Here is a 110,698-nt window from a genome sequence, read left to right as displayed (position 1 = left end):
AAACATCTCTAGCTTACCAGTTTCTATTTGTCATATTAGGTGGCCAACCAAATCTTTGAATTTACCTTCTTTTCCCTCCCCGCCTTTACCAAAAGGGAGAGGTCCTGCGATCTGATAAAGCAATGCGCTCCCCTGGTCCCCCTGCCATTGTAATCTACAGTCTTTACCTTTATTCCTTATGGACTGCATTATCAGCAAAAAGATTACATTTGCCTACAGTATTTAGGGCAAGTCTGTAAGTGCATACTATGTTCCTTTTTATCAGTGTGTTAATGTTAGCACATGATAAAACTACGCCAGCAGCCGTGTCTGAAGTTGGTTAAAGCAGAAGGTACACGCAAGCCAGGAAATGCAGAATTAAACCCCACACTTGACATTTAGCAAAGATCAAACTACTAAGAGTCACACATGGGGAAAAGGAAATACATCTTCTGACTATTGGAGCTCTGTCGCAATGTGAGTTTTCAGGGTTGACAGTCTCAGGGCCAGAGTCTTACACTGTACAATTTTATGTCATTGAAGCTAATGTGTATCTGCCGACTTACCATCTTAAAAACTTAATACATGACATGAAGAAAAAAAGTCTGTCTTCACAAACAGCAGAACTAGCAAGTTCATGTCTTTTCAGTCCTTTCCCACTGTCACACCAAAGGGGAACAACTCTGTCTACTCACTTCCTTCTTTCACAATAGCTAGAAGTGAATTTAGTACACAAAAACAGAGTAACAGCTGAATAGCTTCTATTCAACAGGAAGTGTCCAGGGCAGGAGGGGTGCTAAGGAGACGCGAACAAGGTTGATTTTCTCACTGTTGAATTATACAAAGATTGTTGTGTTGTTTATTAGAAATGATTAAGCCAAAGTTTTTAGTCTGCATACTTAAGTGTTTTGAGTTCACTTCCTCACAACGAACTAGCCCCTTGTTCTCAAAACTGAAAGCAAGAAAGAATATCAGAATATGTAAATCTATTATTTGCATGCATTTTACTTCCCAGCTCTGGAGACTGTTACAAAAATGGATGGAGGACCAGGCTGTGCTGGATCCCTGTTCTGATGTTCCCCTCAAGCCCTGCAGACAGTGCGTTAGTGGCCTTTGCTCTGGAAAAGCCTCTTGCGGTTACCCCAGGAACGAGTGTTTTCAGGCTTTAGGCAAGCCAGTCTGAGAGACAGCTCTTCAAACCCATGAGATGAGAAACTGCAACCAGCAACTCATCACTCGTTCCAGACCAGTAAAGCTTGCTTGTGGTAGTGCAAATAGCAAAGGGCAGAGGAAGGCTGGAAGAACTCTTTTCCACCACCCCATAAAAAGTAAGACACCTGGCATTCTCAAGTAACTTTTTTTATAATCATCCTCCCTTCACCTATAGCCGTGTCCTTTGTGTGCACACCATAGTACAGCATGGAAGGCGCAGCTCACCTGCAGAGGCAGGAGACATAAAAGCTGCATTACGACAGCAGACACACAAGGAGCGTCTCCAAGCTCCCAGGTCTAGGTGTATTATCCATCTGATTCCTACCAAGGCCAGACCTGGGTTAACGTACTTGCTTACCTGGGGGGAAAAAAAACACCATACTTGTGCAACCCCAAAATAAAAGGTTTGGTTGCCCTAAAATGCATTGATTTATCCAGCTGTGTTAGCTGATCAGATGAAGGGTATTACCAGTCCCCACAGATATGCTGCAGTTAAGGTTTCAGGACCACATAAGAAGTCATTGTGAGTTTCATGTTTTGCCACATCGAAGGCAATTGTTCAAACCAACAAACCTCCCTCTAAAGGGTCAGTTCCATTTAAACTGAAATACCCCTTCTTTTCATCACTATATCCAAACAGTGATAACTGTGCGGCTAATGCCTTGCAGAGTTTGGGCTGAACAATCACACAGCACTTGTGCTGATTCAGGTTAACACAGAAGTCAACGTATAAGCTATCCTACTTGTCTTTCTCATGTGTAGTCGAGTAGGCGTCTACCAAGTTACCCCAACCCCACAAACTGTAATCCGGTAACTTCTCTTCAAGACAGGTTAAGGTTACAAACAGCAAGCAGTCGTCTGCATTACAGAAAGTGGGTCAGCCAGGCATCCGAAAAATTCTTGGCCTTCTCTTCCCTGGCCATAAAACAAGTAAAGCTTTTTGCTTCCTCCTTCAGTAACTAGGAGTTTAAGCCTTTTGCTTGCTGCAATCAATACCGTAAGGTACAGGAAGTTTCAAAGACCAAATGTTACTTCTGCTGCACCACATGCCAGTAAATTGACTTCTTTTTTTTTCCCCTCCCAGGAATCTGTTGCTGTGGGTCTGCCAGCAGTATCTGACTAAAATTTTAAGGTGCCACTTCTAAACTCAACATGAAATCATGGTAGCCAGTTCATGTATTAATACCACGTCTTGGAATTTTGTGATTTCAGAATAAACTCATTCTTTCTTCAAAAAGTAGTTTTCTGTGGCAAAGGCTTGAAAATGTAAATGTGGGGATATTCCAGTAAAAGCAAGAGCCAATTTTTTTTTCTTACAATCCTGTACCAAATCCTGTCTCTGTCCTTTGAGAGCCTTTGCTGGAATGGGTGCAGAAGCATGGCTCCTACCCCTCTGATATTACCTCTCTTCTTTTTTGGGCTACCCCCTTTGCATCTGCTGCTGCTTGAATCCACTTTGAAAGAAAGTTTTTTAGGATGCTAATGCTATTATTCTTGTTCTGCTTAAGCTTTTAGCACAGTGGATGCAGACGTACGGCTCTGTGGGGCCTCATTTCCTCCCTACAAAGAACCTTTCTGCATCACCATTCACTAATCATAAAACAAAAGCATTATGTGACTCAAGGACAGACACGAAGCACACTGCAATTTAGCTCCCATCTTGCACCTAAGCACAACTTGGGTCTGTCTTAACTAGCATTGTATTTCCTTCTTCCAGACTTCCCCTCTTGCAATGTATTTCTATTTAAGTCTCCACACCCACACACTTCCCTTGCATTCCTGCTACACAGTGATTTTGTACATCCTAATTGCTCTGCTGTGCCTGTGACACAGCTGCTGCCTGATGCTGCACTTTGCAGCCGTGATGAAGGAAGCACATAGAAAGAGCAGAGACCTTCGGAGTAACAGGACAGGTCTTATCTAGGCTCATCTCTCAATCTCCCTTTAGGGCAAAATAACCCTTTAAGCATTGGTTTATCCTCTGCTGTTTATCCCCTTTCATTCTTATTTCTACCCTATGAACCGAGTGATCTACAGTCTCTTCAGCTTCTTAGTCACTGTATGCACCAGCCAGCAACTGGACTCCTTTAATTCTGGCAGGGAGCGTGTGTCTGAGTTTCCAGTTCTTGTATTCCTGGGATCTGGATGGAAATTGTTACAGCTGGACCTACATACATCTATACACACATAAATATCCACCAAGGATTTGTCATGTTCTCATGCCGTTGGGCCTTTAGGGAATTTCCAAAAGATGCTTCCAGCCTCGCTTGAAATAAATAGTCCCAGGAGAACAGGAAATAAAGTCTGGCTTCTCGCCTGGATTTTCCAGTGTCTGATACAGTACGGAGGTCCAGCAAGAAGTGTCAACTACAGTATTCATGCACTTCTCTCCACTAGAAGTCCTCCAGTGCTTAAGAGCTGAGCTACCTCCACTGACTTTCTACGCTGCTAGGGTCTCTCCTCTGTCTAGTAACAGACTTTTGTTACAGCAAGCACATCAGCTCTGAGATGATTACCTATCTATCAGATTTGATCAAGGAGTTCAAAAGTAACTTGAGATGAGCACATCCACATTGGCTTTGTTTCTCCTAGAAGCCAGGCTCAAAATAAAGAGAAGAGTCATGTCTTTCATCTAAAAGGCTGGCATCCTGCAAGTGGGGTTATGATGAATAGAGTGAAACTGAAGGCCAGAGAGCATGGAGTGCTGGAAGAAAATCACCCTCTACTCACAAACAATGTTATCTGCTCCCCCAGTAGTTCTCTCCACTATATTGCTTCAGGGAGCTTCTAACTGTTTTTTGCAGTTGTCAGCATATAATTTTTCTTTAACTGAGTTCTCACTCATAAGGCATAGGATTGACAATGGCTTTGGTATTAATTTCACACATCAATTCTAGGAGAGCATCTCTGTAACTTAAAATGGAGGCTCCATTCTGATCCTGTTCAGTGTATCTTGATTTGAGATGACAGTCTTATTACCTGCCCCATACATTATGGTGGGTTGGGTTGGGGCTTTTGGGGGGGTTGGGTTGTTTTTGGAGTAGTTACACTTTTTCCCATAATTTTTTTATGAGGTTATGGCTGCTGAAGTCTGGCCCTCTGCTAAGGTCCGTTCAAGAAATGTCCACTTCTAGTGCCTGCGCTCTGGCTGAGTCACAGCTGAAGGACTAAAGCCCATGAAAAGCCAGACTTCTATCAGTGCCCCTACATGAAAGGGGCACTGTTGAGCTCTAACTCTCTGCAGAGATGTGCTGCTGATGGGAAGTGGCAAGAAAATGCTCAGAGAGCTGTTGGCTTCCAGCTCTTCTACAGTACTCAACGTGGGCAGGGCAGGGCTCTTTCCTGAGCTGTGAAAAGCTCACAAAGTCCTGCTGGTTCTCCTGGGAGGCCTAGCAGTTATGCCAGGAGGAAAGGAAAGGCTTCTCTTCACTGCTACCTTTTTGCTTTGGGCTATTCAGCAGTAAGAGAGTGGTTTTGGGCCTTCCTCTTCTGAGCTGTCAGCAGAGTAGAAGCACAATGGAAATTGTCCCCCAGCCTGGAGATTGAGAGGCAAGCAAAGCTAAACCTGTCAGAGTGATACATTAACACATAAACTGATCTTCCCCTCAGTCTGCGGCAGCCTTCAGCTTGCTTGTGAGCGCTCACATGAACTACCCTGATCCAATGTCACCAACACTGAGAACATGCTATCATGTAATAAATCTACATAACCACCTCAGAAGGAACACCAAGCTATCACACTCACCTCCAGCTTCAATCCTCACAACTCCAAAAGCCCTCATGCAACTGAAAGGTTTAAGCCAGCAGTGTTTTTTCTTTAAAGAGATTGGATCCTTGTTGCTGGCTTTATGCTAGTTATTTCTGGGGTCCTTCTAGTTGCATCTATTCATGGCCTCCAGTTACTATAGAGAGCTCATCTGTAATACCTGGACAGGAGGGGACTGTTCGGAGCAGGAAGAGCCATGCAGCTTCCAGGGCTGGCACATACCCACTGCTGCTCAGCCCGCTTTTCCATTCCCAGTGCTGACACAGCTGGGGAGAAGGAAGATGAAAGCTTCGCTGGGGCAGGAGAACCCCACAAGACCTCTGCCCTGCTGGAGCATGATTTCATACACCGTGTTCCTGAGTCAGCTGGAGACAGCCTTGAACTCCTTGGGTGAAAGCATTGGACTAAGACTGTCTTAGGCTCTGCAGATAGAGAAGAGGCCCTGCCCTCTGGCCTAAGGCTTATTTATTGCCTAAAAGCAAAGACACATTGCAGATAGAGCGCTGTTCTTTGTCCTTAGTCTCCAGACATAAGCTGCTTTTCAGGAGAGCTCCCTCCCTAATCTGTTATTTTTAGATTAGCTATTTTTAAGAGATTGCTTGATGCCTACTTACTTGGAGGTTTTTGATGCTCACATTTCTCAGTACTGAACGCTCTGTTTTATTTGCAGTTACATTGCACCAGTTTATATTCTACTGACTGGATCACAGACAGAGTTTGGCCTAGGCAGGCATGGGAATGGAGACCTCTAATTAAAAAAACCAAAATAATTAAAAAAAAAAAAGAAGAGAAGTCAAAGCTGTAGTGATTCAGTCACTGGCTCACATTACTCTGGAACAGAGCTGATTCCCTAGTGGAGACCTCTTTTCCAGGGGTGATGCAATCTGTGAGTCCTGGCCTCTCAGCACTTTTTAAACCATGGTGCAGTAGATAGAATTTGGCATGTACCTCAGGGCTACTTTACGCTGACAGACAGGCAGATATTCCTCTTGTACTTTCAACTGTAACTTCAAACTTTCAACTTTTCCCCCTAAAAAGCAGGGGAGGGGGGAGCAGGGAGAACGCTTTATTCCCCTACAAAAAATCCAAGTTTGCTGATGGAAATCTACCAGCTGGAGTGACCTGCTGGACCAGCATCACCAGCTCCCAGCGCCAGCCACCTCTTCTCAGTATCACACAAGCCACTCATGCTGACTTTCCCTCCTGTTCCTACTGCCAGTTTCTCATTGCCCCCAATTCAGATGGATGGCCCTACAAGACCCTGCAAGGGGATCCCCGGCTCCGCACAGCCTTGCTTCTGCATGGGCACCTCTTCTGCACCCTGGCCAAGCTCATGCAGCGAAGGCTTGGATGAAGCGTGCAGTGCTTGGCTCTTCAGCCTGGGGAATTTCTGCACCTCTTCTTTATATAAAAAAGGAAACAGAAGTGTGCCTAGACATGGATAACATTGTGTTTTAGTAAGGGATCACCTGAATGGGAATGAAGGAGTTTGTCACCCTTTGTTCGCCCCAGGAGGGCATCTCAAGTGCTCTGTAACACAGGCTTGCATGTTGTTTTGCTGGAGGTTTCCATTAGCTGTCACCAAGTCCCTGATCCCAAGACAGCAACAGGCCCAATGTTTGTTAACGCGTTACCACTTTTTTTTTTTTTTTCCCGATCTGGGAGGAAAAAATCTCAGAGCCATGAGCACAGCCTGAAACCTAAGAAGCCTGAGCTGGCTGTGGCTCTCTGCTTTGATCAGGTCTTCAAAACCAAGGGAGGGCAGCTCCAGTACCTGGCAAGCCACAGCTCCTCTCCAATGATAAACAGAGGGTCTGGGGTATTTGTGTTTAGAGGCATCAGAAACAGCTGGGAAGTAGGATGCATCTGTCTGCTACTCAGCTACCTGAGCAAAGCAAACCCCTGTGTGTTCATGAAATAATGTCTTGGCTTGTTGTTACAAGCCCACAAAACCCTATCAGGCTGTTACTACCAATTTTTCCTCCTAATGGAGACAACCGTGCTGGATCCCAAGCGCTCAGATTCACACAAATCTTCTTTCTAGGTGGAGAAGACAGCAGCCTTCTGCCTCTTCTGCACCACAATTCTGCCTGGAAGTTACACAGAGACCAAACCACGCTGCCAGTCACTGCGGCTTTGCACTGCAAGGCTTTCGTACCCCAACCCAGAAGATCAAAGTCAAATGTTTCCAAGTCTCATGATGACTGAACCAACAAAAAATGCTGAATTTTTGGAATGCAGACATTTTGGAGAAAAGTTTGCAGCTTTTCAAGTAGCTATTAGAGTAGATGAACTTCTATATATAATTCATATATATATATATATTCAACCTGACAAAGGTAATCTTAGCAGCTTTTTGCTAATCATCTCAAGGAAAAACAGTATACGGTAGGGCTTCTGATGCATGATCACAGCATCAATAATGAATCTCTGTAAGAAAAACACTATTCCCCAACTACACCAAAGAGAAAAAAAAAAAGGCTTGGTTATACCCCAGGAGCTCCAGCTAGTCCTGTTCTTCTGACCCAGGTTACTCAGGGCTCAGCATCAGACGGCAGGTGCTGCTCATTGCAATTTTTGCTGCAACTCTGAAAGATTCAAGCCAAGAGTTCATTCCAAATAGCAGCACAAGTACAGGCAAGAGATTTGTAATGTATTTTTGAAGACCAACAAAGAACTAACCAGTAATGTAAGAGACTGAAGTAATTGCACTTAGGCCTCCAAATCACTGCTGAAGCTTGTATTTAAACTGAGCATAGGGTTTTCATATTTTTAATGCAAAAAGCAAGGGCTGGAATGGTTTCTATACAGTATCCATTTTTACTTTTGTACTGTGGTTTGTTCTTACTAGAGCTAATGTACCTTTCTTTCTTCATTTATCCTATGGTGGGAAGTACTTGTTTGCTTCTCCAGCTGGAGTTTTGATATATACGCAGCAGTTCAAGTCACTTGAAGCTGGGAGAGGTCAACCAGTTCCTACTTTGGCCACACGAAAGTCTGTGACTTTCTTTCCAGTGTCACAATGTTGTTCAGAAAGCAAGCCAGCCCCTCACTCTAGTGCATTAAGTGGTTGTGCCTCCTATGGCAAAACTGTCACAGCCAAACAATGCACGTCTGTAGCTTAGAAGTGACAAGCAGGTATTTTTACCTCCATTTGATCTTTTAAATCAGAAATTAGAGCAATGGTATATTTAACATTTTGGTGGGATCTGCCACTGAGTCTAAGGAACAGCTGCTCTCTGGAACAGCCTTTCCACCTACCAGTACTGTATTGTCATACATCAGTCACTTTAGGTAGCCAGGACTGTTCAGTTGGTAGGTACCACGCAGGAGCTAGGCACCAGAACTGGATCTCCACAGAGCTGCAATTTCCATGACTCACTTATTTAATAGCAACTCACCATCAGGGGAATCTGGAGTTACTAAATAACAGCAACTCCCCATAGATCGGAAAGAAATCTTATCATTTTAGAGCATAGCATGTTTCATTTTACAGAAATTGAAACAGCTACGTCATTCTTGCAAGACCATTGCTCTGGCAATACATGCATCCTCCCTTCCCCCATTTCCCCCCTCCCTTCCAGTCCCCATCCACCAATTTTTGAGGAAGAAGATAGCGTTGGCAAAGCAGGCTTTGTTTTCTTTTCAATATCCTCATTATTCTTTTAGAGAATCCCTTCATTTCTTGGATTAATTAAGAAAATATTTAGATACTTAGGGTAACAAAAGCGCAAAGCCATAGGAACCTGAGAAAGGCTGGGGGGGCGGGGAGAGAAATTTGATATAATGAAAGTATTGATGCAGGTTTTTGGGTTTACATGAAATGAATTCCACCTTCCACTTCCCTCATAAACATCATGTCTCATGATGCTTCCCTCCCACTCTTAAACTCTGCAGTGGCATTTGCTTAGCAGTTCCCTGGCACTTATACAAGTTTCCATAGCAAATTATGTTAAATGAGACTGTAATCACAAACTCGAGGATCTATTGAGGACTGAAAGGCAACTAAAACAGACATGAAGCAGCGCAAAAATGCAAAATATCCTTGGAATATCCCTGCTGGGAACTCCCTGTTAGCATTGAGAGATGGTGGGAAAAATATTCCCCTTAGAAATCCTGCCCTAAGTAGAGCATCCATAAGTCTATGAGCCACAGTTAAAAATGCCAGGCTAGATCTGAAGTCCAAAACTGTGACTGGATCAGAAGAGATGCTCTGTATCTACATAAATATCAAATCCATCTAAAATCTCTTGAAAACTTGATAATGGGATAAAACTAAAAATCTATGAGACTTTCCCTGCAGAGCTTTAAGTGGAGCACTGAAACCATTGGCCATTAGAGCTCGAGCTGGCATCAGCTGGCATAATTGATGGGCTTCAGTATAAAGAAGGCTTCAGAAACGAATGAAAGCTCTCTTTACAACTCTTTATGCCCCTTAAAAGGGCTTCTGTGTAAGAGACCGCCACCTATATTAGTAGGAGCACATCACTCAAAGCAAAGTTTAACCCTAATGGCAGCAGAAAGAAGATACTCCTTCCACAGTGAGATAACACGGTGATGTCTCCTTGGGTGCCCAAATAATTTTCAATCAAAACTGGCAAGCAGGAGGAAAAATTTTTTAAATAAGTAGCAGGTCTAATGCTTCTTAGTGGGTGGGATCTCCCATCATGGAGAGCTACTGTGAAGTTTAAAGGGGTGTATACACCTCCCCTCCACATTTATTGCAATACCAGGGCTGGTGCTGGTCTCTGTGCCATTCATGCTTAGCACAGAAGGGAAATTTGTGTCATAGGGAGTTAAAGGTCTAAAGAGACCATGGGGATGGTGCCAGTGGGAGAGCCATCTCAGTTTTAAAGAGAGGTGCTGGCAGAGCACCCTTACATTTGTCTCGGGCAGCTCCAGCATCAGGACCAAGCCCAGGATTACATTCATGGCTGCATCTCAGCCCCCTCCATCACAATCCCAGGGCTGTAGGGTGCCATTTCACACTACAGACCCCATTTCACAGCTGGCTGCTGCCAAAACCAGCAGCCTCACGCTGTTCCTTGCACCCACTGCAGTGTTCCCCAAGCGCCTTGGTTGAGCCAATTCAGTGTGCAGGACCACCAGCGCAGCTTTTCTGCCCCCCTCCCCCCCCGCAGGTTAGTTTTGCGCCAGCTAAACCAGCTCACTTTGGAGCCTCAGAGGTGGCACACAGAGTTAGAGGGGATGAAGAACCAGCTTTGGGGGAAGAAGCTGTTTGGCACTGGGGATCTATTTGACCACCTCCAGCATCTTGCAGGACCTCACCCTTCAGCACAGCAATGGGATCTCTAAACGCTCACCAGCTGAGTGCTCTTGCTGGGCCATAGCTGGTGGGCAAACACCCAGGGGCTGTGGCTTCTGTGTTTTGCTGATTTGGCAGCCCAGATTGAGCCCTGCAGTCCTGCTTACACCCAGTGTTTACCATGGCTTAGGATATCCTTGCTACATGGCCTGCAGGAAAGTGGATCATAAAGACTGCTGAAGGCAACAAAAAAACTCCAAACCTAACACCTTGGGTTCAACTGCAACAGCCAAGTCTTTAGGAGATAGGTTGCTGAGCTGTCACTGTAGGGCAAACCCTTCAGCAGGGAACAGAGCACAGCCAAATTTGCCCTTCCTGCCCTAAAATGGCCAGGGACTGCATACTGAAGCAGAACAGACAGGTCCAAACCAGGGCCACCTGTCCCTGGTGACAGGCAGTGATGCCTGCTCCAGAGGATGCACACCTATATTGGGCCAAGAAGTGAGAAAGGATGGACTTCCACAGTCCAAAAGCTAGTGCCAGCAAACCCCTTGCACTGAAGGCTGTGAATTGATCCCAACAGCTGCCCAAATTCGCCCTTCCCTCCTAGAGTACGATCAGAAGGTAAAAACCTCACCATGCAGAGACTGCTCCTTGTTCCTGTCATCTAGCACTATCTCTCAGCAGGAAAAACATTACCTCATTCAGGACAAGCATAAATACTAATTCATTAATTTGAGACTATTTATTGCTAATGGTACATTTAGGTGCCCCTGAATCAAGTGTAGTGCAGTAGATTTCTACATTAGCACTAATAACAATTACCCATCCAGTTCCCATGTGTAACTACAAGATGCAGGATTCATTTGAATTTTCCCCTTGAAAATGTGTTGTGTAAGCCTTTGAAATTACAGACAAGATTCCATCTTCCCAAAATCAAGGAGTAGCATACAACTGCCTCCCAATAACACATGATGCTTCCATCGTGCTCCAATTCCTTCTGTCATGGTTTCAAAGGCCTAGCACATTTTAAATTAAGCTACATTTCCCGCCGTGCCCCCCCACCCCAAAGGGAAAAAAAAAAAATAGTAGTAAAATGACATTGTTTACATGGTCTCTTGCCCATTAAGCTTTTAGGCTGTACGTGCTGTCTTATTTCAAATATGATTCAAGACAGTCATTTTACTTGCCTGCCAAGAAATCACTGACCACTGATTCATTACACTGAATGCCAAAGACACTAGCAATCCGTAGTGGTATAATATGATAGCTATTTTTAAAAATGCATTTAAATACAATTTTTGGACAAAATTAAGCCAGAATAGGCTCTAGATAATGTGTCGCATACACATAATACAGCCTCTGAATTATTGCAGTCATTAGTCTCGACCAGCGATAGAAGTTAATACGTTGCATGTCAGCATGAACTCTAAGCAGGTACACATGCATAGGTACTGGGCAGACTTGGGTAAGATATAGACAGGAAGGGTAAGGGTTGTGCAATTAGTTTTAATCAACATTTGGACTTTCACATTGATTTTTTACTAGCACAGAAAGTCAGGTTCACCAGCCATGATGCTATTTAGCTCTTTCCCCCCTGCCCCCCATGACAGCATCAGAAGTGGGCAAATATCTTGTCTGTCTGGTCGTAGCTCTAGTGCATCCCATACTGCAACAGGTGTTTTCAGAACACAGAGCTGTCCTTGCAGCTGCCCCATGTCTAGAGAAAGGCCAGAGGGGTTCCTTGCTGGTGGAACAGCATGCGAGCTGCCTGGGAGCCAGCTGGTATCTGCTGCCATTCAGATTTTTCCTTCCTCCCACTACATGGGCTCGTCAGACTTCGCAGTCACAAATCCACAGGCTCCGCCCTAGGTCTTCCCGCAGCACATGCCAATAGGCGAAATTGTCATCCTGTGAGTATTTGGTTGGAAGGGACCTCTGGAAGTCTCTGTTCCAACCTCCTGCTCAAAAGACGATGATTATCAGTGCTAAATCAGGTCAGCTGAGGCTTTGTCTAGCAGATACTTGAAGCCCCTCCAAGGATGGAGGTTCCCCCAACCCCTCTGGTGATCTGTCCCAGGGCTGTACACCTTCTCCCTGAGGAAGTTTTTCCCCAGCATCCAACCTGAACCTCCAAACCCACAATTTGTGACCTTTGCTTCTTGTTACACCATCTGCTGCGACAGAGAAGAGTTTGGCTCTGTCATCTTTTCAACTGCCCTTCAAGAGATTGGAGGCTACAATTACATTGTCCTTTGGCCTCCTGGTCATGGCAGGACTTTGTTGCTGGCACCACCGATGGGACATTCTTCACGAAGGAGGTCATTAACAACATCCTGCTGGATGCTTGTGAGCACTTGGCACCTTTCAGCTGGAGTCACCAGTATTTTGCAAACAAGCCACGTAGCATCCATGCAAGCGGGTGTGTGTATACGGAGCCAAGCAATCACGTGCCCTAAGTCAGGGTGCCAAGGGCAAGATCCTCTGCCAGGAATCTCTTAGCAGCTGCCTATTCAGTTCCCCTGCATCCGTCATGGAGGGGAGGGGTGGGAGATAGTATTTCTTTGAGCTAAGAGGTTCATCAAGCATCACCATGTAAACAAAAAATACAAAACCTGTAATAAAGACAAGAAGCATCACTGAAGCATGTCTCTTTCCAGGACCAGGTTAGCTCAGCCATATTCACAGAAGTCTTGTGCAAAGACATGCTGAAGGAGACCACTGTGGAGCTCGGCCCAAACCAGCATCATGGGGCAAAGATCCAGTGTTTGGGAAGTACTCATGGAAGAGGGGGGGAAAGCATCGCTCCCCATGTGGGCATGGACACCATCACTCAATACTCCCCAGTTTTAGTGACAGAGCTCATGGATTGCCCTCTCGAGAGGAGAAGAGGAGTGTGCAAGGCATGCAGACAGGAACCAAAAGGAGAGATGGGATGTGCAAGGTAGGATATCAGCAGTCCCATGGAGAAGAAGTCTCAGCAGCATGCTGGTCAAAGGTGTCTTGTTCTGAGGGTGGTTGCCACAGCAAAATGTTCCCCAAAAAGTGAATCTGCCCAACACACAGACACATCACCTCCTCTGAGGGCAGCCAACAGCTATCAGAACTAGTATCACCTTTTAGACATGGCTGGAGCATGCTGACCAACATGACTTCTAATCCTGCTTAATGTGCACAGCCCCAAGGAGAAGGGATCAGCTGGGCCCTACAAAAGGCCAGGCCCTCTTATCCTGTGCCTCTAGAGGCCAGGAAGAAGGAACTGATGGAAATCAAACACGCCCCGAGAGATGCAAGATAGGGGTCTTGCAGCACAGCAGAGCACAGGCTGGAAGCCACTCATACCAAGGCCACCACAGGCACAAAGCACAGCTTTGGTCTTCAGCCATCCCCCAGTGCAGAAGGGTGAAGGGGACCAGAAGAAGGCAGCAGGAGCATCTCAATTCAGGGAAGAAACAGAGGAAAACTAGATAAAACAGTAGAATATTCAATACAGCAAGGGGAAAAGGAACAGCAGCAATATTTAAAATAAGAGTAAAACAGATAACTGAAGGTGGGCAGCCTACCTTCCCTACCACCCAGGACTCAGCAACTAAGTCCTTCAGGCTCTTCTTTGAAAGCTGTTGGTCCCTTATTCAGGACAAAATCCCAGCAGCAAGAAGCTAAAGCCTCCCCCAAGCCCAAGGGAGATTGATCAACTCCTTAAGGGAGCTGTATGTGGCTCTCCCTTCTCTTGTAGGAACCTGCCTCCCCTACCCAAATCAGGTGCTAAAGGCAGGGGCACAATTCATTAACCCTTTCCAGCTTTGGTGTTTTTTGAATGCCAACCGGACAGCATGCCTTATTTACACGTTCCTGCAGAAAAAGGAGAAAAGAGATATTGGGCGTATCCTCGACAAAAAGGGGTTTTAATAGGATTCAGAAAGGTCTAAACATATTCCCCACCTAGGATTGGGCTGCATTTTAGGGAGAAGTCAGATTCCAAGGGTGTGTAATTCCTGCCTCCCAGGAAGGAGTCGCCTCAGACTTCCAACAAAACGTTAGGCTGTGATTTGCAGAGAAGCAATTTTATATGTTTTTTTGTGAAGTGACCTAGAAAATGCTGTGAGGCTCCATTAATAGGTGTATAAGCCACCGCTTATCTATGGAGTGACCTAAACAAGGATGTGATGCTCAGCTGCCAGGTAATAGTTTGCTGCAGTGATTCAGTGATTTGAAGTGATTCAAACAGAGCTGCTTGCCTGGCGAGTCAACATTTCACAAAATTTGGATACAGGATCTGACTCCCAACCACCTTGACAAAGCTGTTTATGAAAAGGAAGAGATTCTTACAAGACTGTAGTTAACCTGATACACTAATTTTAAAATTATGTCTTTCTGTGCCCTTCCAACTGCACTTTGCTAGCTGAGAGGAAGATGATGTAATTCTGAGGAATGGGCAAAGATGGCATGGTTTCACTCTGCACTAGCATGACCTTGGTAAAGTCATTTCATGTCTTTCTGCCTCCGATTCCTGCTTGTGAAATAAGAGTGAACTAAAACCTCCTTTCTCCACAGTGCGGTTATTTTGCCTGTTCAGATGGCTAACTTTTCAAGACGGGGCAGTGCCAAGCAAAACACAGCCCATGAAGAATAATAAGGCAATAATCAATGTCCTGCATTCATTGGCATCAGTTTGCAAAAGTGATCTGGTGGTTATAAATAGCTGTGGGCCCAAGGCAAGAATCACAGAGGGCCCTGGTTTTCAGAGATGAGGAGAAATTTGCTTTTATATGAAGAATTTACAAATGATCAGTAAGATAAATCATCTTTAACTTCCCAAACAAACAAAAAGATTAAATAAAATCCTGAAGTGTCTTATTTTCAGTAATGGGAAAATAAATCAAAGCAAAAGTTATTAATCTGAGACACGTATGATTAAAACAGATCTGGGAAGAACAAAAGAAAGAAACCTAGAGATAGTTATAGTCTCGTTAAGGAAATAATGAGTCATCATCAGGATGCTCCTGTAAACCCAGCACATTTTCCATGAAGCGCAAAATACTGTCCCCCAGGAGTACAGCTCTTACAAGTAACACTGAGCAAAGGTATTGAGCCCTGCTTCCACATGTTGGTCACTGGCTTGGTCCCACTACACGGTTCTGCCAGACTGGCGCTACTCAGATCTGCCTCCTGGCTAAGCAGCAGAGCCCATATCACCCATCACATGCCCTGAGCTGAGCTCAGCCGTAAACCAGGTGCTTGGTTTGAGCAAGAAGGGCTTTTTCCTCTTCTAACTCAGGTGTGTTCATGAAGAAGGAATTATGTTTGCCTTGGAAATTACTTCCTTATTTCTTGTGTGTTCACTAATTTCTTCTAGGTTGCTAATTTATGTGCTGTGGATCATATGGGATGACCGGTAATATTGATGCTAAAAGATCCATAACTGGTTGATGTCAACTTCCCCTCAATTTCCACTTAAGCAACACTTTAAACTAGGTCAGAGCGTTAATTAACTTTTGTATGAAATCTCTCCTCAGCCCATCCTGCCTCCCATTGGCTAGTTAATTAAAATCAGCACCAATATTAGGCTGCTACTTTGCAGCAAAAAAATTGCTAGTAATTATCCTTTGGGGGAATAAATTAATTATGGGTTACTATGTCTTAATGCTCAGCTGCTCTCCTGTAGCTAGAAGCCAGAATCCTCTCTGTCTTGCTTGGGTTTCCTGAAGGTAACTGGGTCACAGGAACACATGCCTTGGCTTCACCCTTTGCTGTACTTCAGCTTGACAAATCTTTGTTGAAGATAATCTCCTTGAAACACAAGGTAGTTTCTTCTAGCTTTCTTGTTGGAAACTGGCTCCCTGAGCACCTTACAAGGACATAGCTGACCTTGGAAAGGTTTGAGTTCATGCTTCCAATGAGCTGGGCTTTGCGTTCATGGAGCAGTAGGGGAGATTCATCTGTCTTTACTTGAAATGCCAACAGTGTAGGCTCCTGCGTCTAAGTAAGCTGAGCAGATTTTCAGTCAGTGGAGGGCAACAGGCATGTCTGACTTGCTGCTTATTACATCCTAAGGGAAACACCTAAACAATTCAGAATAACCCTGTTCTAGAAATCCTCACTTGATGAGGAGGGGAGGGTAAAGGAGATGCTTGGCTGTAGGTGGATATTATGTGCAGTGGAACAAATCTTACCCTTAAGAGCATCCCTTTCTTCCTGGGTAAGATAATATTTGTGCCCTGTGTTGTCCCTGGGAGAAGCGTGGCAAGATCATTGCCTGCTTGAGGGTCTTTATGCCTATGAGGTGTAAAATATTTACGTGGCTTCAGGAAACTGTAGCTGATATTCTTGGTCAAGGAAACAGTCACGGCTTCCCTGAATACACAAAAAGACAGTATTTATAATTAGTGTCTTGGACTGTACTGACTGGGGTCTGGCAGCTCCGATTCTTCTCCTAAAATTGGTGAGCCAGGCTGCCACTCCTCCCTTGCTCTGGAAGGATGAGAAGAAAATCAGCTGGCAGCTGTTTCCCAGGGACAGAGAGACCATGCTTTTTGAAGTCACCTATCACGACAAGAAAATCTATTTATAAATATAGCTGCCTTTGTTTCATACAGTGGGAACACAAAAAAAGCTGTTGCTGAGATTATGTCTGTGGGCTTAAATTTGGCATCTGAACTCTTTCCACAGTTTTGAAAAAATCTAAGAGATCACAATTTTAGATGTTAACTTCCTGCAGCTGAACTCCAAAGACGTGTAGACAGACAATAAAAGCAAATAAAGGGTTTGGGGTTTATTGGTTTTGTTTTGTTCCCCCCCATCCCCGTGTAAACTTTAGCCTCTTCAGCCTCTGTCTTCATCTATTTCCTTCCCCATTGTGTATATCTGACTGCGAGCCCAGGTTACTACCTATGCAAATAACCGAATGAGCTGAATTGTTTGCTGGGAAAAGATTTCTGCTGTAGCTTGGTTTCTTTCAGTTTGGGAAGTGTGCAGGCCACTCTGGGAACTGTATCAGAAAGCAGTTACTTCCAGCAACAGAGTCCTGTGGCAAGGCTTGTATAAGGCAGCACAAATTTTTGATGCTGGTTCTGGCCCATGTTAGAAGCAGAGAGAGTTTTGCCAGTGAGCTCAACGGCAACAGGACTGAGGTTTTGATGAAAAACAAGCAGAATTGTTTAATTCACCGTGAGATTTTGAGCATTCCTCAAAGTGGTCTTTCCCAAGTTTGCAGTCTTTCCAGCTTGGGGCAAGAAGAGCATATGAGGTTTCTTTAAAACCTATGCCTAACTCATTTTTGTTATGAGTTAGGCAGACAACAGTTCACACCTTTTCTTGATTGGCTTCCAAACACCAAGGCATGGTTTCTCATGAGGATTGCTGGCCACTCACTGCAGGCTCCTCCGCAGGTGTGCCCCAGATGCCTATCACTCACAAGTATCATCATAGCAAGTTAACACCCTTGCCAGTGGTTAACTGACCGGTTAACCGACCTTGCCAGTGTTGACTTAGCAACTTCTACGCAGCAATACTTAGGCAAGAATCTGCTTCCTGTTTTGGGATAGGTCTGTGCCACTCAACTGGCAAAAAAGTTCTGATGCTGATTAGTTCATTAAAAGGGTGCCAATGAAACGTCACTTATTTCCTGACTGTTGAATTTAAAAGGTGGAAAAGCTATTTCACACTTTGGATGTATGAGGAAGAACTGAAGAGATCAAACAAGATAACTGCCAAACTTAGAAACACCATGGCGAGCAGATAGGCTGAACTGGAGATTAAAAGGACAGATGTATTGGAGGTTCTCCCCTAGCTGGCCAGTTTCCCTGCAGCTGAAGGAACTTGCCCATGTTGCACCAGAAAAACCCTGGCATTTGAAGGTGTGCATTTTGTGCTGACAATACACTTGAGTCCTAGAATCAAGCACCATTTTCTCAGTTCTTCACGTGTACCTGTTACTGACAGTATCCAAAGGAATATGCCTTTATGCAGCAGCTCTGGGACTGACCGCCACAAATTTGCAATCAAATCCTACATTTTTGTCCTTGCTAAGCCTGTCCCACTGGTAACTGAAGTCTTAATGCTAACATTCCTCTTCCTTCTTCCTCCTCCTTCTCTCCACAGAAAATTGCTGGCAGTTTTTATGACAGGTTGTATAAACACAATCTCCTTAAGTGGATAGGAGATTGTATTTATAAATCATATTTTAAAAGAGCAGTCCCTCAGGAAAATCCATGGCATTGCTGCAGAGCAGATGGGCTGAAATAATGCTCTGTACTAGGAGTTAAACCCACCTGGGCCATTAGGTAGTGGTAAGTCTTCGCAGAGGCTGTCTCTAAGTCTCTGCAAAACAACGGAGACACCCATCTGCCTGCCTGTCACATGGAGGAAGCATGAGCAGGAGACATCACTGCCTACAACTCATATCCTGGGTGCTTTTCTTAAGCCCACAGAGCACAGTGGCCAGGATGCCGCTCTCACGTGCTGGCCCAGCACAGCTGGAGCCACAGAGCCCAAGTGCTGGATTCAAGTTCTGAGATTTCTAGGAGGGGTCTAATGAGACTTACTGAGCTTTCTGGGGTCTAAAAGCTGCCTAAGTTGCCATGTCAGCTTTCCTTTTACCTTTCAACATTTGTGTACTTTTCTTTGAGAAGCAGGTTGTTTTGTTTGTCTACATCCTTACTCTGGAGGAGCAGAGGCATCCAAGGTGTGCAAGTGGCTGTGGGGTGAAAAGAGTAAAAATAGAATGAAAAGAGTGGGACTACTATTAAAGTCCATAAAAGTATGCTCCTCTATGGTGCCATCACAGCAAACAATATGCATGTTTAATATTGAGAGGAAGGGGCATGATGTGCACTTCTGTTCTTCCTTAAAGTGGTATTGCATATATGTGCTGTGATGCAGCTCTGGGATTTAAAGTAATCTTATCTTGCTCCTGGATGAAATGCAGAACACATTCCCCTAGTGAATCAGGCATTTCTTTGTCTATCAAGCAAAAGTATAACATGGAATCTGAGACAAGTGATTTCTTTTTCCAGAGATTTTTGCCAAATTCTCTTTACGTTACAAACTCAAATTTAACCATTGTTCACCACTTTGACAAGTAAGTAAGAAAATGCACATGCATTTTGGATTGAGAGACTGGTCTTATGATTTTTTTTAACTTGTCCAGGAAAACTCCTTCTTCTGTTTGAAGAATATTCTATCTGTGCTCTCTGGTCTTCCCTTATCATCCAGTCTTCATACCCCATGCTTCCTTTGCTATCTTTATCCAAGATACTGTTGTTGTTATGTTAGATAACTTAAAAGTGCAAAATATGATGTGGCATTTTGTCTGGGAAAATAATAAAGCCACGTCTATTCATTGCAATATGAATATGATTAAAGACAAATATAGCTCCTTCCAAACTCTCAGCTCTCCCAAACTCTTCACCTGTTTCCCAACTTTAAGATTTTATCTGCCTTTATGCAAGACTTGGTCACACCACAAGAAATAGAAGACACAAAGATTAGACACTTTAGAAGGAAAAAACACAATTATAAAACACTGATTATCCTAGGACACGTTCTCTTAACACAATAGTTGCAAGGCAATGGCTGATGTAAACAATGATAATTACTTCCTCTTGCCTTTTGAATACAGGCAATTGCAGTAAAAGTGATACTTTACTGTTCATACAGCAGTTCATGTTTATCTGTTTGCACACTGAGATATGAAGCACCCAAACATCAGAAAATAGAGATAAGGAATGTATTGTTTCTATTTTCTAAATTAATTATCAATAACATGGCTTATGCTAGTGTTAAATTTAGACACAGCCATTTCTTGCATCCTTCTTGTGTCCTGGAAAAGACATGGTCATTTAGCTCTACCTGCTTTTCCAGATGTAGCCCATCCTTGTGGTGTCTGAGCCACGTTCTGAAATTAATTCCTCTATCTTTGCCAGAAGATATTACTCCTGAATTAATTGCTCTGTCTCCCCAGAACGAGTACCACCTCCCCAACTCACTGCATAAAAGGTGGGAGCTGGTGGAGGAGAACTTCACCCCACATCTCCCGCATGTTCACTTCCTAAACACATTCCCTGTTGGCATTGTGGGCACAGATGGGAGAAACACCGCTTCTCTGATTTAATGAACCAGCTGAGACTTTTCTTCTGCAAAGGGAAACCTGCACCAGCTGGCTCTGAGATCACAGAATCACAGAGCGGTTGAAGTGGGAAGGGACCTCTGGAGGTCATCTGGTCCAATCCCCCTGCTCAAGCAGGGTCACCTAGAGCCGATTGCCCAGGACAGTGTCCAGCCATTGCTTGAGGTAGGTGAAGAATGGCTGCTTTAACCTGTATAAACATTGGAGGGTCCTTTCCCCCCATGACAGCTGTGGGTACTGTCTCCACGATGTTCCCAACCCTTGTCCTCCAGGAAAGAGGCATTCAATGTGGAAGTCATTACCAGGTCCCAGAGGACAAGAGACCACAGTATTAAAGCCTAAACTAACGCATACTGAAGTCAACTCATTGATGGATACAGATGCTGGATCAGGCCTTTAGCAAATAACCAATTACTTCTTGAGTTGAGGCCAGCCAAGTGGAGTACTTGTAGGGGACTTGTACACATGCTTTCCAGTTAATAATTTATTCACAAGAATAATCCTCCATTGTGCAAACAGTCCTACTGAACACAAGGATTACAATACAATTAAGGGCTGCAGGATGAAGCCCTGAGATAAGATGCAGAGTAAACCAAGTATGATATTACAGCCATTAATTAATGTTTAGAAATAGGCAGATAATGAAGTCAGGACGGCCGTGAGTCACAAGGCTTCACTGCTTCCTGAGCTTATGAGCAAAACTGTTCTTGACCATGGTTCTATTTTTAAATATAGCTACTGTCTGAAAAGTGATGTCTGAGGTTGTAACCTATCTGTAACTGGGCAAATAAAGGTGACAGTGTCACCCAGGGCATAAAGTTTTGGCAGGAGCTCATGTTATTCTGTGCAAGTCATTCTCCCTGCTGTCTTCTCAGCTAGTGCCAATTTTTATTTTTTAACATGCTTAATTTCTTTTGCCCATTCCCTAAGAAAATTGAGGTTTATGTTGCTAGGCTGTATGTTTATTCCCAGTACATTTTGAATCCATCCATTGGTTTTAGACAATATTGACAAAGTGGCAAGGGCCTTCGGGATCTGCATTGGGAGCCTCGTGGAAGGTGTTGTATTTGAGGAGTTGGTGACCGTGAACAGACCATGTCTGTCCTACCAGGCGTCGTACGCAGGGCTTGAGCAGCCTGTACATTAGCAGGAGTAGCTGCTGCAAGGGGACCTGCTGGAGTGCCCTGTGACGGCCTGTGCTTTGCACTGGTGGGTGTTATGAGAGAGGTGACATGTGCCACTGCTGAGGGAAAGCCTGCAGCATGAAGTTAATCTTTAAAACACACAAGCGGGAAAGAGATGCTGACAGTCAGACTTTTTTATCTTCATAGCCTGTAATATTTAATCTAAAAATACTTTTTAAAAAATGTTTTAACTCAGTTAACAAATATAAAAACACCTCTGAGCAGCGCAGTCATTTTGTGCAACAACATGAGTTGAAAAAACAAGATGTCTTTGTTTTGTTTCTATAATAGTTTGCAAAATGCTTTCCTTATTGAAACAAAAAGCATTTTCTGTATATGCATTTCTGCAAAAACATCTGCTGTGTGTGAAGTTATTTGACAAAACAAACCATAACTCTTTATTTAGATGAGAAAATATTAAAGGTCTAGAGCATGTTGCAAAACAAAGTAAACAGAAATAAACAGGAAATAAGTGACTGAGTAGCCACAACATATTAAGGTCAGTTCCCCTTGCTTTGGCATTAAACTGTATCCTTTCCCGTTGTGTATTTTTTCCAGGAATTTTTCTCTCTCTTTTTTTTGGTGACTGCTGCTTTTCCTTTCCTGCTTTAATTGAATCATTCTCTTCTGTCCTTCAAAGAGTTTGAAAAAATAAACTTTTATCTCAGCTCCACAGCTGGAGGCGATGATTCCTCTGCACAAGTCACAAATTGTGTTTCAGAATATGTCAAACCCTGGCTTATTTGCTGTCTTTTCAATTATTTTGATTTAATTCAGCCTGACCTTTGGCTTGGTTCAGGATCCTTTGCAGAAGATCCATGGGATAAAGGAATTAGAAAGCTAACATAACGGTTTGTTGAGGCAAGGCAATCCCCCTGTCTCAGAATCTGCCTACTCCGTTCAAAACCCTCCCACTATTTCCATCCCTGGGTAGAAAGAATGGGATTTTGGAGGTGCCTTTTAACACTCATTCCCTAAAAGACGCCTCATTTCAGACAGCATCTAAGAATCTTCGCAGATTTTGACTGCATGCACACAGTCCTGGGACCTGGCCCAAAAAGAGAAACCCACTGAAAGATCACACTTGCTTTTGTTGTTTGATTCTCAGCGTTCATTAATCTAAGAGACCTTATTGCAGCCTTTCAATGCTTAAAGGGGCTTATAAGAAACATGGAGAGAGACTTTTTACCTGTAGTGACAGGACAAGGAGTAATGGTTTTAAACTGAAAGAGGGTAGACTTAGATTGGGCATAAGAAAGAAATTCTTTATGATGAAGGTGGTGAGACACTGAAACAGGTTGCCCAGAGAAGTTGTGGATGTCCCATCACTGGAAGTGTTCAAGGTTGCATGGGACTTTGAGCAACCTGATCTAGTTGAAGGTGTCCCTCCCCATGACAGAGGGATTAACTAGGTGATCTTGAAAGGTCCCTTCCAACCTAAACCATTCTGTGATTCTAATTCCACTGAACAAAGGTGGATGTATAGTCTCCAAAAAGTCTTTTGAGTGTCATATGATCCCTTAATACAGTTCATGTTCTGAGCTCCCAGGATACTAGAACTCTGGTTTGTTTTAATAACGTTAAAAACTGGTTCAATTTTTAGGGGGTAAAACTATTTGTGGAGTGATACTTTGAAGGGAAACAGCAGAAATAATTATAGCTGCATCTTGTTCTGGAAGAGAGCAGGGAAATGCCACAGGCTTCCCATTAACACTAATTTATACTTTAAAAATATGAAAGTTTTGTAATACAATGCATAACTGTCCATAATTCAACACTAGCAGATTTTAAAGGCAAATACTTTTCCACTGTGGAAGTAGGTGGGTGCTATTTATGGAGCAGCACGCCTGTCTGCGACACAGTCTCAGCTCAAGGCAATCGTTAACAAAATTGGTAGAAGCCCCAGACTACCTCCCTGCAAATCAGTGGGATTTTTTGCAGCCTAGAGAAATGCAAGGTGCAATAATACTTTCTGCCACAGTGGTCTTCTAGAGTAACTCACGCAACTTAAGTCTTCAAGTGACTGATGGTCGCACCTCAAAACAGTGCCCTATTTCTTGCCAGTAGCACCCAGTGGGAACATGCTAGCTGCATTTTGTGGAGTGCTGGCCTGGGTTCAGGATGACCAAATTCGGCCTGGGACTGCAGCACAGCTCTTCTGCACCGGGAGCCTTCCCCATGGATTATTTTAATCATTATTTCACCTGACTCTCCCCGGGGTCAGGTCCTGAGAGGAAGAGTTGCAAGACAGCAGGGAGGGCTATTTCTTCAGCAGTTGTTTTCCAGCCACACGCAGTTTCCCTAGATCACGAACAGTGGCTGAGCTTCATGGCTGCAATCTTGCCGGCAGAGCTGCCAGCACTGAGAAAACAGAGCCTCGCACATTTTAGTTAATTGGTCCTCTCTCTGTGGCCTGTCTGCAGCTTTATCTGTGCTGCCTTTGTGCACAGGCTTGGGATCAGGCCAGTCCTCTGGCACACCTTGACCTCTTTTGGTCTCACGGCTGAGAGCAGCTGGGGAGATTTTCAGCGCTTTTTCTGTGATTCACAGAAAAGGGTGTTCACACCAACCAACAAGCTAGCTTTGAGATCTCACTACCTCACACCAGTTACAGCCTAGATTTTGCAGCTTTTATTTTGCTACTATTAGTCCTGGTACTCTTTTGTTAGTGAGTAAACCAGCCAATACTCCAATAGATATTGTACTGTTTCAGAAGTTTATCTATCCTTTACATGTCTGGGGTGAACCTGATAAACCAGTTTGTGCTGCTGTTACACAAATGCTATGCATTGTTCAGCTGTACAGCATGTCATTTTTATCACTGATCTTGCATTTTCATAGTGGTTGCTCTTAATTTTCAAAGCTTTGACTAAAATGTGAATGGCAAACTTGTGAACAGCTTCATGTGGGGACAGCCACTGAGGAGAATTGTCAGACTCAGCTGGAGCAGCAGCCTACTTGCAAGTAAATCTGGATTTGTAAAACAAGGGATGTTGTCTTCTTTAAAGTTACATACATCTGTATGTATCTTCAGAAGTTTGGAGATGGGAGTTGTTACTTCCTCTGAGCAAGGAGGGTAAGAGTCAGAATTGCTCCAAAAGCTTTCTTGGTTTGTATCTTGTTAGCCTTAAAAAAAAAAAAAATCTCATTTTTGGACATTTTCAATGCTGTGGGCAGAACAGGCACATTCTGCTTACAAGAGCTATTGGCTGAGCATGACAGAGACAACCAAGAATACAGAGTAGGTGTAAAGTAACTGATGTCTTCTCCTGTTTTCCTACAGAAGTCCTCTTTGAGCTCGCTCACCGATAGCTGTCTCTGTTTTAAACCTCAAGTGATAAATCTGTCTCTGAGCGTCTCTGAGCTGCTTTTTCTACAACTCCATTGCCCCAGCAAGCAGTTCACCAGCAGTTAAAGAGCTGCTGCTGATGTCCCTGCTTGTGCCAAGACAGCTCTAACATTCATCCAACCTGGCTTTGAATGGTTTCAGCCCACCGACCCAACACAGAACTAACCTAATAAAAAAAACCCCAAAGAAATCAAAAACCAAACCAAACAAAAAACCCCCCTTTCTGACAGAGAGCTAGTATAGCTTAGTGAAAGGTTAGACAAGGGCCAGAGAGAGTACAATGGGCAGGTAGGAGTGCAAGAGTAGGTGTAGTAGAGCCAAAATGCTGCAGCCAGATGTTAGACTGGCTTAGGCTAGGGACACCCTTAGCTTCTCCACAGGCTGAGCTTTGCTCACAAGAAAGAAATTGTGTCTCTGGGCTATTGCTGCATTCCCAGGAACAACAGTGCAATAAACCTAGGGTTACCACATGAGAATTGATACCTATTTAATAAGCACAGAAAGGAAGAAATATCAGTCACAGACAGGAGTCCGCACTTTTGAAGAATTTCATATCAATAACTGAAATTTAAACACATTTTTCTGTCATTATTGGTGTGTGCAGCAGATGGAGGAGAAACAAAAGTGATAGAGGATAGGAAAAGCTAACTTTTTCCCCTATTGGATTTGAGGTCTCCCACTTACTTTCTCCATATAAGTATATTCAATACAGGCACACTTCAAGAAATGTTGAGTCTGGAAGTAGAGAGCTCCAATGGACAATAAGAAGTGGCATATTTCTGCCCCTCTTGGGCCCTTTGGTGTTCACATGGGCACTGGGAGCACCACTGTCCTTCCCCCCGGGAAACAGTGGGCACCACTACACCGAAACCCTGCATTATCGCTAGCCCTGACCTGCAGAGTCCAAAGGAAGCACTTGCATCACTACTATTGTTATCTGGCAGACCATAAAATTCAGCCACACGTTTCATTTAAAGCACAAATATGACCTTTGAAATGGGATTTTGAACCGCAACAGAGTCAAACCTTCCTGCTATCATAGGAATCCCCATCTCTCCTTATCTTTGGGCAGATGTTCCTCCCTGTTATTGATGAGAAAGAAAAAAAAAAAAAAAGAAAGAAAGAAAGAAAAAAATCAATATTTTCCGTGTCTCATTCCACAACTGCTGTTGTTCTTCATTTGCTGACCACCCTGTCTCTGACATAGTGAAACGCGTGCTGCTGGCAAAAGGAGCATGGGAGGTCTTGAGTACAATTTCAGAGACAACAAGATGGAGATTGTAAGAACACAAGATTTTGTGCAAGAACACAAGAGAATGGCTTGTAATTGGCATGCAGACAGAGCTAGGAGTTTACAGAATACCACATATACATTTATATATACAAAAATAAAACAAAAAAGTTATAATAACCTACTATATAACTTAGGTTATATATACACAAAAAGCTTACTACATAACTTGTTTTAGTTATATAAAATAACTCAAGAAGTTTCATATTTGTAATTGACTTTGGCCAATTTAAATGTGATGCTTCGATGGTATGGTACTTTTGTTCTTTATTTAGGTGTTTCACAATAAAACTTATCTTACACGTTTCATTTCAGAAACTATAGAATCATAGAATCATAGAATCATTAAAGTTGGAAAAGACCTCTAAGATCATCGAGTCCAACCATCAACTCAACACCACCATGCCCACTAAACCATGTCCCTCAGCGCCACATCTACACGTCTTTTAAATACCTCCAGGGGTGGTGACTCAGCCACTTCCCTGGGCAGCCTGTTCCAAGGCCTGACCACTCTTTCAGAAAAGAAATTTCTCCTAATGTCCAATCTAAACCTCCCTTGGCGCAACTTGAGGCCATTTCCTCTCATTCTATCGCTTGTTACTTGGGAGAAGAGACCAACACCCACCTCGCTACAACCTCCTTTCAGGTAGTTGTAGAGTGCGATGAGGTCTCCCCTCAGCCTCCTCTTCTCCAGACTAAACAACCCCAGTTCCCTCAGCTGCTCCTCATAAACCAGCTTAGATCAAGAAGCAAATCATGCTCAGGCACCCTCAAGACTAGATTACAATATGTCTCATTTTTAATCCAAATCTAATTTCTGCAATATTATATTAGCACCTGGGGGTTTTTTTGGAAAATTTTCTGTTGTAACATTTCTACCATTGGTGCCAGATTATACATGAAAATTAACATTGTTTGAAAATGACTGAATTTTCTACAGGAGAAAGTGAAATATCTGTAACTATTCTTTTTCATGTTATTAATTTGATAATTGTTAACAGTAACCACATAAGGATTTCATTTCATATTTATGTTATTTTATATTTAGTGATGCTCTTGTCCACCTTTCTTATATGTTGTCGCATTTGCTACCAGCACACCTACTCCTTGTATTAGGCAATAATCTCCCCTAGTCAAAGAGAAACCTGAGCTATTGCAAACCTAGAGTAGCATTCCTCCCCTCCCTCCACACCTTTTGCTTACTTTGTTTTGAACACAGCCTTATCTTCTTGCTTAATTCTTATCACCCATTTCTCTGCTGTGTTTCTGTGCTCCCTGACTAACTTCTGACTCGTCCACAGAGAAGAATTTATTATACTGTATTACAGCATACATTACAGAGAAAATGCCATTGCACAACAGGCCTTTTTCTAATAATCCTTTCTCATCATTCTCCATGAGACTGAGAGGCTTTTACCATGCTAATAGCAGTTCTACTGTCTTGCAATTTTTATTCTTGATTGATATCTTCCAGTCTCTTAGCATCAGCTTTCTTTAGTGCCTGTAAATTGTCCAGATTTCACATTAGATAATGATACAGCAATACTCCAGTGCCAGAGAAAAGGTCAGAAGAGCATTGTCAAGAATAAGTGATTCTACAAAAAGATAAAAAAATAGCTAACAAGATACTGCATGCCTAATGCTGTGCATTCATTTGCATAATTTTACCAGCTATTTTTATTCACCCATCAGAGTAACCCATCAGAGCCAGAACAACCGCAGAAAATCAAATGCAGTAAAATAAGGAGTGCAGTTCATCTAAATGCACGCAGCTTTCATCAGCTGTGAGCACTGTGTCAGTATAACCAGTTCACTGGAATTGATAATACAAACTACGAAGGAGGAAGAAGCACATGTATAATTTGATGTTCACAATCTTTATAACTACTTATAGAATGAATGAAGCTTGATTTATAGGCTGAATCTATAATTCTGGCAGCTGAAGAAAATATTACATTGGCTACAGAAATAGACATAAAACCTCAAAGGCATTTCCTAGTGCCTTTTTAGTATAGGTTCGTTAGTGTATTCTATACACTTATTTCCTGCACTTGGGCAAGTATTCTTGTCATTATTTACAAAAACCAGGCTGCATAAATCCTGGCTTTGCATCTGAACTAGTACAGCCTCAAGGCTACTTTGATATTCTGCCTATGGCACACGCCACATCCAACCCCACTTCATACCCTATGTCACGGCTGGGAACAAGGTACAGTTTTAAGGCAGCTTCCATGGTGTTTGGGGTACACGCGTACAGCATCTTTTAGCTCTTTCACCACTTTCACAACAGTATCATTGCCAGAACAGTACTGGCTAAGTTCTAGTAATTCTTACCAAACTACTATAGTGGAAAGGGGAAACATGCTTTCCAACATGTGCACGCATAGTTTAAATAGACAGTTTGTGTTTGCACACGTGACACAGATCTTGTAGCCTTGTCTTTCTGGATCTCTTTGGGACTTTTGCAAACAGCAACTTGATTCAGCTCAGGTTATATGATATAAAACCCCATTTCCTTTGTTTTTATTTTGTTGCTATGTAAACAAGAAAAGCAGACCACCAATCTTAACTTTTTGGACAGACATTTAAGAAGAGTTCGATAAACTCTTATACGTGCTCTAATTAGTGTACAGTTTTATATTATCTTAAGGAGTAGCTGAGACTTGCCTGCTGCGTCATGGCAAAGTATGACCTTATCTGATGCAACCATATTGAAGCAACTGCTTAGGGAGGAGAAAAAAAATAAAAAAGTACACTGGCAAGCTTAATTAAATGTAGACTTTTTTTCAGGTTAAGCCAAGACATAACAATATTTCCCCATCCCACCCTTTTCCTACTTGCTCTACACTGAGCATAAGCTTACTCATCATTCTTAATGAGCTGGTTTTGTTTTATTCAGCAAGACCAAGAAGTAGTGCAGTACAATTATTTACAGGAATAAAGTTATTAAAATTTGTATTTCAGTGAAAGGCTTAAGAACAAAGCAAGATGGGGATCTCACAGGTTGAGGCAGAGTAGGGAGCAGAACCCAAAAAGCAGTCCTACTGATGCAATCATGGTAACATTGTTTAGAGAAAAGAATTGTACGGCTAATCGAAATTTCTTCCCCTTGTAAAGCCTTATCAATTACAGAATGAAGAACATGGTCTCAGATTTTGACAAACTCGAGTTACGTTTAAAGAGAAAATTAGTCCTCGAAAGTTGCCATGACAAATTACACTGTTTAGAATCAGCTATTTCTCTTAATGAGAAATTAAGAAATTCCTATTAACATTCTTTCCAAATGAATAAATATATACTATTTTAAAATACCCGAAGAATTAAAAAATGGTTTATTTGACAGAATGTCAGCTTTTAGCTGAAATCAACCACATAAATTTACAAGGAGAAAAAGAGAATTTTCTAAGCATTTCAATTGAGCTGATTATAGTAGCTTCTCTTATCTTAGTGAAGTAGTAGGAAGATGTAAATCTTTAATAAAATGAACACATGAGTATTTAATGAATCTATTTAGGGCTTAAACTGTAATTTTTGGCTATAATGTATTACTGTAGGAAATGCAATAATAGTTTTGACTGGATGCAGACATTTTCTGGAATAAACACTAGGGCTGAAAGAGACCAAGTGTTACACTTCTAGTTCCTGACAAAAATTTAATGGTACAATTTTATAACGTGACTCTGGCACCACATCAAAGACCCATTTTTGAAAAATTTAACACACTAAAGCATGTTTGAAAGTGTTCAATTCTATCCCAGCTTTACAACAAATTACTTGTACTAATAAATCTTAAAAACGGGAAGGAGAAAACAAGTAGGCAATTACTTTTCTAAAGAGTATTTTCTCTGAAGTTTCTTCTTCCTCCTTTCTTCAGCCCACTGTTGATTACACCTGTAGAAGTGATGGCTCCTAATGTTTACTTAATTACTAAGGGTTTGTAACTAGAGTAGTTCACATTCGTGTTTAACAAGATCCTTGCTTTCCAACAAGCACTCCCTCCTCCTTACCCAGAGGAATTCCTCTTATCCTTTTGGCTTCAAAATAAACTGCTTTCGGTTATCATTTCTTTTTTCTGCATATCTCCCTCTACCTTTTTTTTCCTTTAAGCAGGGTAGTCTGATCTTGCAATACTCACGTAGAGACCTCAGCAATTCAGAAGTTTTACATACTTTTCTGGTATAGAACATCTGATATTAACATTAATTTTCCCTACAACATCCAGGGCTGAGTCACAAATTACTTATAAACATGGCTGGATTTGCAGAGGATGAATGAATGGAAAATAGCCCTCTGTGTATTTAAACAGCGGATGGAAGGACAGCATAGAATGGCATACTTGTAACAGTGCGAACTCCCAATGCAACACAGGATAAGTGGTTTCTCTGCATACTCAAACTGCAGCTTCTTTGTCAGCTGACACAAGTTGTATAAAGCAGAAGCAAGTTACTTACCAAACTATTTATGCAAGCTTACTATTAGAGTGAAAGGACTGGTCATACTATCACAACTCCATAGCTCTGCTACAAAACGGAGCACAAGCTCCCTCAAAAACGCAGAGTAAAATAGTTTCCCTTTATTTGCTAATACTTTGTTGGGTGAATTCCAGTGGGATACCTTTTTTGTCATAAAATCAGGCCTCAGGAAGGCCACAAACTCGTAGTCTTAAACACAACACTACCTTTTAGCGCAGCAAATTTCCCCAGGGTCTTCACTCAGCGGTCTCAGCTACCCTGAAACAGACAGGTATCATGTCTGCCTGCGGCTTGAACACTCCAGCATGGGCATTCCCACATTGGTGCCGTGGTGCCATTGCTGTGAAGAAATGTTTTAGCTGTACAATGAATGACAGCCCTTTTGCTCATGCGACTGGGCACACAGGCAACCGGACTTGTGCACAGGAAGAGGTAGAGCCTGCACAATAGCAGGGGGGCTCCCTGGGAGCAGGGGGCACCAGCTCCTGCCACCCTACATTTCAGCAGGTGATGGAGGCCACAGCCTGCCAGTAGCCCTGGGTCACCTGCGCAGGCAGGGCCTCAGAAAAATGCACAGGGAGATAGATGGCCATCATCAGATCCACAGGGACCAAAGCCTTTCAAGAAAGGTGTGTTGCCTGCCCCTTCATACCACAAAAAAGCCATCATGCCCCTGATGCCATGAGCTCACAGCCAGCCTAAGCCATTGCAACCCAATGGTACCTCAAGGAAACAGGGCTACCTGTCCCCAGAGCAGGCCTCACACTCTCAGGCTGGGCTCTGGGGACCCGGCCTGAGGTAAGGTGACCTCAGGGGGTTGGAAGATGGTGGTGGAAGGCTGCCTTGCCTCAGCAAGGCCCCTACCCAGCTCCCCGCCCTCAGCTCACCCCGGCCCCACACAGCCACCCATCCCCACCGCCTCACCTCCCTCAGGGCAACGGCCCCCTCAGCTCAGCGCTCTAGCCCCGCCCCCTCAGCGCTCTAGCCCCGCCCCCTCCCTCAGACTCAGGCTTTCGAGGAAAAGGCATAGTCTTCCCCCGCCCTTCCTACTCGCTTCTGATTGGCTGCAGCAGGAAAGGCGGGGCCGAAACCACGGGGAGTGACGCGTCGGCAAGGGGAGGTCACGTGGGTCAGCCCCCTCCCCGGTTCGGCCGGGGGCAGCTGGAACCGGTTGGCGGCCACGCCGCCCCCCGCTTTCCCGCGCTGTCAGGCGGCCCTGGGCAGCGGCCGCGGGAGGAGGGGCAGGGAGCCCTGGGGGCGCCGCCCGCAGCCCCGCACAAAGGAGCTGGGAAGCTGGTGCAGCGCTCGGCCAGGTTAGTCCACGCCGCCAGCCGGGGGTCGCGGGGCCGGTGGGGGTGCCGTGGGGCTGTGCGGCGGCGGCGGCAGGGGACGGTTGATTCGTGCCCCTGAGGAGACCTGGGGCCTGAAGGGGGTCGGTTCGCGCCACGGTGGCGGGAGGGCGCTGAGGAGGGAGCGGTGCCGCTCTCCCCGCGGGAGGTCTCGGGGGACGGTGCTCGGCACTCGGTGGGTTGCGATGCGGAGAACTGCTGGTGCCTGGCCCTGAGGAGAGGTGGGGAGGGTGGAGCTCTCCCTCGCCGCGGGCAGGCGGCCACAAGCCGGGTCCCCTCCTCAGCACCCTCCTGCCCCGCGCAGCCGCCCCGGCTCCCCTCACGCACCGCGCCGCTCCTTAGCCCCGCCCCCTCGCTCCCTCGCCCCGCCCTCAGGCCCCGCCCGCACACCGGCCCGGGGCTTTCGAGGAAAAGGCATGGTCGTCCCCCGCCCATCCTGCTCGCTTCTTATTGGCTGCGGCGGGGAAGGTGGGGCCGAAGCCACGGGGAGTGACGCGTCGGCAAGGGGAGGTCACGTGGGGCCACCTCCTCCGCGCCGCCCCGCCCCTCCCCGGTTCGGCCGGGGGCAGCTGGAACCGGTTGGCGGCCGCGCCGCCCCCTCCCCTCCCCCGCGCCCCGCGCTGTCAGGCGGCCCTGGGCAACGGCCGCCGGCCCCGGCCGCCGGAGGAGGGGCAGGGAACCCTGGCGGCGCCGCCCGCAGCTCCGCACAAAGGGGTTGGGAGCCGGGAGCGGCGCTCGGCCAGGTCAGTCCGCGCCGCCGGCCGGGGGTTGTGGTGGGGCTGTGCGGCGGCGGCAGGGGACGGCTGGTGCGTGCCCCTGAGGGGGGGTCGGCGCGCCCCGGTGGTGGGGGGAGCGGTGCCGCTCTCCCCGCGGGTGTCGGTTGGTGTGTTGCGACCCGAGGGGCGGGACGGCGCTCGGCCCTGAGGAGAGCCCAGCTGGGGGCAGAGTGCGCGGTCCGGGAAGCGGGACGGTGGCTGCCGCTTTTCCGGAGGGGGATGGCTGCCCGCCCCGTGGCGGGGAGAGAGAGGCTGCGCGCCGCCGGGGTGACCGAGGTGCCGCACGGCCTGGGGCGGGGGGGGCATCGTGCCGGGAGGGCAGCAGGCGCGCCGGGCTCCCGGCGCTGCGGCAGCTGGGCCCGGGCCGTCACCCGGTGAGCGTGGCTTGGCGGGCTGCCGGCCGGGGACACGCCGGGCCGGCGGGTCTGTTTATTTACGTCCCCGCCGAAAGCCCTCTCCCGGGGCGGTCCCGCGGCTGCCGCATTATGTAAGCGGCCGGGAGGCCGGGACGGGGCGGGCCCGGGGGACACGGCGCGCCGCCTCCGGGCCGGGAGCTGGCCGCCGTGCCGTGCCGCGCCGTGCGGGGCGGGCGGTGGGGCAGCCGCCCGCGGCGGGCGGGCAGCGCTTAGTAGGTCCCCGCCAGGCCGGCCGGCGGGGTGCGGCGGGCTGGACGCCCTGCGGCGGCGGTCGGTGGAGGTGTGTGTGCCCTGCTCTGGACTGAAGGAGCACACTAACGGTGCTAACGGCTTGTGCTTCAGTATTCTTGATCTCATAGGGACTAATAGGACAACTCTAGATTAACTTTGTTATCTGCTTCCTAACCAGGCTGTTGCAGGAGGCACAGACGCATTTTCCTATTTTTTTCTTTCTTTCTTTTTCAATCAATAGCTTGTTTTGCGGGGCGTTAGTGTTTTAATTCATTAAAGCATGCGCTGTTAGATGGGGATTAGCCTTCAAAATATTTTAAATGTTAACGGCAGAGTGAAATCACTGATAAGTGGAATTACTTTTTATCACAAAAGGTATTTTTCTTACAGATTTCTATATGTATTTCTATTCTAGCACTGTTGCCTGTAAAATAACTACAGAAAATATTAAAAAAATGAGGGGAACGCTGTTTGTCTTGAACAGAAGCTACTAGTCTAAACTGCCACATAATTAATCTCTTAGTAAAGCAGGTTGCTCCTCAATAAAATGGATACAGACTTTGAAAAACCTTTTAAAAAGCTTTGTTGTTGTATTGACTACTGAGAGCTGTGGGGAGCATTATACATGTTATTTGTCCATGTCATTTCTAAGTGAGGAATGTTCGTATGATCACAAAGAGCTAAATTACTACTTGGTTAAGCTCTTGTCAGCTACACGTTAATAACGAACAACACTTCAGCAAAGAGAAATCAAACCGAGGCTGTTCTGTTTTGCTTGCAAATATGCCCCAGCCATTTCCTGTCTTTTTGAGAACTTCATCTACAAAACTGCTGTGACATAGCTAAGACAGAAGAGTCTGCCACATAGACAGGAATTTAAGAAATGCTGAAAACTATTAAGTTCTTGTTATTTAAAACCAAGCAGGTGCATTATAGCTGAACACAGTAAATCATATAGGGATGTTGTGTTTGATTACCAGGGCTGGCTTGGCCCTGCAAATGGGTAGTTAAATTGATGCTGAAAATAGCATCTTAAAGATATTTTTCTCTGTTGCTATATACTAATGTGATGCTGTTTCAGAAGTAGTACTCAGGCTTTGCTTCTTTCTAGATGTCAGCATACCCTATTGGTAAAATTCCTGCCTTTGAATCAGAACAGCATGTCCAAATCTTGTATGCAAGTTTGTTTTCTGTCCGCTGTTAATACTGCAATGCAGTATGAGAGCGCTGCTGACTTTGTGGCCGTCCTTTCTCATGCAGTCAAGGTGCGGGGGGAAAGGAGGGGGCAGGAAGAACCTTCTGGTTGTTTGGGTGAAAGTGAAGGAGTTGATGCTGTAATGCTGTTCCTAAAAAATCTCCTCTAGTTGTTAGAGTGAATGTCCCGACAAGCATATCCTCTGACCTTTTTCTAAAATCCAGGTGTTGTCAACTATTGTTACTTAATTTTAATATATATCTAATTTGTTATTTTAGATGTACTTTATAATATTCTGATACCTTGTTAGGACCAACCACAAGCAACAAAGTCTGTTCTTCATACTACAAATTTAATTGGATTTGAATAGGTATCATTTAAATATTAAAGGTTTAGTCTGAAGCAACATGAGTTGATATTTTATGCTTGAGAGTCTTATACCGTGAGTAAAAATGACAAAACTGTGTCTTAAACCAGCAGTTGTGTATGCTTAGGCTCATATCTCTTCTTTGTTCAGCACAGCACCAGATCTGACCTGTGGTGGATTTTCTATTGCTGCGTATAGTAGAGCTTTCAAGAAAGTAAAATGTAAATACAGTACCTTCTCCCACAGAGCATGGTAGTGTTCAAATGCAGGCTTCCCGAGGAAGGCTGCAGGGGGTTGCGGTGCCTGCATTGGCCCCGCTCCTGCCAGTGTGCACTCGCAGCTGTCGAATGACTTGGCTGGGACTGTGGCACCTTTCCCCTGCATCAGGCTGGAGTTGGACCTCTCCTTGGTGTTGATAGGTCTCATCAGTCTGTACTTTTAAGGTGGAGAATGTCTGCTTAAAATCAGAAAAATAAAAGCAAAAATACTCAGCCTTCTAGTCCTTGCCCCTTTGATCTTTATATGGAAAGAAATGGAGCGATACTTTGAAATAATTGAGCATATGTTTACTTTTTGGCAGTACCAGTAGTCTGCACTGTGGTCTGTGATGAAATATGTGCTAACGGTATGAAAGAGCCTGTTTTTGCACAGATGTACTTTATTTTTCTACAGATAACTAAGCAAATTCAGTAATATAGTGGTTAAAAATATTCTTATATTAAGAACCAGACGTTTGAAAGTATTAAAATGCATAATGGGAATATCATGGCACCTAGGTACCTAGCTGTCTCATTTTAATTGTCTGTCTAATTACCTTTGAAAAATCCCATTAAGTACCTATAAAAATTTATATACCTGGATATCTTTAAAAAATTCATCCATTAGAAAGATACTTTTATAAGCTGTATTTTACCTTCACTGAAAAATCTGTGTTGTGTATTATCCAGTCATCCTTCAACATAGTGTTACTCAGAGTTTTGTGTTGATAGCTTTACATCAGAAATTTCTACTACTAGTTTATTAGGGTTTGGGGGCTTCTGGGGGGTGAGAGGGGAGGAAATGTAACACTATATTTTGGCGTAAGTCTGCTGCTTTTTGGCTTTCTCATCAGCATGTTGCCAAATACTGATTATCCGCAATGGACTGAGTCCATGCAAAGGATCAAGATCTGAGTCGTCTAACTTCTAGGAGCTTAAATGAAGTTGTTTTAGTTCCACTCCATTAGATGCATTCCAGAGAGGATAGAACTTGCAAAACTTTGGATTCCCCTCATGTACTGGAAGAGCAGCATTTTGCTTCTCCTTTAATCTTGAAGCTATTTTTGTTATGAGTTCTGATTATTTTCAATATAAATCTTCCCTTTGGGCCCCCCCCAATTTAGAAAGGTAATGTAGAATTTCCCAAGGCTTGGTCTGTTTGTCTCCCCTCTCTTACCCCATTAGATGTCAATGCATATTTTTCCTTCTACTGCTAAGTATAACCAACCATTCTGCAGCCCTTACAGTCAACTCACAGTTGATAAAGTCAGCTTTTCATTCAGATCTATCTTAATATCATTGCCTAAAGTGTTTCCTGCCTAATTTTGAAAGCCTTCTGTCCATACAACAAAAAGAATGTTCAAGGTCTGCAGTAGAAAAAAATGATCACATCGTACTTCAAGCCTGTCTCAAACATTGCCTTTAGAGCGTTAGAAGTCAGAGCCTCGCAAACCTATTTAAGCTGCTATTAAAAATCACTTGTATTGAGAGAGAGCATGTCATCTGGCTTTATGAATGCTATGAATTTTTATGAGTCTAAAAATTGTTCAGTGTTTGCAAGCTAGGCTATTATATTCCAGGATTGTCCCAGATTACTTGGTGTGTATTTATCTAAGCCTGAAATACTGAGTATAAGATATGGGATAGCAAACAGCCAATACCTCTTAAAATAGATTGGAAAGGTTAAGGAAATTAAGGCGGGGGGAAAATACTCTACTAAAGCTGAAGGGTCATGAAGGGGTTTTATATATCACCAGACCTGTAAGCCAGAAGGTTCAAATGAACTTCAAGCTTGGAATTATTAAATTAAGTCCATGTTCTGGTATATTTTGACTACAACCCCCATCCATGATAACTTTTGCTACCTCATTTTAGAGGAAAGCTATGATATTTTGTGATACATAAATAGTTGATTGTGTTATGCCAGAAGATGTCTGAAATGTCTTTTCTCTTCCAAGTGCCTTAAGTGGTCCACAGCTGTTTGACTGCATCTTCTAGAAGTAGCCTTCTAGAATCAGGAGGGGAGAGCTTGGGTTCCCTATTATTTAGGGAAGTACATTAACTCCTGTCGCCTTTGTACTCCTTCAGGTGCCCATGAGGAGGAGAAAACTGTGAAAGAAAAGCTTTATAGGCAATATTAGAACAGAGTACATTTTTTCTCTTCTGTTTAGCCTGCAGGAAACTATGCTTAAAGTCTTTGTTGCTTTTCTTTCGGGTGTATGAAGACAAGTAGGTGGATTTCTGAAATTGCAAGGTTCCCAGTTGCTTTTCTTCCCGTCTAACACCATGAGGAAAGCTTTGTCTTGTGGCAGGGAAATCAAGATTGCACATAACCCTACCTACTAGGCTGTTCATCTTGCCCCTGCTCTGGAAGCCTTGCAGACAGCCTATTTTATACAGTGAGGTTGGTTGATGGGCAGGGTTACCTGAGTCAAGCTTTTGAAGGCAGGTCAGGAGCCCCAGGACTCAGAGTGCTGCTGCTGTACGGTCACCATCTCCTTGGGAAGCCTCCAGAGACTGTGAAAGGTAAGGGTTTGCTTTGCGAAAGGAGAAGAGTGTGAGAGAATTGAACTGTGACATGGTGGGGGAAAGAACATATTTCTGTTGTAAAAGCAAGAATCTCTAGGTAGAGAAACACTTTTTTCTTTAGTGAAGTGCTGATACCGTTGTGTGAACATCTTACCTGGGTGAGACCTCTGTTTCTCATGAGGGAATGACTGAGATTCAAGTGTTCATTGCTTGCTTACATGTAGTTGCAGTACATAAAAGCTGACCAGAGGGAAGAAGTGCGATGTAGGATGAGGGGCAATTGTTTGCACCCCAGGTTAGCATTTGGATGCATGTAGTTGCAGCAGATGTGAATTCAGCTTTAATGCTTTTGAACCCAAAGGTTGCTTAAAAATCCTTGTCGCACAAGGACTTCCAGTTCGTAAATCTGCTTGGTTGACTTGCTTAATATTTGCTGATTAGGAAGTGTTCAACATTTTTAATGTAACTGTTCTAACTTGTTTCGGTTCTCCTAAGCAGACAGTAATGAGCTCTCTGAGCTGAGGTTTCTTTCCATTCTCCCAAACAGTCCATTTTATAGGTGTGGGGAGCAGAGAGGATTTTGTTATTCTTCAGATTTTGTTATTCTGTCAGCTTCTTTGGTGAGGCAGTACTGAAAGACTGAAGGAAGGAACATAGCGTTTAAAATATCGCCTGACACCTACTGGTCAGAGGATTTGATTGTCTTGTTTCTTGCCATTTCTTTCTGGGAATTAAACTACTCCCTCTTCTTAGGAACCATTAGTAGCTAGACAGTTAAACTTTCGGTTTTTTTCCCCTAAATTAAGCATTTTCTTATCATGTCTTGAAAGTACAGAATGCTTTATAAGTGCATGATAATATATGACATAGGCTTGATTCATTAACAAAAAGCAGATCTATTTTTCCCTTGCTGTGTGTTTACATACTGCTAGAAAAGATGTTTCTTCAAAATGAGGGGTAGTACTTTGACCCTAAATCCCTTGGGCAGATTGAGTAGGTCTTTAAGATAAAATGCCTTTTGAGCAGAATTTTGACAACTTTACAAAGTCAGTTTATCAAAATCTCCTTACAATTAACTACTGTTACACAAAAAAGTAATATTCTTTTGCTAGGCGGTTTAGAAAAGCCCACAAATGTCTTGCAAGTAGATACACAGAATTTTTACAAGATTGGCTAAAAGCTTTATAGACTTAGTAATAGGATTTCAGATTTTCTCTAGGAACGGATGGGCAGTTAATTAATTTGGAGTAAGACAGACATGCTGGTTTTTGTGAAGTTTAATTTTGAGTCATGTTGCATTGGCTTTGGAAACAGCTTTCTTTACAAGGCAAAAGCCTGTTCGTGCTTTGGGAAACTGGGTTCAGGCTTCAGCTGTGACTTATCTGCTGTGTAGTCTTTGGCAAGGCATTTTTGCCTACTTCATCTCCCCTTTGGCTCTTCTGCCTGTTCAGTTAAAGGATGTTCAAGCAAGGATAGTTGCTGAACACAGCCAAGGCCCTGAACTATTCAGTGTCATTATAAATGCACACTAGTAGTTTATATTCTGTGCTTCAAACTGCGATTTCCGCGTCATACTGGACCAGTTTCACAAGTTCAATTTTAGTTTAAGCGCTGAAACATGCTGCGCTTCTGTGTCTATAAATAACTGCTAAAAATAAATGCTAGAATGTGTCACTGTTAACATACAGACCACCTAATGACACACACATGACAAAGTTCATAAAGAGTGTGCCCTTCATGGAATTCCTGTTAATAAGTGTGCTTATTTCTAGTTTCAGTAGTTTGGGATTTTATCATTTACAGAAATGTTACCTGTAAAAGATTACATGCAGAATTGGAATATATGACCAGAAACATCTATATTGCTACCATTTTCTTGCTCTCTTTTTACCACTGAAAATTCATCTTTTGGCATAGAGAGAGGGAAATAAGGGAGGAGAAAAAGGAATGTAAAGTAAAGGCAGCAATAGTTAGAAAAGGAATAGATTGAGAGGAGGAGGAGGACAAGATCCAGAAGAAAAACTGTAGGTGTTAAACCTCAGACCTTAACTAACTGTCTGATTGCCTAGGAGGAATGAGGTTTTATTATGAGCTTTTTTTTCCTCTATATTTTTTTCCTACTTGGTATCTGACTTTATTTAGCTTTTCTTGCTTTCAAGGCTTCTGTTAAACTACCTTGTGCTCTTTGAAGGCAAGGGCTTGTAGTAGAGCTAATGAAAGGTATATTGCTCTCTAATGCCATTAGTTCTTCTTGTCGTTATTATTAAAGCTGTTACTAAACGATTGATGACCAACATTGTACTGAAATAAACTGCTTTTGTCCTGTTCAAAAATAGCAATAAAAAAATTCTACTTGCTTGGTTTAAAAACAAAAAAAACCCACCAACACAGTGATACAAAGAAATGAATTAGTTGAGAGCATTGCAAAGTTAATTCTGCATATAATTAGTATCATTATTTTGGAACCCATGTCCAAAAGAATATACTTGGGTGATGACAGTTAGTCTAGCAAAATCTGGACTCAGCCTTTGATATGACTACTACTTTCATAAATAGTATAAAAAGATATTTTACATCAATAGTGTTTCTGCTGTAATGGGGAGAGTGGATTCTGCCAGCTTTTTTCCTTCAAGTTACTGTGTATTGGAGGAGGGTAGAAAATTGAAGCAGGGTCAATCCTCCAACTACTGTCCTGGCTACAGAGGCTATAGGCAGTCCCTTCCTGCTGTGGTGTTCTGAAGTCTGCTTGGTGCTTGTGGTTGCTGGTGTTCCATGTGAAAGGCTGGAAGTATTGGTAGGGGCGCAGAGTCTGAGGTGATGAACAACTCGCTGCCTGTGACGGCAGAGAGCTGTCATTTATCATGGGTTCTTCCCCTTTTTCCTTGAAGGTGGGAGTGCTTATCTATGAAACCTTTCTTGTGTTTTGAAGAGGATGCTGAAGAATAGCATAGGGAGACAGTCAGAAGTTACTGCTTGCCAAAGGTCATAATCTTAAATGTCTTATAATAAAACTTCCAGTGGCCTCTCTGAGAGTAAAATTAGTCAAAACAGGGGGTTTGAAAAATCTCAGCTTAAGACTGATGAATGCTGCATGATATTGATACTTGCATAGGGTATTTGATTTAGTAGTCTTTTTCTTGTGCCAGTGTTGCAACAGTGTCTTCTGCAGGTGGATACTATTTTCTGGGGCTGCTGCTGGTTCTATAGAGCTTTCTATTTTTACTGCTCACTCAAACAGTAACATAGTGGCTTGCTTCCCTGTTAGTGGTGTGATTGGTGTTTCCTCTTAGGACAGCAACAGATGTAGTGTATTGTTCCTGAAATGTAGTATCTTTTTCTCCCACTACAGGAGATTTCAACTATCCTAAGACAAAAGTTCTGCAAGTATGACCTCTTCTCAAGTCACTTTTGAAGTAAGAGGACCATCAGTACCAGGTACCCAAATCGTGCTTTCTCCTTTTGTTTGGTTTAACTAGAAGAAAACTAAATAGAAGAATGTTCAAAGGTTGTCTCTTCTGTTTTCTTCAGAAGTAAAAGAACATGTCCGTTCAAATATCAAAATGATAAGTCATTGTAGAATACATTAATTAAGAAATTTCACATAGGAGTTTGGAAATGAGATTTGGGAATTAATTTTTATCTTTTTCTTCAAACAACGATTTCATACTGTGCTAACTGAAGTGGTTATGGTTGTTTTAAAACCAGTGTTCTGTCTCTAGTAACTTTTTATTCCATGGGAATGAGTATTTACATTCTGGACCATGATAGTCAGGCATGCATTAACACGTTCTGTTTTTCATTCTCTCTGCATCCCTGTTGAAAGTTCTCCATAACAACATGTCACCTCTACTAGGAGTTAAGGACAGAAAGAATATGCAGCTTAATTCAATATTCTATCTGTGCAAAAATGTGTAAAATAACTTCCGTAATCTAAATGAGGAACACAAGGTGTCAGATCATGTAGAACACCAATATTTAGTGTTGATAATTGTGCTTATTACTTTGACCTTCATCTTTAGGAACTTTGAAGGAAGGTCACCAAAAAGAAATTAGTGGTTGCCTGACAGAAGCAGATGAATGTGGCAGCATGTACAGATTGGCAAAATTCCTGTTACAGGCAAATACCAGATGGCATAAGTGTCTGTTGTAGTCGGGGAAGAAAAATGATAAAAACATTTTTAAAGTTTTGACATCTGCCCCATGTTACACCTCTCCTGTGTTTCTCCCATTTGATTGGGAATTTGGGAACTGAACATTGACACACAATGTGGACATGAGGCCTTTAGTAAGGAGTAGGGTTTTTATAGCATTCTGGAGAAAACTTTGAAATTCAAGAATAAATTGACCTTAGATCAAGTGAGGCTATAAAGCACTAGTGTAGCTATAGAATGAAGTATTGCAAGCCATGCTTTTTTTGCCCTGTTTACAGTGTTGCTTCCACTGTTGTGATGGCACTGTCACTAGCAAAGTTGACTTTGGATGTGTAACTTTTACTCATAATATCTGCAACAAAAATTAGGATTAGAGAGAACTAGATCCTGCCTCAGTGGCTGGTTACAAAGAATTACCTAGAAATACTTATCATAGGTATAGCATAAAGAGGTGACACAGGAGGTATTGATACTGTTGGTTTTGACCGGGGAGAAGAGCTTCGAGATGCAGCAGTGGCAAGGTGCAGTCTTGTGAAAGGAGAGGTACGTTTTCAGAGCTATCGGCAGTTCTACAAACAGCAAAATTTCCAGTTTATTTAGAAATGTCATGTACTGATTTTGTCAGATCACCATGGTGAGTAGTTAGTTGGCGAGACAAGAATCCTCACCTTAAGCACTAACGTGCTCCCTGTGTCCTCATCACTGACCCTTCCTGTTGATGTCAAAGCCAGTGATTCCAGGCTAACTGGCAGGATAAAAGGGCATCACGAGCACAGGAATGATGCTTTGACTCACTTCCTCTAGGCAAACTACTTCTGGAGTCAACATTGGTGATGAAGCCCAGCACATTGACATAAGCTTTTATGTATTTGTGACATGGAGTGCTTCATTTTTGCCTCATGCTTGCGGAAGGAAGAGGGTCACAAGTTACTGACTGTGAGTCCTTTAGGTCTTCATTGGGACACAGTCCCATACCGAGAGTCTGCTAGGTGGCCCAGTATTAGCTAGTACGAAATAAAAAATGAGGCTTCTAGCTGCCAACTGAACACAAAAATTCTGCTCCAACAGAGCTGGCCAGGGCAGAGAGATTGCAACATCAGTGAGGCTGTCGGAAGCTTTGAGTCTGGGCAGAAGGCCGGGAGTAGCTTCCTCTTTGCGGTAGCTGAAGGAGCTCTGCCAGTAGCAGCATTGAATTCCCTGGCAAGGGGAGAGGGAGAAGTTGAGGACCCCTGAGCTTAAAACACAAAACAAAACAAAACCCCACTGAGTTTAGAATTGCCTTTGAAAAGGCAGTTCCAGTTTATCATGCATTTCTCTTGTGCCTTTCCTGGGATAATTTAAGCAGCATTTTACAAATCCTGATTCAGCCTTGGAATGTAATTGTTGAAGTGAGTTTAGGGGTGACTGCGCATCTTGTTCAAATGTTGCCTTTTGTGTGTTGTACCTTACTGAGTGATAAGTATTCACTGTATGTTCACGCATTTTTGTTTGTTTAAAAAAGATGACCAGAAAACTATTCTAGCTAGCTGCTACTAAGAGGAATATAACTTAGATGGCACTTCAGAGATTGGCTGGCGTGTACGCTAAGATGTACTAAATGCTGCTATTTTAAAAGGATATTAAAAGAATTTTAGCCTCTCTTTAATATCTCCAGTCAGAAATTCTAACTGTGTGATATTCAGGTGGTCTTCCTTCCCCTTTTATCTCCTCCCTGCAAAATCAAACCATAATGTGCCTCAGTACAGAGTGGAAAAGGTAAAGCACCTGACCTAGGCAATTGTGTGCAGTGAATTGTGTACTACGTATACTGATGCAGCTGATTTGTCTGCATTTGTATGCTTACAGCGAACATCCGAAAAGCTTGGATTTGTTTTAATGGTTTGGAACAAAAGATTTTATTAAAGGGGTTGTAGTTCAATGTGTTCTCAAAAATTATTTCAGTAAGCTGTTTTTGGGAACAAATTACCGTACTTAATTCCTGGCTTTTGTAAATTTTTTGCGACCGCTGGGTCTGCAGGGGTTTCTTTCGTAAATAAACCTGGTTGTTTAGATTAACCTGTATAGTTGGAAAGCACGGACACAATTTGAGGCGTAAGTACATCATCAAAACTCTTATTTCATACCTGAAGTTCCAGCTATGATATTTGGCTTAGTAAAGAGTAGTGTATCTTTGTTGTATATATCTTGCCTCCTTTGTATCTTCAGATTATTGTGGCACCAACACTATTGCTACTGCTTTCCCAGTTTCAGAACATGAAATCACCATCACAGATACTTGTATCTTGCTTTTGTTAAAACTGATGCATTTTTATCTCAGTGTTTTCAGCTATCAGTCTGATCCTTGCTTCTTCCTATTGAGGCATGCAGGATGGTTCTGGATACCCTCTCCCCTTTTTCTCAAATAGTGTACACCCCCCTCCCCCCCAAATTAGGGGATAATTTAGCATTAGCTGAACTTCTTCATGTCTACTTTTGTTTAAGGGTGACTTTGTTTGAAACTTTACATTTAGGCACTTCCTGTTAGAGGCTGAAGTAAATTCCAGTATTTTTTTTTTATTACATTTTATTTAGAAGTTGCTCCAATACTCTGGTAATTCTTACATTTTGCATAGCAAGACTAAAAGGTTAAGCAGATGGTGCATAAATATACTTTAAAGCTTCACATACTCTCCTTGTACAACAGATTCTTTTTCTTGTGTCTAAAAATATTGTTGAAACTCTGTAAAAGCAAAATACTAATTTGTCCTTTTCATTTGTATTTATCATTGTTGTTGTTGTTCTTACAGTCTTATATGTGTGTGTATGTATATATATGTTTTATATTAAAAAGAAGGATAAGTTGCAATGTTAACTTTAACTCCTAGATATCCCAGAATCAAGCATTCTTATACTATGACAATCTTTTGTGTTCTTTCCATATATATGTATGCATTAGGATTGACAGAGTGTTACAATTTAATGTGTTTGGTTTTTTTTTTGTGTAACAGTGTTATGTTTTTATATCCAATAAAAAGCAGAAAGCATAACAGCAAAATTAATTTTATTTTTCACAGGCATAAAATGAAATGGATGTGTTGTCTTGATAATGATGCTAGCAACCTCTTATTTGTCTGTGCTTTCTAGATTATTGGTATGAATTTCAGAGAATTATGTTTTTAGACATCTATGTTACCTCAGTACTCTGTGTGTATGTATGTGTGTATATATATATAAAAAAAAACCCCCACCTATATATATATAGGAAAAAATCTGGTTCATCTTGACAATAAGCATTTTACAGTGAAAATCTGCCTGCTGCGTTTGCAGAGATTTTTGAACAGTATTGCTGCAGGAGGATTTGGAAGCCAACCCTTTTCAGGACTGGGGTTGTCAGTAGTCCTTCTCTCAATGAGGTCTGTCTTTATGATGAAGGAAAAAACACTGTTGTAATTTTGGGTGGGGGGAAATTCCTTTCTGAACCAAAAAGAGGGAGTTTGGATGGGTCTTTAAAGTATTTGAAGGTTTGACCATGTAGGCTGTACTTATTAATTCTATAGAAGTTTGAGTAATGATGATTGTGGCATTTTTCTGTTTGTTTGGGTTTTTTTAGGAGAGGTTTTTGCAATATGTGGCAGCTGCAGTGCTTTGGGAAATTGGAATCCACAAGTTGCAGTGGTCCTCCAAACTGACGATCGGTAAGTTGGGATTTTGGTTTTTTATTTGTTCCCTTTGAAGTAGCTGGAGCTCTGGAGCAACAAATTTATTCTGGCTTTGAGTTTGTAAACTATTGAGCTACATATATTGTTAGTAAAACTCTCCAGAATGCCTTGTGTTGCCCTTGAACATTTTGAATGCTTAGGAATGTGTCTAAGAAAATGTTTAACTTGGGTATGCTTTTCTAGTCACAGATGATGCTTCTACCATGGTGGCTGGCATATTTCAGTAGTTTAGTTGTAGAAATTTTGAATAAGAAACTGCTATGGATAATTCTCAGTCCCATAACTCTACAGCAAGTTATAGGAAGTGTTTATAGTGTTTACTTTCTTTTTAACCTATACAGGTTATTATTGTGGCTATAAAGAGATGGGGAGAAGATTATTTAAAATGAGAGTTGCATTAAAACTCTTGAGTGGTTTTTGTGTATATAAACAGGAGTGTACATGAAGAAAGTTTAAATGCAGTGGAGGAATTCAGTGTTTTCTTAAAATGGTGCCCTGCCTATCGCTGTTTGTATGCAGGAAAATAGGGCTTGCAGCATGTATTTATAATTCTGTCAGTGACTTGTTGTGTGATCTTGGGTGAGTCCTGAATTATTTCATTATATTTTCCCCATCTGTTAAATGACGATGAGAATTCTTGCTCCATTAGAGCACTTCAGATCTATAGATTAGAAAGTGCAGTTTCAGTTCTAAGTATTTATTGTGCTTTGTGCATGTTTGGCTAAGTTACCTTGTAAAAACCTTTCTTGCAGCAATACACTAAACTTTATTTTAGAATATCACGTAGGACAGACATATGTCTGAGGTGGCTGTTAGGCTGTATTTTGAAACTGTTCCCTTTTTTTTTTTTTTTTTTTTTTTACACCCCTCTCCCCCTCAGTCAATTATGGAAAGCTACTGTAGAGCTTCCTAGAGGAGTTCCTGTTCGGTATCGGTATTTTAAAGGGTACTTCCTAGAACCTAAGGTATGTACAACCTTTTCTATTTTAAGTTGGCTCATCCTTAGTAAAAAATTCTCTTATTTGAAGTAAAAAGGATTTTCTGAGTTAAACTTGAGTTTTTAGAAATAAATCTTAAATTGCAACATATGAAACATTAAAACACTTGTGGAAATACAAGCAGTTCACTTCTGGAAACACATGACCATATGCTGTTAACTTTAATTATTTTTGTTAAATTGTCTTCTCTCTTTTATCAGTGTTAGTGTTTTAAAAATTCCAGCGATAGTGAAATGCCTGACATTATTATAAAGCTTAAATGATATAGTGAAGTTCTCATTAGTTATAGTGGGGCTATAACAACTTCTACACTTATAATGGAATATGGACTTCAGCAGGGCAAGGATCTCTAGCATGGAAGCAAGCGATAGCAGGAGAAAAATGGTTAGTGTGATCAGGTGTATTTAAATTTGCCTAATCTATTACAGTTTTTAAAATTACTGCAGATTTTTTGGTGAAGCATGAGAAGTATTAACTAGCTTTTGTGCTGCATAATTAACACATGTTAATCTCTTGGAGTAAAAAGGTAAAACAAGGAATGGGGCATCCCAGTGTTTTCTCTAGGTTTGTATATAGGTATTTGCATGACTGGGGCGGGGGGAAACCCCAAGAGACAGACACAGATGTGTTTTTACAGGTATTGATACCTGTGTTTTACAGGTATCAAAGTTGCATGTGAGTTGAATGTATGTGGCAGTATATCTGTAGAAATCGTGTCAGGATAAGGGGGAAGTTCTTCAGACTAGAAATGAGACTGCATCCAGAAAAAAGCTGGACTAATTTGGGAAAATAAACAGCTACTCTTTAACTGTTTTTCTTAATAACAAGTAATAACTGTAAGAAATAACCCATTTAAAGCTGTCTTTGCTGTCTTTCTTACTCTATTAATATCCTGTAGGTATTCACCCTGGGCTTTAGTTCTTCATTGAAATTGGGATTATGAAGACTGTAGCTAAATGTGCAAAGGAGTTATAGAATCATCTGGTCTATATCTTTTAAATATTTTAAATTACTGTCAAGCCTGTAAGTTTTTGTCAGCTGGACTAGCCTTTCTTTCACTGAAAAAAATATTTGACAGAGGTATTGTCTTAGTGAAGGATACTAATTTTAAATGAAACACAAGAGACTGCATTCTGTTTTTTTTCATTACAGCATGTGAAATAGTCTAATCTGAAACTGATGTTTAAATTGTTATTCTCAGGCAAAAGAAGGGAAGGCCAATAATAGATTTATTTTTCTGAGGTCAAATGAGGCCAAAAGTAGATCAGTGCTTACAGCCTATCAGCTCTGATGGGACTCTTACATTTTTTGCAAATGCCAATAAGTTTAAAATGTAAGCAATAGCACACTAGAAAAAGCACACTTAGTGAGAGCAGATTGGCAGAAATGTGCTCATAGAGAACACAATTTCCGTTTTATTATTTGAAAAAGTTTACAATATGTATTGGTGAGTGTGTTTCTTTAAGTAGGTGCTCTGTATCGTGCACGCTTTATGTACCGTGTGATGCAGAGTCTGCCAAGGTAAGTATAAATTTTATGGAATACCAGCATAAAGAACTACTATATATAAAAAGGAGGAAAAAAATAAAACCGCCTTACAAAAGAAAGTATGTGAATTGCCAGGGTACATGATTATCCACTTAGCAGTGTCTAGCCTGTACCTGTTAAGTGCACAGGACTTTATTTCTCATAACATACAGTCTTTTGAAGAAAAGAATTCCAGCTGCAATGTTTTCTTCCTCTTTTTTTTAAATGTTTTGAAGAACAACAAAAAAGCAGGATCTGTTCATTCTTAACAGGAATATAATGCATAGTATAGTGCAAATGAGGCCGTATATGGAGGACTTCAGCGTTAACAACTCTGATAAGGAAAAGCTACTTCTAAGTTAAATTATTCTAAATATTTTTATTTCAGTAATTTTTTTCATTAGGCATTGCATGTGATTAATCTCCTAAATTTGATAGGCTTGCAATATATAATCCTTCAAACACTGTTAGCTTTTTATATCAGTGCAATTTTGTGTGTCATGGCCTGTAGCAGGATAACTTAAATACATGTTTAGTCTTAAATATATGTTAAAGTCTGAATATATGAATTTGACACCACATAATTGAGTAAATCATGCTGAAGACAGATCCAGCTGAAGTTACTGTTCCCTTCCTTTCTATATCAACTGCATCTTTGAAGATGCTTGAGATGGACATGGTGGCAAAGCTGGAGGTGATACACGTTTACACAGAGAAATGATAGTTCACATATTATCCAAAATATTGCTACAGACTAGCTGTGGCAATAATGTAATAATTCACATTTTGAAAAAAAAAACAAATAAGGAAGTATTTTTCTCACCTCCCTTTAAAAAAAAAAAGATCATAATTTGATCTCAGTTAAATTATTTTGTTTGAAGGATAGTACAATGTCATGGGAAGTTTGGTTTGTTTGCACTGAAGCATTTTGGTGTTAACAGATTGTGGTTATGTAAATAGAGTGTATTTTTTTTTAATACATGATATATTAAAATTTATAGAATATTTGTAGGAATACAAATAAATGAATCTATAGACAATGAACATTTTATTATAAAATTGGTGTAAGTCTTGGCTCCTGCATATCAAGAGCTTTTACTATGTTGTAAACATATTAATGATAACATAAGTCATCTTAAGCATTTTAAAAGAAAAGTAAATACATACACTTGATGAAATAAGACAGTAATTTAAACTATTTTGCTTGAGGTTTGTTCTTTTCTTAAACATAGACCAGTATCAGTTACCTTACTGTGAGGATCTTCCCATGTTTTATTCTACACATACCTTCTGTTTGTTCAGGGGGAGGGGGAGAACCAAAACCCCCTTGTCTGGAATTTGTCTTGTGTATATCATATGTTTTAGGAGAATGTATGTTTGATAGTATTGTTTGATGATTGTTGTGGTTTAACCCCAGCCGGCAACTACGCCCCACACAGCCGCTCGCTCATTCCCGCTGGTGGGATGGGGATGAGAATCAGAAGGGTAAAAGTGAGAAAACTCGTGGGTTGAGATAAAGACAATTTAATAGGTAAAGCAAAAGCTGTGCATGCAAGCAAAGCAAAACAAGGAATTCATTCGCTACTTCCCATCGGCAGGCAGGTGTCCAGCCATCTCCAGGAAAGCAGGGCTCCATCACGCGTAACGGTTACTTGGGAAGACAAAACACCATCACTCGGAACACCCCCCCTTCCTCCTTCTTCCCCCAGCTTTATATGCTGAGCATGACGTCAAATGGTATGGAATGACCCTTTGGTCAGTTGGGGTCAGCTGTCCCAGCTGTGTCCCCTCCCAACTTCTCGTGCCCCCCCAGCCTGCTCGCCGGTGGGGTGGGGTGAGAAGCAGAAAAGGCCTTGACTGTGTGTAAGCACTGCTCAGCAGTAACGAAAACATCCCTGTGTTATCAACACTGTTTCCAGCACAAATCCAAAACACAGCCCCATACTAGCTACTATGAAGAAAATTAACTCTATCTCAGTCAAAACCAGCACAAGGATGCATATTTGAAAACCTTAGTAAGGAAAATACATGCCTTATTCTGTTAAGCTATGTTCTATATTTGTTTTTCCAACAGTAAATAAGCATGCAAGTTTAGGGTTATTTCTTTCAAGAAAAGTGTGAAATAACTAAGCTATCTGTGCATGTAGCAGGACTTTTAAAACTGGATTGGTAAACATTTTTCACACTTATGAGGATATTGCTTAATTATAGAGGTTTCAAATGAGACTTAAATTTACTTTTCTAAAATGTAAAAAAATCGAATCCATTTAGTGCCTGGAATATAGTAATAAAGGTGAAACTTGGGCCTAGACTCAGTAATTTCTTTTATATCAGAATGCCTTAGAAAAGCTTTTGCTAGGCTAATAACCCATGGTTAACCTGATAATAACAAAGGAACACCTCTGCCATGACTGCACTGAGATAGCAGATTGTGTGTTAAACTGTCATTGGAAATACTAGAGCTATACAATCTCTATTTAGCTCAGGACTTCCTGGCAGGTGACTTAATGTGCTGTTGCCTTGCAAAGTTAGTTACCGTGGTTGAATGGCTTTGGTCGATTGTTTGGTTTTGTGCTTAATTATTGTCTCTTACATGGTACAGAAATCCAGAGATATTTTTTGTCAGAAATCCAGCATCAGCAGTTAAGTCTAATTAATTTAGCTGTTTCATGTTCTTGAACTAGATTAATATTCTTGAAACATAGTTTTAAGAAGTAAGGTGCAATTGGCTAAATGTAGTTATGTGTGGTGGGTTTAAGATCGTATTTTTTTTTCCTAATGCCTGCTCTGTTGTGTTGCCTTGGATCAGGGATTTTGGAACTGGCTTCCTGAATAATCATTTAAACATCCACAGAAGTGCTTTCATTTTTTAATTGTACTGAGCACCCGAGCACTTCATGCAGAGTGTGCATCAGACTACTTTGAACCTCTGGAACATGCTTAATAGGCATTTTACCCTTCATTTCAAAAGTGTCTAATGACTACCCCAGCTTCTGACAATGTAAGAGGACTTGATTTTTTTAGAAAATTCTTGAATATCCTTTAAGAGCTTTAAAACTGCATCAGATGTTCAGCTAAATATAAATCAAGCGACATAATTTTTATGTATTTGCTTTGAAAAAAAAAATTCTGTGTGTTAGTAGAGAGGGATCCATGCCATACAGTGCTACTTACTATAATCTCGGTGTACTGCCCACCAGGATGCTTGATGTGGATAGGTGCCCTTTTAAGACTGCCCTAGCAGAGGCTGACTTCTTAGGTAACATTAGCATACTATGAATATTGATGTCACATCATATACATCTGCCACAGGCTGATCTGAACTGGGCTGTTGTTCAAATGTGGTCAGTATATGCCACTGAAATGACGTCAGTATTTTAACCTCATTGTAACAATGGCTTCTGTTACATGTAATTAAAACATCATTTAAATGCCTATAAACACAAAGATGGTCTGAGCAGGGATTGTGAGAGGGCTCTGTCATGTCTGTGCCTGTTCTCTAATCCATTGCCCTTTTTTTCCAGGTAGCTTTGCTTGGCTCTTCTTAGTATGGAAAGTGTTGAGGGTTCCTGGGATTAAATGCGTAATCAGCCTACTGTATTCCTTTCGGGGGATGAAATTTTGCTGAATGTATCCAGCGTGTTGAGCTTATTGTTGAGATCATGTTACTCATTCTCGTTCATAATTTTAGAACCTAAAATTAAAATGTACAATTACAGTAGTGTAAGAAATAAACTCGTATTGGTATTTTAATACAATATGTTGGGGATTTCTACAAGGAAAAACCTTTTCTTACCTTTTGAAGAAAACAGCTTAATCTGTGTTAGGACAGACTTGCATTCCCCAAGCTACAAGTTCTGTATGTGTTCATGGGAGTCACTGTTGGAGAGCTTGCAGGCTTTCATGGTGTTAGGAAATGGTAGCCTCCCTGCTGGCAAACACAGGTTTTGGCTTTGGAAACTCAGACTGTGACGGGCAAGTGTGGATCTGCTGTGAAAGAAGGGGGAAGAAACTTCTCATTATTTACTCTTCTAGAAGTCCATAAGAGTGATCATTGTGGCAGCAGTGGGAATTAAAACTCCCCTATAATAGGAATAAACTGAAAACAATAATATCATCTTATTTTATTTATATTTACATGCATTCTATCTTTAAAGCAGAACTTTAAGCATATGTATTTTATTCTGACATGACACTTAAGTATAGATGCCTCTGAATTTATTGGAAAAATTGAATTTCTTTTAGCTAAGACTCACAGAGCAAACCCATCTTATTGAGCATTTTTTAATATTTGACATTTGCTGTTAATTCATCCAAAAGCATAGTAGATTAAATGTGTTTGATATATGTTAAGAAAACCCATCTGCTGCTAAAGAATTTATTCAGTGAGCTGTAAGATAACAAAGCATTATGGAACTGTGTAATTATATTGCTGAGTTTGAAGCTTGTCTGGATATCCCGGTTGATCTGAAATCTATTTAAACAAGAACTTGAAGTACTGGGACAAGTTGGGGTTGAAGCTTATATGACTCTGGCAATAGTAGCAAGTCGTTTTGGAAATAAGAGTTACTTAGGCCCAAAACACCAAAATGACAAACTCTGCAGCTATTTGACCGTTCTTATGACTGATAGTAACAACCACGGAATGTTAAGGGAAACTTCTCAGGGTGACTGAGCTGGGAATCAGGCATGTTCTTTCTGTTGTTAGCCAGTGGTTACTTAAAAGCTTTAACCTAGAAAGCTATTTCAAACTTAAATTGTTCTGAAAGAAGAGATTGAGTTAATGTTCTGATCATCTGTCTGAGTCTTGGCTATGTTTGTCAACAAATGTAGTCTTTTGAGGGACAGTAATTATTTTTTGGTGAAAGAATCTAATTTGTCCTGCTCCAAATGGAATAGGCTGCAGAAGCTTCACTGCTGGCCAATTGGATTGTATCAGTGTCTTTTTCCTTCTGAGGCAGCAAAATTCCAAGTATTTATGTTTTAATCGGATGGTAAATAATTTGCTCTTCTGTACCAGAACTAAAATAACTGTGTTTTATAGACTTCAAATTAGTCAAGCAAATTTTGAGGGAGAACCCGCCCCTGCCACTGTTAACTGCATGAGTAGATGCTGAGTGCTGTTTGGAATTAGAGATGTGGGATATGTTTTTTTGTAAATTGTTGCTGTAGTATCTTAAGAAAAAAGCAAGCACACTTAATGAGTTCAGAGACACTTTGGTTTTTTTGAATCAGAAGGAAACTAAAGTAGTCTAGCAGAGCAGATGTAAGCAGTAAAGATTTAATAATTCCGTGTAACTTCTCCACTCTGTCAGACTTTGTCACAAGTTTTGTCATATGTATACTCGACGCATCAGATAGCGTTATCAGCAGTTGCAGGGGTAAGAAACATGCCTGATCTGTTTTCTTTCTTTCTCTTTTATTCTCTCTCTCTCTGTCCCCCTCTCTTTCTTCTTCTCGTTCTTCTTTTTCTTTCATAAATCCGTAAGTTTAGTTCACAACCATCCCAAACAGCTTCATGGGTAGAAAATCAGATATAACAAAAGAAATTATTGCAGACATTTAACTTTTAAATTACAGACTATCGATGGTCCCTGTGAAGTCATAGTTCACACGTGGGAGACTCATCTACAACCACGATCAATTACCCCTTTAGGTATGGGCATCAACTGCATCTGTTTGAGGCATATGCATAAGATTGCTAATATGCTGCACATTGGTTTAGAGGGATTGATAACTATAGTTTTAAAATACTTAAATTTATTAATGTGTTGGAGGTATAAACTTTTTCTTTGCACAACATGGGCCTTACTCTCAAAATATATATATAAATAAGTGGCTTAAAAATGGAATGGATGTGAAATTCTTGGCTGTCATCCTTAAGATTATGTGGGTTGTTTTTTTTATTGATTTGGAATGGTAATAATTTTCTATAAATTTAATTCTTTGAGACTAAGGATCCATATTATTTTTTCAGAGAAAATGTGGGGAGGGGGAGGGTGTGAAGTCACTGCTGGTTTTATTTAACTACTATTTCATTAGCAAAATTTTAAAGCAAAAGTTCTTAATTAGGCTTCTTTAAGTAAATGGATTAACGTAAATAGAAACATGAATGGGCTTATTTACTGGCAATTTAGCAGAAATTTATTCTGCTGGAAGGAAAGGTGGCATGCAGACTTGCATACAAGTTCCTAATGCTTTTCTGAACAGGGGAAAAGTTTGTTCTTTAAGAGTGACTGAAATAACCTTTGAATGTAGCTTGTAATTTAGATCTCTTATGCTGCTGTAGGATGGCATGTTTTATGCACTGTCTTTCCTAGGATATGAAAAATGTTATTTCCTCCACACTTTGGAGTTTACGTCTGTTAAATTCCTTCTGATGCATTGAAAAAATGTCTTTTAGAAAGAAGCTGGTATCAAAGAAACTGTTAATCATGAGTAGTACCATGATCATGTCGTCTTCCCCCCCCCCCTTTTTTTTTTTAAAAAAAAAATTTCAACTGACTTAGTTCAGTGTTTCTATTCTTGTAACAAGATTGTGTTTCTGTATTTGTCAGTAACTGATTAGGGAAGCAGCCTACCCTCTGTTAGCGTTTAGACTTTATCTCTAAATTTGGATAACTTAATTCCAAACAGTTAGGGTTCCCCACCCCAAGTAATACTCAATACTTCATAAGCACTCTTTAAGAAAATGCAGCAAAACCAGGATGTTAGCACTTGGTCATTATGATCCTAAATTGTTGTCTGTGGTTACTAAAAATTGAGGGCAGGCCCATGATGATTCTTAGAAAAAAATGGGCTTAATGGCTGTAGAGACAAAATTTTGTTAAGATTTATGTTTTGAGAAATGTATAGTTTGTTTAGACTACTGCAATTCTGTTAATGCTGATGAATTTACTTAGTGCCTTAAGATTTCAGTTATTAAAACTATGGAGAGGATAAGGATAAAAGTAAGTGTGAAATGAGTGTTTTGAATATTTCATCCTAGGTTGGTTTCTGTCACATGGGCAGAATAAGCATTTTAATTGTGACTAACTTGATTTAGAAGCTTTAACTATAAATGTGCAGGAGGACAGTTTTCTTGTATGTTTGCAAGAAACTTTAATGTTGTTGACACTAACAAGAAAAGCATCTTAGATTTTAGTAGGATGTAGATATTATCAGCAAAATACTGCAGCAAACGAGGAAATTGTGCAACCTTCTTGCTTTTCTCAGTTCAGATTACTTCAGGTAAAAACATCTAAGGCATTTTGTGTGTTGATTGATTTTTCTTGCAGAAACTAAGAAAAAGCATAAATTGGGAAAAAGCTTTATAGAAGGTTGCAATAAACATGCTTATTCTTTGTCTATTTAAGTTTTCCTACTTTTTTACTAGATATACTTTTTAGAAGTGAAGTGGAAAAGTAGAATTAATTTAACTTGGCAATGATTCTTTATAATGTGCATACTAATTAGTTTCTTTCATTCTTTTCCCCTCCTTTTAATTCTAGAAAATGAAATTACTATTGACGATGGATACTTTGGAATCCGTAGTAAGTGAGATATATTGACCTTTACTTTATACCATGTATTTAATTTTAACAAGATTAAGTCTTGTAGATGAAAAATATTTGAAATACTAAGTTAGTTTTGACAGGAATTGCCTGTAAGTGATTGTTTTCTCTGCTTATATGTTTATTTTTATATCCAGCATTTGTGAATTCACACTCAGGCTGTAATCCCTTCTAATGTTAACAAAAGACTGCTAGGAAGGGTTGAAATATTGTCGGAGTGCTGGTGTTAAAGGTTGAAATTTGCAAACTTTAGATCATGAGCATGTATTTTTGGAAATACAGAATAGACTGTTAGCTTTCTCTTAAAACCTAGCCTTAGAAAAAACGCGTCATGCCTAGAAAAATATTATCATTTATACTAAATGTACACAATCTGCCTCTTCAGTTAGGCACAAAACTGCCAAAACCTCTCATAACCTCTCAAACCTCATGTTCTTGTGCGTGCATATGTCTCACTTCTGGCAATTCTAACCCACCTCTCACTTAATGCTCAATCCTATGTCGCCTAAGGTAACTCTTTGTCATGTCTCACACATCTTGTCTTAAAGCTTTTCCATTTTTCTTCATATCCTCATGGAATGATACATTTTGCTAGGAACTCTTCAAAACTGCAGGGTCTGCTTCAGCACCTGGTCTGGCAGCTTGGGCTTTCTGGCCATCCTGCTTGTAGGCTTTCCTTGTCCTGATGGTGGGGTTGAGGATTCTCCTCCTTGCTTTGATTCCCCATCATATCTGTTGCTATATCCTGTCCTGAAGACTTGCACTACTTTACTGGCATTGATTATGATGAGCTAATTTGACACCTGTACCTCAATAGAAACAGGGAGTCTCAAGTTGCTTATGAATCTTCAGAGTTTCTGCCACTGTTATTCCATGTTTTGAGAGATCCCAGGACAAGGGTATGTTATGTCTGCCTTTGGAGACTTAACTTAGCCCTTGATACTGTAAATAAAATTAACACTGGAATACTTGGTGCTCTCCTGCAGACAGTTTATATGTGAAGCTGGTGAGGATCATTGTTCCTATTTAATCCCTTTAAAAGCCAGCAAACAACTACAGTATCTGTTGTCTATTCTGGGTAGTTCAGAAAAGACAGGTGAAAGGATGCACTCAACAATTGCTCTGGAAATATTGTTGAATAAGGCTGGTGATAAGGAGGATTGTCTGGAAGATGGTGTCAGAGGAACTGTATTTATATTTTGTATATTAAACTGCCTAGATGTCACTAAAATAAGTTATTAAAGTGTCTTCTACTTTTTGTTTAATTTTTGATAGATGGTATTGAAACTGTGGATGCTGGGTGGCTGACATGTCAAACAGAAATAAGATTACGTCTGCATTATTCTGAGAAACCACCTGTAGTGATATCAAAGAAGAAATTTAAAACATCAAGGTTTAGGTATGAGCCTGCTCATCTCAGTTTGCAATTTATCTCATGTTAATTGTCAATACTAGTGATTCTTTTTTACTTAATTAATGTAGCCTTTAAAGTAATTTCGGGTTGCTAATAGGGATGTACTATCAGGCCAATTTCCAAGTATTTAAGCACTTTGTAAAAATATGGTGATAACATTAAATCAGTGGTGTGTTTCAGTTACCTCATTTTATTATTAATGTAGCATCAAAAGAGGTACTTCTGTTACAACAAAGGAAGACAAACAGTCAAACAAAACTATTCTAGTTTCACTACTGACTTAATACTTTTCTGCTCTTGCGTTTCTGATAGTTATTAAGTTATTAAATATGTATAAAGCAATGTGATACCACAAGTTAAGCAGTAGGTAACAGGTGTCTTTCAGAAATACTTATTCCATACTTGCCTTGGTGTTTCCTGCTTCTTGGCTGGAACTGTAGTGTTCTTAAGTAGTTCTCTGCTGTTACTTTCGGAGAGTTTTCTTCTTTGTTCTTTCTTCTTAACTTGAAAAGAGTAGAATGGAAGTGGAAGTTGGGGGAAAGGAAAGGGAGAGGGCTTCCAGGCTTTTTGTTGCTTACTGCTTTTTCTCCTTACCAAAGTAAACAGCCCTCTCCATTTAATATATGGTTAACTCTCCACTGGCATTACAGATTTCCAGTCACCATGGATGGTGGAGATAATAGCATTCTCTAATCACTTCTGTTGCTATTTAGATCAGTTTGATGTTTTTATCTACAGAGGTGTCTCAAAAAGCAGGCATTATTATAACTATACAGTTGACTGACAGAAGTGTGTATCTTAGTCCTGATATTTTGAGGACTGTGCTATTGCCCCGAGTGTTTGATCTCCTTCCCCTGTTGAATTTCTGGGATCTGGAGCTTGCTCTCTTTTCCTTGCCTCCCCTGTCCCCTTTCCTTCCTACATGCGTTTTTTGGGGAGCTCTGTGGTTGCCAAACTTTATCCCAGCACATATCGTTGTACTGTGTGATGCAGACTTGTTTTCTGCATCTTTCACAGTTTTTGTGTGTGTGTGTGTGTTAGGGGGGTGGGGTATAAAAACCTCTCCTCCTTAACTAGAGCCTGACACGTTCTCTAGAGCTTTGCAATTTTCCCTTGTGTGTTATAGCAGGTAGAGAGAGCGAGCAATTTCTGAAGCCTGATCCTTGTCTAAATTAGATGGTTGGAATCCAAACTTGATACACTGGGTGCATTCATTAGATACTCTGTTTTCCACATTCTGCCTAAAAAGTTAGGTAGTTTTCGTGACTGTCACTTGCTATGGCAGCGTCATTTTTCAACTTTGTGGAGCATCTGCGTTGTGACTTCTTTTTTTATGAGGGTATTAAGAACATGGACTTAGTGTAAAGGATTTCTATGATTGTAATTGTTTCTTTGAGATATGACTTCAGTTTTACTAGTGAATTGGCATCTAACTAAATGATAACTCTTTATCCCATCTGCTGCTTAGATGATTCAGAAGGGGATTTGGATTACTCCATATGCTTCCATCACTGACATAATTCATTCTGTGTGGAAGGTTTTCTCCGTATAATAATGAATTCTGAGTCTTAGGCTTATTCTTCTCAGTCCAGGATTTTTCAGAAATTGCATTCAGTTTACTTTTAAATGATCATTTAGGATTTCTCAAGGGACTTACTAATTACTTCAGACTATCTTGTTTATGTCTAACAGAATACATTTATCTGCCTTATCGGCATTTAGAGAGACTTAAAGTTGTGTGTATGTGCTTATCAGCAGTCACCAACTTTCAGGTGTTGATCTTGATGATTACTGCTATTTCAGTGCTTTTCATTAGCCTTTTGGCATTATGGGTATCAATCTGTGGAGCAAGGCTGTCTATTTGGCAACCCAAATCGTTAGTTTGGTGGAGTGCTGCTTCTCAGACCATTAGTACAGTTTTTACATTTATCCAAGTTCCAGTTTTGGAAGTGACTTGAACACTTAAACCTGACTAAAATAACATTTAGACAACAGTTGCAAACTCTGACTTTTGTGAGGGCCCACTGCGTACACTGCTGTCCTGTAGATGGTGGTGTTGAGAAGGATTCTTATGCTGTATGAACTTCTGCTCAAGCATCTTTCTAATTCTTCAGTATTTCCAAAGACACTCCTGTGACTTAACTATTTGTTTTGTATTTCTGGTTGACTAGAGTAAAACTGACTCTAGAAGGCCTAGAAGAAGATGAGGATGACGAAGAGGGCCAAGAGAAAACATCCCCTACTGTCCCTCAGAAAATGGCAAACACTGTGGAGTTCTCCTTAATAAGTAACAACGAATATAAATGTCGACACTCTCAGCCAGACTGTGGCTATGCTTTGCAGCCAGACCGATGGATAGAATACACTATACAAACCATGGAGCCTGATAACTTGGAATTAATATTTGATTTTTTTGAGGTATGTTTCTTTGCCACTGAGAAGCAACCCCAGTCTGCCTCCAGGAGTTAAAGGAGTCAATTACCATGAAGATTTCACTGTTAGGATAGGGCTATTGCCTGGTATTCTTGATCTTTTGGACTTGTGTAAACAAGCTGCGAGACTATTTGCTACTGCCCCATTTTGCAGAAAGGTTTTGTGAGTATGGTACAGAAAGCTTTGCAGTTTCTGCTTATTTAGAAGTTGGTACAAATAAGACTCAAATCTTAGTACTGCATGTAGTTAGGTTGGCTTGATTTTTATCCTTTACCAGAGATGAGTTTTGCTTATCCTTTTTTAATCTGAACAATGTGTATATGAACTAGTTAAATTACAACTATTTGATCTTGATTTTTAAGTTATAAACAAAGAGATTTCTCTGAACTAACCAGTGCAAATTAAAACCGGATGCTTCCCGATTCTCACTGCTACATCTGTTATTTTGCACTCTAATTTTTTTCTGAAAGATTTTAATATTTGAAGTCCTTTTTAAAAGAAAACAACTTTTGTCTCTTCATACTGTTTTATGCAGAAGAAAGTTTTAAGCATTCTCTCTTCAGTCTAAAAATACCCTTACATCACTTACATTCATAATTGTAAGGTGACTACACAGTTCCTGAACCTGATGATGGTCAAGAAATATGTGTTCAGCATGCTAGTTGCCATCTTCCTTCCCTGCAAATGAATATAATGTTATTTTAGGCATATATTATTCCAGTTCATCTTTGTTCTAAACACGACTTGGGCTTTTTAAAAGACGGACTATATTCCACGCATGCAATTTTGGTCTGAAAAGCTTATCAAATCTAAGAGTTTTCAAAGACAAATGTACATGATTTCCTAATTTCCATAAACAATTTCATATTCCTGACACTGTTACGTAAAACAATTTTTAGCCTGAAATTAATGTTTTCTGTAACACACAAAAAATTTCTGTTACATCAGTGCCTGTATATATCTTCCTGAGGAGCAAGGTTTCCATGAGAAGGAAGAATTTGTTTAGCATTCTCGCCTACATAGGTGTTTTGGGTTTTTGTTTGTTTTTGTTTTTAGGAAGATTTAGGTGAGAAAGTAGTACAAGGCGATGTGCTCCCGGGTCATGTAGGTTCTGCCTGCCTCCTGTCATCCACAATTGCAGAACTTGGGAAGAGTGCTGGAATTCTTACGCTTGCTATTATGAGCAGAAATCCAAGGAAGACAATTGGAAAAGTTAGAGGTACAGTTGATGCAAACAGATGTAGATAACTTTACTGGCAGTCATCCATTATCTATTGACATGTGGAGCATTTGGTATTTTTCTTGTAGTGGATTACATAATTATTAAGCCGATCCAGGGATACACTTGTGATATGAAGGCTTCATATGCAAAATATTGGAAACCAAGAACGACTCTAGATGTTGGACACAGGGGAGCAGGAAATTCTACAACAACAGCTAAGTAAGTTCATTTGCACTTTGATCGGGGCTGGAGGGTGGGGGCGGCAGCGGCGTATTGTTTAGTTTCACTGACATCAATTGAGGAGGCGGACAGTTTAAAATAAAAAGCTACAACCCATAATCATTTAAGTCACTTCAATATCAAATGTGGATGTTCTGTAAAACAAAGACTTCTGATTTGTATTTCTGTTGTTTCAATGGACTTCTGTGCCATGCTGCATCTAACAAAACCTTTTTCTTTGCTGTTATTTCAGACTGGCTAAAGTTCAAGAGAACACTATTGCCTCTCTGAGGAATGCCGCTAGTCACGTATGTATGCACAGTTGCACGCACATAGTAGCCATATAGTTAAAACTTGATTGGCTTGTGTGCTTAATTTCCATGATTCAATACAACGAATGGTAATTGCACTGATATAAAATTACATCAAATCACCATGGAAATTCCCCGAGAGATAGGAAGGGAAGTAATAGCTAGATTAGACTCTCATTCTCAAGTTCCTCAAAAAAACCCCAACTTCCATCTAAGATGTTCTGGTGGTGTTCTAATACAGGGAAAATTTTAATCTCAACCCTGCAGAGACATACGGTTGGAATAATTTTGAACAAATGAATAAAATTTTGGCTCTGCTAAAGTCTGTCAGCATACTCTTAGGTGGCAAAGGTCTCGGTCAGGAACTGCTGAGTACCTAAAATTGGTGTCCAAAAATCAGACTTGGGAGCTGAGCTGGTAGAATAAAACAATCCTTTCTTTCAGTGCTTGCTACAATGAAGACTTTGGATCCTAAGATGACACTTACAATTTGGGAGAAGTACCTGAAGTACCTTCAGGTGCTTAAATTCTGTGACTGAGGTGGTCACTTCTATTCCTTCCAATAGTCTCGGTCACTGAAGTGATCTGTGATAAGATTGATTTAGACAATCTAGTGAGACAGACTGCAGCAGAGTAGCTGGAGTCAGGAGCACATTCAGAGGTTTCACAGCAAAGAGCCGTGGTTAGTTACATAAAGATGCTGCTACGAGATCACTTGCCCCTTAACTTGTAGGGTTCCTAAGCCTTTTCAGGTACTTCTTCACTAATGCAGATTCTCAGCAAACATCTTTTGAAGTTGTTAAAGGGATGGGAGCAGAATCTGGAGTATTGTGCTTATTGGCTACTGATTCTGGACCCCTTAAGAGTCCTAGCTGAAAGCTTTCTCTCGTTTGGGAGTCAGGGTATAATTTGAACACAGTGACTGCAACATGCACTGACTGCGGAGCGAAAGAAAACTGAAGCTACTAAATGATCCTTTTGAACAGTAGTTCTTAATTTCTGGATGGACGCTGCAGGTTTATAGACAGCCCACAAGAAGTATGCACTGAGGCAGAAATTTACTATGAAGTCATCATCAGCATCACCAGAAAAGTGCTTTCAACTATTTGCCAGATTGAAAAAGCTGAAAGCTGCTACTCTAAAAATATTTCTGCTGAGAAAAGGGCTGAAAAAAGCCTGTCCTATTTTCTTTCTGTACTGATTGAAAAAGAGTATGCGTCAGAATGGTAATTTGATGAATGGTATTCCTGGAGGCCTTTCAAAGGAATGATTTACAGACAGTGAAAATAAGTGAAAAAAAATTGTTTCTGTGTGTTTCTGTTTTCTTTCTGGCCGTCCCTTTTTTCAAAAAGATTATACTTAGAGCTCTTGTTTGATCTTTCTTCCTTTTTAAGCTTAATAGAAAATAACATACAGTTGAAAAGGATAGGAGAACGCTGGACGTAGCTGTTTCTGCTCTTGCACGTTATAACACGCTACTACTATGTTACTCACTAGTGACTCCAGAAGCTCCTCAGTGTATGGAATATCTCCCTAAAGCTTTGCCAATTTGTAGCAATCACTTGTCTCTTGGTGGGGCGGTGGGGAGGAGGAAGGGCACCGCAAAGGCATCTGTGTTTAAAAACATCATCTTAGCCTTTCTTTGAAATCAAGTTCACAATACTTGGATGTTACTAGAGGGTTTACAAGATTAAGCAAGCTATATATATCAGAGCTGCATTATGGTAATTAAAATACTTTCCCATATGATGTTTTTTTCATTTCTAATCCATTGTTGAGTATGATTAAACTGGTAACAGCCAGTTTTATTCAACTTCTGGTTGATGTCCAGGACCTGAGAACTGCAGACAAGTTGCCAAGTATTCCCTAGTCCTTGTGCATAAGTAATAGGTTTTTGTTTTATTCTGTGTGTTTTTCAATTTTCTGTAGGGAGCGGCATATGTGGAATTTGATGTACATCTTTCTAAAGATCATGTGCCTATTGTATACCACGATCTCACATGTTGCATGGCCATGAAAAAGGTAAAGAAGACGATATCTGTATTTTATCTTTAAATGTGACCATTCCAGAAACTAAAATGCCAAGCTCTTATAGAAATAATTGTGTGGAATCAAGGGTTGGAATGGGAATAAATATGCAACGTTACTGTGTGCATAAAGTAGAGTAGGGAAGTTGAGTTTTTCCTTTTGATGTTGTAGCAACAGAATTTCAGATGCATGGTTTGAGACTGTTCAAACCTACATTGTAGTTATTTTTTTAACTTTTTAAGAATTTATTTATGGTTTGGAAGAAAAATGCAGATAGCTCCACTATATTCAGTAGCACCGCTGGGACTCTTTTAGACTGTCAGAGTAAGCACTTCTGGTTGTTTCTTTTCTGAGGGAGAGTTAGTGTGATTCTCAGCATGACTTCTCACTTCTGCTGATACTTAAATGTATACTTCTCTTAAGCAGTTACGTACTCATAAATGCTCTTTAGGTCAAACCAAAGTCTACGTTGTTTGGTACCCCCGTAGTGGCCAGTAGATGGAAAGCAGAAAAGTGGAAGAAACAAGGATCCCCTTCATTTAGGGAGTTTGATTAGCCACAAATGGCTTGGCTTCCATTATTTTTTTGAACTCCTTCTTTAACTCTTTTTTACTTCTGCATTTTGCTCTGTCTTTTAACTGTGAGGTAAACAATATACTTCATGTCTCGTTGGGACAGTAAGTGAGGCTGAAGAACTGCTTTTGGATTGCTTGGTGGAACAGAAGGAAAGGAGTTAAGACAGAGGTTCTAGGAGCAGGAAAATGGCTCTTGAAAGCAAGTGTCCTGTTCCTTTCCTTGCTTACCTCATGAGGTTGCAGTTGTTGTTCCTTCTTTTTTAACCAAAAACTTTTCTGCTGTTTTTGTAAGCATCAAGAGTACTATAACATAAGAAGCAGTGAACAGTACTGTTACTCGTACATACAGATAAACATTCCGTAAAAGATGCTCTGAACAGACTATCACAATACCTCTTAAATACCCAAGTTTTATGAAGCATAACAATTTAATGTTTTCATGGATTAAAGTGACCTGACACTCTTAATAACGAGAGAACCATAGGTATAAGGACCAGTGACACAAAAAAACCACTGAGGTGCTTTTCCGTCTGGTCTGTTGCATGTTCTCTACTAAGGCCAGAATACTTGCATTCAGCAGCAGTGCAAAGAGGTTGGACTCTGTGCTGTTCTAGTTTTCTTCCTTTCTGTTCTGGCAGTGAAAACAAAGATAGCATGGCAGAGCAGACTGCAAGATAAGGTCTCTCTTTATTCTTGGCACTAAGTCTGTGTCATCAAACTCTCACACCCGTTGCAATATTGCAATTTATAAGAAGTTTGGTTTGAACAGTTGTGGAAAAGGAACTTTGACACTGAATATGCATTTCCCTTAGTATATTGAATCAATATCGTCTTGTTGAGTAAAAATTTCTTTATAGTGAAGAGGGGGAGTGAAAAATAGATTGATAGAATTTTGTTGACACCAGATCTTTTATTTTCGTGGCAGGGTGTGTGTGTCTCAGTTTTACCAGGACACTTGTCTTTTTTTTTATTAGTTTCTGAGACATTGGATAGACAATAATAAACTGAATGCCTTAGAATATTTTTTAATGCATGTATTTACTTGCAGACTTTTTTCCTGAATACATTAACTGATCAAGTTTTTACAGAATAAATGTGCTAACCTTTTCTGAAGAAAGAACATTGAATGCTCTGACTTGCATGAAAGACCAAATCCTGTTTTTTCAAACTGACACCTGTTTTATGCTTCTAGGTGCCTATGTTTTACCTGAAAACTGATCATCTTACTTGTATTATAATAAGATATCACTTGTATCTTTTATCAATAAAAGAGAAAAAATTAGTTGCCTTTAATGTTACCATATTAAAAGCATGTAGGCTTTTTTGTAGTTTTCAGTGATGCTTCATTATGTATTATTTCTCTTCAAAGAAACTTGATACGGAGCCTTTGGAACTGTTTGAGATTGCAGTCAAAGAACTCACATTTGATCAGCTGCAGTTATTGAAGGTATTGTTCTTTGGCTAGTATGATATGCTATGTGTAGAATTTCAAATTGTGCATGAAGCTTAGATTTTTTGGATAATTATAGATAGTTTGGGAGAGCACAAGTTTTAAAAATTGTATAAGTAGAACAAGTAACTAATTCCAAGAATAGTACTTTTGCACCATCAATAAAACTTAAATAAATTTCATTACTTAGATCTTCTAGAAAGATGGTCTGACAACTTGTGTAGATCCATATCATTTTGCTAACATTGATCACTTATAAAAAAAATAAGAAAGGCTGACAGTGGTTGTGGGGTTCACTGAAAGCCGATGCTTTGAGTCTTTGTTGAAGAAGAAAGATATATTTCACAAAGTGTATTTAATTTTCAAATGTTTCCCTGTTAACAAGGAAGATCCAGATTATGTTGAACTCCTCTTTGGAGGTGCATGTGGAGGTGTAGAAGGGTCCATGATTCAGTGGTATGGATTGGACAAACTGGCTGGAACTGATTGATTGTTTTTATTTAATTGGGTATCACTGTATCTTCCGAAAAGAAGTGCCCTGCCTACATAAAAGGGGGGTCAGGAGATGAGACTGGGCCACTGAAGACCCAGCTGAGATATCTGTCCTCAGTCAAGGAAGCACCTGGCTGATCCAAGAACTATATGTTTCTTTTTACTTAAAATTACTTGTCTCCTCCTCTTTGTGGAGAGAGAATTTGAATGGAGCGAGGGAGCTGGCCCTGTGCCTGGCCTGATTCTATTTCAGTGTGTGACTACATTATAAAACCGCTGTTGGCTCTCTGTCTGCACTTGATTGGAAACACGGAGTCTAACATCTGACAAGAGGAGGGTTTAATGTTCAGACTTCAAACCTTAATGTTAATTTATATTATGAGTGTTTCTACCCTTGAACATGTTTTCTGAATTTTCAGTAAGAACATTTTCAGCTTGTTTTTGACCTTTCCTTGGAATCTTTGTTTTAAAGTTTGAAAGAAAATTGTGATGTGTACTAGTATTTCCTTTATTCTTTTACAAATTACTAAAACTGTAAACTTTTATACTTAGAAACAATTTATAAGGAAAATTAGTTATATTTTACATGTAGTAAGATCTATGGGTGGAGTATTTGTTAATTTTACTATTCTTATGCTCTTTAGCTGGCTCACGTGACTGCTCTGAAAGTAAAAGATCACAATGGTATGTATTAGTTTGCAAGAGTCTTGAGATTTATTTATTCCCATGTAATGATATCCATTTTGTGGTTGCAGTCACTTGTTCTAATCACATTTGGCTTCTTCCTGAACGTTTCTAAATGTTTACGTAGTTACTTTAATTTTGTGCATGCTGTAGAGTTCTTTGCTGGGAAGTAAATACCTGAACGGGAGTTACTCCCTTGGGAAGAGGGGACAGGAGCATAGAAGATGAATGCATAGCTAAATATATACTTATGAATATTCTTAACAAAATTGCTACTAATGTTTCCATCTTATGCTTCTCTAACTGTACCTTTTTGGCAGCCCTTCAGAATTGCTAACAAGAACTTTGGTAACTGCTGTAGGATGTCTTATTGGTGCTGTAAATTTTTGGCCTTAATTCATCCCCTTTATAGGGACAGCAAAATCAGGCAAAGTACCTCACACATCCTACCTGTCTGGGAAAAGATAAAATAAATAATAAGCCTTGACAGGCAAGGCTGCTTCTACTGGATGTCATTCAGTGCCTGAAACAGTGAGGGATGGGAGAAGCTGCTTCTGATAAATAGTCTGGCAAGGCTTTTAATAGGAGTCAAAAAACTTTCCCACTGGCAAAACAGGAATTGCCAACACCATCGTTGGAGTATGTCAGCGTTAGAGGAAAGGCTTAGGTAATCAAAAGATAGACTCGATTCCATTCTTTACTCTTAAAAGCCTTACGATTTTGAGCCAGTCTTTTCTTGCTGGGATTAGCAGCGCTATTTGTTTTGATTCAATATTTTGTATTTCTTTTCAGCATCTTTTAAAGATGAAGAAAACTCTGCTTTTGAGACCCAGCCATTTCCTTCTCTGCAGAGAGTAAGCAGTGAATATAGAGCAACAGAGATGATGATTGTGGAACATGAAAACATGCATTTTTCTTTCAGCTTTGCACACGTAGCAAGGGATATTAATTTTTGGTCTTAGGCCTCTGATATCAATGCTGGAACTAAGAACATAGGCTTTATTGTTGGCCACTGGAGCCTTTTCAGCGCTTAGATGTAATAGTTTGCATATCTTTCAAGCTTCTTAATTTATGAACCCAAGTTATATAACTCAGGATACACTCAGTTTTACAGCTGGTTAACATCTGGGCATTGTGTTTTAAAGCATCGACAATTGTTTGCTAATTTTGGAAAAACACCTGGCCTTTGGCAGTTCATCACATAGTCTTGGCGATCCAGCAGAGGCAGACATGGAGAAATTATAAGCGAATTTCTAATATGTTCCCATTCGTGACTATTTGCCAGCTCTGGGCTTTGTGTTGGCTTATTATTCATAGAAACAACTGACTAAAAACAGTTTGATACCATTTATAGTGTTTTTTTTCTAGAACGGCTCTTTTTTTTTTCTCCTTACTGTTTTTCCTAATGTCTGAACTGCTCATTAACTTGCCTTTTAGGGACTTGTTTTATACAATAATACTGCTTTTTATTTGGACTATGGAGATGATTAGTATCCAGTTATTTATAGGGTTACGTATGAAATATCCATCAGTTACAGGTCATATGCCCCACTGTAATTTTTTTTTATTGTCTAATCAGATTACTGCATAACTAAGGAAAATAAAGAACTTTGTGTAATAGACTAAACTACTGAGGTTCAATTCCTCTACCTGTTTTGATTCCCCAAATTTAATTTTCTTCCTATAAGAAGGGGTATGTTACTCTCTTCTGTACCTGTCATCTCTATAGGGTTAAAGAATCATCTGCCAACATTTCCTTAATTTAATTAGCTGTTAGTTTCACCTTTACATTTGAAGTCACCTTACAATTAATTCTTTACAAGAATTTCACATACTTTTGTTCTCATCATCATAATGGCAAGCTCATGGATTTCATACTTAGGACTATGTGTTACTTAAGATACCTTTTGCATTAAAAAAAAAAAATTTCTTCTTTAGGAGTACAAATGGGGCATTTCTCACGCATGTTAAGGTGAATTGACATGCATTTGTACCTTGTCAAAATTTTGTCCTTAAGATTTTATCTATTATTATGTATTTCCTAACTTTAAACTGAAGGAGAAAAAGGTGTATATGTATCTTGTGTTAAATGTTAAAAACAGGGTTTTTTAATTCTACTGTTAGACCCCATTGGCATTAAATTCCAATGTATCCTCCCAGTAATTGCCCTTATAGTGCTTAGTTGTCTTCCTTTGCTGTGGGACCTCTTCATAATGAAATTTTTTTCAGGTCCTGGAATCTGTTTCTGAAGATGTTGGGTTCAACATAGAAATAAAATGGATCTGCCAACAAAGGGTAAGTAAACATACATGTGATTTGCTTTGATACTTTGCCATTCTTGTGGCTAAAGCTTGTAATTTGACATGGCAATTTACGAGCTACAAACAAACAAAGGCATAATTTGGGTTTTTTTTATGTGGCTCGTTTTATTTATAATCCACTGTCTTTAAAACTGGAAGTATAATGGCACTGTTCTAGCAAATGAACAAGCTTACTCTTAAAACAATAGGAAGTATTTATAGGATTGAGTTCATAATGCAGCTCAGACAGCTTTTAGTAGAAGACCCTTTTTAAAGTCAATGGATCACAACTGGTCAGGCATGCTATAGATGGGAAAAGTGACAAGAAATTCAAACTCTCCTGGCCTGGTGCAGGAGAAGCTACAACATGGTGCAGTAACACAATCAACTGTTTCCTTGTAGTCAGCAGTACAGCGGACTCAGCTGGATTGCTTAGCGCTCGGTCTAGGAAAGAAATGGTTGTAAAGGCTAGGACTGGAAGCCTGCAGTGGGAGGAAGAAATTAAGTAGAGTGGTAGGTGGAAGTCTGTATGCATGGAGACATACTAATGCTCTCAGAGACAGGTCAACTGCAGAAAGACTGGTACCTGCTATTCTCAAAGACAAAGGATATCTCATTTATTTCTACAAATCTTACTGTTGCATTTTATATTTAGAAAAAGCAATACAAAATATCTGTAATAGTTTTTAGTGATCTTTCGTGGAATTCCTTTGGGTTTTCAAAATTAGAAAAGGCTTCATAGAAACTCTCTCCTTGGATGGGAAGATAGTGAATTTTTCAGTGAATCTTACTGCTGCTAGAATTCAGCTGTACCTCACAGACTGACAGTCCTGTAGGGCTGTAACTAGCATTCAGTCGACTGAAGGAGTGACTTCTGTATTCAGACTTGCAAACTGAATACTCATTTTTCTCAGATTGAATGAGACACCACTGCTTGTTAAAATTATTTTAGTAACCATTAATTTAAATGGCTGAAACTTGTCCTTTCTTTTTATAGGATGGACAGTGGGATGGCAACTTGTCAACTTACTTTGATATGAACCTCTTTCTAGATATTATTCTAAAAACTGTTTTGATGAATGCTGGAAGAAGAAGGATTGTATTTTCTTCTTTTAATGCAGATATTTGTACAATGTAAGTTGAGAAGAGACACACAATGTATTTTCTTCTTTTTTTCTTCAGTAAAACTTACTCTGGACATAAGAATAACCAACACATGTTTTGATTAGACCTAAACTTTGGGTGCCAAAATAGTTGGGAATTGAAACAAGAAATTAGACCACTTTGCCATCTGAGCTGTGCCAGAAATAAAATAGGAGAACGAAGTCAAAGTAGATGTATTTGTCAAGTGCCTTCCTGAATGCTTCAGTCTTTCTTGACACAACAAAAAAGGTCAAGATTTCTTCTGGTATCACAAAGTCTTTTTCAATCAGATGTAAGGGGTACACAAGCCTAATTTACAAACAAAATTAATTTTGTTACAATTTTTTCACTGTATCTGTCCTTTAAAAAGGACAGAAAATGAAATAGCTTTGAATTACCTGTGTTTGGTTTTTTTGTTAAGCGGTTTGTTTTCCTTTTACGGAATGTCATATTGAAGGTGTTGGAGCACAGAAAAAGCATAGGAGCTGAACTGGGGAACAAACAGTTGGGATGCATACGAACTAACAATATGCTGTAGTACTTCGTAGCAAGAAGTGATTTAGCACTGTTAATGAAAGGCTTTATAGAAATCTCATTTGACGAGAGACTGCACTGATGAAATACCACTGAACGGTAACTGGGCAGGACAAAACCAAATCAAGATACTGATAAAAGGGTTAAGGAACAAGTGTGTAAGAGTGCATAACATGCTAATCCCAAAACTTTGCTTCCATCTGTTGTAATTTCATACCATCTTTCTGGTATCAGACTTTAAAAACACATTAATAAGGTTAGGTATTGAATATTAAATATGTTTATAAACTCTTATCATGAATGTTCATTTTATTCTAATCTGCTTTTAAGAAGAAAATTATAGAATTGGACAGTCTTCAAGGGTATAAATATTTTGAGGATGTGGATCTGAGTTCAACTTAAAGTCTAGCTTTCCTTACACTGCGCATATTAATCTCTAATTAGTGGTAAAAGTAACAGAACAGTTTGTCTACATAGTTTCATACTAAACTGTAGGTACCATCTTGTTGCACCAACTAGGAATTAGAAGAATATGCAGTAAAGGACGTAATCTTCCTGAAACAGTAAGAATGAATTTCCCTGCTTTTTAACACATTTGCTATTTGTAAACTTTTTCTTATAACAGGGTTCGGCATAAGCAAAACAAGTATCCTGTGTTATTTCTCACCCAAGGAGAATCTAAACTCTATCCAGAACTTATGGATCTTAGATCTCGTACAACTCCAATTGCCATTACTTTTGCACAGTTTGAAAACTTGCTGGTAAGCTGACAAGTTCTGGTATTAATCTGCAGTAAAATGAAACTAAATTATTACTACTTTTTGTAAATCCATAATTTTTGACACTAATGCTTAGAATTACAAACAACATCACAAAAGAAATACACTAACATTTAGTAACTGCCAAAATAATGTCTGTTGATTCAAAGTCTATATAATACATTGTTTAAAAAATAGTGCTATGAGTAAACTCTTTAATTGTATTAAATTATTTTTTATTAATATTATTATGTATGAAATTGTAAGGAGCTGCAAGTGCAAAAAGGATAAAAATAAAAACTAATGTGAGAGTTTTTCAGAAACATGAATTTTAATTGAAGTGCTTTGTATTTCAGGGAATTAATGTGCACTCTGAAGACCTGCTGAGGAATCCATCCTTTATTAAAAGGGCCAAATCTAAAGGCCTAGTGATTTTCTCATGGGGTGATGATGCAAATGACCCAGATAACAGGAAGAAGCTGAGAGAATATGGTGTTCATGGGCTAATATATGACAGGTACTTCACTGTCTTTTAAAAATAGTAATAATAATAATTAAGCTGAGAAATTACTGTATCCCGATTTCTTGTGAAATTTTGCATTGGTGCAGAATATCTTCCTTTGGTACTATAAGCACAACAAGCCCATAACCCCAATTAAAAAACAAGACTAGGAGTAATTCCTACTCTTTCAGTTGTGTATATATATAGCAAAATAACTTTTGCTTCTCCTGAGGTTAATGTAAATATAATTTGATTCTCTAAAGAACTAGAGGATGGCATACACATTTAACATGCTGTTAACATTCCTGACAGTAATTCTTAAACTTTGTATATGACATGGTGAGGACAATATTATTTAACTTTTGTCTGAAATCTTCAGCTTTCTACATTTAGTTATGGAAATAGTTAACACAACTTAAATGAGTGATTTTAACTTAGTTTTTTGCCAACATTCTGTTGTTTCAAAGCTGTGAATTCACCGTTTTTCCTATTAAAATTAGCTTGGAGTGACTCCTAGGGCAAACTGCCAAATTAATCACTTTGGACAGTAGTTATTATATCCATGCAATTCAGGTGGACATCAGAATACCGTGGTAAATCTTTGAACAAAAGTGTTATTTTAGTTCCTTACAAAACCGAAAAGTTTTAGCTCTTTTATCATAAAAGATGTGAAATTCAGTATTACAAGATGATGATTAATTTGGGAAGCTGTATTAAATTAGACTTTCTGATAGATTACGAAGAATATGTAATTGGGAAAGCATTAAGTGTAACTGAAGTGTCAAATTATAGAAGACTTCCAAACCTTTTGCTTTAGCAGGGGCACTGCTTTGCATGTTGTTTTACCTGGGGAAAAAAAAAGGGGGGGGGTAGCGGGGAGGGAAATCATGTAATTGTCAAGGACTGTTTTATAAAGTGAAAACTGAGGGTCAGGTTAACTTATCTAGAGGCAAGAAATGAAATATGTTCTAGGTTGCCAGTGTAAAAAATAGTTAACTCCCTTCAGTCTATTCTTGGCTATTGAGAGTCCTTCCAGAGTGGTAGGTCCAGTGTTTCTCTGGTTTGCCAGAGGCCTCCCTTCTTGTACTGTGTAGTATGTCTCCTCCTTTTCATTGGTGGTAAAAAGGAATAACAAGATTTGTACATTGGGGATCAGCTTCAGACTGGTCATTGAAACACAAGTTCCTCTTTCCTGCTACAGCATTGTTACATGTTGTACCTCTCCTACAACTGAAGATTGAGGCCCCTTTAGTAGATGAAAAATATCTCTGGACTAGTATGCAGACGAAATGGTACTCTGACTCTTTAGTGTACAGTGATAGGGGTTGTTAGGAAATTTGATCCTATGGTATGCATAACCTGAAGGGATAAATTATTCATCTTACAGACAGGTGGGGTGTTTTAACCAAATACTACTGCGTAAAGTGTTCTTATGAAATGTCTGTTCATCTGATGTCTACGAATCCAGTCTTCTAGAGTTCTTAATTACTCCTGATGTGATAGATGTGCTCTACAATGGCAAAATGTAAAATGGGCGACAGCCTTATTTCTCACTTCATGTTGTTTTTATTACTTTAGATGCTTAATTGCTCAATACTACTTAAATGTTGCATTTATGTCAAGGCTGCAAGTCTGCTACGTGTCATCTTATGTTCTGTTTTGTACTGTTTAGTGTGTTTAAGATGCACTATGATAGCAGAACACCTTTTACCTCACCTTTTGATGACCAACCAATTCATTGTAATTGCTTATAGGCTGAATTCCCGTGTGGATTTAACTGAACAAGAAATTCTTAACCTTCCTGCACAATGTAGACCATCTAGATTCTTAATAGTATTCATCTCTCCTCTCACCGTCTGCCCCTGTGTCTCTTCCACCTTGTTGACATCTTTCCACTTTATTGAGAGGAACCCCAAAATTAATATTCATTCCAAAGCTGTTTAAAAAACAGCAGTTCAGTGGTGCATTTTTTTCTTTTTCAAGTTACAAACTGCAATTGAGTAGCAAACAATTATCTCATTTCAGTATAAGTGTTGCAGGCTCGTTAACTCTGATTTCTAAACGTTATTGACCTTTTTTTCCATGGGCCAAAACAAATACTGGAATGTTCCTTTACAATTCTTAATTATTTTTCAAAATTTACTAACTGTCTGAATAGAATTAACTCTAATCTTAATATAGGTTCCTTAGAAAGAACATGATGCTTTCTGAAAATTGCATCAGACATCTCAAGCTGGACATTTTGAAATGCGGGTGGTGCCTGCAAGTCCTGGATGGCATGTCTAAATGTAAAACCTGGCAGCAAGTGTTTCCACTCACAGTTGGAGCTGCTGGGTAAAGAGGCAGTCTTTCAAATCATTTGACAGTATGAAGTTAATATCAAGAGTTCAAATTGTCAAAAGTTTAAACAGATATGGTGTAAACATCCATATTCTGTGCTGTTTGAAGTTTAGAAATAGATAAATTCAAAACTACTGTGAAGCAGAAGTCAAGTAGAGAGATGTACATGCCTGTTTCAAGGTCTAGAAATAAGTAGGGATTGCAGTAATCTGTTCATTAGTGTAAAGCCAGTTTATACTACGGTTGCATCTTCAAATTCCAGAATATTTCCAGGGCTGAATCAAGATGTGCTTCTTCCATGGCTTCTGCAGAATTTTTGTTCTCTGGATTTAAGGCCAAGTCCAGATATTTATCAAAAATCGCTATGCCTGGTGTTTTTGTGTTGCTGTTTACTAGACCTTGACTTAAACCATCTTAGTAAGCGTTATTTGTCTGAATAAGCTAGGAAGTGAATACAGGAATTTTAGTGAATTTTAGGTTGCTTGGATATGGTCCTGATTTATTGTTACTGCATGCGGTAATTATGTCAAAGATTATGAACAGTCTGGGTAGAGATGATTTCTATAAGCTATTTTTTCCGAACTCTAATCATCCATGTAGAGTTGAGCAAAACATTGTAGCCACTTGCGAAGATGGCAGAAAAACTGTGTCCTGAATACCAAAAGTTGCTGATACCAAGTGTCGGGCAAAAAAAGTGCAGGTAGGGGGGTCTGACTTTGTTTTGCATGAAGAAAAACTGCAAGACTAAATCTGGGAAGCTTACGAATGCCAACGCTATTAAAAGAACGATCTCACTGGGGCAGGGGAAAGAATTTTTTTTCCTTTTTTTTTTTCCCCATCCAGCCCTTTCTCCACTTGGGCTGCAGATTATTAGACATACCCAAAGTCATTAAACCAAATGGATGGTCTAATGCAGTTGCCGGGACAATATTCTACTTTTTTCCTATGTTCAACTCAGCATCTAAGATACTCAAACTGCTTATGTTGAAAGGGCCACCTACAGAAAAGGTGCCACCTCTGCCTCCAAGCTTCTATTTGGGCCCTAATCTAGAAAAGTACTTTAAATGCATGACTGGGTATCTTCGATTCACACAGAATATTAAATCTCATGCTTAAAACACTTTATTAGTTTGATTTAGATTTTATTTAGAGAAAAAACTTTAACCTATTGTAGTGAAATTCTCTGGATTGGCAAAAATTATGAATTTTAAAGCAGGATTTGTGGGATGATTTATCTGGTGTTTTTCTCCTGGATAAGCTTTGTAAACAGTCCAGGAAATATTTCTGTGTCTGAATATACTTAACTCAGTAAGAACAATGCAGTCTTACGTTTTTATACCAGTTGGCTATATATTAAAATACCAACGTGGAGAGGGGGTGGGTGCTAACTTACACTTGCATTATCTTTTTTTAATTCACTTTACATGAGCTGAGTTCTGTTTGTTGAATAATATACACAGCTGCATGGAAATATTAAGCCAGTAATCCTCAAACATTTATGCTGAAAGCTTTTCCATGAGAATCTTCAGTGTGTTTATCTCCTCTCTAAACGCTACAGTTCCTTATGGCTGCATGTTGCATTTGCAGACTCCAGACAAAAGCTCTGTGCTCTATTAGTAACTTTCCAAAATTAACACAAATTTAGTTGGCAATAAAGGCAAAAGCATTCAAAACATTTATCAAAACCAGAAGACTGTCTAAATGTGCACCATTTTATTTGCCTGAAATGGAATGTTACTTAAAGAAATAACAGCATGGATATATGTAGGAAGTTAACTAGTATTAGTTGATCTATAATTTAATCTACTCAGTGATTGAATTAAGGTGTTATGCAATGGCAGTCTGTGTGTCTCCTATTTTGTGAATTGCAAAGTAAACTCAAGTTTACCTTGAGACATAAAGAAAAATGAAAAGTTTTAATCAAAAGTGTCAGAAAATCTTTTTAGCATGAAAACAGTATTTCAGTGTTGCTGACTTTTTGGTTTTGGATGAAGCAATATCAAAGAAAAACAGCTGTGACTGAGGCTTGCTGGATGTATGTGTTTTCAGAGGTTGCAAAAACACCTGGTAGGTGTTGAGATAAGCAAATCAGTTCTATGCCCATTGCATAAGCCTGGAATGTCCTGCAAAGCTTTTTGTAGAAAGTGCCAATTTAAAAAAGTAATATTCAAAGGACTTCCCAGTCTTCTGCAGGGCTTGCTTACTGATAGAAGTCGAATGGAGGAACTTTGGTGCATAGTTACTTATAAATAATTGTCCTGTTGAAGATTGAAGGATAGGGAGATGAGAGTTTATTCCTTATTTTGATGGTGATGTTGGAAATAATTTGTAAGAGAAGTCCTGGAGCCATGCTCTGTTTTTGCCAGCTGATGGTATAGTTTCATGGATCCAACGAAAAGTGGGGACAAGAAATTCTGAGGTACAAGGGTAGTTGTGCTTCAAATTGTCTTCTCTGCTTTTGGTTTAGAAGAAATACTATGTACACATTGGGGCAGACTGGTTCCAGTAGACAGTCTGAAAGGAGCTTGGAGGGTTGGACTCATCCAAAATATCAATTGAAAAGAGTTGAATATGAAGCAAGAATTACAGAATTTATGCTTGCCCTAGTAAAGAACTAATAAAATACCTGCCAGAAGCTGCTTAGAAACATGCTTAGCCATGTTCTAGGAACAAGGGGCTTAGAAACATGCCTTTGCTCTTCTAGTGTCTAACTGATGTGAAGGATTTAAGATTCGCAGTTCCTAACGTGTATTGCTATATAGAAAACTATCTTCTAATTTCAGTGTTTTTTCTTGAATGCATAGAGAAATTTATAATGTGTAAGCTAACTTAACTGAAGAAAGCACAGGTCGTACCTGCATCCTGGAAAGAAGGAAGGAAGGTTGGGCTTTTATTTTGCAGATAGCTTCTATTAGGCAATTTCAGGTCATATCTTAGGCCTGTATTGGATTATAGGTTCTGTGCAAGTAATTTAGCTGCTGTGCCTTCTGTGTGTATTCCATAAAACTGGACAGCATTTGTCCGCACTTCTAGGAGTTTCTTTACAGAAACTATCTTTGATCTTACTGTAGGTTACATGATCCGCATCTATATTTCCTGCAGAAGTGTTTCCTCATTTGGATCCCACTTACTATATCACCGTTTGAGCTGCATATTATTTTTGATGTCTTGGACTTGCCAACACTTGACAAGTTGTCTTGCTGGGGTAAAAAGGCACCTGGCACTGTATCATGTAGCACTCTTGTTTTGGTTGTGACATCGTGTTGCTTTTGGACATACCTTGAAATTATGGTATGAAAGAGAAAGGATGTTTCAATAAAAACAAACTACTTTCGTGAAGGAATCATAAATGAAAGTATGAATATTCATACTAGACCTAAGGCAGAAGCTATGGTAACTTCTTCCAGAAGTTTTCATTGGAAGGAGATAAACCTGGCAACCTGCAGTACCTGAAACTGTATATGCATAATAGCTACAAGTGAGGGGAACTGGATGCCAGGATGTAAATTTTGGATAGAAATAGCATACTGATGTTAGAAATTAATGTTAGGAGATCAGAATGTATCCTTGTCACAATAAATGTACCAAAGTTAGGTTACAGGATCATGAATGCTTTTGCTTTATAATGAATTACACCAAAAGAGTATTTGAGTTATGCTCAGTGCCTACACTGTCAAACTCAAAATGTGTTTTGGCTTTGGACAGTCTGGTACGATGTTGACAGTTCAAATCCTGCAGCTTTCTTTACATGTGTGAAAACAAGAAAGTGAAAAGAGGATATACTATTTAAAATAATGTAGATAGACAGTTAGATTTGCATTAGGTATGAATAAAGATCAGATTTTCTGTTTTTCACTCTCCACCTAATACTGTAATGGTAATTTTAAAAAATGGTTCTGAATTGGGGAAGGGGTGTAATACTTCTTGAAATAGTAAGTATAAATTCCATTCAGTATTATGTACAAGTAGCATATCACAGTCTGTTCAAAGAATCTCAGGGGGTCTGAAATTTCTTACGCTTTTAAGTTTGAAGCCTGGAACTCTGCTCTTACTTCACTGCTTTGTGCCACCTATAAAAATCACATTTTTCAGGAGAGTAAACGAGGTAAATGCCAGTGGGTAGCTTTTTAGTATATTCAATGAAATATCAGCCATTGCGTAAAAGGAATACCATTTTATATTGTAAGATGAGTGGCAAAACTTGGGGTACTAACCTCAAACATAGTGTTTTCATGGATTTGCTGATACCTAATTTTACTCTAGTAGGGAAAAAACCCCCAGTTGCTTCATCTAGTCTACATTTCTGTGAACTGTCAGGTTATACTGATCAGTGTTTTTTCTTTTCTTGTTTATTCAGGATATATGACTCGAATCCTGAACAACCAAATATATTCCAGGTGGAGCAGCTGGAACGTCTCAAGAAAGAATTACCAGAGTTGAAAAGCTGTGTGTGTCCCACAGTTAGCCACTTTAAATCCATATCTCCATGTAAATGTCATCATAGTTGCCTGGAAGAGAAAGCTGTAGATAACTTGAAGAGTGTTCACATGCAAAAGGACTGATTCTAGGCAGAATACTGTTTTGTATCTATTTAACTTTCATGATTGGAACAGTGCTGTCTGCCTTCAGGTTTGTTTGTTTGTTTTGTTTTTAAGTCCCCAGATAGCAATAACTGTGTTCCTCCTTCCTGACAGTACTTGTTAAAATTTCAAACAATGTTAAAATATTCAGCCAGCTATAGTTATTGTTCCAGTTTACATATACAGTTTTAACTTTTTCCTGTAATCAAGTCTCAAATATTGAAAAAGAAAATTAAGTATTAACACTAAGTGTGTTTTTAAAAATAAAAAAAAAATTAAGCAGTCTGAGGAGTGGAAGCTCAGAAACTAAATTGTAGGGAAATTACAATGATCTGATATTGAATATGCTGAAAAATTGTTTTAACTTTGATTTTTTACTTCAATGCTACAGCTTGTCAGCCTGGATCTGACAACAGGAAATTAAAAGAGTGATTGTAAGATACATATAATTAGATCTGGCCTGAATAAATTGGTACCTCATATATATGTATTTGCACTGATAGATCCACCTGTACAAAGCTTTGTGCCATTTAAAAATATCTATATATTTTTAAGTAAACTGCAATGCATATTAACTCATTTTTTCCCCACTTCATTGGATACTTAGGCTGCTGCCATTATTTTCTGATTTGCCAATTCATTGGTACAGTGTATAGCAGTCAAGGGTGAACCACGATTTTTTTTTTTCCCATTAATGTCACACAGGCCTGCTAAACTTTAGAAATGTTGCAAATAATTTTAGCAGAATTACAGAAACATCTTCAGTGGTTGAGAATTTTTTTTGCACAGTAACCTTAATAAACAGCATATGTAACATGCACAAACTCTACAAAATGCATGCTTTAGTTATTAAGCATGAAATTTAGGTGTTTGCTGAGGTCCTTGCATCTTTACGGTGCTAGTTATGTGTGAAGGGTGCAAGGACTAACTCAACTACTTAATCTCCTTTGCCTAAAACCACAAGCCTATTATTCACAAACATTGGAAGAAAAGGCTATACCATACATGGTTTGTCTTATTTACATAATACAAGCTACTAGCTTTTGTATTTTGCAAGATTTTTTTTTTCCTTGGAGCAAGAATCACAAATGTACTGAGTTCAGATAATCGGTATTCTGTTGGCTGGTATCTATCCTCTGTAATTTATTACAAAGTCATAGTTTAAAATTCTTAATAGATAGGTATGCATGTCCTTTTTCCTCCTGAAGTTGCAGGCCACGCCAACACAACAGCTGTAACTTTCTACTGAAGTGTTAATGTATAATAAGAATGGAAAATATTTATTTTTTTCTCTTGTAAATTGACAATGAAAACAATAGTGTGTACTATATTCTTTATATACATCATTGCTACATAGAACTGATTGTACAAAGAGTAAAGCCATTGCAAATAAGTGCTTGAGCCTGCACTGCTGAGCAGTTTGAAACAAACAGCTTGTTTCGACTTGCCTTGTGCATTTTAGTATTTAAAGTTCGTTTGTCCTGCACAAACAGCACAGTAATGATTAGGTATCTGGAAGCTGTCTTTTATTTAAGAAAAAAAAAAATTAAACCAAAATTTGGAAGCGTATGAGCTGTGTTTTTTGGGAGGGAGGGGGCACTGAACCTGATTCTTGACCTCAGGAACCCGTGGCTGTTATCTGATACAGCAAGTCCAGATTCTACACCTATGTGATAATTCTTAATTTTTTTCCTCTTTTGTATACCGCAGTGGGGTTCTTTTGACAGGTCTTGAGGGCTTTGCCAACTGATGTGCAACCCCTACTAGAGTTATTACATGTCACTGCTCATGAATGCTGGGCAGCGCATCCACGGACATGTTGAGTGTGACAGCTATTTTTTGTGAAGGTGGTTTAAAAGTTGTGCTGTCTGAAGCACCCTCTCGAACTAATCACAATGTGATGCTGAGAAGGGCGTGGCACCCTTAAAATTTGTTTCCCAACCTTCGGATGCTCAGAGAATAGCATTTGCCTATTCTGTTTGCGGGTGTTGGGCGTGGAAATAAATACACCCACTGTGGTGACGGTTTTACAAGATAGTTTTGAGCAGCATTACAATTTTAATGTATTCTTGCCGACTCCCTTATTTACGAGTAAGCTGCATCACCAATGTGCTCCAAACCTGACCAGCCTTTAACAAGCTCTTCTGCTGTGTCACTTCTTAGAGCTGAGCTCGCGGCTTGGCCACACGCAACGGCAGTTCTGCCACAGCCGACAGGGCAATGCAGCAGGGATATAGGGAACCAAAGAGCAGGGCTGTGGGAACTGGTGGGGGGAGTTACGTTCAACTGATATCCTACCAAAAACCTCCTCTTGTAAGGAAATGCTGTGGTGACCAGCAAAGACAGGAGCGTCCATTGCTCTGTGGGTATCCATCAGCTGCTGGTAAGCTTTATGCTCAAATGGCCAGGGGTGAGTTTTATGAGACTTCATTTGAGGGGAAAAAAAATGATTCCTGAAAGAGAGTCTTGCCTTGTTGAATGTACAGCTCTCTGAGGGGAAACTCTGTGGTGTTGCCGAAGAGGATTTTAGGTACTCTTGTGAAATTATTCCATCCCTATGCCCTCACATGAGCACACAGCTACTCTGCACGGATGCCCAGGTGAGGTGAGGGCTCTTCGGAAATGCCGGATTTTTGCTGAGACCACTACGCAGCCCGGCTGCTCTGATAGCTGCTCTCCCGCATAGCAGCAGCAGGTCACTAAGGTAAGCATGTTGCCTGGTGAAAGGCAGCTGTCAGTTTTCCACTCGGCCAGTGTCTAAATCAGCACTGTACAGGTTGTTCAGTGCCTCCAGTTCCTCCAAAACCTTCTCCTCAGCTCTCTCCCAGCTGTTAACCGGCTCATTTCTCATAGGCATCAAAGCAAAAATAGTGAAAGACAACGGCTGTGTTGAGGGGACCTCTATTTTCCACTGAGTTTGATGGGTTTGGATACCCGTCTTCAGACAAAGACATGCCGAGAGCCTGCAATTTAAGTAACCTAAACTGGTGGCTGCTTCCAGAAGGTGTTGGCCTTGACCACTTACATTGGTGGCTGCTTCTAGAAGGTGCTGGCCTTGACCACTTAATTGCAGGTGGACTCCCGTTCCTCATCAGAGCCGCACACCCCATTGCTGGGCTTGCGCTGCACTGTGCTCAGCTGGTGCTTGCTGTTGCCAAGAGTCCATCTACAGAGAAATAAAAAGCAGGAAACTATCCCCAGCTGATTGAGGGAAGGGAACCAAGACAGTGAGTATTTTTGAGGTTGAATTTTCTACTGAAATCTGTCATCTCTGGCTAGTTTGGATCCTGCCACTTCTGGCTTTTGAGTGCTTGTTGGAGACCAGCATGGTCTGGAGCACAAATTGCTTTGCTCCAGCCAAGGGACTGCTACAGTTTTTTGATTAATCCAGAGATGCGTCAGCTGTGGTAGGTGACACAGAATTTCACTTTTCCTATTTCACTTTTCTTACTGTGGAAGCATCTCCTTTGGGCCCACCCAGAGACTGGACTATACATGACTCATGAGACCTGTGCTACTTCACACTCTGGTTCTGTCCTCTGTAAACAAGTGGGAAGGGGTGATGAGAACACTGCCCCATACAACAGAGTAGTTTGGAGAATAAAAGTTCCTGCTCATCCTGCGGTGGTGCATTTCTTCCCCTCCCCCACCCCCCCGGCTCCTTGTTGATCTCAGACATTTCCATGAAACTGAGTCTGGTGGTTGAGCGCTCCTTGACCGTATCAGAAACTCTGCATAGCTGAGCTGGGAACGTACTCCTACTGCCTGGCCCAGGTGTCCAGTAGAACAACACTGAAACCTTGAGAATTTTTAGTAATTATCAACCTGGGACTGTGGCCAGGATGGAAATTCACGGATGACTAAAGCCCATCATCTTGCGAACCTATAAACATTGGTCCTAAGTGAGACCCTTCGAGCCCTCTGGGACCGCAGTGGGCTGCGCCCAGCATCTCCCGCTGAGTGGGACGCCTCTCAGAGCTCGCGACCCCTCGAGTCTGCGATATTTGGAAGACTGTCGCCGACGATGGGGCCTGAACCCTGGGCTGAACCCCTTCACCCGTTGAGGAAGAAATGTCTAGCCATTCGACATGAATGTTTCTTCACTGAAATCGAGGGGAATTTTCAACAGGTATATCTTCTGTACATATATATATATTTCTGTCCATATGTGTGGACTAATAACAAGCATAATCTGTCATTAAGTCATGATTATCGTACTCTACTAACACTTATTTTGTAAATATTAAATTAGTTAATCATTAAGTGCTACTAAAGTTTGTTAATGATTAGTTGATGATTAAGTGCTGCTAAACACATATAGTCCCTAAAGTATAAACCCTTAGATGATTTTCCTTTATATGTTTCATCCGTGTAATAAGTAATACAGTGAACCTCGCCATCGTATTCTGTTAGGTCGCACCTTTATAAATCTCTATTAAAATCACTTTCTGCTAATACCTTTGATGGTGATTAAGCGCCTTCTAAACCACTCATTCGCCACAAACCCTGCAGCAGAGAAGGTCGCCTGTGGGGGAGAGCTGCTGGCTCCCAGCTGCCCTCCTGGCGCTTCCCCCTGGGCCGTGGGTGCTGAATCACTCACGGCGGGGTCTACAAATTTTCCTCCCAAATGGTGTGGATGCAGACACCACTTCTGCGCCACAGCAATCCTCCTCTCCCCATCAGCCCTGTCAGGAGCGGTGGCGCGGTCTGGTGCTGAAACAGGAGGAGCGAGAGCTGCGCTGCAGTAATTCATCTCACCGCCTGCACTCACGGTCCCTCAGGGCGTCACCTCCCGCCACGGTGGTAAACGACAAACTGGAGAAGCGGTCCCGTGGGGGCAGGTGAAGATTTGCGCCCCGAGGGTACAAAAGGCTTTGCAGGACAAAGCTTTGAAGGTCCTTTGAAGGACGCTTCTCTGGTACCGACGCAGGCGGCAGCGAGGACTCGCACCCTGCCGCGCGGGCCTGCTCCCAGGGCGGGCTCACCGCGGCAGAGCCGCCCCCGAGGCGGGGCCTCGCCGAGGAGGGCCGGTCCCGCCAGGCCCCTCGGCCCGCGCTGAGGGCTGTGGGGCGGGCCAAGATGGCGGCGGGGGGCGGTCGGTACTTCTGCACGGCGGGCCGCGGGCTGGAGCCCTTCCTCGCGCGGGAGGTGCGGGCGCGGCTCGGCGCCACGGAGGTGAGGGGGGAGTCGGCGCCGGTGGCGGTGCCCAGCCGGGGCGGTCCCGTCCGGATCGGCGGGAAACGCGGCCTCGTTCGCTTCGCGCCCCGGAGCCGCGCGGCCGCGGTGTGGGCTGTGCCGCCGCCTGCGTGGGGCCCCACGGGTCTGGTTTTGGTCTGGGTGGGAAGGGACCCCTAAGGCCCGTCTGGCCCGGCCCCTGCCGTGGGCAGGGACATCTCCCACTCGGTCAGGCCGTGTCCCCTCGCCACCCCGGTGAGCTGAGGTCTGCGCTGCCCTTCTCCCTGCGAAGGAACGAGCGGGTGTGAGAGGCTGCTGACGGTGCTCACCCAAAACACCTGCCGGGTTGGTTTGGTTTCTGTTTTTGCCCGGAGGTGGACTGCGTCTCGGGAAAGGTCTTCTTCAGCACAGAGGCGGAGCCGGGCGAGCTGAGGAAACTCAAGTCTGGAGAGCGACTGTTTTTGCTGCTTAAGAAACACACGCCACTTGCAGTTTCTAGAAATAAAGGTATGGCACTGACTCCTTCCCTCGGGTCATCCCCTCCGGTTTGCTCACGGTGGGTGCACAGAGACGTGAAGCCTCAGTTCAAGTCCTATTTATAAAGTTAATATTTGATTGATTTTATTTATTTACTAACATCCTAACTGATAGTAATCAGTTCTGAAGTATCTTTCACCCAGGTATGTTTTCAATGCTTTTTTTGTGCTGAAAATGGCTTTTAAATTGTTTGAAATAGATATCTTACCAGCTTCTTCAGGGCCAGTTCTGCTGGCCCTGTACATATGCGTGTATGTGTAACACCACCACTCGTCCCCCCTATCGCCCCCCCCCCCCCCAAAAAAAAAACCAAAGCAAAACACAAAACCAAAAAAAACCCACCCCACCCTGAAACTGAAGTCCAGTTCTGGACCCCTTTTATGCATTTTAACAGTGAGTCATTTTTCTTTTAGGTGAAGTGGATCCAGACATATATCCTGTGTCACTTAACTGTTCAATACACAGATTTCTTGTAAATCTCAGCTACTTAGGTCACATTCTTTGTCAGTGATGGAATAACAATTTCAAGTAAGACGGATGGATATCTGCGTGCTGGTGCGATTTTTTGGGGGAGATCACAGATGGCCTTCAGCTTTGAGGATCAAATTTAACCGTGATTCTAAATGAGAAAAAGAAATACTTCCCCACCCCCTCCCTGCGCCTTGACCAGCTTCAAGGTTTTTAAGTGAATTGGTCTTTATATTCCTTGTGCCTCTCTTGTTATAGCTAGCTCAAGAGGACTACCCACGAGTGTAAGTTTAGGTGTATATCGGAGACTTTGAAGGATTGAAGGCAGGTTAATGAACAGCAAGGAGAGATTTCCTTTCTAAAAGAATAAATTTGTGGCTTTTATTCTGAGCTGAATCAAAGTGATTTGTGTTCATGTCTGTCTTTTGATCCTGGGAAGTGTCCTGTATCTCTAATCCTGGACCAAGTGCTTTCTGGGGAGGATGGCAATGGTAGGCTGGTCCTCTGTCCCTGGGAATGAGACTGAGAGGTGGTTTGGTTTTCTAGAACTGCTGAATTCAACCCCTGCACGATTTGATCTTGGTTCTGCAGAGCTTGTAATCAGAGGGATGCCTGGGTCTTTGCTGGTGAGGTATGTTTGGTGTTGAGAGCTCAGCTGTGCCGATGATGGCTGCTGCTGCTGCGGTTCCTGGATTCACTCACTGATGAAATCTGAACACAGTCTCTGTTAACAGCTGTTCTCAATCTGTAGGAAAATCAAATGCTGAGACTGAACTACTTAACCTGAAACTGCTTTTTCTTCCAGGGAAAATGCTGCATGAGATTAAAAGCCTTGTCATTGAGGAACCAAAGTATTGGCTGGATGTTATCTCTATTTGGAGAAACTTTCATGGGAGTGAGGGGAAAAAAGACGATGTCTCTCAAGAAAACCCATTGCCTTTGAAGAGAAAATCAGAAGAAGAGACAAACATTGCAACTAAAAGACAGAAAACAGAACAAGTGAGAGAGACTGTATCTGAGAAATGTCAAGTGAAAGCTGGAGAGAGGTGTGTGGTACCAGAGAGAAAGAGCGATCAGGATTGCGGGACTGAAAGTAAGACTTCCTTAGAAGACCCTTCCAAAAGCAGTGGAGAGAAACCTATTGCGAATGAGCAGCTTAGCTTCAGTTTCAGAGTTTCTTGTCGTTGTAGTGGAGCGATTGCTAAAATACTTACTTCACAGGTACGCTGAAGTATCTATGTTTTAAAAGAGTTTAGCAAAGTTAAAGGGAGATGTGTATTTGTCATTTCAGTTGTGTGTTGTATGTTATAAAGTGACAAACTGATCTAAGCTTTTCCTGTATTTTCTCAAAAAAGCCTTTAACGTGCATTTACTTTAAACAAGTGAAAATACAAAGGCTGTTGTTAATTTCTAGGCACTGTTACCCTGAATGTTTTTCAAATCAATGCCTTTTATTGTGGATAAGTAAAGGTAAGAGATTGAGGTAGCTGGGCTTGTGGAGTCTGAGTGAACTGATGGTAGTTTACAGCTACTTAAAGGGTCGTTGCAAGGACCATGGAGCCAGACTCCTCTCAACTGTGGCAGACAGTGTAGAAGAAGGGGCAAAAGCCAGAACTTGCAGCTTCGGTGTGCTCTGGTTGGGTATTGGGGAGAACTTGTTCCCCAGGAGGATGGTGCAGCCCTGGGAAGTGTCCTGCGGGGGTGGATCTTGGTCCTTGGGAGAGTGTGGTGGTGTAAAGACCTCCAGGGGCCCTTTCCATCCAGCACTCTTTCATCTGTAATATCTTTCTACTGTGAGGAAAATAAAAAAAAGAAAGCCTGGGTAGATGCAATTTATGTAGATTTCTCTTACTTGAAGATAACAGTAATTTAACTAGATTTTTTTTTTTCTTCCTACTAAAGCTAGTACCTTGGGAAGGTGGGACACATGAGCCTGCCAACACTAATGTTTGCTTAAATTTGTGCTGTGCATTTGAACTCTCACACTCTGAAGGTAGTCAGAGCTTTCTAGATGCCATAAAAGCATTAAAATTGTGAGTTGCAGTTGTGCATTCACAGGTTTTCTCTTAGGTAATCTAGTTTACAGCCATCGGAAGTATTTTGTGCGCGTGATACATAAATCTAAAATGATCATAACTTTTGTTGTAACTTGGGCAGGACTTGAACTTCAGCCTCCCACACTCCAGCTGAGTGATGGTCATTTTTGTCCTGTGGTGTGTTTGCTCTGCCCCTCACTCACATGCTCTGCCCTGTTGTACCTCTTCTGGTCTTTGTACAAATTGTTCTCCTAGAAAGACTCTTTCTTTTCCTAGGTATTTCTAAGGATTATGCAGTCAAGGCTGTGATCTGTAGTTTTCTTAATTCTGTTATTTTTACTGCCTGTCGCTGTTCTTCCCCCTTGCAGGAGATCGGAAGAGCCATTGGCATAGTGCTCATGAAGCAGTGTGGGTGGCGGGCTGATCTGCGGGACCCCGATCTAGAGGTAGTGGTTCTTGTCTGCCAGATGGCCTCTTGCTGCTTCCAGAATTGCCCCCGATATCTTTTCTTTTGTTCTCCACTCCCTTTGCACTCAGGACTGTGGCCTCTCCCTGTTTGTCTTTCTGCTGCTGAATTTAACTAGAAATCATCTGGTATTGCTGAGCAAAGCTTTTTGGTAGCCACTGTGTGTGTGCCCTCCAGAGCACTTAAATACATACCAGACCGGCCAGCATGGGCCTGTACGTGAGGGGAGGGATCCATACAGGCGATGTCTCAGGATCTGGCACGCATACAAACTGCTGGAGACTGTTGAAAACGAGGATCACCTGAGCCATTAGGCAGCTCGTCTAGCCTCTGTAGGGGAAGAGAGCGAGCAGCAAGGTCGTGTTCTCAAGGAACTCGACTTGAGAATGCCATTTATGGAAAAGCCTCCTCCTAGACCCTGTCCCTGAAAAGCAGGTTGCTTTAGGCACCCTTCACGGCGCAAGCTGTCTGGAGACCTTGGAAAGGACTCATTGCTCTTGACAAGCTGTTTCTCCATCCCTGTGCTTGGCATATGGAAGCTACTCTCAGCACTGATGCTGGAAGGTCTGAGGCCTTCTGTAAAAGCTCCGAGTTCATCTACTGGCTCTGGTTTTCCCAGGGCGTGCTTCAAATATGGCTTTTTTGAGCCTCAAGTGAGCTTTTGTTCTTGTCCAGATTTTTGCTTTGAAACCATTCAGCTGCTGAGGACTGGGATATTTCAAAAGCATCATGTTTCTCTTTGGGCTTCCCCTTCCCTGGGGAGGGATTGCAGTCATGCAAGACCTGTTGGGGAGCTTAGTCTTCTTTTGGGATTCTCTCTATGGGACAGGAGGACAATTTCTTTGAGCTGCTTGTACTTCTGGAAGGATTTCCCACCTTTGCCTTCCATCTGAAATGCCCCTTCGTGGCACTTGGGGTTTTTTTGATTTTTTTTTTTGTTTGGTTTGGTTTTTTTTTTTAAAAAGTGTGTGAATAGCTGAGTGCTAATATACAGTGAATAATCTTCTCCTGCTTAGCGTAAATGGTTTTACAATTAAAAATATCCATTCAATGTTACAAAAATTGGTTCCCTTAAAGATTGAAGTGCTTGCTGATGGATTCCTAGCTGACAAAATCCCTTCCCAGCTTGCTTAAATATTAAATCCTCTTTAAAGTGGCGTTCAGATTACCTAGTGTGATTTCTTCCAATTAATCATAATTGTCTAAAGCGTGTATTTTTGTTCTTAAAAACTAGGATCAGAAGTTCATAGAAACATCTTCTGTGTCTGGTTTAAATGAGTTAAAGCTATTGTGTCAGGTTGAGAGTCTCTAATGTAATTTTTTTTCCTTTTTCAGATCTTTGTACATCTTAATGACATTCACTCTGTGGTGGGGATTCCTCTTTTCAGGTAGGCATTCCCCTCTCCAGATTTGTCTTGGCAGTATCAGAACAGGCTTAATTTCTAAATAGTCTTGCTGTCCACTGTGAGTATTTATCTTCTGGTTTAATATTCACTGGACTGTCACATTAGTCTTGTGGTTTGTCTGGAGCTTATTTGAGCACGTAGGCCAGACTTCGCAGTGGGTTATGAATAAAAGCAGGCTGTGGTTTCTATCTGTCTGCAGATCCATCCAGTTCATTTGTTCCAGTGGGCTTTTCTGGGTGGTTGTACCATTATCTTACATTGATTTTTTGCTGTCTGCAGGCTTCCGTTGGCAAACAGAGAGTATATCAAAACAGCAGGACTGCGGTCAACAATTGCATGGGCCATGGCATCTCTGGCTGAAATCAGTGTAAGTGAATGTTCATGGCAAAGATGTAGAGTCCCAAATGATGTGAGGGTTGCTGCTCGTCAGGGCTGGTGCTGGAAGCTTTGAAGAAGTGTGGTGGTTTTAATGCTCCATGCTCTAATGCATGTGGACAGGGTTTGCCTTATCTGTGATCAGAGTGCGCTGTTACCTGCTGTTCAACCAGATATCTGTGGTAATCCCAGGCTCTTCTCAGGAGAGATGCTATTGCTTGTGTGAATATCTATGCCTAAAGGGCAAGATTTTTTCACTGTCGAGGCTTCAAACCTCGTTTGGGGTTGTTCTCCCAAGAGAAAACAGAAGCAAGTCTGATGTTTTCCACAGATTAATTTGGTACCAATATCTGTCTGCAGTCTACTCATAATTTTTCCCCTAAATGTCACCTCAAGGCTAGATACATTGATGCATTGTCTTTAGTGAAACTATTGATGCTTTTTACTATACTGTCTTAGAGGCAAGTTTGGCCTGGTAAACCAGTGATTGTTGTTACCTACATGGGATTCAGTGGGAGTATGAGGGTGATCTGTACATCCCTGAGTAAGCTTTGTGCTGGGAGAGGAGTCTGTCTTGTTTGGGATGCAATAACCCCTTTATGTTTGTAGGCAGGTGCCTTTGTGCTGGATCCCATGTGTGGGCTAGGAACGATACTGCTGGAAGCTGCCAAAGAGTGGCCCGTAAGTATCACAGTCGCAATAGGCAGGACTTTTGCAAGACGGCTTGTAGTTGCATCAAGAAAAAGCTGTACCACGGTTATACCGAAGTCCATTACTGGAAAGCTGGAACCAAACTGATCTTTCTAGGCAGTTGTTAAAAGTGTTTTAGTACAAACGTTCCTCCACAGGAATGTGAAACCAAGTCCTACATTCTTGTGTAGGCAGGTGCTGGGAGCCCTGTATTTATACTGCAGGGTTTGTGTGAGGCTGCCATGGACTTTTAAAACTGCCTGGCCTTATCCTGGGAAGGGAGGTGTCCATGGGACAGTACAGTCAGTTGTCAGTATTAGAGGCAGTGTGGCTGTTTGTAGCTACCTGGGGTCTTCCTGTTAGGACATAGCCTCAATATTTCTGCAAACTACAAATGTCTTGAGCAGACCAGAACATGAAAGGAGTGAAGATAGCAAGGACTTCCCCCATTCCTCTGTCCTCTGCATCTGTGTATTGCTCTGTGTAATGGTACAAGATCTCCCAGCAAGGGGTTTGTCTTGGTAGAGCTGTGCAACAAGGCAGTTCTGAGAAGGGTTTATAAAATAAATACACCTGTTTGTCCACAAAATGACTTTTCTCTTTTTGTCTGAACAGGAAGCCTGTTACTGGGGTGCTGATATAAGTGATTCACAGTTAGAGGGTGCAGATGTGAATATTAGGACTGCAGGCTTGATGGATAAAATTGAGTTACTTAGAGCTTCTGTGAAAGGTATGTCTGTAGGCTTTCCAAGTGAGACATGTTTGAAATTTTTTGTGGTTCTGGGATTATACAGGTAATGTAGGTTCTCTTGAGGTGATGTGTAGTAGAGCTAACTCTCAACAAATAGCTGAGTAGTGACTCTAGTGCTAGTGAATGGATAATTATTTGTTCTTCCCTCCCTGCCCCTGAACTTTGGCGAGAATAAACTCAACAGAGGGCAATGAAAGTAACAATTGTCAGGCATGGGCAGTAGTTGTCTGTCTTAGTGGTAAATGTATGAATACCACAAAGAGTACATACCATGTGAGAGTTTTTTGTGTCTCAAGGGAACACAGCAAGGACAAATCCAGATAAAATGTGGCTTGTAGCTTAAATGTACTAAATGAGTAATAGCGGGGACTCATTAAGCTAGGTGTTGAATTGTTAATGTTTCACAGTAGGAGTATTTTAAATGCCGATGCCTTTTTCCTGGAGAGGGAATTTGTTTGCTCTCAGTTCATGAGCTAGTCTGGGGAGAAGGTAATAATTTTATGGCCTTATTCTGGAGCTCAAAGCCTAAGTCTAATTTAGTCCTTTATGAAATTCATGACACACAAAAGCTGGGTGTTTTTCCCTGTGCACGGTTGATAAAGTATGCATATTTTTTTACCTTGCAATATTTATTTCTTACCACAATGGTAAGAAATATTATTTCTTTTTTATAATAATATATATAGCTTTATTTCTTACTTAAAAGCTGTGATTGGCCTTGGCTTCTAGGATAATGGAAGGTACTTTGATCTCAGGCTTTTCTAATACTGAACAAGTAATTGGTGTCTTTCTCACTGGTCAGAAGCTGTTATTTCTGCATGTTTTGAGAAGGACTGTAGGTAACTTGTCCTTCCATTTGTAGATAAAATTGTTGTGCTGCAAGTGTTGATCCAAGGATGGTCCAAGAATCACCTCCAGTCAGTTCTGGAAAGGCTGGCATAGAATCACAGCAGGGTTTAGGTGGGAAGGGACCGCTGGAGGTCTTTAGTCCTGTCATCTGCTTGGAGTGGGGCTAACCCCAAAGCTGGGTCAGGTTGCTGAGGGCCTTGTCCAGTTGAGTTTTGAGCATCCTGAGGGATGGAGAAGCCATAGTCTCGTTGTTTCACATGCTGGCTACCCTCTGGCCAGCACAGCCTGGTATGTGGCCGGCCGTCATCACCACAAGGATGCAGTGCTGCATCATGGTCGAGAGAACTGACTATTCCCAGGATGCAGAAACTCTGGGGAGATACTTCAAAGACACTAGCTCTGACAGAATCCAATCTGGCTGTAACCAGATTCTTGGCGGGGGAGAAAAGGGGAATGGAGAGGAATTTAACATGTGGTTCCTTGCCATTCATACGTGTGTATCTGAACATCTGTGCTAAGTAAAGTGCTTGCAAGCTTAGCTCTTCTTTTGCATTTTGCTTGTAAAGATGTACTGTGTGTTGAGAAGCAGCAGTTAGTTTGGAACCGTGCAGTCCCCTGTTTGGAGAGTCTTGCTATTGGGGCAAACATATCACCAGTAACAGGGAATCTGCAACATAAACCATGCTCTCGTGCATTTGTCTCTTCCCAGTCTGCATTGGGTTGGTGGCTTTGTAGTGCTGTTTGTGAGGATAAGTACAGAAGGAGCGATGAATCTGGGTGCATAACCTGCGAAAGAGCTGGCAGACAGTTTTGTAAGGTGAATGAGGGCATAGCTGCTGTTCATTTTTCACATAGTCGGATGTAAAGACCTGCCTTTATTCTGCAGCATTGCCATTGCCTTCAGAAAGCTTTGACACTGTGATTTCGGATATTCCATTTGGGAAGAAGTTCAAGATCACAAAAGACATACAGCTTCTACCAGATATTCTCCAGGAAATGGAGAGGTAGGTGTGGCCTTTGACATGCTTGGGGTTTGGTTGTAAATGTCATGATGGTTTGCGATCCTAAGCGTTCAGTCAGCTTCAGGTTGGCTTTATTCCAAGCACTCTCCAGCTCTGTAATCTGATCCTGTGCAGGCTGTGAAAGTCTGAGTCCTTTACTTGTTCCTTAGAGGCTGTTGTAGCTTGTCTTGCAAGCTGTGGAAGTGCTGATGGCAGCATAAGCTGACAAGGAGTGAGCTTGTTGTGTGAGCCACACTCACAAATATTCTTTACAAGGCGTGATGGTGAAATATTTGTAAGCCACACTCACAAATTTTCTTTACAAGGTAGAAAGGAGGAAGAGAAGAGGATGACTTAGACAAACTTAAAGCATGGCCAGGCAAATAAAGCAATAATCCTTTCTCAGTTGAGGTCTGCTTGTATAAAATCATAGGCTTTCCTTTTGGGTTCACAACCAAGCTTTTACCAGTCTGCCTTGGCAAGAAGGATCTCAGACCAGAAAATTTTCCTTTCTGTTAGTGTGTACTGGAATATCCATCTATCCACCTGATCTGCTTTTAGATGCCTCCTTTCATCTCTCACCCTGTCATTTTGTGGCAAAGTTGAGCCAAGCTAATAGCGGGCTGCTTCTAATGGGCAGTTCAAACCATCTACCTCTTTATTTCATTTCTTGGCTGAAAACAAGCCCTTTCTGCAGGGTTGGTCTTCAGCTGGTGTTGATCTCGCTCACCCAATGCAGGAACATGGTGGGAAGTTGATGAAGAAGGTGAGGTGGCTCCACAGAATGGCAGGGCAATCTTAATGTCAGCTTACACTGACCATCCCTCCTTTTGGCTGTGCTTGTCTTCTGGTCTCATTTGCTCTGTTGGGCCATCCTAAGCAAAATATTTCCTTGGGAAGGTGGAGGTGAGGAAGGGACCATTACCATGAGAGCCCCACCAGTAAGACTGTTCAATCCACTTGCTGTGAACAGAGCCAGGATAGTCCTTTTTTTCCCCTCTTTCAAGGCCAAGTGTAACGTTTGCTCATGTACTAAGAAAAATGGATTGCAAACAATGGTTAATCTTCCTCTGTTTCCTGAGTTTGAAAGCCATTAAGGATGAGTGGAATCCAGAAAGGACAGACCTTTTAAAGTTTCCAAAGGGAAAGGCCAGCTTCAGAATTGCCTTACCAACCTGAGAAGCTCTTGCTGCTGTGGGAAGCTGTTCCTTTGCAGACTGGTGGGAGGCTCATGCAACCCAAAAATGGGCTTTGAAGGTGAAACTGCCCTCGATCCTTGGAAGAATACTAAGAGGGGGAAAAACTGGGTCCATCTTCCCTGCTCACCCAATGGAAAGAACGCCTGAGGTCGGAAATGTTTGGGAGTCAGGATAGGGCCCAGTTCTTCCATTTAGGAAGAGTTATGAAGATAGGGAATTTAAATTCCATTTGGAGACTTAGCTTACTGAGTTGAGCCATGACCCTTAAGGTGCTTAGGTGTTTTATCGAATGCAACTGGCATCTGAAGTGTCAGCAGTGTTGAGTTCTGCACAGACAAAAGAATGCCAGGCAGGCTGAGCACCTAACCTTTATTTTTCCTGCAATTGCCAGAGTACTTCGTGTTGGAGGCACTATTGTATTGCTGCTGAGCCAAGATCTCCATAAGCGCATGGGTGGCGTTACCAAATGTGCTGAAAATGAGTCTCCTAATGCCATTTCTGATGGTGCAAGTGAAACCGCCACTGCAAAAGCCCTGAATATTGATGGGAATTCTTCCTCCTTGGTGAATGGTGTTGAAGAATCCTTTCTCAGCAGCAGACACACACGTTTTGGGTGTCTGGTGCTAGATGGCGTCTATGGAGTTAGTCTTGGAAGGACGGATGCTTTCATATACAAATACAGGAAGATCTCTACTGCTGGGAATCGGTAGCTTTCTTGCAGTGCCAAAGTGAACTTGACTCCTGATACACTTGAAAAGCAGCATGGCAGTGATCCAGTGGAACCCTGCTGATCCGAACAAACCTGTGCCATTTGTTAGCTCACCTCACTTTCTTTGGATGTCCTAAGGTGTTGCTTTTCTGTCTTTTGTTTTTAGAACAGCTGGATGAAGCCTACTAGTGTTTCAGATGTTTTTACTGTAAAATATTGTAATGAGACAAGAGTCCTCAAATCTTTGTTTAGGCAAAGCCTCTCAGTATTGGGAGGAGTTTCTTTGGGAGAGAAAGTCTTTGTCTGCAGAACTGCAAAAACAAATGTAATATTAACTGTAAATGGATTTTCACCTTCAGCAAATTTTTTAGGAAGCACATCTTGTCTGAAGAAGTCCCCAGCTCTTTTTGAGGGCTGGATGTATGCTTTACTATGTGCCTTACGGTCTTGTATTTTATTTTAAAGCTTGTTTCTGATGAGTTTGAAATGTTGCTATTGAGATCTCTTGGAGTGGAAAACAAAATATTTTCTGTATTAATTCTTTGCAGCATTTGCATGTGTCTGATGGGTATGCTTTAGCTTTTTAGGGTGAAGAGACTTATTTCTATCAAAAATAATGCTTTTCCTCACTTGGTAATGTTACTCCAAGGGCACAATGTGGAAGATGGAAAAACTTGCCAACTGGATGAACAATTAGAAGTGACTTCTGCCTGCAAAGAAGCATATGGAAAAATTCTCCCGAGAAGAGAGAGGTCTTGGCAATTCTTTTAGTCTATGCAAAAGGTATTTGGGGAGGAATAGTCTAATTCAAGGCTTTCCCATGGCTGCTGAGCTGACAGGGAAGTATTTTTATAGAGAATGACTGCGAATTGCTTTCAGATGCTATTTTGGACAAGCATTTGCATCTTGGCAAGCTGGAATGGACTTGTGCAGTGTATTCCTCTGCTGTAATTACTATGGAGATAACAATTAGTAGTGTGTCTGGGTTTGTTTGGGCTTTTTTTGCTTTTTTCTTTTTCTTTTTTTGAAGTTTGTTATGTGTAGCCTCTTGGAAGCATTACTTTATCTGTGTGCTTTCCAAGGCAGAGTCTCTACTCTGGAGATCTTAGAATTTGAAGAGCCCATGGTGTGGACTGAACTATGGAGGCTCGAAGGGAATGAGGGTATGGGTCAGATTGATACGATCCTGCTGCTATGAGTCCTGCTGTTTAGCTGGTACCTGGAAACATGCTAGTGCACAACAAGTATGGATTTTTGGCTTAAAACAATATATTTATAATTATCAGCCCTCCCACCCAAGTTCAGCTTTCAAAGAGGCCTTGGAGAAGACGATAATGAATTCATCACAAGAAAGGTAATGGGTAACTTGTTCATGCTGTTAGCTCTATATCAGATATGCACAGTCAACAATAATGTGTCTCTTCTAGTCTCTTCTAACTAGCACCAGTGCAAGTTTCTTGTAGGAGATGAAGCTTCATCTGGATTGCTTAGTTCTTAATGTATCCCAGGGACATAAACACTGGACATAACGCTGTTTTCAGAAAGAGAGATGATGTTTTGGTTTTTAAAATTTTTTTCAGTGAAGCTATGTTGCCCACGATAGGTAGCCAAAACGTTAATATTACAAAGCTCTTATTAGAAGTTTAAATAAAACACAGGACTTAAAATCTGTTCCCTTGTCCAGAAATGTCTCCTCTCAAGGTTTTTTTATACCCAGATTAACAAAGGCAATTCGTATTCTTACTTGTGACAACACCTTCAATGCTAATAACCCAAATGGAATAGGATGCAAACTGATGATTTATTGAAATTGTTAACTTCAAGTCATGTTTTCTTAAATAACAATTCATGCCCTTAAGGAGTTGGTAGCCTGCTATTCCTGAAGGCATTGGTGACCTGCATTAAATCAGATTTTGTTCCTCCTTTCTTGCTTTCATGAGCCCTGGCTGATACTGGTCCAGAGAAAGGCCAGCTGCCAAAGAGTCCCACTACTGCTGGTGTTGAAGAAAGGAAGCAATGCCTAAGCTGAAGGTGAAAAGACACAACGTTTGTTCTTTGCTGCCCACGATTTTCAACAGTTCTTCAACGTCCTGTTCTCAAAGGAAGAAATCCCTTTGCAATAGGAGGGGGCTGAACGAGCCATGAGGTGTGGAGGGCGCTGGTTTGGCAAGGCTGCCTGCTGCTCGGACTGTATTCCTTTGGCTGGGATTTTGCATGTCCCGCTCCAGATATATCTATAGATTTGTCTGTCTACTATTGATAGTTTTTTGGCATCACCACCACATAGGACTTTGTGACAAGTATCCTCATATGTTTTAATCAGATTTGTTCTGAAATTGTCACTAGCTCCTACCCACCTTCTTCCTTGGCTTTAGTTGCCATAGCACTCTGCAGAGCATAGTGACCTATGGCGCCATAATCAGAGAAACAAATTCCTGACAGCTGAACACAGTATTGTTAAAAATAAATGAAATAAAAACAACTTACCAAACATTTTTTGCTAGATTAGCTATGTCCCTGAAGCCTGTGAAATTTTTGCAGCTTGGCTTGCACATCCCAGCTGTATGCAGGATGCATAACTCCAGGATCTCCTCACTTGTATCCACTATAGTCATGTCTCATCGATTATCTTGCTAGTACAAGTTTCCCCAAAACAGGTCTTTAAGTATTAACAAGACTTCCTGATGAGCTCAGCTCTTCGTTAAAGCTTCAGTAACTTTTCTTGTTAATCTCGGAGGTTAAAAAAAATGCTGACTTTGATGTTTGTTTCTTGCTATTGAAAAAATGTGTTGGGAAAAGAAATAAGGAATAAAAATTTTAGCATCATGCTTCAGCGGTGCCACTTTCTCATGTGCTGCCTTCGTTCTCTGGCACAGATAAAAGGAACTCATATTTTTGCTGTTAATGTTTCTAGCGTCTTTGTTCCACCAAACAGTGATGAGTGGAGACCCTGCTGCCATCGGGGGCGGGGGGCAAATAATGACTTACAGGGAAGGCTGCCAGAGAAAATTCCTTTTTGAACTGTTCTTTCCATAATCTGTCTATCAATTGTGGTCTATTCTTTGATTTTTATAGGCTTCCCACTGGTCTCGGGATCTATCCATAACCGTCTGCCTGCAAATTATTTGCAAATGCCAGTACTCCCAGCATTGCGGAAGAGCATTGCCACAGCAAGGAACAGTAAGAGGTTTGAGATTGGCTGTGCTAGGAACGACCTGGGTAGATCTCTAAACACATGAATACACACTGCATTTATTTCCAGACTTTATTGCTGGCTATTTTTTATAGTCTTAGGGGTTTTTTTTCCCTCCACTTGTGGTTCCACAACCAGCTCTGAAGCTGCCATGTTAAGAATCAATACCTTACATTATTTGGTATGTCTCATGGCCTTGCAAAACAGTCCTGCAAATCAATTTGTTTTTAAAAAAAAACTTTAAAAAGGTAGCTTATATAGTGGAGGGGGGATCTCAATAAAAAGTGTGAGCCCTTGAGCTCTTAAAGTGACTTAAATGAGACCATTAGCCACTGTAAAGGTGGGCACCTATCTGCATCATTAAATTCTGTAATTCTGGCCTTTTTTGATTTGAAAGTGAATGAGGGAAAAGGCAAAAGCAGGACTGGTCTCACCTGTGCCCTGTGTAGGAGTAGAGCGGGCACGGCATTCAGTGCAGGGGTGGTCCAGCACAATGCAGCTCCAGGTACCAAGACTCCCCTGGGGAGAGGAGAGGCTGTAGCTGAGCATCCTTCAGGAGCTGCTGCTTTGGTGCTGGCGTGCAGCTTTGCCGCCCTCTCCCCATAGCTGGGTGTGGGGGCACGGAAGTATCCTGAAAGCACTGGGCAAATGGCTCCCTGGTTTTCAGTTAGTAGTCAAATGCAACAATTCTAGAAGAGAAATCATTATTGTCATAATTTATGTTGCTTCTTAATGGCTTTTAAAAAATTTAGATTCCTTGGTTGCTCAGTAGAACGTAGGCTTTAATATGACAGAGCCCTGTACAAAATGCAGTTAAGCTGCTGAGTAATTGTTGCTGAAGTGGGCCACGCAGCTGCTGTGTATACAAGGGGAATGGTTTCAAACGCCTTTGTTTGCTGGCTTGTTGCTTTGCACCCTTACAGCAAGAGGAGGATGCTGTTGCTGGTGGAGAGTAAGGACCAAGGGGCATGTAGTGAAATGAGCAGGAAGCGTTGCATTGCTCTCGTGGGAGTCTTACATACGCTGCAGGGTACAGCACTTGATGCTCCGTGGGCCCTGCTCATCTGCGGTGAGATCTGTATGTACTCTAACTGCTTTGCAGTCAGTGTCTCAGTGGTCGGCTTGTTATGGATTTTAATACGGAAGTACAGCATGGTGGAGGACTTGCATAATTTAGGACTGTTGTGTGGCAGCGCCAGGTTTCTTGAGCATACTTAAAGCTTCAGATCTCGGTACAAATTAACTGCCTAGTGTTTTTTTTTTTTTTTGAGATAGCTTACTTTGTTGTTAGAAAGTAAATCCAGGATGAGAAGTTCTGTTGGAAGAATGCTTCCTACAGACGTGTACTGTGAGAAGAGCACGCTAGCTACAGGATTCTTACTGTTTGATTCACTGTCATTAAGCACAGACGTGGATTATTTTAAATAATTGTTTTGGATATAACAGAACTCAATAATGATGCTTATCTAATGAAAATATATGCTGTAAGCCCAATAAAAGATAAATGCATAGTGTATTTAGGAAAAAATTTCTAACCTTGCATGAAACATGAATGTACAAGATGTTTTAATTTATTGACTCCTCCTGAGGTTGTTTTTGCTTCAAAGAAAAACCCCAACAAGTGGTTTCACTGTTTTAGACCCTTGTTTATCTCAGTTGCTCTTTGACTCCGTGTTGTCAGAGAGTGTCCAGTTGAGAATGCAGAGCTGATTGCTGTGTTCTGCTCTCTAAATATTCTTTTTTTCTTTTAGGCTTGAAATGTCAACACAGGTGAGCTAGCAGCCGTTGAAGTAATAAAACTAGAACCAGGTAAGTGTTTCTTAACTGAAATAGGCCTCAGAAATGAAATATTTTCATGCTTAAAAAAAAATTGTACAAAATCAATTGAGTCCACTTACTGAAAGAAGGGATAATTGTTGCCTTTTAGTGTAGGACAAAATACACTGTTCTAAAAAATAACAAGCATGACAAGCAAGGTGTGAGAGGAAAAAATATAATTGGAGAACAGGTGAAGGAAAACTGATTAAAATTTCAGTGAGAGTTGAGTATTTTATCTTAAGTACTATGTTTTCAACCCATGTGACACAAAAACCTGTATAGAACAAATTACACAAACGAATAATGAGACAGAGCTATTTACATATACTACGTTAAGTGTCCTAAACAACTCTGCAGCTCAAGAGAAAAAAGCAAAGATAAAAGACAAATCCAAAACACAAATCACCAATGGGCTGCTTAAAGGCTGCATGGTTTACACTCTTAGGCACTTTAGTATGAAATTGTCCTTAAAACTTAACACAGCACTACTACTCTTAAGCAAGAAAAGCCCCAACAATTCTTTTCCTCTTTATGTCCCCATAACATTCAATTTTGAGTTCTCGGACAATTTTACATGTCAACAACAGTTAAGTCAGAACATTTCTAAGAACTCCATCTGTATTATGCAATATTTATACTTCATAATAATTTGCAAATCTAAGAGACATTTTATTGAAACTGATTTAAAAGAGCCAAAAAAACCAGAGAGATGCACTCCTCGAGAACCACACAGTGATGAACTCCAATGAAAGCCGGGGAATGGAGCGCTCAAAAAAATCGAAATGGTGAACAGCTCCCCAAAAAAGCTCATAAGTGAAGAGCTCTTCCAGGGCCACACGGTGAAGCAATCCAAAAAAAGCTGGGTGCTGTAGCATTCCAGAAAAAAGTGCTCCAAAAAAAGCCTGAGGAAGGAGAGCTTGTTAAAAACAAAACTAAAAAGGGCTTCGAAAACACTCCAGCATGGAGCGCTCCTAAAAACCAAAATGTGAACCACTTTGAAAAAGGCACAGAACAGAGAACTCCAAAAAAGCCCCAGAAAGCTCCCAAAAAAAGAAAAGGTGCCAAAAAAACCCCAAACATTCAAAAAATGTCAGGTGTTGTGGCATTCCAGAAAAAACAGCAAAACTGTAAAGGGTTCCCAACAAAAAAAAAATGGGGAAGCATTCCAAAAAAGCCCCAGGCTGGGGAGCATCCAAACTGTCCCAGGGTGGAGAGCTCCCAAAACCCCAAGCAATGGAGGCCTCTGAAAAAGCCCCTGGATGGAGAGCTCTTAAAAAGCACCGGTGTGAAGCAGTCCAAAATATCCAAACAGTGAAGCACTCTGAAAAAGCCCTGGGTTGCAGAGCTCCAAAAAAGTCTCGGGATAAGAACTCGTAAAAAAACAAACAGTACAGGACTCCCAAAAAACCAAGAGGTGCAGGCCTCCAAAAAGAAAAAAAATGGTGTAGGACACCCAAAAAACAACTGGTGATGTATTCCTGCAGGACGGCGTGCTGATGCAATCCTCCAAGGCAGGGCAGTGAAGCACTCCAAAAATCCTGTGTCTTGTACCATTCCAGAAGAGCGAAAACATAAAGGGCTCCCAAAAACCAAAATGGTGAAGCACTCCAAAAAAGCATGGAGGTGAAGTGCTCTGAAAAAGCCCCGGCCTGGAGAGCTCCCAAAAAGCCCCAGGCTGGAGAGTTCTTAAAAAGCCCCAGGACAGAGAGCTCGAAAACACCCCGGAGACAGAGGGCTCTAAAAAAACCCCAGTCTGAAGAGCTCCCAAGAACACCGGGATGCAGAGCTCCCAAAAAACCCAAGGGTGGTGGACTCTGAAAAAGCCACGGGGTGAAGCACTCCCTAAAAGCCCTGGGTTGGAGAGCTCCCAGGAAGTCACAGGCGTTCCAAATAAGTCCCAGGCGGGAGAGCTCCAAAAACCCAAGGGATGGTGGGCTCTGAAAAAGCCACGGGATAGAGCACTCCTAAAAAGCACTGAGGTGGAAACGCACTGAGGCTGGAAACGCTCCAAAATAGTCAAGTGGTAAAGCGCTCCGAAAAAGCCCCAGGTTAAAGAGCTCCAAAAAAGGCCTGGGGTAGAGAGATCCAAAAAAACCAAAGAGAGACGCCACCCAAAAACCAACATGGTGAACGGCTCCCAAAAACCAAGGGCCATGTGGTGAAGCACTCATCCATGGCTGTGTGGTGAAGCACTCCAAAAATGCCTGGCGTTATAGAATTCTAGAAAAAAACCAAACCGTAACTACCTCCCAAAAACAAAATGATGAAGCGCTCCAAAAAGCCCTGAAGTGGGGAGCTCCCAAAAAGCCCCAGCCTGGACAGCTATAAAGGAAAACAAATGGTGAATGGCTCCCAAAAAACCCAATGCTGAGGCACTCCTTGAGGTCCACATGCTGATGCACTCCTCCAGGACCGCGCAGTGAAGCACTCCAAAAATGCCTGGCGTTCTAGAATTCCAGTAAAAAACCAAACCCTAAAGACCACCCGAAAACGATATGGTGAAGGGCTTCAAAAAGCCCCACGGTGGAGAGCTCCCAAAAAACCCTGGGGTGGAGAGCTGCCAAAAATACACAAGGCGCAGAGCTACTAAAACCAAAAATAGTGCAGGACTCCAAAAAAACCAAATGGTGCAGGTCTCCCAAAAAATCCAAATGGTGATGCATTCCTCTTGGTCGGCACAGTGATGCATTCCTCTGGGCTGGCGTGGTGAAGTTTGACTCCAGGGCTGCGCGGTGAAGCATTCCAAAAAAGCCGCAAGGTGCAGAGCTCCCGAAAAAACAAATGGTGCAGGACTCCCAAAACTAAGAAACCGTGCAGGATGCCCAGAAAACCAAATGGTGCAAGAGTCCCAAAAAATCCAAAGGGTGTAGGACTCCCAAAATAACAAACGGTGCAAGAGTCCCAAAAAATCCAAACAGTGCAGGACTCCCAGAAAACCACATGCTAATACATTCCTTTGGCATGGCACAGGGATACAGTCCTCCAGGACTGCATTGTAAAGTCCTCCTCCAGGGCTGCAGCGGGAAGCATTCCAAAAATGCTGGGTGTTGGAGCATGCCAGAACATAGCAAAACCATAAACGGATCCCAAAAAAACAAAATGGTGAAGCATTCCAAAAAAGCCCCAGGGTGGACCACTCCAAACTATCCAAATGGTAAAGTGTGGCGAAAAAGCCCCGGGCTGCAGAGCTCCCAAATAAACAAATGCTGCAGGATTTCCAAAAAAACCAAACGGTAAATGACTCACCAAAACCCAAACAGTGCAGGACTCCCAGAGAACGAAAGGGTGATGCGTTCCTCCGGAACAGCATGGTGAAGCTTGCCTGCAGGGCCGCGTGGTGAACCATTCCAAAAATGCCAGGTGTGGTAGCATTGCAAAAAATAGTGAAACCATAACGGCCTCCCAAAAAACAGAAACCTGAAGGACCCCAAAAAAGCCCCAGGGTGCAGACCTTCCAAAAAATCCAAATGGTGCAGGACTCCCAAAAAGCCGAACGGTGCAGGACTCCCCAAAAAAAATTAATGGTGCAGGACTCCCAAAATACCAAATGCTGATACATTCCTCTGGGAAGGCGCGGCGATGCAGTCCTCTGGGGCAGCGCGGTAAAGCATTCCAAAAATGCCGGGTGTTGTAGCATTCCAGCACGTAGCAAAACTATAAACCGCTCCCCCCCCCCAAAAAAAAAAATGGTGAAACGTTCCAAAAAAGCCACAGGGTGCAGAGCTCCCCAAAAGCCCTGGGTTGGAGAGCTCCCAAAAATACACAAGGGGCAGAGCTCCTAAAAACACAAACGGTGCAGGACTCCCAAAAAACCAAATGGTGCAGGTCTCCCAAACAGACAAACGGTCCAGGACTCCCAAAAAATCCAAATGCTGATACATTCCTCTTGGAACGGCGCAGTGATGCATTCCTCTGGGCTGGCATGGTGAAGCTTGACTCCAGGGCTGCGTGGTGAAGCATTCAAAAAATGCCCGCGTAGTAGCAATCCAGAAAACAGCGAAACTATAATGGGCTCTGAAAACACAAAATGGTGACGCACTCCAAAATAGCCGCAGGGTGCAGAGCTCCCAAAAAATCCAAACGTTGCAGGACTCCCAATAACAGCAAACGGTGCAAGACTCCCCAGTAATCCAAGCGGTGTAGGACTCCCAAAATAAGAAACGGTGCAAGAGTCCCAAAAAATCCAAATGGTGCAGGACTCCCAGAAAACCAAATGCTAATACATTCCTTTGGCACGGCACAGGAATACAATCCTCCGGGACTGTGTTGTAAAGTCCTCCTCCAGGGCTGCAGCGGGAAGCATTCAAAAAATGCTGGGTGTTGGAGCATGCCAGAACATGGCAAAATCATAAACGGATCCCAAAAAACAAAATGGTGAAGCATTCCAAAAAAGCCCCAGGGTGGACCACTCCAAACTATCCAAACAGTAAAGTGTGGTGAAAAAGCCCCGGGCTGCAGAGCTCCCGAATAAACAAACGCTGCAGGATTCCCAAAAAAACCAAATGGTAAATGACTCACCAAAACCCAAACGGTGCAAGACTCCCAGAGAATGAAAGGGTGATGCATTCCTCACGAATGACGTGGTGACGGACACCAGAAAAGCAAGGCATTGAAGACTTCCACATAAAACCCAAACCTTGAAGAGCTTTTGAAAAAAAAAATGGTAAATCTCTCCAAAAAGCCCCAGGGTAGAGCGCTCCCAAAAGCCCCAGGCTGGAGAGCTATAAAAAAAAAACGACTCCCAAAAAACCAAATGCTTATGCACTCATCCACAGCCACACGGTGAAGCACTCCAAAAACACCAGGCGTTGTAGAATTCCAGGAAAAAAAGAAACCTTAAAGGGCTCCCAAAAAACAAAAAGATAAAGCTCTCCCAGGGTGGAGAGATGCCAGGAAGCCCCAGGGTAAAAAGCTCCCAAAAAGCGCAAGCTGGAGAGCTGCCAAAACAGGCAGAGATGGAAGGCTCCCAAAAAGCCCCAGGGTGGAAAGCTCCCAAAAAACCCAGGTGACAGAAGGCTCCAAAAAAGCCCTTGTGCAGAGAGCTCCCAAAAAGTCAAACGCTGATGCACTCCTCCAGCGCCACGTGGTGATGTGCTCGTCCACGGCGGAGCGGTGAAGCACTCCTCCAGGCCCACGTGGCGATGAACTCCAAAACCATCAGGCATTGAAGAATTCGAGGAAAAAAACAAACCTTAAAGAGCTCTCTCAAAAAAAAATAGTGATAGGCTCCAAAAAGCCCCAGAGTAGAGAGCTCCCAAAAAGCCGCAGGGTAGAGAGCTCTTGAAAAGCCCCACGCCGCAGCGCTCCTGAGAAGCCCCAGGCAATGGAAAGCTCCAAAAAACTCCACGGTGAAGCACTCCAGAAAGGCCTGGTGTTGTAGCATTCCAGAAACAACTCAAACCTTAAAGGGCTCCCAAAAAACAAAATGGTGAAGCGCTCTCAAGAAGCCCCAGGCAATGGTAAAGCTCCAAACAACTCCACGGTGAAGCACTCCAGAAAGGCTTGGTGTTGTAGCATTCCAGAAACAACTCAAACCTTAAAGGGCTCCCAAAAAACAAAATGGTGAAGCGCTCCCAGGAAGCCCTGGGGTGGAGAGATCCCAAAAAGCCCCAGGGTGGAGAGCTGCCAAAAAGCCAAACAGGGAGTGGCTGCCAAAAAACCAAACGCTGATGCACTCGTCCGGGGCTGCACGGTGATGCACTCCTCCAGGGCTGCGAGGCGATGGACTCCAGAAAAGCAAGGCGTTGAAGAATTCCAGATAAAACCCAAACCTTAAAGAGCTCTCGAAAAACAAAATGGTAAATCTCTCCAAAAAGCCCCAGGGTAGAGCGCTCCCAAAAAGCCCCAGGCTGGGGAGCTATAAAAAACAAACGGCTCCCAAAAAACCAAACGCTGATGCACTCCTCCAGGGCCATGCGGTCAAGCACTGCTCCATGGCCGTGCGGTGAAGCACTCCAAAAATGCCAGGTTTTCCAGAAGACCGGAAAAAACCCAAACCTTAAAGGGCTCCCAAAAACCAAAACGGTGAAGTGCTCCCAAAAAGGCCTCGGGTGGGAACCTCCCAAAAAGCACTGAGGTGGAGAGCTCCCAAGCGGAATCGAGGTGGAGAAATACAAAAAACAAAGCGGTGAACGGCTCCCAAAACGCCAAACGCTGATGCACACGTGGAGGGCTGTGTCGTGAAGCACTCCTCCAGGGCTGCGCGGTGAAGCACTCCTCCAGGGCGACGCGGTGAAGCACTCCTCCAGGGCCACGCGGTGAAGAACTCCTCCAGGGCGACGCGGTGAAGCACTCCTCCAGGGCGACGCGGTGAAGAACTCCTCCAGGGCCACGCGGTGAAGCACTCCTCCAGGGCGACGCGGTGAAGCACTCCTCCAGGGCCGCGCGGTGAAGCAGTCCTCCAGGGCCACGCGGTGAAGCACTCCTCCAGGGCCGCGTGGTGAAGAACTCCTCCAGGGCGACGCGGTGAAGCACTCCAAAAACGCCAGGCGTTGTAGAATTCCAGAAAAAACCGAAACCTTAAAGGGCTCCCAGAAAACAAAATGGTGAAGCTCTGCCAGGGTGGAGAGATGCCAGGAAGCCCCAGGGTGCAGAGCTCCAAATAAGCACGGGGATGAAGCGCTCCAAATATCCAAAGGGTGAAACACTTGGAAAAAGCCCCAGGGTGGAGAGCTCCCAAAAAGCTCCGAGGTGGAGAGCTCCCAAAACACCCTGAGGTGGAGAGCTCCCAAAAAACCCAGGCGAAAGAAGGCTTCAAAAAAGCCCTCGTGTGCAGAGCTCCCAAAAAGCCAAACGCTGATGCACTCCTCCAGGGCTGCGCAGTGAAGACTCCTCCAGGGTGGCGCAGGGAAGCACTCCAAAATTGCCAGGCACTGTAGAATTCCAGAAATACCCCAAACCTTAAAGGGCTCCCAAAAAACAAAAAGGTGAAGCGCTCCAAAAATCCCCGCGATGGAGAGCTCCCAGAAAGCCCAAGGGTGGAGAGCTCCCAAAAAGCCCCAGGCTGGAGCACCCCTTAACAACTCCCAGGGTGCAGTTCTCCTAAAATGCAGTGGGCTGAAGCGCTCGAAATATCGAAACGGTGAAACGCTTCAAACAAGCCCAAGGGTGGAGAGCTCCCAAAAAGCCCCAGGGTGGAGAGCTCCCAAAAAACCCAGGCGACAGAAGGCTCCAGAAAAGCCCTGGTGTGCAGAGCTCCCAAAAAGCCCCAGGCTGGAGCGCCCCTTAACAACTCCCAGGGTGCAGTTCTCCTAAAATGCAGGAAGCCCCAGGGTGCAGAGCTCCAAATAAGCACTGGGATGAAGCGCTCCAAATATCCAAAGGGTGAAACACTTGGAAAAAGCCCCAGGGTGGAGAGCTCCCAAAAAGCTCCGAGGTGGAGAGCTCCCAAAACACCCTGAGGTGGAGAGCTCCCAAAAAGCCCCAGGGTGGAAAGCTCCCAAAAAACCCAGGCGACAGAAGGCTCCAAAAAAGCCCTCGTGCAGAGAGCTCCCAAAAAGCCAAACGCTGATGCACTCCTCCAGGGCTGCGCAGTGAAGACTCCTCCAGGGTGGCGCAGGGAAGCACTCCAAAATTGCCAGGCACTGTAGAATTCCAGAAAAACCCCAAACCTTAAAGGGCTCCCAAAAAACAAAAAGGTGAAGCGCTCCAAAAACCCCAGGGTGGAGAGCTCCCAAAAAGCCCCAGGGTGGAGAGCTCCCAAAAAACCCAGGCGACAGAAGGCTCCAAAAAAGCCCTGGTGTGCAGAGCTCCCAAAAAGCCCCAGGCTGGAGCGCCCCTTAACAAGTCCCAGGGTGCAGTTCTCCTAAAATGCAGGAAGCCCCAGGGTGGAGAGCTCCAAATAAGCACTGGGATGAAGCGCTCAAAATATCCAAAGGGTGAAACACTTGGAAAAAGCCCCAGGGTGGAGAGCTCCCAAAAAGCTCCGAGGTGGAGAGCTCCCAAAACACCCTGAGGTGGAGAGCTCCCAAAAAACCCAGGCGACAGAAGGCTTCAGAAAAGCCCTCGTGTGCAGAGCTCCCAAAAAGCCAAACGCTGATGCACTCCTCCAGGCCCGCGCGGCGATGAACTCCAAAAACCTCAGGCGTTGAAGAATTCCAGGAGAAAAACAAACCTTAAAGAGCTCTCAAAAAACAAAATGGTGATAGGCTCCAAAAAGCCCCAGAGTAGAGAGCTCCCAAAAAGCCGCAGGGTAGAGAGCTCTTGAAAAGCCCCACGCCGCAGCGCTCCCGAGAAGCCCCAGGCAATGGAAAGCTCCAAAAAACTCCACGGTGAAGCACTCCAGAAAGGCCTGGTGTTGTAGCATTCCAGAAACAACTCAAACCTTAAAGGGCTCCCAAAAAACAAAATGGTGAAGCGCTCCCAGGAAGCCCCGGGGTGGAGAGATCCCAAAAAGCACCAGGGTGGAGAGCTGCCAAAAAGCCAAACAGGGAGTGGCTGCCAAAAAACCAAACGCTGATGCACTCGTCCGGGGCTGCACGGTGATGCACTCCTCCAGGGCTGCGAGGCGATGGACTCCAGAAAAGCAAGGCGTTGAAGAATTCCAGATAAAACCCAAACCGTAAAGAGCTCTCGAAAAACAAAATGGTAAATCTCTCCAAAAAGCCCCAGGGTAGAGCGCTCCCAAAAAGCCCCAGGCTGGGGAGCTATAAAAAACAAACGGCTCCCAAAAAACCAAACGCTGATGCACTCCTCCAGGGCCATGCGGTCAAGCACTGCTCCATGGCCGTGCGGTGAAGCACTCCAAAAATGCCAGGTTTTCCAGAAGACCGGAAAAAACCCAAACCTTAAAGGGCTCCCAAAAACCAAAACGGTGAAGTGCTCCCAAAAAGGCCTCGGGTGGGAACCTCCCAAAAAGCACTGAGGTGGAGAGCTCCCAGGCGGAATCGAGGTGGAGAAATACAAAAAACAAAGCGGTGAACGGCTCCCAAAACGCCAAACGCTGATGCACACGTGGAGGGCTGTGTCGTGAAGCACTCATCCAGGGCTGCGCGGTGAAGCACTCCTCCAGGGCCGCGTGGTGAAGAACTCCTCCAGGGCGACGCGGTGAAGCACTCCTCCAGGGCCGCGTGGTGAAGAACTCCTCCAGGGCTGCGTGGTGAAGAACTCCTCCAGGGCGACGCGGTGAAGCACTCCAAAAACGCCAGGCATTGTAGAATTCCAGAAAAAACCGAAACCTTAAAGGGCTCCCAGAAAACAAAATGGTGAAGCTCTGCCAGGGTGGAGAGATGCCAGGAAGCCCCAGGGTGCAGAGCTCCAAATAAGCACGGGGATGAAGCGCTCAAAATATCCAAAGGGTGAAACACTTGGAAAAAGCCCCAGGGTGGAGAGCTCCCAAAAAGCTCCGAGGTGGAGAGCTCCCAAAAAGCTCCGAGGGGGTGAGCTCCCAAAAAGCCCCAGGGTGGAAAGCTCCCAAAAAACCCAGGCGACAGAAGGCTCCAAAAAAGCCCTCGTGCAGAGAGCTCCCAAAAAGCCAAACGCTGATGCACTCCTCCAGGGCTGCACAGTGAAGACTCCTCCAGGGTGGCGCAGGGAAGCACTCCAAAATTGCCAGGCACTGTAGAATTCCAGAAATACCCCAAACCTTAAAGGGCTCCCAAAAAACAAAAAGGTGAAGCGCTCCAAAAATCCCCGCGATGGAGAGCTCCCAGAAAGCTCAAGGGTGGAGAGCTCCCAAAAAGCCCCAGGCTGGAGCACCCCTTAACAACTCCCAGGGTGCAGTTCTCCTAAAATGCAGTGGGCTGAAGCGCTCGAAATATCGAAACGGTGAAACGCTTCAAACAAGCCCAAGGGTGGAGAGCTCCCAAAAACCCCAGGGTGGAGAGCTCCCAAAAAGCCCCAGGGTGGAGAGCTCCCAAAAAACCCAGGCGACAGAAGGCTCCAGAAAAGCCCTGGTGTGCAGAGCTCCCAAAAAGCCCCAGGCTGGAGCGCCCCTTAACAAGTCCCAGGGTGCAGTTGTCCTAAAATGCAGGAAGCCCCAGGGTGGAGAGCTCCAAATAAGCACTGGGATGAAGCGCTCAAAATATCCAAAGGGTGAAACACTTGGAAAAAGCCCCAGGGTGGAGAGCTCCCAAAAAGCTCCGAGGTGGAGAGCTCCCAAAACACCCTGAGGTGGAGAGCTCCCAAAAAACCCAGGCGACAGAAGGCTTCAAAAAAGCCCTCGTGTGCAGAGCTCCCAAAAAGCCAAACGCTGATGCACTCCTCCAGGCCCGCGCGGCGATGAACTCCAAAAACCTCAGGCGTTGAAGAATTCCAGGAGAAAAACAAACCTTAAAGAGCTCTCAAAAACCAAAATGGTGATAGGCTCCAAAAAGCCCCAGAGTAGAGAGCTCCCAAAAAGCCGCAGGGTAGAGAGCTCTTGAAAAGCCCCACGCCGCAGCGCTCCCGAGAAGCCCCAGGCAATGGAAAGCTCCAAACAACTCCACGGTGAAGCACTCCAGAAATGCCTGGTGTTGTAGCATTCCAGAAACAACTCAAACCTTAAAGGGCTCCCAAAAACCAAAATGGTGAAGCGCTCCCAGGAAGCCCCGGGGTGGAGAGATCCCAAAAAGCACCAGGGTGGAGAGCTGCCAAAAAGCCAAACAGGGAGTGGCTGCCAAAAAACCAAACGCTGATGCACTCGTCCGGGGCTGCACGGTGATGCACTCCTCCAGGGCTGCGAGGCGATGGACTCCAGAAAAGCAAGGCGTTGAAGAATTCCAGATAAAAGCCAAACCTTAAAGAGCTCTCGAAAAACAAAATGGTAAATCTCTCCAAAAAGCCCCAGGGTAGAGCGCTCCCAAAAAGCCCCAGGCTGGGGAGCTATAAAAAACAAACGGCTCCCAAAAAACCAAACGCTGATGCACTCCTCCAGGGCCATGCGGTCAAGCACTGCTCCATGGCCGTGCGGTGAAGCACTCCAAAAATGCCAGGTTTTCCAGAAGACCGGGAAAAACCCAAACCTTAAAGGGCTCCCAAAAACCAAAACGGTGAAGTGCTCCCAAAAAGGCCTCGGGTGGGAACCTCCCAAAAAGCACTGAGGTGGAGAGCTCCCAGGCGGAATCGAGGTGGAGAAATACAAAAAACAAAGCAGTGAACGGCTTCCAAAACGCCAAACGCTGATGCACACGTGGAGGGCTGTGTCGTGAAGCACTCCTCCAGGGCTGCGCGGTGAAGCACTCCTCCAGGGCCGCGTGGTGAAGAACTCCTCCAGGGCGACGCGGTGAAGAACTCCTCCAGGGCGACACGGTGAAGCACTCCTCCAGGGCCGCGTGGTGAAGAACTCCTCCAGGGCGACACGGTGAAGCACTCCTCCAGGGCCGCGTGGTGAAGAACTCCTCCAGGGCCGCGTGGTGAAGAACTCCTCCAGG

General features: G+C 42.1%; 2 protein-coding genes across 12 annotated transcripts; both read left to right on the top strand.

Moving 5' to 3' along the window:
* The first annotated feature begins 31,754 nt into the window (after positions 1-31,754).
* Positions 31,755-80,246, top strand: GPCPD1 (glycerophosphocholine phosphodiesterase 1). Of its 5 annotated transcripts, none has more exons than XM_075147557.1 (21): positions 32,522-32,737; positions 37,686-37,762; positions 41,115-41,200; positions 45,506-45,590; positions 46,495-46,579; positions 53,720-53,795; positions 55,630-55,671; positions 56,968-57,091; positions 59,278-59,524; positions 60,596-60,758; positions 60,848-60,980; positions 61,234-61,288; positions 63,221-63,313; positions 65,264-65,341; positions 66,481-66,520; positions 67,313-67,374; positions 68,750-68,815; positions 69,818-69,954; positions 71,123-71,258; positions 71,612-71,772; positions 78,455-80,246. In XM_075147557.1, exons 3-21 carry the CDS (start codon positions 41,152-41,154, stop codon positions 78,657-78,659), a joined length of 2,037 nt encoding a protein of 678 aa, XP_075003658.1. In that variant the 5' UTR covers positions 32,522-32,737; positions 37,686-37,762; positions 41,115-41,151; the 3' UTR covers positions 78,660-80,246. The 5 variants fall into 5 exon arrangements, with proteins under 5 accessions (XP_075003659.1, XP_075003658.1, XP_075003657.1 ...); XM_075147556.1 differs by having other exon boundaries at positions 37,682-37,762; XM_075147558.1 differs by lacking the exons at positions 32,522-32,737; positions 37,686-37,762 and adding an exon at positions 31,755-31,958.
* Positions 80,247-83,727: 3,481 nt separating this feature from the next.
* On the top strand, positions 83,728-100,751 carry LOC142081053 (U6 snRNA (guanine-N(2))-methyltransferase THUMPD2-like). 7 transcript variants are annotated; one of them, XR_012673215.1, is made up of 12 exons: positions 83,728-83,852; positions 84,227-84,359; positions 85,663-86,078; positions 87,262-87,339; positions 88,695-88,747; positions 89,045-89,132; positions 89,750-89,821; positions 90,446-90,560; positions 92,317-92,434; positions 97,415-97,519; positions 99,284-99,341; positions 100,041-100,751. XR_012673215.1 is itself a non-coding variant. In XM_075147553.1 (10 exons), exons 1-10 carry the CDS (start codon positions 83,757-83,759, stop codon positions 97,443-97,445), a joined length of 1,200 nt encoding a protein of 399 aa, XP_075003654.1. In that variant the 5' UTR covers positions 83,728-83,756; the 3' UTR covers positions 97,446-97,540. The 7 variants fall into 7 exon arrangements, 5 of the variants coding, with proteins under 5 accessions (XP_075003654.1, XP_075003650.1, XP_075003653.1 ...); XR_012673214.1 differs by lacking the exons at positions 97,415-97,519; positions 99,284-99,341; positions 100,041-100,751 and adding exons at positions 94,989-95,122; positions 95,426-95,698; XM_075147553.1 differs by lacking the exons at positions 99,284-99,341; positions 100,041-100,751 and having other exon boundaries at positions 97,415-97,540.
* Positions 100,752-110,698: the final 9,947 nt, after the last annotated feature.

The sequence above is a fragment of the Calonectris borealis genome, chromosome 3 (assembly GCF_964195595.1).
Source record: "Calonectris borealis chromosome 3, bCalBor7.hap1.2, whole genome shotgun sequence".
In the NCBI taxonomy this organism is placed as follows: Eukaryota; Metazoa; Chordata; class Aves; order Procellariiformes; family Procellariidae; genus Calonectris; species Calonectris borealis.
The sequence above is the reverse complement of the archived record's forward strand: the minus strand, read 5'-3'. Positions and strand labels throughout refer to the sequence as shown.

Coding starts and splice junctions, on each gene's coding strand:
- GPCPD1 (XM_075147558.1), top strand. CDS start 41,152: ATGACCTCTTCTCAAGTCACTTTTGAAGTAAGAGGACCATCAGTACCA. Junction 55,672..56,967: donor TGGATACTTTGGAATCCGTA/GTAAGTGAGATA, acceptor AATTTTTGATAG/ATGGTATTGAAACTGTGGAT. Junction 57,092..59,277: donor TTTAAAACATCAAGGTTTAG/GTATGAGCCTGC, acceptor CTGGTTGACTAG/AGTAAAACTGACTCTAGAAG.
- LOC142081053 (XM_075147549.1), top strand. CDS start 83,757: ATGGCGGCGGGGGGCGGTCGGTACTTCTGCACGGCGGGCCGCGGGCTG. Junction 86,079..87,261: donor CTAAAATACTTACTTCACAG/GTACGCTGAAGT, acceptor TCCCCCTTGCAG/GAGATCGGAAGAGCCATTGG. Junction 90,561..92,316: donor ACTTAGAGCTTCTGTGAAAG/GTATGTCTGTAG, acceptor TTTATTCTGCAG/CATTGCCATTGCCTTCAGAA.